This window comes from Rattus rattus, chromosome 4, assembly GCF_011064425.1.
Source record: "Rattus rattus isolate New Zealand chromosome 4, Rrattus_CSIRO_v1, whole genome shotgun sequence".
NCBI lineage: Eukaryota > Metazoa > Chordata > Mammalia > Rodentia > Muridae > Rattus > Rattus rattus.
Window position 1 is genome coordinate 166,084,119 of NC_046157.1, and position 144,179 is coordinate 166,228,297.

At 37.8% G+C, this 144,179-nt stretch overlaps 1 protein-coding gene across 1 annotated transcript; it reads left to right on the forward strand.

Annotated features, from left to right (window-relative positions):
- The first annotated feature begins 21,888 nt into the window (after positions 1 to 21,888).
- Positions 21,889 to 111,710, forward strand: St8sia4 (ST8 alpha-N-acetyl-neuraminide alpha-2,8-sialyltransferase 4). The gene is made up of 5 exons (XM_032901698.1): positions 21,889 to 22,307; positions 28,492 to 28,623; positions 35,808 to 36,065; positions 68,665 to 68,958; positions 107,409 to 111,710. Exons 1-5 carry the CDS (start codon positions 21,910 to 21,912, stop codon positions 107,689 to 107,691), a joined length of 1,365 nt encoding a protein of 454 aa, XP_032757589.1. The 5' UTR covers positions 21,889 to 21,909; the 3' UTR covers positions 107,692 to 111,710.
- Positions 111,711 to 144,179: the final 32,469 nt, after the last annotated feature.

Genomic DNA, 144,179 nt, shown 5'->3' on the forward strand with positions numbered 1-144,179 from the left:
GTCTCAGTTTAGTCAGAGAAGATGCACCCTCAAGAGACTGGTGGCCCGGAAGTTTAGAGGTGTGGTGGAGTGGGTGGAGTAGGGACATCCTTGTGGTGACACGGGGTGGGGGGGTTAGGGAGGAGGTATGGGATGTGAAACTGTCAGGGTAGGGGGTTGGACTGGAAGGGAATAAAATCTGAAGTGTATAAATAAATAAAAAAGAAAAGTGGTTTAAATCACTACAAAGCATGTCTTAACTAACAGATATAATCTTATAAGGGATAAAAAACGCACACTTTGATGTAAATATCATGCAAAAGAAAATAACACTATACAGTAACTAAATAAATTAAATAGTTGTACTTTCCTAAACAAAAGCACATTCTACTGCCCAAAGCTGCATACATTTAATTTGCTTATTTATTTATTCATTTATTTAATCATGACCCTTTTATTCATTTATAAATTTTAAAATTTAAAAATTTCTAAAACTGTGTGTGTAATGTGGATGCTTGAACCTACGCTATGTAATTAAAGTATACGGTTAATCATAGAGGCTGGAAGATGGAATCAGAATCCCTGGGGCTGGAGTTAGAGGAGACTGAACTGCAGAAGGAGAGTACTGGGAAGGGAACCAAAAACCTCCATGACGTCAGCAGATGCTGCTACCCAGCCCATCTCCTCTCCCCCACCCAGTCTTAGAGTAAGGACTCATGAATCAGTGTCTTTTACAATATATATGCATATATATTTGTACATATATATTGTTTTTCATTCCTATGGTGTATGATGCATATATATATATATGTGTGTGTGTGTATAATATATATATATGTGTGTGTGTATAATATATATATGGAAAAGTAATCATTTCTCAGATGTGTAATTCAAAAATTCATTCCCATTCTATACATAGCTTCATACTATATTTATTCTTTATGCTATGCAGAAGACTTTTAGCTTAAAGGGAATCTCCCTAGCCTATTTTTGCTTTCACTGCTAGTGTTTTTAGTACTGTTTTTTTAAAAAAATTAATTTCCTTTTGTATTAACTTGATGTTTTGATAGTTTAAAAATCATATACATGAGGCTCTAATCTGTTTTGCGTTGATTTCTGATCATGGTAAAATCTAAGCATATCATTTTCTTCCAGCTATTAAAATTTCTTCAGCTTGTATTGAACACATTCTCTTTTATCCCAAGTCTGGTCTTAGTAGCTGTAACAATATCAGGTGAAGATAGAAATGAGGATTTATTTGTGGATTCGAATTTGTTTCATTCCTTTATGTAACTGTTAAAATTTTAAGTTTTATTTTCTCTCATGTTCATGAGTATTTTGCCTTCCTATAGTATGTGCATCACATGTTTGCCTGGTGACTACTGCAGTCAGAAGAAGTCATCAGATCGTCTGACATTAAAATCATAAGTCACCATGTGGGTGCTGGAAACTGAATCCAGGTCATATCTGTGGTCACAAATGTCCAAAACATTATGCAAAAGTCCATCATTATAGTTCATTAAACTATAAAAACATCCTAGAATGACTACTGAATCCTCTGTATTTTCATGTCAAGTCCAGGTTCTCTGTCTGAGCAGCAAGCGTTCTTAACTGATTATTCATCTCTCTAACCCTTCATGTGTTTAATTGACAGCACTCTACTGTTATGATTGTATTAAGAGAAAACACACAAAAGGCAAAGCATATGGAAAAACATTAGGATCATCAGAGAAATAAAAGTTAAAATGAGATGAGATATCGCCTCACACCTTTATAGTGGCTTTATAATCGAAAATGAGAAGAAATAATAAATGTTGGTGAGGACAAGAGCAAAAATGAATTCTTGTGTGCAATTGGTGGAAATATAAATTAGTACCACACACACAGAAAAAAATGAAGATTTCTTATATTTGCAGATGATCCAAAACCTTCCTCCAGATGAGTATCTGATGTAGGCCAAGACATAAGTAATGATTCCCAGAGTATAGAATTATTCACAATTCTCAAGGTGCAACACAATTTGTCCATTTATTAATAATTGAAGTGAATGAAGAAAATTTGATATGTGAAATAAGTGTAAATGCGTGTGTGCGTGTGCATGTGTATATGTGTGTGTGCATGCATGTGCATGCACATGTGTGTTTGCCTGTCTGAACACAATGAAACACTTTTCAGATTCAGAAGATGTCATGCAATTATTTGTACGGACACGGGAAACACTGTAATAAATAAAATAAAGTACACAAAGAAAGCAGTATAATTTCAAGTCTGTGTGAAATTTCAAATGTAAACCTGAGTTGAATGGTAGCTGCGGTTAAGAGGTAAACTCTTTTAGCTGCTGAAGAATGTGGCCTTGGGGTAAGACAGAAAGCCTTGTACTGGTAGGTGACTGTATTTAACCCTCGGAATTTGCTAACATACTTGTTCTTAGATGCTTTTTCACATACACAAACAATAATTACACAAGATGGTAAACTTGTTAACGTGATAAATTACAAACTGAAAAAATAATGGAGAAAGCTGGAAGAAAAAGAAAAACGAAAAAGAAAAATATACTTTTTGAGGAATGCTCTCCTCCCAGCAGGATCCATAAAATCTGTGGGTGTCTGTGCTCCTCTGGCTCTAAGGCATCCTCCTGAAAGCACCTTCGTGCTTAATTCAGAGACCGGGACAGTTTAGTCCAGATAGGAGGCTACCTGGGTGGACATGAAGGAACCCAAGAGGCAGAACTTGTGTTTCATGCCAAACACTGCACATCCTCCAAGGTAAATGGGTCATATCTGTTTTTGCAAATGTCTAAAACACTCTGTGAAAGTCTATCATTACAGTTTATTAAACTATAAAAATATACTAAGATGACTACCGAATCCTTTGTAATTTTGTGCCATAAATCTTTAGAAAAGACCTTTAAAGTAATTCTCATTTCACATTTCACACTTTGCTTTTTCTAGGGAAAAAAAGTGATGCAGAGACCAACCAAATATTACACAGGTAGATGATCCCTGAAAGCTATAAACGGGACCTATTTACATTTATCATAAACTCTAATGCGTGCTTTCGGGCTTGCCGTCTGACTCCGTCAGAGCAATATGGAAGCATTCAGGTAATGCCACTGCACGCTGTTATGTGCACCCATGTGATCGTTTGTGAACATTTATATGAACTTCTCATTATAACTGCCATATTGCGCATTCAATACATCTCCATGCGCAATCTCTCACTGAAAGTATTCCCTTTTCCAATCATAATGTTTTACACTAACTTACTGTGGGGGAGCTATTAAATATTTCTACTACCGTGAGATTCTGCACATCGCCGTCAGGATATTGTGCTATAAGCCATGGGATGCCCTTCTACGCTGATGCTCTTTGAGCAGTGGAGCTAAGCTTCATTCCCCATCGCGTAGACATTAGCAGAGCAGATATGCTTGCCGCAAAGACAACTATTACTACTGTTCAATCCAGACAGCAAATATCACTGGCCTGGCATTCAAAGGGATCTTAGAGCTAAATTCTATAAAATGTCCAAAATGAACACTAACATGTTTCAAACGGCAAGATAAGCAAAATTCACTTAAAATTGCTAGGAGAGAACAGATGAAATAATCTTTAATAGTGAACTTCTGGAGGGATCCCCATCCCACACTCAGGTTGGACTAGAGAGCTATAGTAATAAAACAGCATGGTATCACCATAAATCAGACATATTATGCATCGGATGGAGTGAAAGACATCAATAGAATTTAATATACCTAAGGTTACTTTTTTTTTTTTTTTTTTGACAAAGAAGTAAAGCGTACACACTGGAGAAACAAGGACCCTCAACAAACAGGGCTTGTCAAACTACATACTTCTTGTAGAAGATTTCAAACGTATCATGCCTCATAAAACTGACACCTAACTGTAGCCAATGGATAAAGAAACTGTGAAATATTTATACAATGAAATACTATTCAGATGTTGAAAAATGGAATCGTGGAATTTGTAGGTAAATGAATGGCATTAGAAAAAAAGGTCATCCCAAGAGAGATTACCCAGAACCAAAAATATGCAAGATGTGCATTCTTTTATATGTGAACCTTAGCTTCCAAGTCGTCAGTATATATGTTTATTATATACATAGATACAGTGATGAAATACAAAGTTGGGGTCTAGGCGATGAGGATCTCCCAAGGGATGGGAAATAAGACAGTTATGGGGAGACATAGGGGATAGTGGAGCAGAAGGATTGTGTGGGGAGGCACATGGAAGGGGAGAGTAAGTAGGGAATATTTGGAGAGAAATCTGACAGCAAAATGCATCTGAAGGATTATATGCAAACCTATTGTTATAGAAGACTCTTAAAATGTAAACACATATCAAAGAAATTTAAATAGAGCCACAAATTATGTAAAAGGCACACACCAACAAGAGATCTTTCATCACTAAATGAAACGTCCACTGCCGGGAATGGCTTACATAGAGTTGAGTCACTGGACAAAGAAATGCATGAAAGCCCTTGAACATCTCAGGCTATAATCCCCTGTCCACAAACTAATGGTAAGGCCATATTACTGACGACAACACTCACGCAAACCACCGAGTGTGGAGAAACTGAACTGATTCCTACCTGAAGCCCCCACCTCAAAGGACTGGTGTTCATGAGCCTGGACGCAACTCTGCAGGCGCTGCAGGTGACAGGAAAAGATGGCCACCAGCTCAGTTTCAGATCCTGTGGTCTACAGCCTTCCTGGGCGATCTGCTGATGAACTAATGTCACAAAGGATAGGAGGCACCAACCACTCTCTGATGGGATTTAAGGCTCACCCCATGCCTGATACTGCTTGAGTGGCCAAGAACCTATGACTAGATAGTGACCTAGGAAAAACCAAATACTGTTATTGTGCTAAAAGAACATAGATATAAAATAATTCCTAGTGACATTCTTCTGTACCCATCGACTGCCTCGCTCAGCCATCGTCAGAGAAGCTTCCTCTTGCAGGAGGTGGGAGCTAACACTGAGACCCACAGTTGGAAAAAGGAGAGAGAGTGCGAGACCTTGGGACACTCAGTCATAAATGATATGTCTCCATGAAATATGCCCTTCAGAGTCCAGGGAATTATGTAGAAGTGCATACATAAATACTGGAAGATTCAGAGAGGATGGATGGCATTAAGGAAACAGTGTGTTCCTGAAAACACAGGACTGACATAAGCACACAGGGCACATTTAACCTCACTCTGGCAGTGCAGATAGGGCCTGCCCGGGTTCGAGTCTCTTGTCAGAGCACTGAGAAGGGGAAATAGTCACCAACTTCCATGACTTGCCCACATAGCTATCTCTAGTTAACATCTGTCTGCAAAGAAAATAATTGGTTTTGCAATGGAATGCCACTGAGAATGGTAACCTTCTCTATAAGGGTAGGCCCTATGACCAGCAGTAGATGACCAACTCTAAATGAACTCAATGGGATTTTTGTAGATATATTTTTGGCCTTATATTGTTATGTTTGGGCATTTTTAATCTAACTGATCTCTTGCTTACATATAATTTTTTACAACTGCACATCCCCATGAAGTGTGTGTGTGAGTGCACGCATGCACGCACACTCAGACATATGTGTACACAGGTATATGCGTACATGTTTGGTATTTTACTTAATGTTTATTCTTGTTTGTTTTCAGAGCATTTGCCTGTTTATTTTCTAGGGGGAGAGAGAGAAAAAAATTAAGAGTATGTAGTTCTATAGGTGGTAAGGCAGGGAGTAGTTAAAGTAGGGAAAACTGTGATCAGAATATATTGTATGATCATAACTTGTTCAATAAAATTTCCTAGTGGGTTTTACTTTTCTTCTACTTCATTTTATTTTTCTATAAGCCTCCAAGTATCAATTTAACACACCTATTTTCCTGGATCCTTCAATGACATTCAATATGCTGAAGTTAGGTGTTGGAAGCATAATGGGAATTCCTTTTGCCATAGAAATGTGATTTCTTAAAATAATGCACCTCTCAGAGAAATGCAAATAACAGAATCCTGAAAATAACCATCATATGTATTACCGTCATTGACAGTGGAGACTAAATGTAAGGAATAGCTCAGTCCACACACTTCCAACAGTTATATGGTGAACACGAAATAAAAGACCCTAAAATTGGTATAAGCATGATCTCAAGGCATAAGCAATATTGTGTTAGTCACAGTAGCTTTACGTGATAGACAAGAGACAGGTGAACCAATACATTTCTATCAAGAAAACCCTTTGCTTGCTCATAGGCATTGTCAGGATTAAAAGTCCAAACTATTCCTTCTTCAACTGTGAACACAAAAAAAAATTGGGATCTTGCCCTGAGATCACCACTCCCTTAATTTCTTTATCTCATTGAACACAGGATTTGGCTCCATCTCATTTCCCAGTGTCCCTTTCTTATCATTTGAACCATACATTTTATTTTTATTTTTTTCTTTTTAAGTTCGCTATGCTTGATCGGAGTTCTGCTTATGAGACTAAACCAGAGAACAAAGGTTTCTGCTGGGCTTTTTTGAGTCTTCTTTTATCAATGCGATTAATACAAATGTCTTTACCCTTCCCTCAGGTAAATTCTTTAGACAAGGGCAAAAAGCAGCCACATTCTTTGCCAAAATACCACAAAACAAAGATTCTAGGCCATATACTGAAATTCTTCTCCACTGAAACCACTTGGGTCAGATCTGCACAGCTCAAATCACACTCAGGAACAAAGTCTTCCATATTCCCACTAGGTTAGCCAATTCATCCCCACTTTAAGCATTCTACCATTTTCCAAATCAAAGTTCCCCAATCCACATTCTTCCAAAGAAAAACATGGTCAGGCCTATCATAGCAATACTCCAGTCCCCGGTACCAACCTCTGTGTTAGTTAGGGTTTTGCTGCTGTGAACAGACACCATGACCAAGGCAACTCTTATAAGGATAGCATTTAATTGGGGCTGGCTTACAGGTTCAGAGGTTCAGTCCATTATCATCAAGGTAGGAACATGGCAGCATCCAGGCAGGCATAGTACAGGAGGATCTTATAGTTCTACATCTTCATCTGAAAGCCTCTAGTAGAAGACTGGCACCAATGTGGTTAGGAGTGAGACATATACTCCAACAAGGCCATGCCTACTCCAACAAGGCCACACCTCCTAATAATACCACTTCTTGGGCCAAGCATATTCAATCCACCACAATTGTCATGAGTAACAGTTAACGTAAACAGATTATATACATGGAATGAGAAGCATAGTTTGCATACAGGCGAATGTTGTAGTTAGCAGATGGAAAAACATTGAATTTATAGGTGGGCAATTATTAACACTCTCACTTGTTCTGAGTTGGAATGGTACACTGGTACAAGTGAAAGAACTCCAAATTCATATTTTCAATATCTTTAAGAACTAATGGAAATCAGATTATGTATTATTACTGAGTAGCATCAGAGAAAGGCATCAAAAAGTGTTGTATGTGATGACTCATTGATGGAGCTAAAGTACAAAATCCAAAAACCATCAGTGGCATATTATAATGATCATGGACTAAAATTCCAGGGGGAAAGTGAGATTTCAGTACAGGAATTGGTTTCTAGAGAACTTTACATTTTCGTATTTTCTGCAAAAGGTTATGGCAGCTTTGCGATCTAGAAAGAAAACATCTAGGACCTTGGTCTTAGAGTTGGTGAATCTTGTGTTGATGAACTAAAAACTTTATCTCTTACTCTGTTTACTACCATGGGTACAACCATTCTGGAAATCAGTCTGGAGGTTCCTCAGAAAATTGGACATTGAACTGCCTGAGGATCCAGCTATACCTCTCTTGGGCATATACCCACAAGATGCCCCAACATATATAAAAAAGACACGTGCTCCACTATGTTCATCGCAGCCTTATTTATAATAGCCAGAAGCTGGAAAGAACCCAGATGCCCTTCAACAGAGGAATGGATACAGAAAATGTGGTACATCTACACAATGGAATATTACTCAGCTATCAAAAACAATGACTTTATGAAATTCGTAGGCAAATGGTCGGAACTGGAAAATATCATCCTGAGTGAGGTAACCCAATCACAGAAAAACACTCATGGTATGCACTCATTGATAAGTGGCTATTAGTCCAAACACTTGAATTACCCTAGATGCCTAGAACAAATGAAACTCAAGACGGATGATCAAAATGTGAATGCTTCACTCCTTCTTTAAAAGGGGAACAAGAATACCCTTGGCAGAGAATAGAGAGGCAAAGATTAAAACAGACACAGAAGGAACACCCATTCAGAGCCTGCCCCACATGTGGCCCATGCATATACAGCCATCCAATTAGACAAGATGGATGAAGCAAAGAAGTGCAGGCCGACAGGAGCCGGATGTAGATCTCTCCCGAGAGACACAGCCAGAATACAGCAAACACAGAGGCGTATGCCAGCAGCAAACCACTGATTTGAGAATAGGACCCCCGTTGAAGGAATCAGAGAAAGAACTGGAAGAGCTTGAAGGGGCTCGAGACCCCATATGTACAACAATGCCAAGCAACCAGAGCTTCCAGGGACTAAGCCACTACCTAAAGGCTATACATGGACTGACCCTGGACTCTGACCTCATAGGTAGCAATGAATATCCTAGTAAGAGCACCAGTGGTAGGGGAAGCCCTGGGTCCTGCTAAGACTGAACCCCCAGTGAACGTGATTGTTGGGGGGAGGGTGGTAATGGGGGGGAGGATGGGGAGGGAACCCCCATAAAGAAGGGGAGGGGGAGGGGGATGTTTGCCTGGAAACCGGGAAAGGGAATAACACTCGAAATGTATATAAGAAATACTCAAGTTAATAATAAAAAAAAATTCTAAAAATTAAAGTTGAAGAACATAAAAAAAAACAAAACAAAACAAAAAAAAAAAAACAAAATCAAACAATGCTCATCATTCCTAGTAAAGACAAGCTTGCCAAATTTATAAAAAGATGATGTAGTGTTCTCTGCCTCAAAGGCATCATAAATAGTTCTTAATATTTAAAGACAGCTCCCTTCCTAGATTTGTGATTTGCATGCAAATGAAGATGAAAGGCTATGCCCCCAAAGGCAGCTCTTTAATTATAGTTAAGGCCCATTCAATAAGAGGGAATTCCTGCCTGCTACCGGAAATCCAGCCAACTACTCAGGGCTAGAGAAGTCATGGATCTTGGAAGAGAACCTGTAACTATCACTTTACTAAACCAGTATAATGACTAATTTATATTTCAAATATTTCTCCTTTTGTCCACAGATATGTTCAGTTCTTCCCCCAGCATCAGTAGAAGTCCTCTTTGCAACAGACATAATTGCAGAAAAATCACATCTTATCTAAAGACAGAATCATGAAACCCAACCCTCACTGATAGTTTTACAACCCAACTTCTTCATTTAAAGCTTAAGGATCCTTTCAGAAGAGGGGAAAAAATGACGGTAAAACTCAGAGGAACAAGAATTTTCTTTCACATTGTGTCTCCTAGTATGCCAGAGAAGCTACACTCATGGAGTCTCACCTTTCTACCCATGACCTGAACAATGACAACACCAATAAACATGCTAAGGGGGAAGGGAAAAAGCTCAGGAGTCTTCGACCAGAGACAAAGGATTATAGACAACTAAGGAATGCTGAGAGCAGGAGAAATGGTCTTTCCCAGGGAAGAACACATCAACTGGTTATCCATTACAAAATGGTTAATCCACAAAACATATAATGGCAAATAGCATTAATTGGACTAAGCATATACATACATATATGCATACATACATGACTATAGTATATATGTATAGATATACTTAATATGTATATAAAACAAAGAAAAGCTGGCTATGAATTTGAAAGAGAACATAAGTGGAATTAGAGGGAGGAAAGTAAAGGGGAAAGATCATGTTATTATATTATAATCTCAAAACAAAAATAATTATAATAAAATCCCTGGTAAGTATATATAATTCTGGGCCATGCCATTTCTCTTTCAGTATCATCACAGGTGACATGTTTTCACCAATATCATTCATGCATTCATAACTATCTTGGAACATGCATAAACATTTTAAGTAATTTTAGCCTATATGTGTTATTCTAAAAACAGGCAAAGAATAAATAACAAATATTTATTTCTGATCCTTCTGAGGCTTGATGATTTCAAGATCAAGGTGCTGGCAAAAGTCACATCTAGTGAGGACACACTGTTCCATGTAGTCCTCTCCTATAACCTCACAAGCACACACAGTGGAAGAAGTTGGTCAGCTCCATGTGACTGTTTTCCTTAGGACACTGATACCATTGCTTCCAGAGGCTGCCATCTCTAATTTTATCATAATCCCAGATTAAGCTTTCACCATGTGAGGGGCAGAATGTTGTTGAAGAAGTGCATGCTCATTCAAACCACAGAAAGATTTCCAGTAAAGTCCTGACACTCCAGCATTCATCGTGCTATGTCATTAGTTTGGGGTGAAATAGACTGTTCTTGTGCTTGTCACATGGATGATGCGTTAAACTTGGTAGGATCTCATTGTTACCACTGTCTTACAGGAAAATACCGAGATAAGATTAGATGAATGAGGCATTTATCAGAAAATTCAGCTAAAAAGAAAGGTAGTGTGGTATGATGGTTCACAACATTAATCACACAATTCCCCATTATTTCCATTGTCATGCTTACTTGTCAAAATCACATGGTATATATATTCCAAGTCATGAAAAATAGTAAGTGAAAACACAGACACTGGCAGGCTACAATTTCTAGCCATAATAAAAGTGTCAAACTTACTGTCCCAAATTAATAACAGTAAAATTTATAATAAAATATCAAGCAATTGTGTGCAAGCATTACAAACAGAAAAATATTACCACAGTAGCTATCAGATATCCTTCTTCAGGGACTATGAAAGATTGACAACCCTGGAGGCTACGGGCAGAATTCAATGCCCAGTCCATGCTGAGGCCTTCCTTCTCACAAGCTGTTTTCAGCAAATGACTAGACATTCACAGTAAGACAGAGAAGGCCAACTGTCACTCAGAGTTCACATTAGATACTGAAGAAATCTTATCAGAACAGCTTTGCCTGCATCCCATATTTCTAAATTTTCTATATTTCCCTTTTTTCCTTTAGGGTTCTTTTATCTCTGTTTTTATCTTTCTACCTTTTTTCATGGATCTTTTTCTCCAATACACATTTTTAAAGTCTGATCTTGCTTTGTTTTCTCACTCTTACACCATGTGAACTAGTATAAGTGGTACTAAACTTTTTCCAAATTAAAAGATATCAAGACATTTGCAGCTAACATTTATCTTATAATATGCAAATAGAATGTATCAGAACAGAATGTCAGATCCTGTTTCAAAGACCCAACTATTAAATGCTATGCAATATAAAAGAATACATTTAAAATAACAATTATGATGATACATTTGAATAACAGATACTAGAGATGGAATTTTAAGAAGACTATTTTCAATCAACTGACTACTTCCAAAGTGTGCCCTCATATATTAAAGGCCGTGAGAATATTGGAAGAGTTGTTTCTCTGAACACATGTGGTAAAAAGTAGGTTTCTTTGGAAGGTACAAATATCAGGATATGATATATACCCCTCAGTTGTCTGTAAATGATATATTATAATGCAATTTAATAACTCTATTAGCTATTAGTATAACCCAGCCAGACCTCCAATAATAAAGGCAGAGTCCTATGGACTTTTAAAATCAGCTTTAGTCCAATTACTGGGCATATTACGCTTATTATATTTTTCTATATAGAAGACCGTGCTCCCAAATACTTGCTGTTTGAGACTCTCTCAGGTTATTTCTGCTCCATCAGTCTGTCCTCAGGGGCATTTCATTCAGTCCATCATGTCTAATGGAGACCTCCTGTTCTTGTTGACTCCTTTCTCCTTCTCTTTCCTCCTCTCTTCTTTCCTTCTTCTTGTGGTCCCTACCTGTGACCTCCAGTCCTGTAATAAAAGCCCCACTTACTGGTATCCTCCCCAGTGACTGTCTATCACCACTTTTACTTAGCCAATAGCTTTAAATTGCATCCCAGAGTAAAGTTCACACAACGAAGATGTCTGTTGCAAAAAAAATTCAAGACGGGAAGACCCAAGGTTGTTCTCTGAATCCATGTTTCCGTCTGTGTCATACTTCAGGTGCTGCCAGTTGTTACTGATTGTAGCTTGAATACTTATCCTGTCTGATGGGCACCTTGATTTTAAAACTTTTCACGTGCTTGACATAAACACTCATAGTACAGCACAAAAGGTTCAGATTACCATTCCTATAGTCAGCTTCCTTGACATTCACAGCAATAAGACCTAGGCATTCAATGGTCCTCTCGTTCCTGTAGGTTGCCTACCATTGCTCCTTCCTCTCATTTGATCCAATACCTCTTCCTACGTTTAATCCTGTTTTGGTGGTGTCTTCTTCTCAAAGAAAATAGAAAACACATGAGCTGCAAGAAAAAGGAAATTCTTTAAGGTAAGCTTTACTCAATGGGATGATCAAAAAGAATATTTGACTTTAACAAATCAAGACTCAGTAATATGCTGTCAAAAATATTTCCCATTAAACATACAAGCAAAGACAAGTTGGAAGTAAAAGCAGAACATTTTTATGAAATCTTGGCATTGTGAACCCCTATCATAAATCAGACATCACAGAGGGGAATGTTTGGGGGGGGAGCTGTAAGGATGCTCAGTGGGATGAACACTTACTGTTCTTCCAGAGGATGAGAACTCAAGATTTAGCATCTAAATGACGACTGGAAAAGAAAGAAAATCTGTAGCTTCTGTCCTGATCCAGATTTGAATCTCTCTCTCTCTCTCTCTCTCTCTCTCTCTCTCTCTCTCTCTCTCTCTCTCTCTCTCTCATATTTTATATATTTATGTTTCAAATGTTTTCCCCTTCCCAGTTTCCCCTCCACAAACTCCTATCCCCTCCCATCCCCTCTCCCCTACCTGCCCAACCACTCCTACCTCAGTGCCTTAGCATTTCCTACACTGAGACATTGAGCCTTCACAGGACCAAGGGACTCCCCTCCTATTGATTCCAGACAATGCCACCCTCTTCTACATATGCAGCTGGAGTCATGGATCCCTTCATGTGTACTCTTTGGTTGATGATTTAGTCCCTGGGAGCTCTCGGGGGGGGTGGTGGGTTGACATTGTTGTCCTTCCTATGGGGTTGCAGTCCTCTTCATTTCCTTCATTCCTTGTCCTGGCTTCTAAACTCTCATCTGTCTTCTGAACACACATACTTGGTGGGAAAACACTCATACACTTAAAATGAATAGCTTTTGAAACGGGGCTATTATGAGATGAAAGAAAAAAAATCACAGTAATAATGAGATACCTGATACAAACACACACGTGCACATGCACACACACCACATGCCGGCAATTTTATTCTAATGTCTTTCAAATTGGACTTTAAAATATGGTTAGGAAAAAATAAAGCTTAAGAGAATACAGGAAGAGGAACCAAGTTATGAGCAATAATTGTCTTTCTTGGCATTAGCCTATGGGTTGATCGTTTGGTTCATTGATTGATGGGTTGCTTTAGTACAGTTCTTACTATACATCCCAGGCAGTATTCCAATTATGATCTTCCTGCTTCAGTCTGTCAGGCCTGACTTTATAGGTGTGCAGACCAACGCCAGTTCTATCTCAAACACTGCAGAACAAGACGAACAGAACAAACGGATCCCTGCAATCTCTCTACATAACCTACATGTCAGAGAGAACATAGTCGTGTTTCATATGACTAAAGGATGCACAACTTTTTCAAGTGCATGATTAAACCCTAATCACGGCACATTGCACACTGACATCATCCAAGTGTCATAATATATTTAACATATTAATATATTGTAGGAAAAACTGTATGTCTGTGACTGGATTACTAGGAAAATTAGAACCAAATCAGAATGTTAGTGAGATATTGTGATAGATGTTTATAATTTAAAGAAAATTAAGGTTGGGTTACACAGCAATATCTTATCTCAAAAATAAACCAAGTAAAGCAAAGCAAAAACAGATAACTTCAAAATGTGTACCATATAAAATGCAATGCCTAATAAGAGATTTAAGGATTGGATGCCTGTATTCTACAACTAGCCAATAAAATAATTAGGATGTCAACAACAATTACAAACTTTGTAACAAGAATGTAACTCTATATGTGAAATTAAAAATTTCTTGCAAAATAAAATTTATGCAAAAGTCAACAAACTGTACTATTAAATGATTAATTTGAGACATCTCTATAACTGGTGAATTAAAAAAAAAAGAATATCCTTGTCAAATTCTTTTCTTAAAACCAGAGAGGTATTTTGCAACTTATTTTATGATTCTACTTAAATACAACATCTAAACGTAGCAACTATTTTAGAAAATATAAAACTGAAAATTCTCTTAAAAAATCGTACAGGCTAAAAAAATCACCTAACAAATTATTAGTAAATCTACTATTCCATAAGTTTCTGGGATTCAGACATGTTTTAGTCGCTCTTTGTCATACTGTTAAGACAGTGTAGTTCCAGTTGCAGGAGCTCTGTAGCCTTCTGCAGGCTTCTGCAGGTTTCTGGCACTCAGGTAATGCACACATATACATGCAAAGAAAAGATTCATGCACATAAATACACTTCTGCCTGAGTTACTCTTTTGTTGCTGAGATTAAAATACCATGATGAAGTCAACTTACAGAAGAAAGTGTTAAATTCGGCTTATGGTTATAGATTCATGATCACTGAATGAAGAAGAAATTGAGAATGACATCATGATCCACAACCACAAGGCAGAAAGAGAGCACAGGAAATGTGTGAGTCTCTTGTAACCCCAAAGCCTGCCTAGAGGGCCATGACTCTTCCAACAAAGACACACCTAAACTACCTAAATCTCAAAACACATTGGGAGATTAATAAATGCAAATGTTGACTAAGTATAAGTTATGTAAGACAGTAAAAATAATTAGTTACTGTTCTGAGAAGACAATAAGAGTAGATTGGTTTCTTCTGCCTTTTGAACATCTGAGAGCCTGCAGCTAATTTCTCTCCAAATCATTTTCCTTAATATGCGAAATATTTGGGGTTCTTAATTTTATGTTCAGGGCCTTCTGATGAATATTTTTTCAAATAAAATATTATTAATTTAATTAGAATATCTTACAAAGTAAAAGTCTCCAGGACTGTGCCTACTTTGTCTTCGTTCTCTGGAAGTCTTAGGAAGGAAACCCTCTGTGCTTAGAAAGCGGTGTCTGTAATATTTGTTTCCTCAAAGAAACACTTTAAAAGTAAGAGCAAAAACATCTTGACATGTGAATGAGTCATGATAGCTGCCTATAAACTCTACACACAGATTATTCTATGGAATAAATATGCTAACAAGAATGGCTTAAAAGTAAGCCCAAAACTCTAGAGCAAGGAAACACAAAAATTGTGTTCATTGCCAATGCAGCTCTCTTTGTGGAAGGGGACATAGACTATAGCCCTCAGCACAGTGACCTGACTTGAGTCTGTGCCCACACGCTGAGATGAATCAGAAAAGCCACCCGCTGTAAGTGTTAAATAATAGGAGCTTCTCCGTAGATATGTAGAATACTCATAAATGATAATAAAATGGTATAATTGAATTAGTGCTTGAAATGATAAGACTCTGGATCATAAAAATTTGCCCCGTTTGTATTGGTTGTATTGGTTGTCTGGTTTTCTGGCCAGGAGAAGTTAAAAATAATAAATAAATAAATAAATAAATAAATAAACAAACAAACAAACAGTCAGCTTCTCTTCTATTCCATCATGGTCTTCGGTTCCTACCATACTTGGTTTTTTATTGTCTAGAGAGCTTATGAAAGAGTTGTGTCTTCTTAAATCCCAATGGGCATTACAGACTGTGCCATTTGACTCCTTCCCCTAGCACGAGTACCACTCAGACCATGTGGCTTTTATTTCATTACGGCTTTTCAGTTTTGAATATATATTTCTGTGTAATGTGGAAAAATTATTGTATCATGCTTTCCAGGATTAATCTGGATTCCCTTTCTTTCTCCCTCTTTCTGTTTTCTTCCTCCCCACTCCTTTCTTTTCTGCTAAGGATTTGCTCTCTCTTCTCCTAGTAAAAACAATTCTACTGACCCATTCACTAACGTGTGGGAAATCAAGAAACCCTTGAAGGAGATACTGTTTTACCACTTTGCTGACATTGTGCTTGATCCTATGCCAAACTTCTGCAAATAGAACACAAACTGAGGGTTGCACAAGAAGTTTCTACTTTGACTTTTGCCGATGTTTCAGGTAGAGTTTCCCTCTGGGAAGAGGAGACACGTATTGTAGAACCTTAGAAAAAGAGCAGGTGACACATTATCCATAATAAATTAGTATATGTCGTTGCCCTCATGGTCAGGGGAGGTGGTTTGTCAGTTAAGTGAAAACCAACTAATAAAGTTCACATTCAATCTTAGAAAAATAATCAGAATAGAATATTTTAATGCCGTGTAAAAATCAAAAGTTTGAACTAATCTTGAACCGGTGTGTCGGTGACAACCATGCTGCATAAACAAAAGTAAAAATAATAAAATCACTTAAGTTTTACAGTAAGGCAAGAGAAGGAAGCCATACTATACAATATACAATCCAGTTACTAAGTGAATATCTTTGCCCCTTGGTTGTGAAATTGAAGATCAAGCAGCTACTCCTATCAACAGACATTTGAAGAGCTCTTTCCTTCTCCAGCACGCCCCCTAATTCTGGTTTTGTTAGCTGTATTAGGCAGGTTATAGCCAGGCATATAAACAAGAACCTTCTTCCTTTTCCATGACAGTACTGCCATCAGCTGTTCCCCTTCTCCATCTCTCTGAGAGCCTCTCAATTTCCTACCCATTTACTCTTGGGTGTTTTTTTTTTCTTTTTAATGCACTCTGGAGAAAGCAGAAAAGGGGCTACATGAAGCCTTTATTTTTTGTTTTCGGCCTTTTATGAATTTTTTTTACACAAAAGTCTTCAATGCAAGAAAAAGATTATCTCATAGATATAATGTGACACAAACGGAAGTTACAGTAGAACGTAGATTATAAATTCAAAGCACTGCTTCATTCTATAAGTTCATTATAAGTTCAAAGCAATAGTTTTACACGGCCTTGTTTTATCATGGTGTACACCTGTGTCTTTATCCTTGGACCTGGTCTAGAATGAATGTTTTTCTTGATCATTAATGTGTTCCAACCCCGTTTTCATTTCCTAGTACAATTAGTCTATGACCTATGACGGTTTACAGAACTCTATTTGCAGCTTTTATTCTATAGGGAGCTTGAGAATACTTGTATCACTTTAGGAGTTCTCTAAAACCATTATTAGGAATTATGAAATCATCAATTTGTCTAAACAGCATTCCTACATGAAAGTATATCTTCATATTGATTGTGTAGGAAATTTGCCCAATAGGGTGGATAAATACCTAGGAAATCATTAAGCTACTATAGGCAGGAAAGGCATATCAGCAGTGAGAAGCAATTCTGGGACAACGTCTCTGTGGTCTTTGCTTCTCAGAGCTCACCCATCCAAGCTGTGCAAAACAGTGAGCCATGTCCTGAAAATCCACTGACTTGGCATAGCCTTTCCTAGATAGTTTCTGTCAGGGAAGATGGGGTTTATTTCATTTTATAGTTTGTAGTCCAAACTATAAGAAGGCTAGGGCATGGACTCAAGGCAGGAATCTGGAGGGAGAAATGATACCGAGGCCGTGGAGCGGGTGCTACTTATTGATTTGCTCCTCCTCAACCTGTTTTCTTACTCTTAATGATTAACTGTCGTTTGTGCTGCCTGTACTTACCGGCCTCTCTGGTGACCTGCAATCTCGCTATGCTATACTGCTGTACGTTCTCACCTGTAGCATCTTACTTTCTCTATCTCCTTCTAAAATGGAGGTATTACTGCACTGAAGTTTAGAAATCACAAGCCAAAGTCTCTGTCTTCTGGATTTGTCCCTTAAACACAGTAGTTTGTCTTTTAATATTAAGGGTTTTATAGCACTATTAAGGAACACATTCACTCCCTTTAGAAGTTGGCTGGTAGAGCATTCGCACTGCTTGATCACAGGGATACATGTTTCCTGTGACTAGAACCTGTTACACTGATTACTATTGAACATGTTTGTGTATGCCCATAGCGGTAGCTCTTCTTAAAATCAATGTTAGGTCCCAAAGACACAGTAGAAGTACTACCTGTCATAATTGAATTTTCCTTCTCTCAGATTTTACAGACTTACCTCAGAATTTCATTTCTTGTAAGATCCCTTCTCATACAAGCTACTGTGTTTCTTTCAGCTGATTATACTGTGTAGCTTGCTGATACTTTTGACCTTGATTCCATCTTCAAGGAGACTTCATGCTTCATTTGCAAACCATGGAACAAACATGAAGGTTCCATGGCATGGAGCATACCTGCTCTGAAATTTCTATCAATTCCAGGACAACTTCTACAGGATTCTACATATAATGCTGCAATAAGCATTCATTTCTGATATCCCACTGTAGATGCAGTCTCCTGTCACGAAGATTAAAAGTGGATTAATCCGTTATATGTTCTTCATATTCTAAAGTATGTTTTGAAGAAACAAATGATTCTACATTTAGGTCATGACATTAACAATCCTTATTTTTTTTATCTTGTATAGTGACTCCATTTTTGCAGTGCTTGTTTAATGACAGGATTGTAATTGCAGCTAATATAAGTCATCATAATTGCCTGAGTGATAGATGTGAGAACTTGTGCTTAACCACAATGCATATGATATCTATCACTATTGACCAATTTTCAAGTGGGATATAGGGAATTATGATTGTGGTAATAGAGAGGAAGATCAATTATTTATTTTATGTTGGGGAGTTACAGGTCAGATGTGAAATAGACTCATTATTTTTCTCTTATTCCCAACGGCTCACTCCAATAAATGTTTATTGATCCACTCTCTCCAGTAGCAGTCCCTGCTAATGGATTAGGCATGTATGCTTGGAATTTGAACTTTCTTTTGTAAGTACTATATTTATTCATTTGTCTAGTACTCGCTTTCCGAACACTGAGATGGGCACAATCATAGCATAGTAACAGTCAAGGCGTACAGTCTGAAGCCTTTAATAGAATTGCTTACTTTATATATTTAAATGCAAACTGAGCCATCCTCAGTAGATAAAAGCAGAAAATAAAAATGAAAATAAAGTTATAAAAAATGAGACAAGACAGTTGCTACTCAACCCCACAGAATTGTCCCTCTAAGAATAGAGGGTTCTAGGTTGTTTTTGTTTTTGTTTGTTGTTTTGTGTGTGTGTGTGTGTGTGTGTGTGTGTGTGTGTGTGTGTGTGTGTGTGTATGTGTGTTCACACGCACATGTGTATTCTGTTGTGGAGATCTGAGGACTGTTTGCAGATGTCCATTCTATGTTTCTACCAAGATCTAAGGATTCAACTCCTTTGTTATGACTGGTAGTGAGTAAATTTACCAGCAAAGTTTTCTCACTGGCCTGAGTCTGGCTTATAAATTTCTTAGCATATTTTTGAGAAAGAAAAAAAGTGCTACATAAATGCATTGTGTGTGTGTATGTGTGTGTGTGTGTGTGTGAAAATCTTATACACACATATTCTGTGTGTTTTTAACATTTCAAAAGCTGTGTGATAAGAAATAGAAATAGAACAACAAAACCCGTGGGCTGAAACAAGAATCTACAGACAGTTAACATGTGAGCCTTAAGCAATTAGAGTGCTTCTTACAGACTAAGGTGATTCAGAGCAGCACGAGTGAAAAAGACATATCTCACAAGACATTTGAATCGAGAATTACACATTGAAGATTATTTAATCGACGGTCTGTAATCGGTAGTCCATTGTAAAAGGTTCATGCCTGCTTACAAACCATTATACCGTATGCAAAAGATTACCATGGCCAATTACCCAAGCCAGCTGACGCCGAAGAATTCAGAATAATGATGACAGACTTCCTGATTTGGGTGAGATTGCACTATTTATGACTGTGCATTCTAGCTAAAGTCAAGGTCTTCTGTGATTGGGCACTTATTATATGTGATTCTATATCCGGAAACAAGCAAAGGGCAATATATAAAAACAAAAGTTTTTTCTTTTAAGTTGGGACTTATGTGAGGGAAAAAAATGAACTAATATAGGAAAAAATGAAAATGATATTTTCTGCTTGTGAATAAGACTTTCCTTGCAACGAACAGCATTTTTACACACCCCGGCCAATACCTCTTCCCTTTAACTCATATGAGAGACTGTTTTATTCTTCTCCCTGCTGCTAGTTGAGAAGTCTGTGTAACAAAAATGCATTAAGGTAAGCCGGATTTGCCTAGACATCAATAAACTGGAAAGGCTCTCAGCAGGCCACTTGTAGTGTCAATAAAGACGCATAATTATTTGCTCCTTGGGGCATTTTAGACTTGGCCCTTTGCTTGGCTGTCCTGCAAAGATTGGTCTCTCAAAACTTAAGATACTTAACTTCTGAAACCTCAAGTTGAGACTGACATGCATAAGTAAGGGGCACGGGTCTTACACTAAGTCCTGTTGGTTTCCTGTTAGAGACCTCAGCAAAGGTTTAGGCAAAGGTTCTCAAACCTCGAGTTTTAAGCAAGAGTGATGTCTTTTTTTACGTAATGCTGTTCCTTGAGGCATTCAGAATTCCTCCTAAATCCAAGGATACCCAAGTCCTGGGGTTGGGCCTTATCATTTCCTGATGTGGAAAGTGCAAACTTAAATGGCAAGTGCGAAGAACTACTAAAGGCACTGCTCAGGGTGAAGGAGCAGGAAGTCAGACTTCAGAGCCTCTGAGATCCTGGGGCAAAGGCACACAGATAGGAAGGAATCTGGCTTCCAGGCTCTGTCTCCTGCTGAGGAAGAGTGTAGATGCTACGTGTGATAAGCCTGAGCAGTCTTGGATGTGCCGGAAACTAGGGATGGAGAGGTGCTCAGCTAGAATACTCAGAAAGCGCGCCAGCTGCACAATACAATAGGAGTAAGGAAAATGGTAGGCGGGAGGAGGGGTGAAAATCAGAGCCCAATACACTTCAGCCAGATTTTCAGGAGGAGCCTGCCTTTCCTGCCTTTTTACCCGGCGTTCCTTCTTCCCTAGGACTGCGAATGTGTTTGTGGGTGTGCCGGGAGGAGGAAGCTGCCTTTTCTCAGAATTCTCATTCTCAGCGGTGAAGTTTAAATGGCACTGGACTTGCCTTCACTTCGTGAGGAGTTTCCAAATGACAAAGCGTGGGTCACTTAAGTATCCGTAATGTTCGTCAGGACACCTCTGACTTCACTTGCTTACCGCAAGCTTCAAGCTGGGATCCTCAATCCCCATCCACTCAGAGGGCGAGATCAGCTCATTGGCTCCTGTGAATAATTGTATTTTCCAGACAGAGTTGTGCACTGAATAAGGAACGTCCCCCTTCCACTTCCCTGTTGGATTTCGCTTTACCTCGGACGGGTTTATTCGCTCGTGCGTTTATGTGTGTTTAGCAAACACGCTTTGAATAATAGGCTCCTTTCTCGAGCCCTCTCTAGCCGTAGCCATTGCATTCCTCCGGTGGGATGAGTCTCTTTCTTAGCTCTTTACATCCGTGTAGTCAGCTGGTGTCGAAGCTGGCGGATCTGGAGCCTTGAGGTTTGGGCGTCCTAGGAGACGGTGTGATCCTGTGTGTGTCTGTGGTTTGGGGGTTTGTGCCCGAGAACGCGTCCGCGTGCGACTGTGAGCTTCCTCCCCAGGCAATAGTGCAGACGGAGCTCGCGACGTTACTCTCCTAGCAGCCGCCAGCAACGCAAGGCAACAGCAGCCTCCGCCCCCTCAGCACGGTGATTGGCTGGCCTTGCTTATCATTTCCCTGCTACGGCGAGGAAAGGGCCAGTGACGCCCCCGAGCCCAGCTGCAGAAGCAACCGCCACCACCGATGCACAAGGTGTCACATTTGAAAAGAAACCCGAGCCCCAGGGAGGCGGCACAGAGCGACCCCAGCCCGGCTAGCGCACACTGCGCGGCAGGGCGCTGGGCAGCGCTGGAGAACCGGGAGAGCTCCACCGCTGAACGTCCTAGCGACCTGATTCTGGGATCTCGGCTCCACGCTCCCTTCGCAAATTTCAGATTTCTCCCCCTTGATTATTTCCCCAAAACGGAGCCTTTATACCAGGAGAAGGTGCCTGAGCTGGGACAACCTGGACTTTCCCGGGCACCCAAGATGCGCTCCATTAGAAAACGGTGGACCATCTGCACTATAAGTCTACTCCTGATCTTTTATAAGACAAAAGAAATAGCCAGGACTGAGGAGCACCAAGAGACGCAACTCATCGGGTAAATGCATGTTCAGGATATGACACAAAATCAAGCCGTAGCGAAGTGTGCTTAGAGCCGGGAGAGTGACGTTTGGGGTGCTGTGTGTGTCGGTTTGGGCGTGCTTGTGCAGAGTGTCATGAATTAAATGACAGAGGCTCTTTGGAGGTGTGTGTGTGCGCGTTTCCCTGGCTGTTTCCAGGAGGAGTTTAACTTGTCCTGTGCCATGATGGTGGTTATGGTGGTGGTGGTGGTGGTGGTGGTGCTGCTGCTGCTTCTGTTGGTGGTGGTGGTGACAGATGTATTGGCACAGGGTGCTGCTCACCAAAGAAGTCACTGCAGAAGTGTCAACAAAGAACGTGTGCCCTTGTCATTTTAATGCTTGAGCAGAATTCAGAGATGTCTTTACTCTCCAAGCTTTCTCCTTCCTGCCTTCTGTATCCTGCCAGTCTATGAAGACACTATAAAAAGTGGCTTTTTCCCAAAGTTTATGTTCACTGACTGAAATGGGTCTTCCTTATTCATTTTTGTTTGTTTGTTTTTTGTTGGGGGAGGGGACGCCTGTAAGATCTATTTTCTTTCTTTCTTTCTCTTTCTTTCTTTCTTTCTTTAAGTTAGACATTTCAGTGTCAATAAGGAAAATTCCTTATTCATTCCTCCACGGATAAAACTCCTGGGTTTCATGGTTACAGTTTTAGAAGGGAACTGGGAGCTGCTCCCTTACAGACTATAATCTGCTCTTTCTTGAGTTTGTCAAGATGTGTTCACAATCTCCACCCTATTAAGTTCTGTAAATATCTCACTTCCTTCCTCTCTCCCCTGGCCTCTCTGCCTTTGAAGTCTATCCAGAGCAGAGCGCCTTGTAACTTCGTGTCTCTGACAAGGCTTGGAAGCGCTTTTTCTGAGGATGTGGACCTGCGTGTCAACTCTGTTAAAAGTCCTGTTTCGGAAATCCTTCCAAGTCCGGAGGTTTCCGCAGTCGGAAACTGCACTGGCTGAGATTTCCTTCTGTTTTTAAATTGTCTCTGACATTTCTAAAACGACGAAGGATGCTTTGGCCATTTTTGTGTGCGCCGTTTTTTGTGTGGGGGCGGGGCATAGAGCTTTGAAAACACACTCTATGAAACTTTACGCAGCTCTTTTCTTAATATCCCTGCTCCTCTCTGAGTAATCCGTCACAATTAAGTGAGTAAGGCGCAGGTGTATCCTCCCGGAAGGACTTGCTATTCAGTAAAAAGCTAGCCTAACAGTAGGAGGCTCAAAGGGGACTGTAGGAGAAAGGAAAGCTAAAAAGGAGTGGGTTGCATGGTCCTTGTGCTTCAACAAACCTATTCAAGGTCTGTATCAGAGATAGATAGATAAATAAATAAACAAATAAATAAATAAATAAATAAATAATCATGTGAGTCGTTTACATAGAAGTGGATGGTTTGAAAATCCACATCAATGGTCAAAAAGAAAAATTGGGAGGGGAGCGGGCATCCCCAGTAGACCTGCTTTTGCCAGGCAGACAAAGGGGTCTTGAAGGTGGTGAACCCGCGAGTGTGAGAATTCCTAGGAGAGGCAGAGGCTCTTTGTTCCCTTCCGAACTGATGGGTTCCGGGGAGCCGGCGCCTAGACAAAGCCGCCAAGCGTCCATAGGACCCCAGTGGTTTGGGACCCTAGCGAGCAGGAGTGGGCGTGGCAATGAACACTCCGTCCAAACGCTGCTAAAGAATCAATTCCTTGCTTGGATAAACTGCCTCCAGAAAAGACGCATGTACCCCGGGTTCCCCAAAGGAAAATAACAGATCCAGGACACTCCACGTTTCACAGTGACATTTCTTCTGTGGCCTTTTTCTGGAAACCTATGGAGGGTGGGAACAGCCCTGGCAGCAGCGGAACTGCTGCCTGCAGCCATACAGTGGCTGCTTAGCTCTACTGAGCTAAGCTTTCCGCACCTTTTGCAAGCTAAGCTGCAGTTCTTTCTTCCCAGTTTCTATGAGAAGGCTTGAGGTCAGCACTTGAGTTCTCAAAACAGGAAGAGAGGTGTGGCGCCCGGTGTCTCTGTCTATCCTTTCTTCTAAGAGAACTTGCAGTCAGAGCAGGATAAAGAGAAGACGTGTGTGTGTGTGTGTGTGTGTGTGTGTGTGTGTGTGTGTGTGTGTGTGTGTGATTTCTGAAAGAAGTCAGCCTGCCTTCATTTGTGACAGTCAAACAAACAAACAAACAAACAAACAAACAAAAACAAACAAATTCACGTTCAAAGCTCCTTCTCTTTAATTAAAGCCCACAACTGCAGCTTTTTTCGAACAAGGCTGGGACCAGGTTGTAGAGACAGTCCTCGCACACGTGCTGGAGAAATCCTGACTGCTCTGGGCCTCCAGACGCAGGCACAGGGTGGAGCAAGTGTTGCCTGGAGCAGTGCAGGGTAGCGGGTATCTCTCTGGACGTTCATTCCCTTTTTGCCCGAATGAAACCTTGGGGAGAAGCTTGTGACCTGAGCATATGATTTTCTTTCAACTCCTCAACAGTGCCTCTGGTGGAGCATTTGACTCACCAGCTAACTCACCATCTCCTCTCAGCATAGGCTTAAGGAGAAGTCAGTTTTGAAATGACTTAGAGAGTAAAGGGGCCCTGGAGGCCAGATCAAAGCTTCATTTAAAAGTGAGATCATAGAGACAGTCTACAGCCTTTGGGGGGCACTGCGTGCCTTACAGGTTGGCAGTAGTTCCAACCAAGTCCTTTAATTTTAGATGCCTCTGGGTTCGGAGTCAACATCCCCACCACAATGAATATTTCTCACTAGGTAGGAGGCTTCTTCACCCAACCGTGTCTTTAGCAGAATCCCCATGCACAACCAATGGAGCATCGCTCCCGCTTCAGCGCCAAGCACTCAGTGTATGCAGAAAGGAAAGCAGTGGCTGAGAAAGGTGTCTGACCATCCACCTTCTATTTCCAGAGGAGCACCAGCAGTGCGTTCAACAAGAGTGAGGGGTTACTCCCAACGGTTCGAGAGATAATCACTGACCAACTGAGGCTGCCACTTCCTCCTGGATAAACTTTCCTGATAGAAGGATTTTGTTAGCGGATTTACCTCGGACCACTGGTAGTACTAAGTGGGTCATTCTAGAGTTCCTGTTTTCCCACGTGCTTTCCCACGTTTGTCCTACTTTTTCACTTGTGGTGTGCTCACCAAAATGTGCTGGGAACGGGTTTTAAGATTCCCACATGCACTACGTATATAGTGAGGAAAGCATTTGGAAGTGTGACAAAGTTAAATGATATATAAACGCCTCTTTTAATCTTTTAGATTAGCCCGAAGTTGCTGAGCAGACCTAAAATGAGACTTCAGTATACTTATCCGTGCCTTTTTGCCCCCTCAAGGCTGCTTACGTCCTATTACTAAACAATCAACAGTTTTGGATTGTGTGATGTGTGAAGATGACAGCGAAGCTAAAATCCAGTGCTTAGATTAAGGCTGCACAGGACACCTCTTGAACTGTTTCAAAGTAGAAGGCGGCTTTGGAAAGCAGTATCCCACGGTTTGCTCTTTACTTCCCAGATGAACTTTATAATCACACTATACTATATCGTTTGATCCTTTGGGAATAAAATATAGAATTAACCCCTGCTTGAGTTCAGACTTAGTTGTATTCAGGTCTTTTGTTGGTGTGGTTTTTACAAGTTTAAATTAATGAAGGAGCTTAGTCTAGTCGCATTCATTCTGAAGCTAAGTAATCAGTGTTCTAAGATACTAGGACACTGAGACCTAATATCCAAAAATGTATTTAATCACCTTTGTCATGTATATCAGACCTGACAAAATACATTGTTGCAAAGGCTAGAAACTCATATCAAAGAAAAAACAGTAAGGAACGATTTGGTAGATATTAACGGACACAGGTATGGATATTCCTGAGAGTGGCATCGTATGCATGGTCGTCTTTGTTGAATTTTCACAACACCACACTATCAGGAATACTGTAAATTCACTTTCTTTAGCGCCGAGTGATATCTTTGATGCCTTTCGTTTCTTCCCTTTAAAAGTTGCATGTCGAAGGGTTTGTAGATATTTCTGTGCAAAAACAAAATAATGTTTTCAGTGCAGCTGTTTAGAGGTCATTGTATAAACTAGCATGAGAAGCAAGCAGTGGGTGGCAATATTCTTCATGTCTTGAATTCATGAGAAGGGAATCTTTCTCCAGACAGAGTAAAACCAAGATCGTGTGCAAAAAAATATCCTTTGGGAGCTGTTTATGTTTGCGGGAACAAAAATAAAGTAGGCTTTATAGGGTCAGATGATTCCTTTGAGTGTAAAAGAGAAGTCTGACTACTGGTACCCACTTCCATTCAAGGTTCTTTCCAAAGATAAAAGCCTGGCCTATGGCCAGCCGCCAATTTAATAGAAGCTGCCCTGTGAGGAAGTAGTGTTCTCAGAATATGTGTTTGTACGGTTAAGGTCCTCTAAGACTAAGCCTATCATCATAAAAAAACATTGTACAGGTAGAAATTATACCCATAATTAAGTGCCACAATACGATATAAATTTTAAAAATTCAATAGCATGAATAGTTTTACTTCTATAAAAATATACTAGGTCTCATAATTATTATTCTAACCTTAGCCACCTATGGTAGAAAAAAATGATATTGGCAGTCATCGATGGAGTGATGATTGGAAAGATCTTTGCCTCTTCCCATAAAAATGATGATAATTTATACCTGCTTAAAGGTGTACACTAAAGTCTGCAGGTTAACTTCCGGGCACATTCACATTCTTACTCATATGCAATTATTGTCATCAGGAGTGTCATGTGAAGATTGATAACTGTGTCACTGCATAGTGAATTGTACTGTTTCCTAACATCCTAAATGCCCTCTGTAAAATGACTATTATTAGCCTTGCACAGACACGCAAATGTGTAATTTTCATCAGTAGAACTGTGCAAAATATTAATTTTTACAGAGTTTCAAATTTCACTGGGAGTGGTTTCATATGATTTCATAAGTCGCACAGGGAGGTGCTACAAATTAAAATTACATATTAAAAAATAATGCAAAAAAGTACCCAGCAATATGCTTCCAGTTTTAGAATCAACAGCTGTTAAAAGGCAAAGTTTCTATTAGTAGAGAGAATATTCTAGGTAATACACACACATTCATATGTGGTGATGCTTGAACAACCATGTTACTATTTAGCAATGCTATTCAAATGGAATAATTAAAACCAGTACAAATATTGAAAAGACTAAACTTTTTCTTCCTCTGTCATTGTTGATTGCTTTCTACTAATTATTTGAATCATTTTTTAACTGTAAATCACAAAGGCAGACATCTAGTCGATAGTGACCTGCTTAGCGCTACAGGTCCTCATTATATAAATGACAACTATAGATGTTTCTCTCCATCATAACGTGGACCAATCTCCTAACATTACAGGTTCACATGCTGTACTGGCCAAAGGTATATTAAAAATGACTGACTGTAAGAGTCAGTTGCTTTTACTACAATACAAAGGCAACAGACATATGAACTGAAAGAATTTTCTTCTCTGTTTCCTGGGAATCTCATCTTTAGCAACATTAGAAGCTAGTTCCTTTTTAATTGGCACTTCAACAATGCTTTCCAAGTTACTTTGTTATACAGGAAAAGCCCATAACCATCATGGTCACTGCATATTAAATAATGCTTTTGCTGTTTGTGAAGCCCACAGTGACCTAGGGAAGTAGTGCCCAAGAACACAATGAAAATGGACCATGAAATCAAGCACATAAGCAGATCTGATATACACAACATTTTGTTAGTAGTCCTCAGCAAAGTATATTTCCAGTTCTTTTTCCATGTCTTATTTGAAACAAAATTAATCATGGCAGCAAAAGTTACAGGCTTGTAGAAGAAGTAACTGGTCAAACATCCTGCCTCTGGTTGTCTAAGTAGCAGTGTGGGTAATTGGTATTATAACTTTGATAAGAGTTATATTTTCTTAAATATCAGGAGGTCTGTCTTATATGAAAGCTAGATTACTTTTCAAGAAGGGGGAGGGAGGTTGGAGGTTTGCTTTGATGTCAGTCACATGACTCCTAAAGAGACTTGCTTCTTTTTTCTACTAACTTATGAAAATAATATCCCACATTTAATCCATAATGTAAATATAATTGTGTTCATGATGCCACTTAAGCAAAACGCTTCTGATTTTCACACAGCTGGCCTATCTGTCTTTTCAGAGATGGTGAATTATGCTTGAGCAGATCACTTGTCAACAACTCTGATAAAATCACTCGGAAGGCTGGCTCTACCATCTTCCAACATTCCGTACAAGGCTGGAAAATCAATTCTTCTTTAGTCCTGGAGATAAGGTGAGTTTCTTCAATAAGCTGAAAACCGTCACATCATGTCCTTAACGAAGTTGGGTTTGGCAAACTTATACTGAACACTCGATTTATGGCTTACATGTAAATATTTAATGGAAAAGTGAATCAGCTATATTTAATGTCCCTCGTGGAAAAATGTAGAACCATAAAAAAAAACCAAAGTCATTGAATAGTCACTTTTTCAAGGATGATGGAATTTTTAATATACTAGCCCATTGTCAATAGAGCAAAGTACTGAGTTAAGTACTAACCTTTGACACGATTTTATGGTATGGCATAAAATGAACATTCATCTCAGGAATCATTTTCTTCCTTTCCCTTATTGAGACTTCAATGTGGTCTGACACTCAGCTACATAGAACAGAGGTTCCTCGACTCCTATTGTGTTTTACATGTAGATTGATTTGATTTATTAAATGGTTATGGTGGTAAGCTCATGTGAAGAAGTGAAGAGAAAGCCAGAAAATAAACTTGCCATAGTTCTGTCTTGTTTTTAGGCAGACAGACATTTTAAGCTAAAATGAATTATTGAAATAAACCGAATGAGTTCTGCTGTTTCAGTTCTAAAATTAATGAGAAAATGGGCTATCCATTCCCTAACATGGAGGGAGAAAGAATCTTATTTTTCTTATACTTTCACTCCATCACTGATTTGGTTAGTATGCTTAAATTAGAGCATTTCTGTAATTCAGAACTTGAGAAGTTTGGGGGAGCATGTCCCTTATGTATAAAATCATTGCTTTTTTTAGTGTTTACAAAATACTAAATATTCATAGATGTGATATTTACATAGAAATTTTGTAATGGTATCTGACTGATTAAAAAGTGAGTGTCTCATTTACTTCTCTGATATATTTGGCCTCACACGATTCCTATATCCTCTCTCTCTCTCTCTCTCTCTCTCTCTCTCTCTCTCTCTCTCTCTCTCTGGCTCCCACATCCAGCTTTTCATTTAAATCTAAAATACCTTAGACATGAACAAATTATTAGGAATGAGGTGATAGACAGACATAACATTAAGTCTCAGGAGTTGATGAAAGAGAAAAAAAAACGTGCTTGATTGAAAAGAAAAGTTATTTACAGTCATGATTTAAAAGAAACTGTGGTCAGGCAAGAAGGGAGTCACTTAAGGTGAGGCTGCTTCGATGATGTAAAGCGTATATAAAACAAAATTATAATAGTTTGATTAGCACGTCTAGCCAACCTTAAAACGCTTCGTGTATGCGAAAATGTAAAAAGCGTATTACTTGAATAGAACACCTTCATAATTAATATCAGTCCATGCATTCCTAATATCTTTCCAAATACAAATGATGTGTGTATTCGTGGGACATTAAATTTACAGTTTACTTTACAATAAGGAATCCCGTGTAAATATAAACTCACTCCAGTGCTTCCTCTGATGCAACTTGTACAAAGCTAATGAAGGCCGCGATTGTCGTTCTGAAGGTGAGCTTTTTCAGCTAAGAGCTGTTCATATGAACGGAATGTTAGTCCTGGCTATGTTTGCACGGTTCCTCTTAACTGGCAAAGAGGTAAACAACGCTACAGTGAACAAATATTGAATAATGTATACAAAGTTGTCATTTGCAAGGAAAGAATAATTTGTAAGTTCATTATTGTGCGATGTGCAAACAGTTCATAAAAATTACAATTGCCTCTGGCAGCAGGGACTATTGAGGATGAATCAGTTTGACACCTGTAATAAAAGATTGAGGATATGAAAATATCTTGTTGTTCAGCTCAGGTTTTACAAGTCTGTGGTTAGTGAGCCTGAGTGCGAGTGGGTGGCTGGATCATGTTCAAGCTTTACAAAATTCTACTTTGAACGTTTTGATTGGGGCCCTGGCATGTAATTGATTTTTTGTTTGTTTGTTTGTTTGTTTGTTTGTTTTAAACAGTTGAATCCCGCTTGAAGACCTTGTTTATTTTTAAATTACCATTATATTTATAATGTCCTGGTGGTATTCCTATTAAATGATTTGTTAATTTACATTAGCATATGTGATAGCCGTGTGGATAGGTTACTTCGTTCTATTTTTAGCTGTGAGGTTTGTTGTGCGCTTCAGCCCGTCTGCTGATTGGTCCGCAGCTTTCATGAACACATCAGCTGGTGAGTTGGGAAGCCATGGCACGGTGAAGAGCGTTGTCTCAGGCGGTTTGAGTCTGTTGTATTTTGAAGTAGTCACCACATTGAAAAAGTTAAAGCTCTTCCCAAGCGTATCCACGATCAAAGTCATTACCTTGTTCTCAAGGCTTCGTTGTGCTGCTGGGAAGATCTTGTTAATATTATTTTCTTAAGAGATGACACGTTTAAGTTTCATCACTTGTGACTAAATCTGTGAACGCTGTCAGCTTCCGTCTACCATCTGGCTCAACCTAGCTCCCGTATTTTGGTTCTTTAGTTTCTCAGCTTTCATGTATTAACAAAACCCTAAGAAAATACGATGCCAAATAAGGATGTCGAAACATACGAAGGCAGGTTTTTTTTCTCTTCCACACAGTCTAGCCAATAATTAGTAAACTATTTTAATTCTTAGTGTAATATTTCTTAAACGTGTAAGACTGGATAATTAAATAAGAGTGCCCATTTATATATGTTTCATCTTTAAAAAAGAGCATATCGTTCCATTTATAGATTTCTTTCATGGAAAATAGCAAAGCAACCTTGCACCGTCTTCTACCTACTGTAAAGGACGGTAATGTTATTCGTAGCTGAAGAGGCTTATTCAGCAGGACCAAACATTCCCACCCAGTGCTTTATTAAGCCTGTCTTTTGATAGAGCAAGTTGTTGAAGATTATATTTTAGTACTAAACATAGCTTGCTTCTTTATGAAGCGCATGATGTGGTTTTGCCTTAAAGATAAAAGTACAAATTTTTGTCATCCAATCCTACCAAATTCATAGCCAAGTGTGAAATAGTAAAGTTAAAAAAAATATTCTCATACATTTTGATATAATTTTAGTTTTCATGTGATGTGAATGTTTAGGATTTCTCTTTTTCAGACTAAAATATCTTTCCCATAACCGTTTTTCTAAGTCCTGAATTACTATGTAATAATAAAAAATCTCATTTAGGAAAAAAAAAGTTATGTAGGTATTTTCTTTCCTTTCATAGGCACAGTAAAGCATTTGGGAATTTCTAAGTTCTTTCCCTTTCCTTTCAGTGAGCTGTGTCATCGTCAATCAGTATGATTTTTTTATTTATACCATGAAATTTAGACACACTGATTCTCTCCTCTCTCTCCTCTACTTACTCTAATAAGCTGAGACGACTTACATTATGATACATATGTTTGTACATAGAACCTAATTTGACTTTCAACTTTTAATGTGTTTCTGCTGTATAATGTGCCACTCGGTGCTTCTGGTGAGACAGACAAGTGCACCTTCAGTGAAATTTCGGTTGCTACAACACAGATCATTGGTACAAAATATCCAGGAAGGGTGGCCTGTGATGGGGGTTAGCTTTATTTAACATTTCACAAATGAAAGCAGTAAGTAGTAAATTAAGCCTCTAAGCCCCTGCAGCTGCTGTTGCGACCAATGCTTGGTATTGAAAGGGAAGTTCTGGCTGAAGATTCAGTTGAGCAAAGTCTGTATAGAATCTTTCCTGTCAGTTTAACAGTTCACAACCCTTTTGGTTTGAGTGAACTTTGTCTGTTTAAAAAAAAACGGTTTCGTGACTAATATTTTCAGTCTCATTGAAAACGAAACGCTTTCAAACTTCTTCATTTGCCCTTAATTTTAAAGCAGCAGCTGTAAATTAGTGTTGGCTTAACTAAGAAGGCGAGAAGGTCTAACCTGCAGTGACAAAATGACAGTTGAAGATCTAAGAAATCTCGTGTCTTTTATTCATTTATTTATTTTTAGTATCAGACACAAACGCTGACTTTAAATATCTGTTAGTGGCTTGGCCACATATTGAGAAAGCTTGGAAAGTTACAGCTTAAATACTAAATACACTTTTGGTGAACTTTGACTCTGTGAGCTCGGAAGTTTAAGCTGGGATTTGCTTTATTTCCCAAGCAATTTTGCTGACTCTGCTGTGAAACAATGTTAAATTCTTACTGTGTTTTAAAGTAAACCATTCACGTCTTTCTGATGAAACCTAAAAGTTTTTCAATTTACTCTAAGAAGAAGAGTGTTTTCCTGTGGCATTTAGATAATTACATTTATGTAACATTTTTCTCCCTCCATACTTTTATCGATTAAGTGATGACTGTTCAGGAGATTCATAGAATTTCTTATGTTCCATTGCATACATAAGATAATAAAATTATTATAGCCTTCTAAAGTGAGAAGAATCTAACCATTCCTTGCTGGTTTCAAAAGTGCTTGTGCTTCTAAAGTCACAGTATTGTTCATTCATAATAATTATCATCACCTTCCCCATCAACAACCTTACTTTCAATAAATTTTCATGCGTAAATTTCAGCCCTAAACTGAGAATAAAATGTTTTTTTTAAGCATAAGGATCAAAACATTCAAAAATCATTTAAAATACTCCAAAGTCTCTTTCTTTTCAGTTCCCAATTTAAAACCGCCCATTCTACATTAAAAAATGTTTTAAAAATTATTTAAATGCTTTTTTACTTTTAGTTTTAATTAGTCTATAATATTTGGATTTTCATTGCTTTAAAAGGTACTTTATTTTTTTAATGGTGCTTTGTAAAAATAAATTGCTACTAACCCCATAACCTGGAATTAGAAGGATTTATAGCATTGGCATATGGACTTAATAGCTGTTTATCTCCTTGACTACTATTTTCTCCAGAAGTTAGTGAGCCTACTCATTTTACCAGTCTGTTTAACGTTCTAAGTAGCGCTCAGACTTTCCCCCTAAGGGTGTGTAAAGTACTGGACTGCTTACTTGTACATCACATTTTGAAATGATTTTGCTTCTAAGTTTCTGTTACCTAGAAAAAGACATCTCTGTAGGAAAGTCCCTCTTGTCAGCTCACAGGCAAGCAAGTGTAACATTCTGATGGTGTGAAAGGGAGTTTCCCTTTTGGATTTCTAAGCTACAGAACCTCCTTTAATACCTGCGGCTCTGACCTACTCCTCTCAAACATGCTACTGCTTTTGAGTCCAATCTCTAAATGCATCTATGTCAGCCTATTTCAGTTTTGTTCAAAGGGGAACGGTAACGTCACCCTCTTTGATGATCTAACCACATCCTTGCTGTTTTTTTATCTTCAAGACAACCTTGTCATATTCGCGCAAACAGAAAGCTGTGTTAAGATATAGGTGTCAAGCTCGTCTCACTTCCCCTCCCCCACCCAGGTAATTAAACGGTAGTTAGTTAATGAGTATGGAAGACTATGGTACCATCTTGATAGTAGATGTTACTATTGGTGGAGAATAACTACATCCTTGCGATGTTTTGTTCTTAGTAATGGAACTTATTCAGTGTCATAGAGCATATACCATATTAGCACAAAAGGAAAGGATGTCTCTTTTATCCTACATACTACTATCAGGCACTGACTTTCTCCCCGTGAGGCTGGAAGCTTGACTTAAGAGCACCCTGGTAAATAACATTTGCTTTCCAACCTCTGCCATGTTTATTTGTCTTTTTTTTTTCTTCCACATGGCTTCTTCTTGCTGTATATTCCTAGCTGTGGAATTGAAAAATCTTAGACTCTTCTGGCAACCTCCAAAGATTTTGTCAATATCATTCTCTCAAAAGCTACTAGATCCTGGTGTATTTCCCTGATGTTCATTATAAACATGAAAGAATGAATCCTTCCAAAGATTTCTCACGAACACGGGCTTCTTTATAGTGTTTTAAAACTGTACTAAATCAACCCTCCATTCCATAATTCAATCACAGGTGCCCCTTTGGATCATTTAAATCTCTCAATATACCTGGGAAGGTAATTTATCACTTTTCTTTGGACAGCTATAATTCAGACTCACCTTTTTTACCAAGCAGGGTGCATGGAGAGACGATAGCTACAAATTGCATAACCTCACAATGTGAATCACAAGCCTGTCAGGACACAGATTGCTTTTCTCACTGCCTACCACCCAGTGACTTCATGTCCGATTCTCCTATTTTAGCACCTTAGAAAAGCAACAGTTAAACACCTTTAAACCACTTTTCCATGACCAGTCAGTTTATTGTGTACAATATTAAGCTTCCGACGTTTAAAAGACAAACAACATTATCAGGTGCATTTTCTCTAAGGCCACATTTCCCCTGATCTCCAGCCAGCTATGACAATTTTCTCGTAGTCTGTCATCTATTTAGAATATGCACACAATTATATTAGCTTAGTATCTTATATCCGATGATTAATCTGCACAATAGATACAGGAAGGGTTAAATTTTAAAAAAGATGGGTATAAAATGCAATGATCAGTTCGAATTTCGTCTCCCTCATACCGTCCTACACAGGAGCATTTGCCTCCAATTTAAAGAAATCAACCCAACAACACAAACAACTAGACTTGTTTAAAAATGTGGAAACATTCTAAATTCGGGGCCCACAGGCAAACACAAACAAACAACCCAAACAGCAACAACAGTGACAGTGAATGTCTAAAGACAAAGAAGACGGTGAGAAAGGACTCTAAGAATCATTAACTATCTCTCATATATACAACGGATGCTGTCTGACCAGGTCTTCTCGGACCGAATCCACATCTTGGACTTGTAAGCATGAACGATAACTTACAGACATTTTTAATGTACCATTTGGATAAACATATTTTGGGAGGATTTGCAATAAAAAAATTAATATTTCTGTCAATGGTCTAATTCAAAGTAATTCAGGTTAATACTCATCTCGTTGTACACTATTAATAAAGACAATGGCTATAGAAAACCGAGAATGCTAGGCAAGGATTGGTACCAATGCTGTTCCTATGAGCAGTATTTTACCTAGTGAAATATTGTTAGGTTTACTTTCAAAAATGGAGTGACTTCCTCACTTTAGCTGTAGATGTATATACTATGTATATTCATGAAACAATTCTAAATTCCTCACACAGGATTTAACACGAATATATTTTCCATAGCGTTTACTTGGTTGATGTGCCAGCTGACAATTTAAGAGCAGTAGTCGCCAGTTTGTAAAGCACACATTGTGGTGCAAATAAGGAGGCAGGTTCTTAGATACGAGGCCCCTAATCTAAAGCTTTGCTTGCATTTCAAATACAGGAAGAACATCCTCCGTTTCCTAGACGCGGAACGTGACGTGTCGGTGGTCAAGAGCAGTTTCAAGCCTGGTGATGTCATACACTATGTGCTGGACAGACGCCGGACACTAAATATTTCCCACGATCTGCATAGCCTCCTGCCTGAAGTTTCACCAATGAAAAACCGCAGGTTTAAGACCTGTGCTGTTGTTGGAAATTCCGGCATTCTACTAGATAGTGGATGTGGAAAAGAGATCGACAGCCACAACTTTGTCATAAGGTGAGCGTCCTGCTGCCCTTTCAGACTACGTGTTCTTCAACATCATTTTACCTAGAATACTGTAAGAAGTGCTCAGATTTCATATCAGCATTAAGACTGATTGGGAATGCTACTGTTTATATGGGATCTCCTTTATGGTGGGGTATCCAAGAAACTCATAATTTGGGATTAGAAATTCCATTACTGTATCATTGAAAGAAGTCGAATACCTTGTCACACTTCATAAAAGATTTTAAAGATATGGGCAAGAATAAGTTAATTACATTAGTACTTACAGAGACAGTCAATAATTCCTCATACTTCTTTTAATCTTTAATGTTTGGTTTCAGATCTCTGATTAGGGACTGAGATGCATGTTTTACATATCAAAGCAGACCTGGCCTCCAGGTCCTACCAATATCCTTCAGTCCCTACCTGGCTTACCAGGCCCTCAAACCTGAACTTTCCAACCAAGGGGCTCTGTTCCCCTTCCATAGAGGCTCTTCCTTATGTAATCCAACATTTTGCTCTCTTTCTCTCTCCCCTTCTCCTCTTTCCTCTCTCCTCTCTTCTCCTCCTCGCCCCTTCCACTCCCCCTCTTCTCTCTCCCTCCCTCTCTGTCTCTCTTGTTCTCTCCCTCCCTCTCTCTGCCTGTCTCTGTCTCTGCCTCTCTCTGTCTGTCTCTGTCTCTGTCTCTGTCTCTCTCTGTCTCTGCCTCTCTCTCTCTCTCTCTCTCTCTCTCTCTCTCTCTCTCTCTCTCCTTCTCTCTTTCTCTTCTCTTTCCCCTAACTCTGACATCTTTCCTGAAGGCAACTTTCCTGGCCTTGGTCTACAGGGCCAGTGAACTGACCCTGCCCATTGTTGCATCTTCCCAATAACCTTGCCTTTACCATAATCTAACTCTATAATCTAATTGGGCATTAGTTGGCTCATTTTGCCTGCGGCTGAGAAATAACCTACCATTTAGTTTTACGCAACTTAATTTGTTGACTGATGATAACTATGTAGTGCGGTCACGGACATAAATAAACTTTACTATTCATTATTAATCACTTCGCAGCTGCAAGGGAGCTAAGTCTGTGAGTTAGTATCTACTCCCCTGGATCAAATTGGCTTTATTACTCCTTATTTGTTCTATTGTAATTATATGTTAACAAGTTTAGTTTTCTCACATAACTGACCATGCTCATTTGGTAGTTGACATATCATGTGTTTGGTTAACCTTTTATTAACTTACAGAAGTAAGTAACATATCATATCTAAGGACATGAAGCAATTTTTAATGTCCATTTCTAGTACCTGTAGAGTTTTTCTTATGTCTTATATCTTTCGGGAAAATGGTGAATGAATGAAACAGTAGAGTTAATATGTGAAGAATGGATATACAGCTTGAAGACAGTGACCACAGAGAGCTTTAAACACAATTTCTTGGTGAAATACCATTGTGAAGAATACATAAGGATTTCAAACTTTCTCATACTTGTAAGGTCACAGGGCAGCGAAAATAAGTCAGTACAGGGGTCAGCAGGTGATATCAAGAGGTAGATTTCAATGGTGATTAATCCTGAAGACAGTTGCTCCAAACAGGCCTCTCTTATTGAGGGAATCTGAGCATATGGATTGCATAGTAACTAAGCTGGCAGATTTAGCCTATTTTGGATGCTGATAAGAAGACTGTTTTCTATGTGATAAATGCCTGTCATCAGTATTGATTACTTTTATATCAATTCATGGAGGTCGCTTTCTTTCCTGGCTTTGCTACTCATTCTTACTGATGTTTTTATTATTATTATTATTATTATTATTATTATTATTGTAAATAAAACCAACATATTGTTATTAAAGCTTCAAATTCTTTTTCATGGCAGACCTCAGTGGGAAAGATTACAGTTACCATAAAGTGGCCATGGCTTTCACTGTCTGCTGTTTCACTGTCAACACGTCAGCAATTTCTATAAACAATAGATATATTCAAATTGAAAGATTTGGTATAGACTCCACAGTCAGCTCATGAAAGGGCCAGACGAGACCCCAGACACAATGTGGACTACCACTGGTGGACATCAACCAGTACTTTCTTCTTTCCTTTGCCAGGCACATCCCTCTGCTGTCACACCCAAGACCAATTAGGACCTGGTCCTTAACTGGTCTCTCTAGTTGCATGCTCACTCCCTTATTCTGACAATAGGCTCCACCTTAATTCCAGCATCTGAAACACTACTACTGTTCAAATCTGTCTCTGTATGTTTGTCTCTGCCTCTAAAAGAAATTTAAATATGTATATGTACATCCATCCGTCCATCCATACATCTTTGTTTTCGCTAATTTCCATTTTATTCTATTCATTCATTTTTTTGAAGTCTCTTTTGCTGCTGCTGTTTTAATTGTTGTTGTTGTATTTCAAGACAGGGTTTCTCTCTCTCTCTCTCTCTCTCTCTCTCTCTATGTGTGTGTGTGTGTGTGTGTGTGTGTTCATATATATGTATATTGAATTCAATTACAGACACACGCACAACCTAAAATTACAGGAAGCTATATGACTTGGTCTGATAATTCTCTTTATAAAAGCCATTGACGAACAAAACCCCATGTCAAGCAAATCTATGCCTTCATTCACAACTAGATATTATGCAAATTTGGCTTTGTCATGGAATATCTTGGTTTCCCCATCTATGTTAATTGCTGAATATAGTAGCCTGGGCTGGCATTTGTGTTCTCCTAGGGTCTGTAGGACATCGGCCAGGATCTTCTGGCTTTTACAATCTTCTGGTGTAATTCTGATAGGTCTGCCTTCATACGTTACTTGACCCTTTTTTCTTACTGCTTTTAATATTCTTTCTTTGTTTTGTGCATTTGGTGTTTTGACTATTATGTGATGGAAGGAATTTCTTTTCTGGTCCAATCTATTTGGAGTTCTGTAGGCTTCTTGTATGTTTGTGGGCATCTCTTTGGGTTAGGGAAGTTTTCTATAATTTTGTTGAAGATATTTACTGGCCCTTAAAGTTGGGAGTCTTCACTTTCTTCTATACCTATTATCCTTAGGTTTGATCTTCTCATTGTGTCCTGGATTTCCTGGATGTTTTGGGTTAGGAGGTTTAAGAATATAAGGGAGAAACTCTATATACATAGATGTCTTTCTAGGGCAAAAGATCACAGAACTGGTATCTCTTGTCTTTATTGCAACTTGCTCTTTTTCACAAAAAATATGAAGAATTCTGTTGACTGACTCTTCCTTCTCATGAAAACATTTTCAAACTCACAGTATTATAGTTTCTCACAGTATTATAGTATAAATTTGTAAAATGTAAGTTATGAAACAATTTTATAAAGTTGAATTTACATAAATTTAGTGTTCTTTGGCCTAGAGCTAGTCTACAGAAAAAAGGCTAATATATATGTGAATATTTGAAGTCTTTTCATAGCTGATTTATTTTTCTAAGTTGCTCTCATCTCTGTTATAATATTCCCTTAAGGTCACAGAATTTTTAAAGATGATAATAAAACTGGGGCAATTCTATTGGGAGGTACAAGTCACCTATATATTAAGTTAACATTGAACAAGGGTTTTAAACAGCCTTTCAACATACAAATAATTGACTGCTCCTTGGGTATTTAAGTTGGTCAAGACCCTTAACTCTAGTCCTTTAGAAACATTTCTATTCCTTGTCAAGTTAGGCTTACTTAGTATTTAGCAGGAATTTAATAATGATAAAGCTTTATTTGTATTATTTAGAAAATAAGACATATTTTAAAAGGAAATAAAAGAAGCGTCTTATTGACTTCCTCTCTTGTTGTGCACATTTTTATTAATTTAAAGAATAGAAGTCAGTGCACTCCAATTCAGGGTATACTATGAAAACATTAAGATTTTTCTGATTTCCCAAAGGGAAAAAAAATTACACGACTATTCTAGAAACAGTTTTAAAAGTCCTCATTTTGGAAATATCTGCATTGGATGAAGAGGGCAGTTAATTTAATAGCAGTTCAGTTCATTCCTTTTGGTCTTTATTGTGCTAGGAATTTACAGGGAAGCCATTTGTTATACTCTAAGGAATATTTGAAGGGACATATTTGGAACCTGATCTCAATACTTGGAGAAGGAAAATAGTAATTTATTAAATGAAACAATAAAGAAGACATTAGCAATTATTTACCATGAAATACCAGCTGGTTTTGCCCACAATCATATCAGTTAAAATCTATTATTCTGAATAAGAAGAAAAGAAAAGAAAGACTAATAGATGAGAAGAAAAAATCGTTATCACTTGTGAATAAAGACAGTAGCCAGTGGGTATGTCATGCTGTGTCCTGCACAATAAGAATGAGAATTCATTCAAACTAGTGCCCTGCTCTTGTGTCGGCCCCTGTGGCTGAAGAAGCTGGCTCTTCTAGTAGCCACACTAGTTCTGCTTTGATATTATTTGAAATACCTAGGAAAATGAAAATAAAGAATTATGTCAGAAGATAAATGACCAAATGTAATCATATTTTCCCATAGAACGTGAAAGTAAATTGAATTCACCCCAAAGACACTGATGTGTGCTTGATAAGTGAGAGATGTGGGCATGAGAATTTAAAATACACAGGCCAGAGATAGAGATAATGACAATCTTAATGAAAAAGAAGGAACTTCTCTACACTTTTAAATTTGGTTACATTTTGCATTTCCATCTTTCACTTAGTATATTTCTTTCTTTTTCTTTTTAACAGACACATTATAGTTACTCTTAGATATCCTGATTCTGGTCATAATCCTTGGAATAGTAAATGCTCATTTGTTTCTTGAACAAGAACAATCATTTGATAATATCTTAATCACCTCTCTGAATTCTTGCTGCTAAGTTGTTGTCCTCTCTGTATATTATGATTCAGGGGCACTCCACAATCCCTCTGGACCTTTGTTGTTGTGTCATTAGACAACAGTGACATTCTTTTCCTTAAATGTCCAGAAAATTATTTGTTTAAAGTTTATTGAAAATTTCATTCTTCAATAAAAGAATTCCCTGTCTATATTGAAATGGGTAGGATTTTTAGACTGTTTCAGACAAATGGCCCACATGTTGATGCCTTGTATACCTGCTGAGCTGTCCAAAGTTAGTTGAGTGGTTTCTTTGAATAGGCCAGTCTGTGGTTCCAGTTTCTTTACTTGTTTCCAAGTATCCCTAGTGGGTAATAAGTTTGTTGAGAGAGAGGTGAATTATGTCTACTTTGCTTGCATAGGACACTAGTTAATTTAGTGAATTCTTAAGATTGAATTTGCCTAAGTATCAGGTTTAGCTTGACCCTGGCTTTAAAAATAATAACACGTTTTAAAGATAAATCTTTCCATTTGTATTAAGAAATCAATTGACATCTTCCTTAGCTATGCATTATAGTGTATAGCATAGAGTAATATTCTGCTTCAAGTAGTTTTCTGCCGGAGTGGTAAAAAGGGGAAAGTAAATGGTATAAGTGTCTTTATTGTGAGCTGACACTGACTATAAATCTGAATATCTCTACAAATTTTCTGATAAGCAATAGAATGCATCAGAGCACATAATTTTATTTTTCTGAAAACAGAACTCACAGTACCGATTTCTACAATTAATTAATCCATTGCTTTAATGGTAATTTCAGATAAATTTTGGACAAAAGGAACCCATGATCAAACCATTACATGATGTTTGAGGTACAAAAATTAAAACATGAGAGTAGAAAAATAAATTAAAAATTAATGACAGACTTTGATGTTCTTTTGAGTGCCATTTTTCATTAGTTGTTTGAGAGTTTTCCTGTGTGTTTTGGTCATATCTAGCACTCCCAATCTCTTCCCAGACCCACTCAACTTTGCGCGTCTCTTTTTATTCTTTAGGACTAATATAAGACAAATATTGACGTGTGTCCTTATACTAAAGCATGTCTGATGTCAGTGACTACACTCTTAGAGAAAACTGCCTTTGCCTCCCCTAGCACTTAGCAAATGTCCACAACCTTACTGCTATGGGACTGTGAGTGTAGCTTTTTTCTGAGATGAATTACTTCTGTCTTGAGCTCACACAAGTCTTTTGCATGCTCCTGCATGCATAATAAATCCATGTATATGGCTTCCTTCCTGAACACAGAAGATAAAGTGTCACCATACTCACCCACCTCCTCTGGATTTTACAGTAAACTCCTTCATCCACAATGGTCCATGATAGATGGTAGGGTGGTATGTTACCTGTGCTCCCTAATGGATCAAGCCTTCTGAAGTCTCTTACTCTCATGTCCTTGGCCAGTTGTGGGTTACCGTATTTAATCACACACTACTACACATAGAAGTGTCTGAGATGAGGGCTGAGAAATGTATGTATCTAGGAATCTGTGGGTACAACAATAATTCATTAAGATTCTGTTTAATACTATGTCCATTTAGTAGGAAAATATCTGTAAGTTCTCCCCTAAAGTTTGTGAAAAGTCTAGCCGGAGGTTCTTGACCCAATAACCTTTCATTCTTATGGAGCAACTGAATGTTCAACCTATCCCTATACTAGAAGTTTCATAATCATGTATGTTTACAGTGAAAGGAAGGAGAAAATAAGTAATAAATATATATAAACCCATAAATCTAACAAAACTGTTCAGTGCACTCTGATTAATGTTCCTTCATGAGCAAAACTCATGATACTTGGTCCATGATGCCTTAGTAAACACATCTTACATTTCAGCAAAGAAATCTTGATTAGGGCAAAAAGAAGTCAGTCTCTGCTACAATTTGGAAATATCTCAGCCTGACAGCTCCTCTGAGAGAGATGTCCAATGAAGGAATAAAGGCCCTGTGGCAACATCTATTCTGTCATTTTTAGCAGAAGGAAGAACTAATTATTTGAATCAGACACTGATATACCAGTTGTGTGCTGAATCTACATCCCCCGTCCTTGTTGATAAAAGCAACTGAAAGAGTGAGATGAAATATTGTTTCAGCTTTACTTCTCGGAAACTGACTCCTGAAAGATTCATAGAGATTCTGCTCACTTTATTAAAACTACTGTAAGCTAGGCTTGGTGTCTATGATGTTCTGTATTGTAGGTACTTACTGTGACCTATACAAAAGAATTCAGTTCTTAGTATGATTTCATCTCTAATGTTTTCTTTTCCTCTTGAGGATAAGTACTTCTGTTGTTCAAGAAGCATTTGTGGCTCTAATACTGTCAAGTACAGTGAGGCTTAATTTGATCCTTTATAGCTTTTTTATTATCTAATAAAAGAAACATCACAAACATTGGGCTTGGTAAGGTTACCTAGAGTGCTAACATCAATAGTAGAACTTTGTGCAAACAGAAATAAGGGATATCTAACACCGAGATTTTAAAATATTGAAATATTTTTCTTTTAATATTTAAAGTATTAATAAATTTTATGTGACTAGAAATTATGTTTAAAATTTTGCTTTAAAACATTCTTGACATTTCTTAAAATTACATTGACTAGAACCCATCAATTTTATATTATTCTTGTAGCCATTCAGAAGAATCTGTTAGACAGGAAAACACTAGTTTATTTTAGCAAAAACACTAATATAGCAGGTATAACACAATGCTTCTTAGTCACAAAATAATACTTGGTATGTGGTTCAGTCAAAAGCAGATCTCATTACAGAACTGAGAGTCCACGTTCCATTTTCCAGGAGACTGAGACTGGGTAAGGTCAGGGGTAATCACCAAAACATAATCTCTGAAGACACATGGCAAATCGAAGTGTGTTCTCGTGTCTCTTTTCTATTGTTTTAAAGAACAAAGAAAGGCTTATAAAATGTTCTAGAGAAATAAGGTGTGATTCTATTACTCAATATGGCTATACAACCTCAGAATTTTACCTCGTCTATGAGATACTACAGGATCAGTTTAGAAGAGGAGCTGGATCATCAGCCTTCCGATACCCTAAGCATATGGTTTAGGTATCAAATGATAACGCTCTATATTAACAGAGTGCCATCAAACGACCTAGGTCAAACCAACCAGAACACAGCAGACATACATTCAGCTACAGAATTACTCATACTACTGAAAGTCATTTGCTTTTTCAAAGTGCTGTACACTAACAGAATCCAGATAGCGTGGTTCCTGCTATGCTTAAAGTATAGCAGTGGAACATATTTTTAGCCACTATATATGAACTCAGATGTAGATTTCAGTGTTTTATAGCCAAATCTAATTCAGCTAAATGTAAGTTCGGCACCACACAAATGTTTATGACAACAGAAGCCTCTCATTAGGTTAAAATATATAGTTGTTTCAAAGCTTGTATTATCCAATTTTTAAGATATTATAGGTAGATACAATGACTCCTATGGTGTGATCCAAGTTTAATCTTGATGATACTGATTAAAGTACCCGGTCTTTTCATTTTTATTTTGTGTCTTCATGAGACAAGCTTTTGTTTAGCTAGGCTGGCCTTAGACATGTTCTGGAGCTGAGGAAATCCTTGACCTGTTGGTCCTGCACCTTCCTGGACTTAAGTGTTTGGGTTATAGATGTGTGTTTCATACTCAAATCAGTTTTCAGCCTTCCTGGACTTGAGTTTCCATGTCAGAGCCTGAGATTAGTGTGGTATTATTTATCTCTATGAAGAATGCTATAACTTGACTAGTCACAGGAAACAGAATTATAAAATTATCTTCCCTTCCCAAAACAAAAATGCTGTTTAACCCTCCCTCCCAATCTTTATGTATGTAAATAAATGTTTTACAATTTTGTCAATCTAGAGTTTACAGCAAAACTAATTGTTTATATTTTACTCTATGTAAAATAGGGTTAGAAATTAACCTTTGCCACATATTTATAGTTCACTTTCAATTCCTTCTTTTCACTTTCCAACCATGTGTTTCCTACATTCCGAAAGATTAAGTGAGTGATGGAAGTTATTTTGGGGTTTTCATAAAAATTTCCTAATAAATAAGAGATCTGAATTTAAGTAATACATTTAAACATTTCTGTTCAAACAATATGTTCAAATAATAATTTGAGTAGTGAATTGAACTTAATAAATAAAGCCATAAAGTGATTTAAAATTTTCTAAATTTAAAAACAACTGATGTGAACACATAAACAATTGCTAACTGCATGCTGACACACACTTTCTGTAGGTTCTGAGTGATGAGTATAGATTTCCACTTTTTGCTAATTTATTCCTTACTACCTTTCTTTATCCAATCTACCCTTTTCTTATCTTGACCCTAAGTCATTTTCTTTTTATTTACTCACTTTTCTTTAGTAGCCCCTGCCCCCACCTCGTGCCATGACACTCTTTCTGACGATACCTACCCAATGGCACAGTCAGGCAGAGTTCACTTTACAAACAAAACAAAACAAACAAACAAACACAAAAACAGCTTGAAGATGTAACAAAACGTTTGACCTTAAATTGTAGTTCAGAGCTCCAGGAACAACTGGACGCTTGCTACCCATGTGCAGTCTCAGAACCAGAGCCAGACTGCTGAGTCAGCATGTGTGTATTTCTGTTTTCGTGTGGTTCTTGAGACTGACTCACAGCATACTGTTCCCAAGCTGGAACATCTCATCAGATCTAGTTTCTCTGACCTGGGTATTGAGGATTTGGTAGTAAGACGGGTACACTGAATCATACCAGAGGATCGAATAGATCACTAGGATAAAAGTAAACCTGATCAAATTTAGCTTGGACTAAATCTGTTCACATACAATTTATACAATACCGAGCTTCAAAATTAGTCAGAGAGGTTCTCGGTATTGTACATTATCCTCCATAATATTCACCAAAAGAGTGATGAGTTCTAAAGTCAAGTATAAAGATGAATGTGAAAGTAATATATAGATATATATCATTTTTACAAAGTTATTATAGTTCTTTTAGGTCTATGTGTGTTTTGTCTGCATTTGTATCTATGCACCATCTGCCTTTAGTGTCCTTGAAGGCCAGAAGAGGGCTTCAGATACCACAGACTTGGGTTTCAGTGTGCTGTGAACGGCCACAGGAGAGCTGAGAATCAAGCATGTGCCTCCTGAACGAGCATCCAGTTGCGTTCTTATCCCCTGAGCTCTCTCTCCACCCCATGTATAAAATTAAACTGCAAGAACCGTGCCCAACAACGAGGGCAAAGGGAAGCTCAGTGACTACATGTGTATTCTTATTGTCCAATATAAACCGCAGACACTTTAGCCAAGTTTATCAAACGTGTATAAAGTTGATCCTGGAAAGCAAATCTGAGTGAGACTGAAGAAGAAATGAAGAATGTTATCTGAGGGGAGACATGAATGATGCTTCAGTGGAGATGAATCAATAGAATAAGAACATGTAAGTGTAGATTTAAATGGTTAAGGGATATGTGTCCAGGGTAGTCTGAAGAAGCATGGTAATGATGATCTTTCTTTCTAAGAAGGGGGATGATCCACAAGTTTTGATTCTCCGCTGGTGGATAATGTATGACAATTTCAAATCACACTATTGCCCTTCCTTCACTGCATGCTACTGTTTATAGAGAAAAAATAGATGCTTTGTAGGAGAAACAGAACAAAATGTCCTTGTAATTGCAAAGAATGTCTTTAATTCTTTCACGCATGTGCACACTTCTCTTAATGGCAAATAGGAAACAGCGAAGTGTGCAACCCAGAGGTGGCCCCAGAAAATGACAAGGATATGTAAAATTCTAGCAACAACTTGCATTTTAGAGATGATGGTGTCTCACATAATTTTTACACACACACACACACACACACACACACACACACACACATGTTATTTTTGGCTAATATAATTTTCATAATCTTTTTGCTCAATGGAACTGTACAGCTTCGAAATAATTATCTAATAGGTTTTATCTACTGAGTCTAATTATAAAATTTGTGCTTTATGTGTGAATCAGAATTTAATTTTATTATGACCAACCATTTTTCATTTTAACATTGGTCAAAAAGAAGTTTACTGTGCATTGCTGAGTGGTATGAAATGGTTAATTTTTGTAATTATGTCAGTCCTAAGGAAAATGATTTTCAACAAGAAATAGTAATGAAAATGGAATACGAACATTATTTAAAACATGCTTAATAATTTCTAAAAACGAAGATTACATACATATATATTAGTAGTGATTTTAAAAATTAATATATGTAGTAAAAGATTCACTATTATTCATATCTCAGGAAAACACATTCAGATATGTAAATAGATAGAATTTTCCCAAAATCAAGTTAATAATGTCTTCTAAGAACCATAAAATTATTCATATTTGACTATTTTAGTTATATAGATTCCATTTTGTTTGAGCAGAAAAGAATTGTTACAGTGTATGAAAAGGAATTAAGAAATCACTGGACATGACTGTTGTTCCACATGTAGAGAAAAAATTATGAAGTAGACGAACCAAGAATAATAAAATAACCAATGTTTTCCAGGGCCAAGAGATATCATGTGAACTTGGGGTTACTTTTCTTTTGGTTCATGATGAAGATTACATGAAAAAAAGTTGCAAATTTAGAAGTAGATGCTGAAGAAAAATTATGTGATATTAATTACTTGCATGACCTTTTGAAATATCCCAAGAAAAATCTGTATAGTTCCTTGGAATTTAGGTTTAATTTTTTTTATTATATTTGTAATTACTGTTAACACAAAGGAATAGAATCAGAATGCTAGAAATAAGCATCTATAAATGGAAAGACAGCACTATTAAAGTGGTTTATAAAAGAGCCCTTCAATAAGGGTGACTAGAGGAAGCAAGCTTGAATTTTAGGTCAGAGTTGAAAAGAACAAAGAAAACTGAGCTTGACAGCATGATTCACCATGGCACAAAATTTCTTCTTGGACACAAAGTACTACCAAATGCCCAGTTTACTAGTTCTTCCATAGCTTTAAAAATATGGTTTTGGTTTTTATTTAAAGCTAACAGATTCACCTATTATACATGGATACTATATTTAAAAGTTTTGATCCAAAGTCAAACAAAAATTTTCAGTACATGTTAGCTTTGGATTTTTAAATAATTTTCTGCCAAAGCATGAAAAGTTGTGCCGAAGTAGATTTATTGACAGAAACGAATCTCTACTTTCAAAGAGATCAGAATCTAGGGCAAGGGCAGAATCTCATGAAGTAGTCATATGTAAGTTGTTGTGTAAAACAGTACTCACAGGACACAGCAAGGATAAAGTAGAGGAAGAGGACAGGTGTATTTAAGGGGGCTATGTCTGAGTTGAATTGTGAAGAACAGCTGATAAAGAAAAAAGGGACGACAAGAAGAATGATGCAGTCTTTGTCAATATCCATGGACAGGGAGAGTGGTTTTAGTGTGTGTCCATGCAAGAGTATGTTGATTAACGAGATCTCTTAAGACCAATAAAAGGTGGCAGGACTAGAAATACAGAGCAAAAAGCCCTAAGAAGATTAACCTTTATTTTGCACATGCTCTGGGAAGACATTCATCAATACAATTATAGGAGAAAATGTGGGGGTCATGAAGATGTTTGAGCCAATAACTCAATTCACTCAAAGGAAATACAATTGATTCAGGCTGAGAATGAATTATCATACGGTAATCATTGGTATTGGGATAGCAAATTGATTTGATTTTTCTCAAATTTAAGAATATTTGCATATATGCAAGGGGTTGTTTTCAGGATTGGATCCTTGCATAAGCATAGACACTTACATCTTCCATACCACCTTTTAGATATCGCCTGAAGGTATTTCTAGGAAAATTAGCAGAGCGTAGCACTTGACTGTGATGCATCATTTACAACATCATGAGGATATCAAATGGCTTGCAGAGTTCAGAAAATTTTGGCTTTGTATTTGAGGGTTGTTCAAAAGCCTCAGGTACCAAGATGAGGGAAGGACAGAGGGACAGATGTGGGGAGAGAAAATAAGAAAAATATAATTGGCAGGAGGAGTATGAAACTCTAAGGAAAGGTTAGACGATTTTATGACAAATATTAAATATAGGTTGTTCATGGGGAATTTGAATGTGTACTACATGAGCCTTAAGCTACATTACACACAGGCCAATCTTGTACACTTCTTCACAGAACCAAAAGTTTAGGGCTTCCTTGTATATAGTATATTGACCAAAGAACAACATAGCCATCTTTCTAATCAAATCCCAACAGTATTTTTGACTAAAACACAGACTAAAAATGCTTGGAACTTTAAGTGGTAAAGATAAGTCAGGATTGCTCTACATTGAGAAACATTAACTGTGTGCTTACTATGAAAGTAAGGACATTTCTAATATATATATATGTATATATATATTATATATATATATATGTATAAAATTGGTAACACCATGATGGACAGAAGGAAGAATACTACTTTTATGTCTGATACTTTCAATGGTAGCAGTAATTCCACAGAGTGTGGACTGAAACTATAAAACTTTATTTTTAATCAATGAAACCCGAAGTTAAAACCACCAAGGTGATATGTATATGGTTGAATAGATTTTTTTCTGTTGTGGTATATGTTCTAACCATAAGACTTGTCTTTCTGTTAAGTTCTTACTGTGAACAAAAGATACATTTAAATATGTTAAAAAACAAGTGACCGGGAAACCCATGGACTTTAAGTGTTTTAAATCTTAATCAAAATTAGACAGCAATTTAAGTCAAGTACTTGTGTATTACCTCTCTGATTTAACATGGATTCAGATTAAGCCACAGACATTTTCAAATAATTATAAGGAAAATAAATTGTGTCTGCTTATTCTGTCTGTGTTTAGGAGCCTAATGAAGGCTTGCAGTACAAATATATCATAAAGTGATTATTCAGCATGGGTATTCAATAAGCAGATCGTATCCTTTGCATTACTTCTGATTATTGCACAGTACATTTGTGTCGTGATCATCCTACGTGCCCACAGGAGATGCCAGTATTTATAATTAGCTGTCCTATTGTGCTATGCTGGACAACCACTAGCAGGAAATAACAGTTGAGAGCATAGTCATTTGAGAACAAAGAACTCTGGATTCTACCTTTGGCACAGCAGTTAAACGTAGTGTAACCGTGAACAAACGAGACAATGCACGTTGGGATTCATTTTCTTGACTCAACTAATGAGGAAGTTGAACTCAATGGCCTTCTGAACTCATTTCTGACTCTTAAACCCTGTGACTATAGTTTCTATGATTCACGGATATCTTTGGAAACAAGGCCTGTGGGCTTACATTGTTTAGAAATTTTGCCTTCTTGTTACCACCGTTTATAGCCAATTTTTCCCCCGTCAGCGAAGTTGTGGAAACAACACATATTGCTACAGTCCCTAATCCAGTTTTTGTTTCTGTTGGCTCAGAAATGTCGCCTTCCTTCTGATGAATGCCTGACAGCTGCCTAAGATGTAAAATCAGGATATGATCACATCTGTTTAGATCGGGAAAAACAATCCCAGCATTCAATGATTCGTAGAGATGTGATGTCAATGTGATGAGATCAGGTTCTAGGGAGTTCATAAATTATATGAGAGGTGTAAAGAAAAACCAGTAACTACAAGGATTACCGGAAGAAAGAGAAGTAGTTGAACAGCCTCGTCACACGGGGTAACTTTAGGGAAAAGACCCTGGCTGGCACTTTTCTTGGGGGTATCACCTGGTTCCTGTATCTGCTACTTTACTGACAACCATTAAAATTCCTGGAAGTATAAAACGTAGTTGTGAAATACCACTTGACTCATCTATTACTAGAAATGTAAAAATATGAAATAACAGTCAGCAAGATGTCAGATAATTCAAAGTAATTACCTTGAAGAGGACTTATGAGAATCATGCTTTTGAGAAAAATTCGGATTATTAGAATGTTTTCCACATTTTATGGTCTCATGTGAGTGTGCATGTGTGCATGTGTGTCTCTGTGTGTGTGTGTGTGTGTGTGTGTGTGTGTCTGTTTGTGTGTCTGTTTGTGTGTGTGTCTGTGTGTGTGTCTCTGTGTGTGTCTCTGTGTCTCTGTGTCTGTGTGTGTCTGTGTGTGTCTGTGTGTCTCTGTGTCTGTGTGTGTCTGTGTGTGTCTCTCTGTGTGTGTATGTGTGTGTGTGTGTGTGTGTGTGTGTGTGTGTGTGTGTGTGTGTGTGTGTGTGTGTGTGTGTGTGTCTGTGTGTTTGTGTGTGTGTGTCTGTGTGTGTGTCTGTGTGTGTCTGTGTGTGTGTCTGTGTGTGTCTGTGTGTGTCTGTGTGTGTGCACACATGTACCTGTAAAGTAAATAGATTAGCCTGTGTGCACTGAATATGAATCCAGATCTTTAAGAATGTAAAAATACTAGCTGTAATTGAAAAAGTTCATTTTAAACTATGAACACTATACATAAAGCTATAAAGGGTAAGAAGGACTGCATTTACATAGGAGTTTCCACACAAAGAGATTGAGCACTGCTTTTCTGCTATGACTTATTTTCTATTTAAATATGTCTACATGACAGTGATAGAGGTATATACACATATGTGTCTGCGCCCAGACATCAGAGGCATTGGGTCCTCCTGAGACTGGAATTACAAGTGCTTGTGAGCCACTTAGGATGGATGCTGGGAACTGAACTTGGGTTCCTGCCAAGAATAGCAAAGTTCTTAACTGCTGAGCCATCTATCCAGCCCAAAGAACTGCTTTTTAATTAAGTATTGGATTTTTGAGATTTCATGAACCATAGTTTTATGTATTCATTCCTGGACTATAGCCCTCTTGTGGATACTGTATTGATTGTTTGTGTTTGTTTCTGTAAGGTAGAATATATTATTTAAGTACAGAAAACCATTTCCAATTTTAAGTTGGGAGATAAGTTTGGGGTTCAAAGTGTTTGATCCAGGGCATAGTTTAAGCCCCACTTTCCAAGTTTTGCAAATCAATGGGACATCTTTTTGCATTAATAAAACATGATCACTAATTGTTCATCAAATATGTGATTTTAAGAGCTCATTAATTCATACATGTACCATCTGGTACAAGGTAGCAACTGATTCCGTTATGTTTAGTGATTTACATAAATGATCAAACAAACAACAAGTCATGAGTCAAAACTATGGATAGCTCATAAAAGACTGCAGTTAAATTTTGCACAAAGATTCACAAATGGAAGCATAGTATGATAGCGATTCAAGTTTAAAATATAAGCAATTATTCCATTACTTTGTCACATTTACACAGCTAGTGTTTTATTCACTCAATGAGCTGTTACAAAATATCCCTGACTACCCAGCTTTAGGAGGCTTTGCGAGTACTGCAGGTATAAAAACGAAGATGCATGTTATTTGGAGTTTCAATCTTATAGGAGGAGTCATATATGTAAAGAGGAATAACATAGCAGTAATACCCTGACAGCTTTAATTGAAATAGAATAGGACCTAATTCCAAACAAGACAGAGCAATCCCTTATAGAAAGGAGATTTCTGTATGTGATTGTGATTCTGGTAGGGAATGCAAAAGGAACAGCACTTCAAACCCCCACATTTCCTCATCTACTTGCTTTCATTTTATAATTAATATTAATTTTACAAATCAACAGTGTCCCTTGCTAGCTGTGCTTTATACATGCCATGTTAACGGAATATTGTGCAGGAGCATAACTTTTTTTAAAAATCATTTTTAGTTTTGATTACTAATCATTAACATCATGAAACTGATATAATTTTAAGTTTGTGAATACATCCTTTGATCTTTTTTATTTTCTTAGATTCCTCAGATTCAATTTTTTTATATGTAGTTAGGAATACTGTCCGTATTTGGAATGCTTAATTTGGTGCCCATTATTTTGAAGCTGTTTCTTGCTTCTTTAATTATCTGCTAAGATATCCAAGTCTTGGGCAATTGTTTTTAATGTAATAGATTTTTACCATATCTCAATATTGTATGTTGATATGTGAAGTTTGGCATAGCAGAGTTCTTTATTGAGTAAATGAGGATTTGGTGTTTTGCCTTTAAAAAGCACACTTTTGTTTAAAATGTGAATTGTAACCTTTATTGTCCTTAGCAATGAACCAAGGTTATTGGGCAGAAAGCTAACTCAAATCTTGAGAGATAGTCAAGGAGACAATCTTTGCCTAGTTGGGAATTGTTATATTTGGATAGTGTTTGTATGGGTGTCATATGCTGGTTGATTGGTTTTCAAGGTGGGGATATACAGAGGTAGGGCTCTGTTAAGTTTGATAGGTCTCTGCGGTATTACTTCTGCTCCTGTGACATATACTGACCAAAAGCAACTTGAGAAAAACTGAGATCACTTGAGCTTGCAAGCTATAGTCTATCACTGATGGAAGTCAAGGAAGGAAATCCACGCAGAGCCCATGAAACCCAGAACCTGGAGGCAGGAAGTGGAGCAGAGCGCCTGAAGGAACACGGTTAAGTGGCTTGGTCTTCATTGTTTGATCAGCCCACTTTCTTGTAAACCTCAGGACCACCTGCTCATCTATGGCACAACCCATAGTGGCCTGGGCACTGCCACATCAATCACTAAACCAAAAAAATGACCTATAGATCTGCCTACAGTCTAATCTGACAGTCATTTTTTCAACTGAGATTCTGTCTCCCACAGAACTCTAGCTTTCGTCAGGTTGACAAAAACACTAACCAGGACAGATGATTTCTGCCCTAGTTTTCCTCTGTCTCTCCTGCCTACCGTACCTTTATATACTTCTTCTCCAGTTTCATGCCGTCTCTGGAAATGATGGAGTATCTAGAGGATGTAGTTTTAATTAAAGGAGATTTCATCTATGCAGTTGTGGATGTCATAAAATTTTATGGGTTAAAATTTTTGGTAATATGGCTCTTTTGAGGTTCCCCATGTTCCTTTAACCTTCCATCCATGTTCCCATAGGAAATCCCACTAAGCTCCTTGGTTTACCGTGGAAGACAGTGGAATTATTCATTCAAGCCTATCACTGGTGGCTTTTCTGGAATAAGTAGAAATTTGTCCATAGATCTTCTGAAAACATTGCTCGTATGCGATGTCTATAGAGAGTCCAATAGCTGATGACGTCACAGGGATGTGAATAAGTGTGGAAGAGATCCCAGGATGAGTCAAAGCAACCAAAGGACCAGGTTTGATGTTTTACTAAAGGTCCAGTTTCCCTGGGATTAACTAGATTCTTCAAAAAGGAGCAAAAAGCACATATTTTAACTGTCACAATTTAATAAAATGGAAATCCTGAATATTAGAATCACTCTAAAAACTGTAACTTATTTTCTACTTATCATTGCACCTAGACAGTGCTTGGTAATCCTTAGATGTCAACTCTTCTTAAGAATCTATTTTGATTCAGAGGGTTTTTTTCCACCACAGTTTCACTTGTTTTGTTTTGAGGGGAAGCCTTGAACAGTTCTTCACACTGTTGAGTTTCCTTGACTGGCTTTAAATGATCCTGCACATACCTATAGAATCAACTTCTTAGCTACAATAGGTACATTGGTGTGACAGGCCATAGTTTTTGTTTTAACTTAAGCAATTCCAGATGTAAGGTTCTTTTTAAACTATCATGGTCTACATGAATCTCACGTCTGAGACCATTAGAAACTACTTTTAAGACTAAAGTGGACTCATCCCTTCACTGTGCACAGCACAGACATGCACTGTGAAAATAACATGAAGCCTGAAGCCCAGGCTGGAAACATAGCTTTGTGCTGGACAGCACTTGTTTCTCTTCTAGAGGACTTGAGTTCAAATCACAGCACACATATCAGGTAGCTGACAGCCATTTGTAGCTGCAGTCCCCATAATTCTGAGCTTTGTGGCCTCTGTGGTCCCCTGCACTTATCTGTATATACACACATGCAGACATATACATCTACATGGGATTTAAAGAAATAAAATAATCATAAAATCTTGAAGAGGTTGTGCATAGAGTGCGAAGAATTGCTGCAGGTTTACACACTGAAATTCTAGGCCCCAACCATGTGGTAGCATTTTGGTCATTCTCAACACGGGGTCAAGGATATGTCTTTTTCTTAGATAGTGAGTCTAGGGAAAGTTAGCCATTTTATAAGAGCTACATTAACATCTGGGTGAAATAGGCATTTCAACATCTGGATGGGAACAAAAATAGTGCTTCTAAAAATCCAAGAGAAGTGTTTGTGGGTTGCTCAATGAATACATCCACGTACAAAATACATAGGACAATGGTCATCATTCTGTTTTGTTTACCTAATTCATTAAATATATTTTTTCTACACAACTTGTTATACTGGTCCTTTTCACATATAAATAAATGTATAGTACCTGAGAGTAGGCCAAGAAATGAGCACAATCAGGTTTTCCTGAATCATCATCAATTCTAAAACAGGTATTAATGCTTACTTTTTAAAATGTTTGGGACATTTTATTTTCACGTTAACAGATAATGTACGCACGGATACGCACAGAGGGATATAAATTGTACCGCACATGGAGCAAGCTAACGGCATTAGAATATCAGACATGAAAGTGCATATGCAGAGAAAACCCTGGGAAATATGAGGTCTGTGATGAAATCCATCATTAGAGTCTTGGCTGCAGCCGCTGACAATTTGAGTTAGGAGAACCGCATGATCAAATGTGCATTTCACTAGCAGGACGCTGCTGCCAAGTCAGAAGTCGTAATACAGAGAGTTCTTTCGAGCCAGGACTTTGAATATAATTTTAAAATGGTGAATTATAAATAATGTAGTGTACATTGCTATCTACTCCCGCCGTCTCTCCCACTACTGCAATTACTGTATTAGGATACACGTACAGTAATTAAAATGAATACACCAAATTTTCATAAGGTCTGGGAAGGGAATACTGTCGTTTTTCTATTCTAGTCTACTGTATTCTTCCGTCTCCAGACTTGCTCATTCATGACCCCAGATTAATTCATGAACTACCAATGGATCTAGCTTAGTTAACGAAATTAATTAGAAATGAATTGCAATAATAGTTCAAAGAAATGTGAGGGTGCCTCATCCTAGAAATATCAGTAGGACTAAAGGAGGCAGAATGAATTTAGGGAATTTATTTTTCCTGCAAGGTATTTTCAGATGTTTGTAAGGGATGAAAGAGGAGAAAGAAAACAATTTATGGGGAGGGATCAAGGCCTTTCAGTCCTGTTTACAACGGTTTAAAGTGTCTAAGCAACACGCTGCTGGAATAAATACGATGTAATGAATGCGAAGTTCTTGTGACATTAGAAATAGAAATGCCCTTACCTCCACACTCATGATCTCATATTTTCTTGGAGGTATAGATAGTATGAGAATATATGAATATTCTGAGAATTATGCTGTCTTCCTGGGACCCATTGTTAAATAAATCACAGAGAGCATTTTCTATTTGTACATTCAACACACACACACACATACACACACGCACGCACGCACGCGCACACACACACACATCGAGACATGCATACACATACATACAGAGGAAAAGGTATGTTTTAAAAAATAACAGATTACACAACATTTTTCGGTTTCAATGTTTTCTTAAATGCGCCACTTAAATGTCAAAGCAGTGCGATTTTGACAGGTTTTACACTATATTCGCCCAAAGCCAAAGATTTTGGAGATACATTTCCTACAAGCCTTACTGACCTCATGGAACACAGTATAGTAACACACAACTGCAAAGGATATATTATAAGATTTTTTGGTATGGGTAATTAGAGTAGCAACAGAAATAGCCCACACATGTTCTTTTTCTCTATTTAGCACAGAGAATATTTTTAATGTCATAAATTTCATGCTGAATCAGACCTCACTCCTATGAAGGAATAGTAACTTCTCAGCTGCTGTGGTCAATGGAAGACTTCAGGCCTCCGATACTGACGGACAGAGTATACAGTAACACTTCCCGAGAATCCACTGCCCATTCCCAGACCCCAGTATGAAATCCATCACTCATGACCCTAAAAGTTCCAAACTAGTATAATTTTGTTTTTTATCATGTAAAAAGTATCAAGGTTGTACACCTATACATGAATGCCACACATTATTTTTAAAGTAAATATATGCAGGCATAAAATGAATATATAGAGTATGATATGATGCCGATATGTAATAGAAGCCTGAATGAAATGCCTATTAGGCCTTTGTACCATTTTAAACATTTCAGTGCCGGGGAGTAAGGTGACCTTAAGTGGACTAGTTTACATATCTGCAGGAGCCCCAGAGTTTGAGAATCTGCCTAAATTTCATATGCAACATTCTACTCTAAACTAGTCGTGACCTTTTCCCCAAGTATAATTTATTTATTTCTTATTATTATTGTTTAAACAACTCTGGGATTTCATCTGACACTGGTCAGAATAGCTAATATAAAAATCTCAAGCGACAGCAGATGCTGGCAAGGATGTGGAGCAAGAGGAACACTCCTCCATTGCTGGTGGGAGTGCAAACTTGTACGATCACTTTGGAAATCCATTTGGTGGTTTCTCAGAAAACTGGGAACAGGTCTACGTCAGGACCCAGCTATACCATTCCTAGGCATATACTCAAAAGATGTCCCACCATTTCATAAAGACACTTGCTCAACTTTAATGGCAAAGCCAGTGAACTGTTAGAATTTTCTTTTATACCCTTTTAAAAAAAGAAATAAGATGAACATTTTAGTTAAAAAAAGGACGAGTTTTAGCAGACATATTTGGTTTTAAGAACATATGTAATTTATGAAAACACGATATTTATAATTGAAGTAAAGTGAGGCCTCAGTATATGTCCATGTTCATGTTTGTGAAAAGACAGCAACAAAAGAAAATCAGTCATGATTGTTTTTATGGATCTATGATAAATGGTGAAATAAAAGGGTCATCCTTAGCATATGTGACATTCACATTGCATAGTGATACATAGTGTACGATGGGGAGTACAACATTTCCGATGTAAAAACTGAGCATGTATTTCTCTCTATGTGTTTATCTATTTATTTCAAAATCGTAAACATGTTTGAGTATGCAGTACTTACATAGCTCTGTGACTCTCCCCTGCAGGGTAAGTGATCAAAGGCCGGTCAAATACTCTGTGTGTCTCGGGCGACTCCTCTGTGAAGTGTGTGTAGTGATGATAGTGTTTATTACTTTGTTGGGTTGGTGAGAAGATTTAATGTTTATAGTTCTGTGCACTCACATTTGTGTTCTGAGTGTATCTGATTCTTTTGTTAGCATCCATGGATTCCAAATGTTTCCATCTACTTAATCAAATAGGTTTATTGAGTGTGTGTATGTATGTGCATGCTCGTGTGTGTGTGTGTGTGTGTGTGTGTGTGTAAGTTTATATGAAAATCAGAGCACACTCTCAGATGCCGTTCTAGAAACGCCATCACTATTTATTTAAATGGGGTTTCCCATTGGCATCAGGTACACTGATTTAGTTAGATTGGTTGGCGTGTAAGCTCCAGGGATTCTACATTTTTGCCTCAATATATGTGTGCTATTATTTGGTATTTTTTTGTTACTTGGGGGTTTGAAACTCAGATTCTCATACTTCCAAGGCAAGCACCTGCACTACCTGTCCATTTTACCAGATTGGTCCCCTTATTACTAGTATGTGTTATAATTTGAATTCGTAGGCATGAAAGACACAAAGATAAGATTAGATATAATCTGAGGGATACATAGTCTAAAGGTAGAAACTTACATAAACCACAGTGTGATAACAGCGAGAGAGAAAGAGATAGAGAAAGGTATACATATGTTCATGCATATAAAACACACACACACACACACACACACACAGAACAGGAATAGAGTGAAGGGGGAGAAAAGGACAGAGGAAGAGAGGGAGGGGTGAGAGATTGGAGGAGAGGGGCGGAGAGAGGAAAGGAGAGAGAGAGAGAGAGAGAGGAGAGAGAGAGAGAGAGAGAGAGAGACTCTGTTACCATTGTCTCAAATAAAAGCAAGCAACGACATCTGCCCTGGATTGTTCTTGTTAATTTACTTAGTCTAGGATTTGAGACTTACTTCAGAAGGTCCCCTCTTTCCAGTAAATTCTCAAGCCTAACAAGTAGTTTGGCATTTATAAAGAACTCCGAGATAAACTCTGGGACACACGTAATGCAAATCTCACTTATTTGAAGGCTTGTGAATGAGAATGCTCACAAGTAGCGGATGTAGACAGATGAGAAGAGTCGATTACAAAATAATAAAGTTATAATGAGCAAAAGTCTAGGCGAGACGGACCTCGGATGATTCAGCGGGGAGTGAAGGAGGAGGTACCAAGGAGAGTTAACAGAGCTCTATCTGGGGCAGGGAGGGTAAGAAGAGAGAAGACTCTAAGAAGCCTATTGGATGCTCCCGTAGATGGGGGCAACAGAGGCGACAGTTACAGGCTAGGGAAACAGGCTGATAAGAGGAAAGAACACTCAACAGACAGTGCTTTTCTGTGTACCAGCTCAGCTGAAGGGTTTCCGGGGCTACACAAGAGGAGTTCAGAAGCTGATTGAACCTCAAGTTAGAGAGTTCCTTAGAGGTGGAGGTTTTCTCACCCTGCTAGTTGAAGGGGTAGGCTGGACCACGGCTCACTTAAAAAGCAAGGGTGCACACTGGCAACAAGGACGCCTGACACAATCTGTAGAAAATGGCCCCGACTATTAATGTAAGCTAAGTAGTGAGTTACTGAACGTTTGCTCTCTGGAACTGCTTGAAGGCTGGCTGACCAGTCTTGTTATCTTGGGATAAAATCCACTTGCATGCATGGTGTCAACTGGGAAACGAAAACGAGGTGGTTAGTTTAATTCTTTACATGACTCTGTGACCAAAGTGATATAAAGAGATGTTCCCATTTGTAGCCTTAAACAATAAGAGGAAGCTTTGACGACACCGAGATTTCCAAAGTCTAGGAGTGCTCTGACAAGAACACTTGAGGATACCATTGAGCACTGAACTGATCTGTGGCGGTTACGGCATTTTTACCATCCTTCTGAGAGAGCACTCTCCTTCTGAGTTATTCAGAGATGGTTTCTAGCTGTTTCCCACAAACAGGAAAAGTGAGAGTAGAAGGAGAAAATAAAACAAAATCAAAAACTGAAACAAAACAGCAAAACAATTCTCAGAGAACACAGACCGCAGAGGAAGAGAGCTTTACTAAGGAACCCTTTCTTTCTAGTCCATGCTTTCTAGGAATACCATTCTAACACTTTGGTATTCGATTATTACAGATTTTCTTGCAGTCATTGTGCTCATGACTACTGATGAGTGAGAGAAGAATATTTCCTCAGTTCAGACCATGCCACTCTCAGGCAATGAGTCCAAGGGAGTGAACCAGACAATTAGCACCTACACCAGGAGATCTGACGTCTGTTAACATTTCCTTACATTGCTGAGACCCACGGAGAGATTGGAAATTATCCTTCATCTCCAATACTGCTTACTACACAATCTTTCGTTGCTAAATGACCTGTTGTTAGATTTCATTTGAGGAGCATAATCTTTGCCAATCACTCCCCATGTTGTGTCTCTCCTCCCCCTTTGTATTTACTTCTGTGTTTCAATCTCCCCCAATCCTTTGGTTTTTTATTTTTTCGATCTTTATTCAAAAAACAAATGAAAACAAATGGCGATTGAATTAGCCATACCACTCAAAATTAAACAGGCCCTCAAAGAGAAATCTGATGAAAATGAAGCTTGATTTTGATTAAAACTGTGGATGTGCAATGAAACATTTTATAATGACTACCTGATCTCCCAGATCTTGTCTGTTAAAAATGCTAATGTAAGCAGTCCCATTTTGACCTTATCTGAAATCTTGGAATAGATTGTCTTACTTAAGTGCTTTACTTGAAGTCCTAGAAGAAGTCTACATTTAATATTATACACATATCACTACATACATCTTACAGAATATTTTGGCATTTTTATTATTGGTTATCTAATAAATAGATGCATTACAATGTTAATTGTCCTTTCATCATTACATTGCATGCAGTTTAAAAATAATATCCATGTTTTTAATATGATAAACTTCTGCAAGAGAGGAATAGAATCTCAACTATTTATTATAAATGTTTTTAAGTTAAACTCTATAAATAAGATTTCCTCTCACCAAAGAAAGCCAACCTGTGTTGTGAAATCTCCTGATTTCGGGGAAAAGTATAACAGAGGGTAGGGAAAAATAAACCTCTGTTTTGGTCAACACTGAGTGAAGTCAGCAATGTGATGAAAATCACAGCCATTCTCACCATCAGGTGCAAAGGAACTTGTCATGGAGTTTTCTCTCTTGCTTTGGTGTTTCCCCTTGCCCAGAGCAGAATAGTAAGAAAATAAGTTTAAATACGTGCCTGTCCTATAGGCAAGCCATGGCATTTGGACAGATTTTCATTCATTCATTTTCATATCAGTAGAAATATATAACGACAGTGTCTTTATTAAGTTATTTTTCTAGAATCAAAACACGCTATGCACAAAGCCAATAGAAAGGTGTCTGGAACATGATAAGGCCACCATAAATAGATCTTTATCAGTTATTTTATTTAATTACATTTCAAATGTTGTCCCCTTTCCTGTTTTCCCCTCCACAAACATCCCATCCCATCTGCCCTCCCGTCTCTATGGGGGGGTCCTCCCCCACCCATCTACCTAGTCCTGCCTCACTGCCTTAGCATACCCCTAGCTGGGGCATCAACCTTGACAGGGCTTCCCCTCCCACTGATGCCCAACAAGGCCATCTCTGCTACATATGCAGCTGGAGCTGTGGATCCCTCCATGTGTAACCTTTGGTTGTTGGTTTATTCCCTGGGAGCTCTGGGGTAGGGTGTGGTCGGTTGATATTGTTGTTCTTCCTATGGGGTTGCAAACCCTTTCAGCTCCTTCAGTCCTTCACCTAACTCCTCCATTGTGGTCCCTATGCTCAGTCCTGCGAGCATCTGCATGTGTATTGGTCATATAATCGCACTAAAATGCTGTCTGCATTCACGAGTTAGCATGTCTCAATGTGACAGCTCTACTTTCCTAATTATATAAATTTCAAATGTATAGTTATATTTTTAAGTATAATTCAACATGAGAATGAACTTTTAAACATCTATTATTGCATAATGAACCACTCTAATTCTAATACATGTATACATCACATAATAGATGAGGAACGTATCGTTTCACAGATTGTTTTTTCCTACACTGTACTTCTATAAAGAGAGGAAATTTTTAAAAAAGAACCATTAAAATCTTGGAGTCTTAAAATAAAACACCTGCATTTGCCCCGGGTTGGAATTGGACTGTAGTGACACTGAGGAAGGAAGATAAGAATGAAGTGGCTTCCTGATAATCCTTCAAGTTAATGGCAGACCTGGAGATATCAGATGACATTTAGCGTTTTGTTTTATTTCAGTCCAGTGCGTCCATTGGTTCCTCTGCACATTCCCATGTGGCTGTCCCCTCCGGTCTGTCAAATGAAACTACTCTCCACCATCCTTGTGATTTCCTGTACTTCTGAATCCCCATTTTTGTTTGACTGAAGTATTGAAAGGACAGTCTAATATGTTTCTGAGTGTACAGAACTTTGATGGTAGAAGGAGTTTGTATTTTCACTCCGGGACTTCTCGGGACATTGGAGAGCATTCTTCTCAACGCTCTCTTCAGGAATGTAAAGAATACCTGACTTTCTGAAAATGGTCCTGTCCGTCTTCATCATCATCATTCTTTTCATGAAGTGTCACGTTTGTCTTCATTTCTACCCAGTTGAGGGTTACTCAATTGTAGTATTAATAGTTACCTTCACAGTGGTAGATAGCTCTGTGTGCTTGTATGTTTGTGTATCCCCAACCATACTTAAAAATACACATATTCAAAGTGAGTTTTCAGGTTTTATTTTTAACTACACCTTGTTCAGGTAAAACAGTACCTGCCTGTAAGCGGATATGTGATTTAAACATAAAAAGTCTTCTTAGGTGGTCATTTGAAATTTTACTAAAGCATGAAAAGAATTGTTTTTCAAAATTTTTGAGCCATTGATTTAACTGGCTTTAAGTTCAGATACTCCTATCATCAATGCAGGAAGTACAGACAGACTGACAGAGAATATATTCCAGTTACATAACCAATATGGAGAGGATAAATGTAATGTCTAAAATAAGACAGGTAGAAGAATTTCTCTGACACTCTGCTTGACGCTTCAAGCTATGTAGAAGGTTTCAGACAGGCTCATGTGCTTCCTTTCAGGGAAAGAGTAGAGAAGTTCCACTGATTCCACAAATGGTAACACTAGTTTGGGCTGAGATATTAGTGTTAACTCAAAGAAAGTTAGGTTGCTTTAGCAACAAAAGATAAAAGAAATATGTCTAGCAGCTTCTCTGAATGTTAACCGTAGGTGTGGAAAAATACCATCTATTAACCACTCAATACTATTTCTTTAAATCGAGTGGATTTTGTAAAGTATTTCACTAACACCCACCAATTACACAGAGCACCCTACTTTACCTAAATGTCTTCAGTGATTAATTCTGTACATAATATAAACTTGAAAATATAACCACTGGATGAGTAAATAAATGACTAAATGAATGGCCCATATTTTGCTGAGAGTATTGTTAATATTTAACCAGTATCTCTCCATAGATATTGATAATTTCAGCTATATTTAGGATCTGTCATATCCTAGGATCATCAAGACAACTAGGGAGGCATTTCGAACAAAGTGATGACTTTGAATACTGAGCTCTCGATGAATGGATAAATGACAGATATCCTAGTTAGTCAGATTGTAGAAATAGAATATAAGGGAAATGCTGAGACTGACCAATCCGCAATGTGCTTTAATGTTAAGAAAATCCGTGATCCTTCAGAATTCAAACAGGCAGCAAGCATAGCTTTCTTCGTGGATTATGTGATAGATTATACCTCCTTGAAAAATGGAAACATTTTCAGTCAACATGAGGTATCTAGAAAAACAATCATATAAGTGTGAGATCACAGAAGAAAAGACAAATTCTTAAAGCTGGAGTCATCCTCCTTCAAATGCCATAAGAATAATTTAGAATTGGCCCCAAGAGAACTTAGGAATTAAAAGTTAGTTTACCATGGCATAATTTTTTGGTATATATCTGCTATAATTTTTTACTTGTCAAGAATAAGTGGGAAGTACAAAAACCGATTTGATTAAAGACAAAGGAGCTCACAGCTATTAGCTTCTCATATGTGCACAGTAGTTTGACTGAAAAGAACAGCGACGAAAGAGAGAGTTTGGTTTTGAAATTGACCAACGTTAAGGACGTTTAGGAACAATCTGAGTAACCTCACACAGCTGCTCATAAACTTTTGAGTCACCTGCTCAATTCTGAAAGCTCCAGTTTCAGGGAAGATATTGAGAAAGAAAGAAACTTTTTACTGAGAAAACAGTTATAATCTTTATCAGCAAACGAGCTGCTCACCAACTTGAAATGCTGCCAAGAAACACTGCTGGTTCGTTATGCTCGCTTATTTAACTTTTCTATGAGTGTGTCACATGCCGCTAATTCTATAGCTAGATATCTGGTTTATCCACGTAGTCCTTTGTCTGTTCCATGTAAACTTGTTTCTATTCTTCATTTCCAGGGGAATAAAAGCATGCTACTCACTCTCAGAAGAGTGACAAATTGGCCTTTCCCAAGCCAACACAAGCTACATTTTTACGATATATCTTTCTGTCTCATTTTCAGAACATTTACTGTCATTCTTCTTGAAGTCTGATGGGACAATACTCATGTTGTCAAAATACTATGTGTGAATGTATCATTTATTCTGCCATCTTTAGTTATTTTTTGTTGTATTATTTTTGACATTATGATAAAATGTCATCATTCTTTCTTTCCTTTCCACCATCCAAACCCTCCATACACCTCTCCTTGCCTTTCATACCATTACTACTTCAGTCTATTAATTTTCATTACAAGTCAATATGTAAGTATGCATATATTCCTAGTTATAACATGCTAAGTCTGTATCATGCTACTCTTATGTCTGCTTTCAGAGCTGACCATTGGAAGTGGAATAAGATTGGTGTGCTCTTTTCTAGAGATGATGATAACCCCCACTGTCTGCATTCCTATAGTTCTTTGTGTGGAAGAGGCTGCTTCCATCCACTTTAGCATTTCTATTGCTATTTTCCTTGTTCAGCTCATGTTTATGCAGTCATGCAGGTGAGAACTCACGAGTGTGTCTGTTGACATTGCTAGGAGACACAATGTCCTTTAAGTCAGCATTATCTTTTTCCTCTGCGATCAATCCTCTTCTCAAACAAACAAACAAACAAAAACAACATAGGATTCTTCTTTTTTTCAAAGTAGAAAGTGTTTTCAGTTAGTGCCAGCTCTAATTGTTGAATTTCTTTTTAACACTTCTATTTTTTTAAGTTTCTAATCAATCTTAGCTTTTATTTATCTCTTAGTCCTTTGGGAATTTTGAACAAGAGATTTTGATCCTCCTGACTCTCTCTCCACTCTTCTCAGATATGCCTTCCCTTCAGTGGCCAGCCTTGTGCCCTTTCCCCATCTATCAATTCCATTTTGCGCAACTCAGATATTCTTGGGTATGTGGTCTTCCACTGAATGGTGGTAGACTTACCAAGTGCAATATGCTTAAAGGAGCTGTTACTTGTTCTCTAAGAAGCTATCCATTGACAATAGCTTCTGGGTAGGAATTTATTCTGTCTCTCTCCCTTCTGGGATTTTGTCTGGGTGAGCTTTCACAGGATTCGTTCATGCTCTTCTTACTGCTGAGTTCAGAGTGCAGCTGCCCCACTGTGTCAGAAGGACAATATTTGCTTTTTTCATCCATCATCTCTAGGTCTTATCGCCTTTTCTTTTCTTCTTCTGCCTTGATCCTGAGTACTAGAAGAAGGAGATGTGATACAAATGTTGCATTTAGGACTGAGCACACCACAGTCCCTTATTCTGGGCATCTTGTCCAGTTGTGGATCTCTGGGGTAATGACAATCTACTTCAAAGAGTTGCTTCTCCAATGAGAGTTGAGAGATGCATTAATCTATGTACTCATAGATTAATATGTTATAATGGTTAGATTATTAAAGTTAGTCCATTTATCACACACATGCCCAGACAATCATGTATATAAACCATTTTTAACTTATGTTAAAATAGTGGATGTTGGGGATATCAGATGGGATGAGAGAATTATAACCTACAAGGGAATATAAACATAGAATAAATCATTAGTTTTTTTCCTAATTGATGATTTAACAGTTTAGATCTTTTACTCTCTTCAGCACAATTGGTTCTGATTATTTTTATATTATTAATATTTGTGAAAAAAGATTCTCCTAACAATGAGAAAGCATGTGCTTTGATTTTGTGGATTTCTTTATATTTTTTAGCAGTGACACAAGTACATTGTCATTTCTCATGACAAGATCATGTCGGTTTTATTCTTAATGTATATTCTTTGATGTTACATGAGGTAGCAACTATAATAACAATATTTCAGATAACCCTTTCCCTATAGAATCCAAATACATATTATAACCAGGTTGATTAAGGTTAGCTTGTTTTTTTCATATTGGTGTGATGCTAACATTAGAACTTCAGACACTTCTGTGGACATTTGATATCTCAGCTTTCGAGTGATCTGGGCAGAAGGATCTGGAGTGGTTAGCCTCTGCGATAGAGATGCTAAAAGCTCAAGTGTATATATCAGTGTTTACGGACAGTGTGCGGGCTGAGCTTCTGTGGAGTAAGTGAATCCAATGGAATAGCAATCCGATGCTCAGTACCCCATGGACGCCATGCTAGGGTGTTCATTTCATAGTGGTTCACATTAGGATGTATCGGAAAATATATTTTCTGTTCCTTTGTACGCCATCCTGAAGATGTCTGCTCACCTGAGTTCCAATAGATTTTCAGTACTATACTATTCCTACTGTCCTTGTTATCAGGGAAATGGTTTCTATTTGGTCTCAACTAGTTGACACAGAGTTGGAAAACCTAAAATTTCTATTATCTGATATAGTGTGCAAAATACATTAAAACATAAACTTAAATCTCTACTATGCAAATAAAAACTTAATGTTTTCCTTTGCCCTTTTTTTTATCGGGCATGTTATTTATTTACATTTCAAATGTTATCTCCTTTCCTGGTTTCCCCTCCAGAAACCCCCTATCTCATCCTCCCTCCCCCTGCTTCTATGAGGGTGTTCCCCCACCCACCCACCCACCCACTCCTGCCTCCCTGCCCTGGCATTCCCCTACACTGGAGCATTGAGCCTTCCCAAGTCCAAGGACCTCTCCTCCCATTGATGTCCAACAAGAGCATCCTTTGCTACATGTACAGCTGGAGCCATGGGTCCCTCCATGTGTACTCTTTGGGGTGGTTTAGTCCCTGGAAGCTCTTGGGGGGGTCTGGTTGGTTGATATTGTCATTCCTTTGCCCTCTTAACAGATAATGCTGGATAATAAAGATTTTACTTAATAATATGATGATGTGGAAAGATTTATTATTATAGTTGTTAGATATCTATGAAATAAATATATATTAAGAAATGTATGGCAGGATATGCAAGATGATATTTTTACAATAGTACACATACTTTCTTCTTTAATTAAAATGAAAGTTTGGAAATTTCATTAATGCCACAAAATACAGGGAAAGAAATATGAAGAATTTCCCAAAAATAATGAGCTCCAATACCCAATACTCATTCTTTTGAGAGATTGATAAGGAGGGGGAAACTGTATTTTATGTTTGTGTAGGTTTGTTTTCATGAATGCATAGAGTGAATGAATTTGAAAAACCTTTATCTTTTATAGATAGCTAAGTGTTGTTTGAAGAACATCTAAGTTTTCATTTGCAAACTAATTAAAACATACATTCAAGCAAGCTAAAATAGGCATATTTAAAGATATCTCCATGATTAATATGAGTTAATACAGTATCACAAGTCAGCAACGCTATATTCTGTATTCAAGAATCTTTCTAAAGTTATTTGTCAATACACAGATGAGATCATATTGCATGAATAACATTAGGTGTAGGATGTTTTTATAGCATCATTTATGATCCTATAGTAAAAATCAGAAACACAGATTCTATGCCTTTTCTCCATATGCACACAGGGATGCAGATGGACCTGGGATGCAGGAATCTACAGGATAGCATCCATAGAATAGCAAGGATATTTTTCCTACACACCTTAAAGTCTCTGAAAGGCAGGCTAAAGGTGTCAATTCCATTTTCTCATTTTGTTCAATGTATAGGCTTATCAAAGGCAACTGTAAATCTATGTGTGGACAGTACTGCAAAAATATCCTCCTTTATCTCGGAGTAATAAAACATCAAACTTATTCAGGAATGTCAAGGAATATTGAAAAGACTCAAACCTGGCAAACAGACAAGACAGATCTGACCAGCAAGTACATTGTGTTTTCTTTACTATACAGTAGACGGTTAAGATTTCCTGATGCATAACTAGAAAGCCTTTGCAGATTCACCGTTATAAATTCACTTATTATGAACTGCTAATGTATGGATTTGTGAAGATACACAAAAATAACAGTTTGGATGATTGGAGCCCTACTGGGAGTTAACGTCTTTATTGAAAGTAAATATTTCTAATGTTTCATCTACTTACTGTACATGTCAATTTATGAGGCAGATTAATTGGGGAGATTTGGTTTTGTCTTTCTGATGCCTATTGATAAAAACCTGGTGGCTCCCCATTCTCCTCATATGTGTCGTTTTATGGGTGGATTTTCACATTTATTTTCCATGTTTCCATTAATCTTTCCTTAGGTGTAATCTAGCTCCTGTGGTGGAGTTCGCTGCGGATGTGGGGACTAAGTCAGATTTCATTACCATGAATCCATCAGTTGTGCAAAGAGCATTCGGAGGCTTTCGGAATGAGAGTGACAGAGAAAAATTTGTGCACAGACTCTCCATGCTGAATGACAGCGTCCTTTGGATTCCTGCCTTCATGGTCAAAGGAGGAGAGAAGCACGTGGAATGGGTTAATGCATTAATCCTTAAGAATAAACTGAAAGTGAGGACTGCCTATCCATCACTGAGACTCATTCATGCGGTCAGAGGGTAAGTGGCTGGAAAGGACCAGTCTGTCCTTGACACAATAGAACGCGTAATTAAAGAGCGTCTCTCAGGAAAGGGACACCAGTAAATCCTCCGAAATAAACATGTTTTCATCACAAGGCTTTCTATATTTTCAAATACATGTTTTATGTTACTCAGTCTTTCTGCTCAACCACTTTGGAAAAGCAAGTTGGTGAATTTGACATTTAGACCTGCTCATGAACAGACTACTGATTTTGTTTTTTTTCCTGCAACAAAAGGTAATAAGAATGCACAGTAAAATTGATGACTTTAGAGTGACAGGCTGCAACAGAAATTCTAAGCGTCTAGGCAGAAATGTGACGGACACGCAAGCACTAGCCTTGTTTAACAAGCAATTAGGGTCCATCTGTAGCTAAGAGTCCAACGAGTAGGTGAGGTAAAACTCAGGGCACCGTTCCCCTTTTAATAAGAAAAATTTCATAATTAAAATTATATAAGGAATAATCAATGCTTAAGTATGAAAAATGGCAATGGAGCCAAGGGTAATTATGAACACAGTGTTTTAAATAGGTAGATCAAAGATAGATATTTCTGTAGGCTTATGAATGTGCTTTAATCATCACAGACTGTAAACACAAAAACTATGCGGGGGCCTTGATGGTGAACGCATGGGCATTTGACATTCCAGTGACCTTGTAGCAGAGCACATTGGTAGGGATATGTAATTTCCTCCTCCTGTTCACAAGGCTGCAAAGGGAGGCTTGCTATTAGACTAGACTTAGAATAAATCTAGGTTAGAATAACAAATTGTAATGATTAGTAAAAGGAGAGATGGGATAAAGCTGGAGAAAAGACAGACTGGAGTGACTAGTAATTGGAGAATTAGAGGGAGGGGAAGGGAATCAGAGAAGGAGATGGAGGAGGAGGCTGAGAGGCAGGGAGAGAAGAGAAGAGCGAGGGGGAAGGAGGGAGAGGTAAAGACGGAGCACAGGAGAGAGGAAATGAACACTCACAGAGCCCAGTGTGAGCACTGACGCCCAGGCTGCAAGGCAAGTTGGAGATGGCTTGGGAGGGAGACGGTTTTGTTCTGTACCAAGTGCAGTGACATTTCTGAGTTTGAGATGACACATTCTTCAATTTAACAAATAATTTAATTTACTCATAGAAAAACAAAGACGTAGGGTGGACATGGTAGATATGGAAAACAACAACAACCCTAAGTTTAGGATAACAAATAAATAAGTTGATAGAATTTCTAAAGGAAGAAAGAAACCAATCCAAGTCCAGAGTTAAAAATAGCCTTCTTTGTAGAATAGAAACCACGTTCAAGTGGTTTTTGTTTTCTTTTGTTTTGTTCAGTTTTGTTTCTTTATTCTAACATTCCCCTGCACAGGTTTACCAGTTCTTGTTTAAAACTCAAGAGTTTCATACACTGTCTCTTCTGTTCACAATGTCATGATTGGGTCACGTTATCCAACAGTCACGACTGTATTCACTGAGAAGTGTATATACACATATGATAAAAGCATACATACATACATATAATATATATATATATATGCACTTAGATTGTAACTAAGGTAACATTTACTTCTAAATGTGTAAATTTTCTTTGATTTAAACAGTTGACCCAAAAGAATGGCATATGGTCAATCATGGGTAGAATAAAAATATACCGTGTTATAAACCCATATCATCATAGAGATCTCCTTTTAAGTTTAGATACATATTCTCCAGTGATAAATGAGTAGGGCTAAAAAGCATATACTCAACTCCCTTATTAGAGAAAGAATAAAGCAAATTTAATAAAACCACTAAACTAAAATAAAATCACTAAAGTCTGACTAATGTTTTTAACCCAGTACCGAAAAAGCAGATTATGAAAGAGGAGTCACAGTTGACGTTACTAGCCAGTTACAGACACATGTACTTAAAAATACCAATGAAAGGGCTGGAGAGATGGCTCAGTGGTTAAGAGCACTGACTGCTCTTCCGGAGGTCCTGAGTTCGATTCCCAGCAACCACATGGTGGCTCACAACCATCTGTAAAGGGATCTGATGCCCTCTTCTGGTCTGAAGACAGCTACAGTGTACTTGTATACATAAAATAAATAAATCTTAAAAAAAAATACCAATGAAAGCATTCATGGAGTCTTTTAGGTATTGTTTTGTTTTCTTTGTGTGCCGGAAACCATCTGCTACCTCCAATGCTGGCCTCTCGGTTATAACTATGTCACGTGTCCTTCTTATTTACTTGAGTCACATAAAGCCTTGGAAAATTAATTTCATAAGTAGTTAAGCTCTGCAATCCAAAGGACTTCAAGGTAAAACTTGTAAATGCAATATACGACATGTTAAATTGCGATTACCATGTCTTATGCGGCTGATTAGTGGGCTTCTTGATGTACTAGAAGGTGTGTCACTGTGCTCTTAATCATATAACGACATGTCTCCCTGTGAGGTGAAGAGATGGACTCCTGAAAGTTGGCAAGCATATAAACTCGTGCTGGGGTATCCAATCCCCTATTAAATAGGGTGGAAATTTTTACTTGTGGTTTGTCAAAAGCAAATTCATTTATGGAATTATAAAACTATTATTATTGGTAGTTAATCATTTTGACATATTTTTATGAAGCTAGAACCCAGGAAAAGAAGAGTAAACCATAAACACTGACAAGGCAGAAATAAAAATCACTAATAAAAGACCATGCCACATCTAAAATTAACAAGATCAAACTCCAAAACACTTTCTCAGTCTTACCTATTTCTGAGCATGAAGTCCTACTGGCTTGGTAATCTGAAAAACCCATGGTTAAAAGCTTTAAAAAAATAGTTTCAGATCCTCTGTTGCTTATTGGGGTTGAACTATTAGTGGAAGGTTAAGGGACCAGAGCACACATTTTTAGAACATGACTAGGACTCTGACGTGTGAAGGCTTTTCTGAGTGCTGTCATTTAGCATAAAAATGTGTACACAGAGGTAGACATCAAGATTCCAGAAGCTATGGATAACTTGGAAATCATCTCATAGTCAGATTTCAGTGTTTAATCTTTACCCTATGACAGTTATGAAGCCGCTAACTTTACACACTCGCTTAATTTCTGCATTGTCGGAAAGTATTGGCTACGAAAACACAAGAATTGGCTGAGAATCCGTTGCAATGCATGACGATTTTGAGTATCATAGGAAGTGACATCAGAGGAAAATATAGCAGGTTCATGCAAAAGAAGTGAAAGGATAATCTAAGGGAGGCCCAAATCTGAATTAAAGTCTAATGGCTGTTAGAATACTGGGCAGGAATAGGGAAAATCGACCATGTGATTTCTCCCATTTCACTGAATGCAGAATTTTTATTTTAAAGGCTCAACCATCATTTGTTAATTCACGGCGGCGTTTTATAAATGGAAGTTTATGTGTATGTGTGGGGGGAGAACCAGATAAAATTTAACTAGTGTCTCTAAGAGTCATTGTGATTTTTTTTTCAAATAAGGTTTTTTAGAGAGAATATTTTATATTTTAGATTTTTTTTTTTTTTTTTTTTAGGTATTTTGTTCTTAAGGACTGTGTAACACAGCTCTGCTGTTTGGGGAGAAAACTGTTGATGACTTTAAGTCTCAGATTTATTACCATTAAACGATGAGTATCCATATGAATGATAATGAGATTCCTTTGTTTTCTAGTTTTTACCAATTGTAAACTGTAAACATGTGTACAGAGGATACGTAGAAATGTCATGTGATGCTTACTTTTGTGCTATTTTTTTTAAATATTCTCAGGGATTTCTTGTCTTTGGCCTCTTAGGAAAGGCTAATTGAAATTTTTGTTGTTGTTCATTATGGGACCATATGCAGCTTTCTTAAGTATTCACTTAAGGTCTGTTTTGGGTCTTCTCAGTGCCTCTGCCTCACAAGGATGGTCCATACACTTCACAACCACTACCAAGTCAAAGGACTCGGTTAAATGTCTTCTCTCATGGTTAATGAGTTGTACTTATTCACACATACATATATACAAACTTGTGCATGCTTACACATATAGAAGTCAATATATATGTATATAAACATATATATATATATTTATTTATGATAGACAAATGAAATGCTAGGCAGATAGATATGTTGTTCCTGAATTTAGTTCTCCTGTGGGTATCTATAAAATTAAGATTTTAAAGATCATATCTCTATGCATAAACATAAATTTGTTGAGAAAAATCAATTCACGAAGCCTATCTATTTATTTCTAAATATTAAAAATATTAGATAAATATTAAAAATATTAGATAAATATTAAAAATCAGTAAACATGGTTTTAAAATTAAATATACATTCTTTCCATAAGTAATAATAGATAGGTAAATAGATAGATAAATCTTGCATATGAATAAATCTTTAATAATACAACATAGGGTAGGTAATATGCTAATATATTTCATGTATTAATTCTATTTTACATAATATAATAATAGTACATGGAATGCTGAAATAGACTGTTCAATTTGAGGAAAGATTTGTTATACAACAAGGCAGTACAGTATGCAAAATGAGATTCTACCTAAACAGAGGTACGAAACTTAGGGTCAATGATCAGTAAATTCCCTTAGTCATGATACATGGCCAGCTCAAATGTGAACTGGAATTTCTCCCAGTTCTCAGAAATTCATTTTGTCTGTGTCAGATACAAAACAAAAATCCCTCCCACACTTCATAATTATGGAGTTTTTATTGTATTCGTTTACTTGAACCTATTTCTGGTAATTTCATTTTGTGTTTAAAACATATTCTTTTACATTGGTTACTTCGAGTGACTAAATTTTTCATTATTTTTCTCACGCAGCATAGAATACAGTGCTCGAACTCACATGCAGTTGCGTCAATAGCATTGGCGCCTCTTGCCTCTTGCTTTACGTGTTTCTTCATATAAAATTATGTCGAAGAGAACAGTCTTGTTTTTAACGTTTTCAGGAATTCTACTTGACAGTTGATGTATTCCTTTGTCACCTACTCTTAAAAGTGCCCATGTTGTTAATTTATACATGTTGCAGGAACATAGTTCTTAGCTAAAGTAGGCAAGAAAAATTAAATTAGACGAAAGAAAACATGGACCATTTATGACCCTACATCCTTACAGGGGTTATTCCTGTGCTGTAGATTAAAGGAGAAAAAAGTGATCAGTACTTCTTGTTCTGGAGCCCATGAGAGGAGGTACAGATCTTAACAACAAGAAGAACATGTCCACACACCCCTCACATAAACAAACTTTGTTCCAGTTTTACTACTGACAAACTATTTCAAATTTCTGTTATTGAGTTTGTCTTTCAGATGTGGCAATCTGCCCGCATAAATGTGTGCAAAGATAGATGAAATACTGTGTGAAAATAAGGCACTTTTCTCTGGAAAATGTGGCATCAATTCAGAAGTTTGAATCAGGCCAGATCCCAGCAGAGTGCCCAATCAAGCATAGGCAGAAATATCTCCTAGGTACACATGAGGAATTCATTGTAGTCATTCAAAACAGATTGTTTTGGAGTGTTCAATAAATTCAAAGTCACATACAGGAAAAAAAACTTGGAAAATGAAAATATTCACTCCACGTAATTTCTTAAAATGGCTTCCTACTTTTAACTTTAGCTTGTCTTAAACATTCCCATATGGCTTCTGTTTTGACCTATGTAGAGCACAGCTGTAATATTTCTTCATAAACCATGTGTCATAGCTTAATATTTTTTTGATTAGTAAGGCAATGATAGTAGGTGGCTTAAGTTAAAGGCAGTTTTCATGGATGAATATCTCCATTTCTCTGTGAATATTCAGTATGCATGCATGGGTAACAGCCTTTCCCAGTGATTTAATCTAGTTACACCCTAGGCACAATCTTATTCCTTTGCAGCTACCATTATTTACACTGTACTAGGAAATATGAGAGTGCGGATGCCTTATATCTGAAAAGACGTTCTTAGTGGGTGGAGTCAATGTGAACAAAATGTTAGTGGCATGTACTTAAAACTCTTACTCGTTTCCCACTGGGACTGTAAGAATTAATCTTATTTTATTTGGAAAAAGAAAACTGTACATATAAAATTTATTTAGAGACAGAGAAACTGTCAATGTAAATCTTTGTCATGAGTATATCCTGGGCTACTTCCTGGATATTCACTGTCCCTGTCCTTTATGCCCAGTTTTGGGTTTCTTTCTTTATCTCAGTTTATTAATTCCAGTTGAACACATTGTGTCTCTGTTTCCTTTCCCAAAGACTGGCCTGAGTCCTGTTTCTCTAAATTCTTCTCAGGAGCTGTACTTGTCTTTTCTTTTTCTTTTTTTTCATTTAAGCCATTAAAATGGGTTTCTACTTTTTTTAAGAGCAGGTATCAGTTGATTCATATTTCTAAATATGTATAGAAACCTTAAGTTGTCTGTATGTTTCATTGGATGTGGGACACCCAGGTAAAGACAAGGATGTTGTCTTGAAAAATGCCAAACATACAAAAGCAGCACTTTGAAATTTGGCTGGGAGTTGTCTCTAGAGCAATTAAGGCTACACCGAAACTAATAAAAGCGAGGGGATGATTTACTTTTTAATCTGCATAGAATTAGCCTTCATTTTCTCCTTGGAAAATTACAGTGAAGAAGAGAAAACCTTTCCCTCAAAGGATTAAATTGAAATAACGAGAACCAAATATCATATTCTGTCAATAATTCGATTAATAAATCTGATATGTACCAGTTTGTTCCAAGTATATACTCAGGTGTAAAATTGATGCTTATTAAATTTTACCTCTCTAAGGTAATATTGTGGTAAAATTTAAGAGCAAATCACGATTAAAAAGTTAGTGGATGTATTGAGGATTGGGCTTCACAAAATCTCCTAGGAATAATGGAAACTTTACCCATGAAGACTCACAAATATGATGCTTAAGCATGCCCTGGGCAATGATGACAGCATTAAGTGCTAACATGGAAAGCCAAAGGTCATAAGTCCTCCATCTCAGACAGATAACTAGAAGTGTCTAAGGAAGATGGAGAGAGAGAGAGAAACAGTGTTCTTCAGTAACTAACACAACCAAATACCAAAAGGTTGTCCCTGAAAACAATACATACAAGAATACAAATCAAACTTCAGCTTGTACTTAAACATTGAAGAAGACCCATGTGCATGTGTGTGCAGGTACACACATACACACACACACACACACACACACACACACACACACACACACACACAGAGGCTTTGATGTAATCTTTTCTCAAATTCCAAGGCTGCAATGTAATGATCTGGGCAAAGGTTCTACCATATATTTTGAAAGAGATACAGGAAACAAATGAATTTGGTTCATAAATATTATTCATTACATGATTTTGTTTTTAATGCTGTCTTTGTACTGTTTTTCACTTGTTTTTCTTTTCCTATGGAAAAGATTTTTTCATAAATATATTTTAATCATACTTTCTCGCCCAGGACTTCAAGATCCTTACTACATGCCCCTTGTTTCTCTGTCTTCAGAAAGCAAACAACGCCATCTTTCTACTTGTAAAAGTCACTCTTCTTATAATGGTCAAGTTTACACACAACCCCAGAAACTCCCTTGTTTCTCCGAATTCTCGGGAAGAAGGAGGAACAATAATTTGCAGATCGAACACTGAATTAATTTGCACGAAGCCAGTCTAATTTGTACAGAAAAAAAATGGGTGTTTAGCTTCTTTGCATCATTCATGTCCACAGTAAATTGTCAGTTATGGGCCTCGATTAAACACCAAGATGTACCCAGTGACTTACGCAGTGCCTTATGAAAAAAGACTGTGGTCAAACATCCAATGAGTCTAAGTAGCAGTTTAGCAGGGGTTCAGTGAGAGAGTACTAGGAAGGCTTTTAGTTTCTATTATGGAACTACTACCTGACCTTCATGTATATAAGCTGTGAGAAAGCATGTGCTTTATACAGAGAAATGTAAATTACTTATTAAACAGTCCTAGTAGATGGTAATTAAGTTGTTGGGGTAAAAGAAAAATAAGCACAAAGGCCTTATTGATGTATTTGTGTGCTCTGGGTGTCCGGTGTTGAAAGTACATGGAGGTCCCAGCCCTTCAGATTCTCATTCCTTTTATCAATTCCAACAATGTCCACCTTCACACAACTGTTTCAAAGGCATTGTGGTGGGACTCGGTTCCAGGAGCACATAGGTGACAGGTTACTCTCCTGTTCTAAGAAGATGGGCAAACACTTGGTGCATTTTGCTTTCATAGGTCTCCACCCAGCAGTCGCACTGACTAATTATATTCCCTTGCTAAGAATTTTACTTTTGATGAGAGTTTCAGTCAAATGCCAGCGGCCTGAACTGTCAGTTACAAAGCCTACACCCTGCCTTACTTCTGTCCTCCCAGTCAACACAGAATGGCCATGTGGGTGAGTCAAATGGAAGAATGTCTGGGATGACCATCCCTCTCTTGCTGGTCAGTTCTTAGAAAGTGTCACAGTTTTTGTTTCAGACAGTGTAGGTTTTCACTGTCAATATGAGATTGTTTCCATAGTGACAGCGGACTGTGTCTCTTGAAGTACACTCTTGTGGAGAAATACAGTGCAAATCAGCAGTGCAATCCACTCACTCCTCTGCAGAGCATAAAGGTGGGAAGTGGCATGTGACAAAACAATTAAGGATTTGTTGGAACATGTCACATACAAAGTTTCTTTAGTTATGTGGACAATGGCTCCTTCGTCCTTATCACAATTTTTCTATTGTTTCAGAGATTGTTTTTTAATCCCGTTTGTCTCTTCCCTTTGCTTCCTTTAAACCTTCCCAAGTACCCTTCTCTGCACGCTCTAAAATTTACTGCATCTTTCATTAACATAATAATGTATTTGTATAGATATGTATGCATGTATGAATTCATGTATGTATATATGTATGTATAGACATAAGAAAACATATTGAGCCCATATAAGGTTACCAATATTTACAGGGTCAACCATTTTCACCAGACAATAATTAGTGTGTTCTATACATGCGAGGGCCACCTAGTCTGTTTCCAACTCTGCTCAATTACCCATAGTTCTTTGTGTGGAGTTCAGGCCTCCCGGGATTTTTTTTTCCCCCATTCAGTTTGCGTTGATCATTGGTATCTTCTTGTTTAGCTCACATCTAGGCAGTAAATTTCAGTGACACTTGGCAGAACTATGTAAACGTTTTCTTTAGTGGAGACTCAAGTTGTCTTATTAGAGATTCAAAATATAATTGTGCAAACTGCAAATTTGAATTGCTGCACTTATTATGGGGTAACTGGTTACACTCCAGCATTTGCAGCTAGAGAACCAATGCTACCCTATTAATATTTTCAAAGTTTGGTTTAATAGAAAATAATATATTTTTCTTTTCTCAAATTCATTTTACTAGAAGCAAGGTGGTTTATTGCATGTAATTTCTAATTTACCTCTTTATTGTGTGGGTGATCGTACTATTCTCAATAGAATTCCATAAGGTCAATGAAATCTCATTGTCCCGTGCAAAATATTTGTATACAGCACACTTATTTTTGCATACAGAATGTTTCTTAAACAAGCTTGAAACCATTATACAGAATTCATAAATGTTTGAGGAAAGTCTCTTAATCTTTAAAATCTTTTTGTTAAGAGTACACATTTTCTTATAAATTTAGGGAGTTTCCTGGTGTGTCTCATTGCCACCCAGCCCATCACATAAGATAAGTTCCCATTACCAAAGATCAGCACTGCTAACATTTTTTAATTACTGAGATGACTGATAATTTTTATTCTTCTTTTTTCTGAAAAACGTGCCTGTAACAAAAATGTTAAGGCACTTATTTTATGGGAAATATTTGATGTAGATTATGCTTCTAGAATTTTTTTTCATGTACATATGATGAAAAAGATATTTTTTTCTTTTAGAAGATTTACTGCAGTGGAAAAAAATTCTTGATTCTCAAACATTCATATATTATGAAAGGGCGCACCACTGCTATATAACACAGCTATTTCTTCACTAGGAAGTGTGGTCAGGAGCTTCTTTGGTCAGGAGCTGCGACTGGTCTGAAGCTTCAAGGAGGAGAACCCATTTATGTGCTTTCACAAGTGACAGAATTCTCAGATTGACAGAGCAGCTGCTTATGCGAGGAAGGAGTGGGGAGGGCAATTTGGGACTGCTAGCCTAAGGAACTTGGCAAGGACTTGAGTTACATCTTTTGGGATATGTGAGCTCTCCCTGGTCATGGAGTCACAGAGGACTTTCCAAGCAGGATTAAAAGTCAGATAGGAATACAGACCAACAATTGCAGTAATTCGATTTCTGATGCTGGGTCACAACAGCGAACTGAATGCTAGCCCTTCTGAAATTAGTACAAAGTGCACGGAATACTAAAATTCCAACATCAAAGGTATTTAATTCTACATGCTGACATTTATGCTTCAAAGAATAATAAGACCCCCGACCTCCCCCCCCAAAAAAAACCAACCCACAACCACTGAAATGAGGAACATCTTTTGAAATACATCTAGCTGGAAAAGTATGACCAAGATAGATTTATGAATCCCTCTTGTCTCTCGACTGTGATGTATGGTGGGTTTGGTATTTCCCCTTTCTGGTTTTCTCATTTAACTTCGTGTACACAGGAAATGCGTCCTTGGACAACTCACTGTGACAGAGTCTGATAATAAGAAGGCATGCTGTCGTTGCCAGGGGAGGGGTACTTACACAATAGAGCATGCAAACGCCATTGTAAAGAGGAAAATTAGACAACCTATTTTCCATTATTGTATTCTCTGGGATCTGTACAATGAAATCATTTATGACGATTAGAGTTTTACATCCTGAAGAAATACAGGGATCGCAATGTTCTGAGAGTTTCCAATCGAGCTGAATAGAAAAAAAAAAAAAAAGCATTTATTTAGACAAAAATTTGTAGTTGTTGCCACCCAGAGCTGGGCGTGTATGACGCTGGCATTCAGAACCTTCCCCAGCAATTTGCATTAGGATGCTATCTACATCCACCAGACGTGATGGTCATGACTGAGCAACACAAGTTGCCTGGGGAATTTTGCTACCACCTGAATGATCTCAGCCTTTCGTGACAGGACTTCCTGGGCTGACCGTTGATGGTATTAGGGAACATTAACGTAGTTGTTATGGACACCCATTAGAAACTAGGTCTGTAATCTTCCAAATTCCCCTATCATTTACCTTAGGAAACCTCAAGAATTGATCACATGTGTGAGTGCGGGTGGGGATGTGGTCATACTATGTACCTCAGACTTACATTATCAGGACTCTGTGGTAACTACTGTTCCCTAAACATAACTATAAAGCATCTTGAAGTGTTAAATCAGATGAGAAAAAATGTATAAATCCTTGAACTATCTGAGAACATTCAAACACAGTATTTTATTTTAGTCATTACATGAGTCATTATTACCATTGCTAAGAGTGAATATAAACTGTGAATGATAGGAAAGTTCAGGGTAAGAAATGGAGAGCTTTTAAAATATAGAAATGTTGAAAATATTAACATATAATTGTTTTGTAAATACCTTAGGCATACCCAATGAATATATAGAGAACTTTTTAATAAGTTATGAGATACTCTAACTAGATCTTTTATTATATACCAGGTATTTTGAAGCCTGAATTACCAGCAATAAATCCTCATTTAGTGGGATGCGCAGAGTTACTGATTTAAGGATCAGGTCTATATTTACCAATCCCTTTACAGAACAATAGAACTTCTCATTGATCTTTGTCCATTCTATTATTTCTCTTTAAGTTTTCCATATAATACTATTGAATCAAATATCTTTGTATCATGTCAAAATAATATTTAAAAGTGAATAGATCTCTAGTTTTGGAGTTTTACCAGATCTTGATCTGTTTCTGGCTTGTGTTTGTTTCTCGGACAAAGATAAAATGTTTTCATTTTAGGACTGGGGTGGGTTCGAGAGAGGGTTTCTCTGTGTAGCCCTGGCTATCCTCCAGCTTAATCTGCATACTATACTATCAGAGATCTAACTGCATCTGTCCCCCAACTGCTGGGATTAAATGTGTAGGCCACCACCTCCTGGCCTAAGAAGTAACTAAAAGAGTTGTCTTTCTCACTAAGGATTTATAACCCAAACTACAAGTTTTCAAATAATTCAAAAATAGAATTTAAATGGTTATTTTTTCAAACTGGAAAAGAAATAGCACCATTTTGATCACTGCGTTCCGAAGCATTTCATTAAATCCAAGTTCATTTATCTGCGTAGACATTCAGCTGACGTCTGCAGAGCAAAATCAAGCTCTCTTTTGCAGAACTGATGGATAGGGTACTGTGCTATTCACAGCGCTCAACCCACCCTCGTTTGAAGTAATTTTCTGTAAATGAAATTAAAAACAAAGTAAGAAGTTTACAGTGTGTATTTGGTCAGATAGCAAGTAAATTTTATATAATAACTAAACAGCCATTCTTACACTTTGTAAGTCAGTCACAATTTATCAAAATAAGTAAAATTTCCTGTTTATGGAATATACCTTAATATGATTTAAATGATTTTCTTAGTGATTGATTTTGTATCTAGGAAGTTTAATAGTTATGATACAGTGTAAGAAAAAAAATCACAGATTTTTGTTGGATTTGTCGAACTGGCTTAGTGGCAATCATGTTTTCTCTTGGAAATAAATGGAATTATGTCAGAAACAAATACTGATGTTTTAATGGTTGAGGAAATTTCTAGAGAATATATCCTAAACACCTTCCATCTGAGTTTCTACGTTGGCGACGCTGAGCTGAGTTTCAGCCACAGGTGTAGTGCTGTGCCTTTTAGCTCAGTGCTCGATTTGGATGTTTTTGTTCTCGTCAGTAATCCAGATGTATAAAGAAATGGCGTTTGAACTTGAAGGATCAAAGTAATGTCTAGGTATTATTCATGATCAAGAAAGAATTTAAAGTGTTGGTATTCAACTTCGGCTCAACACTTGTATTTAGTTGGTAGCAATTTGCAGCATGTGGTGCTGATGTCGATGACCTCCCTGGCTGATTCCCCTGAAGCCCTCTCTTCACATTCGTGGTTCTTCCTTTTCTACTTACAGAGCAAGAGTAACCTGTCAATCATTTGGAATTTAATTTCAGTCTGCTAGCATATTTAACAACACAGATATCTCTAAGTGAATTAATTGACATTAGAGAATCCCATTGTTTCTAATAGAAACGTCGTTTTTCTAATTACTCTAATGAAATCAGAAAATCTTCATGACAGAAATGAGGCAAAGTTAAAATACACAGTCTTACATGTTGGTGGATACACCTTCCTGGTCCGTCATTACACCAGATGAGTCACTTTTCCAGGTCTCTGAATTTCCAAGTTCTGTAAACATGCATTCATTTATTCTGTGGGTTTCTTTTTTTTGGGGGGGGGTACTTTTTTATTTAATGGCATCACATAGTCCTGGGATGGTTAGTTAACTATTAAGTAAGAGATGCAGGATCTTTGTCTACTGTACACCTATTCTGAGAGAAATGTAGAAATCATGATGTTAATGGGTTAGAGAAAGTTAGACAGCATCCACATCATCAATGGAACTTTCTTTGAGACAATGTGGGACATTGACTGTTTGCCAGTGAGCTCTATGGAGAAAAAGAAAAATCTGGGCTTTTAATATTAGCTCATATTCATACTTCCGACACTCCTAGTGTGTCTGATTTCACATTAAACACAAAATACAAAATAGTCTACAAATTTCCAGAAAATTTGACAGCGGCCTTGTGAATGACTGAAGGCAAGTACCAGGACCAGAATAGATGTCAGTGTCAAAGAGGGACTTGACTGGGGTTAGTGAAGCCTAAATGAAGACACTAATGTATCATTATTGAATAAACTATTTCTAGTGCTCGGCACTCTATCAGAAATATCTATTTCACTTATTAGAATTGTTCTTTTTTTTTTATTACATCCGTTATCATAGCTTAGATGGGCTAGCAGAAAAGCCATGGCCAAATGAAAAGTCAGTCACTTTTATTTAATCTCTGTCTTTGGCTTACTATGTTAATCAAATATAAAATGGATAATGGTAAATTTATGTACTAATCCTTAATAAGGAGTGTTTAAGTGCTATAGACTAAAGAAGTACTTAAAGGTTTCCTTCTGCTAGTGAGTTTGTCCCAGGTACATTCTCTTGAATAGCCTTTAAATTTTATAGTGTTTCTAGGAAAGGGGTATTTCTTCTAGTCCTATTATCTATATTTTTACTCTAAGCTATAAAATCAAGGATTCATAATCATCCTTAAACACAGATTTCAGACATTTTAATTATTATATTACAAATACTTGAAATGATTTTTTGATATGCTTTTTTATTTTATTGTTGGATATCTCCAACCTTTATAAGATGTAAATTTACCTACAAAATTAAAAAATTTTAAGTTCTTAAGGATTTAGCCTGAAATCAAATACAGTTGTAAATACGGTTCAAGATTGAGAAAATACAATTACTGTTTTCTTTATTAGACCTAAGCCTGTTAGAAGGGAAATAAGCTGTGATATATTTCTGTACAAAGAAGTATCTATTTTAATTAATGATAATCCATATAAATGTGGCAAATATCTAGTGCGTAGCATAGAATAGCTTTCACTAGTGCCATATTTATATCTTGGACATAGACATTACAGTTTGGATACATATTAGTAAATATTCATCTAAAACTACTTTCACTTCAAGAGCTCTAACAATAATTTTATGAGATTAATTTTCAGAAGGTGGTGACATTTGTGGCCAGTGCAGATGTTGAACAGTTTTAGGAGAAAACAGTTTGACTGTTGTATTTAAATATGGCTCCCATTTGCTTATGGATCCTTTGGGATATACTGTAAATAACATTTTTCTTCATTGTACAATGAAATCATTCACTACGCGAATGAGTCAGAATCATATTGTTCCTCAAATATTTAAAATTAAACAGAGTTCTCCCTTCCTCTACTTCCTTTACTCTTCATTCCTATTCTATCATCCATGTAATGTAAGATTTGGAGAATTTTATCATTGATATGTTGTATCGCTGATTTCTCCTCTCAATTCTCTAACTCTGACAATGACCTCTGCCCCTTTAAATTTGTTGTTATCTATCCTAAATCAAAAAAAATGTGATTGATTGATTGATTTTTGTCCAAATTATAATTTTCCATGGGTATACTAACAATAATGTTGGCTGTTTCACCTAACATGTACCAAACTCATCCTCACGTTTGTGTAATACTGGACCACCACAATCCTTACATCTAAAGTGTTTCATACTTAAGAGTGGGCGTCTACGTGCTGGCGTTCTAGATTTGTCTAGGAAGCAGAATTTAGAACGATTTAAGAGAGCAAGAATAAGGTATAAACTAGCCTAATATTTTGTTCAATGAATGTGATATATAAAAGGAAGCAGTGAGGTTAATGCCCATGACTTATTGTTCTTCCTCCTCTGCATTCCTCTTTCTGTACCTCATGTTTCTTTGCAAAGTAGTTTCATCTAAGTGTCTAGAGGAATTAATACTCTGAATCTTGATTTCTCTCAGGCCATTGTGTGTGTGTGTGGGTGGTCACTAATGAGATATTAAAAGGCTTTGCTCCTATGAGCAAAGTCAACAGTTGCTACTGAGAAAAATGGAGATATTTTCACCTGTAATTTTTAAAGGGAACCTCCAAAGTTTTCCCTTTAATAACTGCATGTAACAGTAGCAATTTACTCTGACAGATTTTATTCTTTTCAGAGTAGCTGTGTACACTGTCAAATATAAGGAAAAATACAATTTAGAAATGATGACACCTTCTTAAATGTTGTCCTAATTATGTATATTTCAAACTAATAGCTTAAATTATTTTTATTTATAATTATTACTCATTCCCATTAAAGATGCAAAAAGAAGAAATTTTGATTGGGCTATTTTAGTATGTAAATATCAGATTTGACATTTATCATAAAAATGTGAAATTTACTTAATTCCAGACTACATGTACTAAGGAGAAATATTTGCTTAACTGGAAATGTATTAACTTTCCCCCAATTTTATTTTGGAAATACTTCGTTGTTTTAGTTTATTTTTAGAAGTATATCTATCGCTGTCTTTATTTCATCAGTATGTTTGTATATCAGTATATCAATATATTTGATAAGTAATCCCAGAACATCACATCTCACATTTTCAGAATTAAATATTTATTCTGGAATAATGGAATGCACCTAGAACAATGTGGCCATATTAAGACTAATACAGCACTCCAGCTCCACAGATGTTTGGGGTCGCAGACTGGGAATCAAGTTCCTTTCGAATTTTCAGTTCTTGTTTTTCTAAGCTCTGTAGCTTAAATCCTGCTCCTTCTTTTTCATTAGCTTTCAGATTTCCAGTATGTAGTTATTAAGAGTCTCCACCACAAGGGCTTGCTGAGATCAGCATTTGCTTCAGACGACGTCAAGTTACTTGAAACAATTTCTGACTGCTAAAGAAGGCCCAGCTCCAATTAAAATGTCATTAAAATAGATTCAGTAAGTCCAATGGGTTATTTCTAACACAGTGCCTTGAAATAAATAAAAGCGATTTTGGTTGGAAAGCAGATGGAAAGCCCAGGCATGAGATAGATCTGTAGTTCTTCCTTGATTTCAGAAAAAAAAAAATTATGGATATCTGTGTTTGTTTTCACTTTCTGCTCTGTAACGCTCTCAACTGGGACTAGGTACAGTTAATTTTTCTCTTTCCACACTGGTGATTGCAAATTATTTATATACATATATATTGCATGAGGGAATATATATATATTGTATGATTCCTGAAGGGATACACCCAGCTTAAGTTTGGTAGAGTCAATAACCATGGAACGTGTGGGAAGCCATGACTATACCTCCACGGGTTATGTTTGAAATTTAATTGTCAATCACATTCTACCATCTTGATTCCACCTTGAAATTTAGCATTCACCCTTAAAATGAGTGCTAGGCACAACTTTCTGTGAGAAATCTGCCATGGCTTAATATGCATTAGTGAAACAAAATTTTTGCTACCTGCAAAAGCGCTGTACCACAGCAGGCTGATGGCTCAACATTTACCTTACAGCATTGGATGTTTTCGTTTTTTCAAGTGAACACATTTATTTGAACATTTACAAAAGTATTAATAGCTTTTGGTATAGTTCTGTGGGCAAGTGACTAGGAACAAATGAACAGTACCCAAGGAAAAACTGTTCATGACCTTAACAAAATGCTATCTCCTAATACATACTGAATTATATTGGCATGTTATAATTAATAACTGAACACTTTGTATGTCTTGGCAGAGAAAAGGGGATATACAAAACCTGTAATAATTTTGTAGCATGATACTAAACTTTGCTAACTGTCATAATTGTCAGTAGGAAAGTGCTAAAAAGGCACTAAAGGACAAAATTAACTCGTTATACTAGGCTTTCTTTTCTACCTCAATATAGTATTTAAAATGATGAGAGATGCCAGCTTTTACTAGTTAAAATTATTAAACCAGAAAAAAGAGAATCAGTAAAATCCCATGTACCATTCATCAGAAACCAGAAATCAGCAACAAAACTAAGAATTGAGTTGACTTTAGCAAGCTGGTCTTCTACGTGCAAGGATCGGCCTAGAGACCAAGGAAATAAGGAAACATTGTTTTTAACTCTGCCTTCAAATTTTTATAGTTGACAATTTTTATAGTCGGTGCTATGTACATAACTAATAAAATATAAAAGTTAACAAAAACAGAGAGTATTCAGTATACGCATATGGTAAGGGTGCAAGAGTTTTGCCATCATTGCCCTGAATTCACAGTACCAATCTGAAACCTGCTTAGGAATGAGGTGCCTGGCTAAATACAACAAAACGATCTGAAGGGAAGAATTTTTTCATTAGGGCACATCAATAGTTTTTCATTAAAAGGTGGCGTTTAAGACCCTGGAGAGCAGGTTGTAATTCCTAATACAGGATGATAAAGGAAATGAACGTGGGCATGTAGGTGAGGAGGAAGAAAAGCATTGAATCATTTAGAGATATTAGCAACAACAATGACAACGTCCTACAAGTTTGTCTGCTGTAAAATTTCCATTTTCTGATCAGGAAACATCGCTCTTATTAAGAATGGAGAATTAACTCACATTTTTGCCGTAGAGATACCATGATTAAAGCTGTAATTTTATGTTAAAAATTCCGATTTCATTTGGTACCTGGATATATTTACTTATATTTATTTATTTGTTTAACATTCTACAAATCATCAATGATGTAGATCTGAACAGTTAAAACACAAATAGAAGGAAAGACCAGGGTAGGGTTAGGTAATGGTATATCGAGTAATTACAATTTCAGAACGTATTTTAGGGTCAAACATAGAAAACTGAAAAAGATTATAGATTTGTGAAAATAAGAACTATTTCCTTCATGTCATGGATGGAAACAGGAAATCTTTGTAATTTTTATTTCAGTGTCTGTTGTCTAAAGCATGTTTGAAAATGAAACATCTGTGATACAGAAATATCTTCAATAGGAAGCAACTGTGATACAGAAATATCTTCAATCTTTTTTTTTTGTAGGTTTTGGGAAGACTTCCCTTGGGCATATGCCCTAGATAACGCTCTTTATATTTTAGAGATAATTGCAAAGACTGTGATGTCTCACCAGCCCCTCCAAATAAGACTGGGCCATAGAGAACCAAGAACATAGAGGAAACCTAAATTGTAGAGGAATTTCTTGGTCACAACTCCTGCATTAAGTATGAATAAGCACAAAATATTCAACTATTTGTTTGCATTATTTAAACTGTACTTCAATATTTAAATATTGAAAGGTTATCTGTAGATTTCACAGACAAACGTCCTGGCGTTCATCAAAATAATTCAGAGTGTATATTTTTAATGCTGGATCCTGGTAAGAGTCAAGTATTTTTGACATAAATACATAGATCCTTCATCTGCTCTTTTTATTATGAATATTTATTTAAATCAAACAATGTTTTCTATCATCAGTAATCAATTAAGAAAAAAGTCTGACTTCTTTACAAGTTATGTAATAACATGTCCACATTTTTGGTGGTTTAACCATATTAAATTTGGCAATTTTATACCAATGTTTCCAGTACATTCTAATCACACTTTTACCTACATTATTTTATCTTCTTCTCACCCTTATCAGCTCTCCACTCCCTAATTTTCCATCACCTGTTTATCTGTTCCAAACTTCTCAAAAAACTTAAGGCGAACAACTTAAACCAAGTCTCATAGAGCAAATACTTTAAATATTTGGACCCTCCTGAGTCATTATCAAACACGACTTTCAGGGGCCAAGTTAGCTAGACTGGACTGCAGCTGTGGTAGGATATGAAACCGAGGGAAAAAACTGGAGGAGAATGGGGTGAGGATGGATGATGGCTTCAGATCAAGATGATTAGAAATCGCCAAGAGCCAACTGTACACATAAATAAGACATCGACTCAAACATGGAACAGACATTTGTCATGAACATGTTATAACCAATAGGTTTTAGCAATCTTCCATTAAGAGGAGAAGAACTTAGGGCTAAGGCCAAGAATGAGGGCTCAAGACAAGAAAGTGGGTCCCCTTAAAAAGTGCTTTGTTCTTTAATCTGCAATCCCAATGTTTCCCTTGTTACATTCTTGGAGGTATGACTGCCACACATAAGCACTCAATAAAAATCCTTCCTCTGTTCATGGCCAACAGCTTACAGAAAGGAGATCACGCTGGGTACGAACTCTATTTGCCCTGTTTTTTGTTTATTTGCCAGAATAGTACGTGGCAAATGCAGATCCTCAAAACGAAGTGGTTGATACATAAGTAAAAACGAAAAGAATTGCACAACTAATTACGTAGATAAGTAGGATATTGTTACTAAAAGTTCTCTGGCGAATCAGTAATCTTTTAAACACCAAATGTGTATTATTGTTGTGTTTGTGCCCATACCATACATGTAGAGGTCAAAAGAGAACTTCATAAAGTTGACTCTTTTTTTCCACTTTGGGGTAGTGTTTGGTCATTCAGGTCAGGTTGACAGGCTCGTGAGGTGGTGCCTCTCTCTGCTCAGTGTCTTGTCAGGGCTAATTCAGCAATGAGTTTTAATGGTAACATATAATGAAAATTGTCAGTGAATATTAAGTATATGTAAACATCTATAGAGGTTTATTTAAAAAACTATAAATTTAAGTGTTAAGATGAAATCTATCCTCATGCCTTACTTTGATAAGCACTTTTACAAACATTGCATATAGTGATGTCCTTGGTAAACAGACTCAAGAATAGTTATATTAGAAAACATGCAATGTTCAGCTAATTTAGGTATGGAATTGTCTGCGGAAATGATCCTCTTGCCTTTTAACTATTATATGCTTTTCCATGTATGTTTCTGTCATATCTGTATTCTTATGAATATCCTTGTACACCCAAAGACACCTACAGTACAGATATCGAAGGACATGTGTCTGAATGTCACTATACTGAGCATCATATCTTTGGCTTCTCTTGCCCAGGGTCTCACCATGAGGTATGAGTTGATTTAAAATTCTCTTTCTTCCTGCCTCAGGCTCTTAAAAGCTAAGATTACAGATGTGTGCAAACATACCCAGCTTCATGCTAACTCCATTTCAAGTAGTATTAAAAATACTGTCCAGATGGTAAATTTAATCATCATAACAGTTAATAAAATAAATACCATTCTAATTACAAAGATTTTGGAATGAAGAATCAGCGTAGATATCTTGTAAATGCTGGCATGACAAATGTATCTGGTCTTTCAACACCCTTAGCCTGATAGTGCTCATCATGGGCAAAACAGTGGGCCAGGCTAAATTCTAACACCTTTGACAGTGTCCTCCAAGGATTGTGGTATTATAATTTTAGGAATGGTAGAACTGCGATTCAAAGCTGGACCATATAAACATTTCACTTCACTGTTGTATGTCTGTGACAGATACCTGGAAAAATATCATGACTCTGCTCTCAGTAACATGAAACCAACAAGAAATAATGAGACTCTGTAGGTTCATAGTATCGAGCTGTGCGTTAGAAATGCCAGGTCTCCTTAAAGAACAAAAAAGTATTTAGGTAGAAATGTGGCCATTCTAAAGGATATACTAGTATGCCGAGGACTTTAAGTGTTAGGAAATCAATACCTACTTTCTTATTCACTTAGGAATTTTAATTTTTCCAATATAGATGCTTCACTATTATCCATCTTTGTTTTTCTGCCTTTTCATTATTTTGCTAAAATAGAATTCAACCAAGAGATTTCTGACTAAGAGTAATTTTGATGCATTTAGCTGGGCAGAGCCAAGGAAAAAATTGATAAGAAGATACATGTGTTTATAATAGGGAAATGATTGAGTTTATGTTTATAATTTATGTGGGAGAGGCAGGGCAAATACTAGGTTATCAAGGTTAAAGAAAATTATTTTAAATGAGGAGGAAGAAGGCTGAAAAACAGTTCCTGGTTCACAAAGATCTTTCTGGGCTCCTCAGGGTCCTGAGACTTTTGAGTGATTGGCCAGATGTCAGAGCATAGTGGTGGAGTGAGACTAAGTACACAGGACACAGATTCTTGTGTGAAGGATGTTAGTCAGATGGCGTAGACAAAGACACAGTGCAGAAGTATCCTGTACCTATAAATAGCACTCTGGTGTTCAAAGCTTTATTCTGTTTTGTGTAGATTCTACCTGCATCAGCTTTCATAGTTAGGAATCTCAGCCAGGACCTTGCTCTGGTCCTATTAAAGTTAAGCTAATTGAAAGTCTCCATAATTTCCTGATGAGGAATTCTCACCAAGAACTCTACCTCTGCTCTGAAACTCTTGACAATAGACAGCAAAGTCAGACTTCTCTAGATCTGAAACTACAGTTGTAGGCAATGAATCTGCCATGCACTTTTGCAATCTGTTGGTTCACCTCACTAATTCTGTGACCGATGTACCTCAAGTCTCAAGAGACCGAGTTCATAATTATCCAAGTGAAATGCCTCTAGACCTCTAGAATCCTGCAAGTGATGGAATTTAGGAATTAATCTAGGGCTTTTGCCGGAGGGAATAATTTTGCAAACTTTTGCTGGGAAATCTAAACTCAACCCATTTTTTTTACAACTATCGCTAAGATATTTTGTTCTGTGAAGAACAACAGTTAGAGAAATCCTCAAAAAAAAAAATACTGTCATTTAGTGTTTTATTAAAGAAAAGTAGGGCCTTGCATCCTGCAAAAAATCACACTGACAGTGAGGAATAGCAAAGACCTTTCTTGCAGGTCTGAAAGACCTAAAACACTGCATGTCTGGCAAAAAGAGGAACCCCAAAGAGCTGAGAGAAGTGGCCCTTGTGTTAATACATACCAACTTATGATCCGTTGACCAATTATAGTTTGTAAGGTGGTTGGTGTATGTGGCCTCAGTCAGTATTGTTCAAGAGACACAAGACTAACATGGGGAATTATTTTCTACTGGTGGAAGTAGGCCCATGTTTTCCAGTTGTAGCCACAGTAATATTCTAGGACTGTTAAGTGTCTTAATTTTGCATACACACACACACACACACACACACACACACACACATTCATGACTGCATTCAGAAATTTTAGTCTGAAACTTGTGCGACTAAGTAGCATTTATCTACTGTATCTGTCATGTTCATAGTGTAATAATGTACATGGCATCAATCAAAATTGGTGACATAAAAAGTCAATAAAGCACTGGACACGGTGATCCTGAAAGACACCGGGCTGTTCTTGTAGAGTTGTAGATATTTGGTCCTGGAATGTCACTGCTATTTAGAGCAGAACCAGAGTGATGAGGATATGACCTGAGCTTCTGACAGTCATGTGTACAAGCACATTTCGTTTCTGAGGCCAAGGGAGCTGGAAGAGACGGATACTGGATGCTGAGCTGACCCACTGTGAGAAAGTACTTCAGGCATCTCCCAGCTGCCATTTAGAATGTGAGATCCAGGATGTGACCTGTCAACTCGAGCCTCTGCAGCATATTGTGGCAATGCAGCTGTCACAGAGATACATATGTCTCCCGGGAGAAACACTCAAACTGTTGCCACCATGAGATGAATACAACTGCGCAGAGCAGGACAATTTGACTGTGACATTATTTCCTACAGCATGGTGTTTATTAGACATGCAGAATAGTGGAGCTGACCCCAGGACATTTTCTGCTTGTTGACTGCCAAGTACTTTACGGGAGAAGATTCCTCTTAGTCCTCATTTGAGAGGAAGAAGGATGTTGTTCATATTTAAGCTCTGAAGTCACCATTTCTTTCATTAACATAGGCAAAATAGATATAGAATGTATGCATTTCTGTGGAACATTTGAAAGGGAGATGTTTTTACTCTTTGGATTTAATATTTTAAATGTGTATAGAAATTTTGTCTGCATGTATGTCTGTACCATGCACGTACATTTCCCATGGATGCCAAAAGAGGGTGTTGGATGCCTTGGGCTAAAGTGACAGATAATTGTGAGCTACCATGTAGGTGCTAAGAATCAAACTTGGGTCCTCAGAAGAGTAGACAGTGTTTTTAACTTCTGAATTGTATCTCCATCTATGTAGATGTAAGAGGAAGACTTTGTATTTCTTCCCCAGTGTTGAATGTATCTACTCAGTTTTTTGTTTGTATTTATTTATTCATCTCTCTCTTTTCCATCCTCCCCTTCCTCTCCCTTCCCCATTCTGTGGGTGTGTGTGTGTGTGTGTGTGTGTGTGTGTGTGTATGTGTGTGTGTGTGTGTGTGTGTGTGTGTGTGTGTGTGTGTGTGTGTGTGTGTGTTGGTCATCTACTGCTGGACCAGGTCCTCGCCTTAGCACTATAAAAGTATCCTTAATTTGCCAGACGTAATTGTTGTCTCAAAGGCTCACTGTCAAATAAGCTCACCTCAGCTATTCTGACTCAAACTCCTCTTCAAGCTGACTGATTCAACCTGGTTGCTCTCAGTTTCTCACTGAATTTCTCCACTTGACCTCAAACTAACTCTTGCAATTTTCTTGATCTTCTGGCTCTCTCTTATTCTCTGCCTCCAACTGCCCCTGCTGACCTCTACTGACGTGCATTAACTCAGAAATGAACCCAACTCCTCTGCACTGCACTCGCTGCCCTGCCTCTCAACTGACTAAGCTTCTCTCCTCGTACTGCTCTTAAAGAGCTTCTCTTGCCTGTGATGTCCTCGTGAGAGTTGGGTGTAGACTATCTCTGACTCGTTCTGTCAGATCTTTCTCTAATTCCTCACTTTGTCTGACCCCCAGTAAGATATCATTGCTTGGGATTAAAAGTGTGTACTAAAGGGTTCAACTCAGAAGTATTAAAGGACTGTACTAATGTCACGTCTGCTTAGCAACCAGATCACAAAGACCTAGGTCTTCAGATGTGATCAAAGTAACCGTGTTGCTCGATTAAAATGCTTCTACCTAGTGAACTCCATTGGAAAATTTTGTTCTTCCTTTAAGAGCAGTTGAAAATTTGAAATACCTTCTTCATTAGGGATGGGGACTTACGTCCACTTCCCTTCTCAGTGCTGGGATCCTATTTGTCTTAGACCTGTGCAGGCTCTGCTCATGTTACCACAGTCTCAGTGTGCATCAGTCCTGTTGCATCTAGAAGACACTGTTCAAAATATGCATTTTGTTTTTAATAATTTTATTAATTAGGATGACATGTCTTGTTACATGTTAAATTATAAAGGTTTATTTTATTATCTATCCCAGAAACTATTGAAGTCAACCACTGATTAATCGATTTAAGAGACCATTCAACTTTGCCATCAACTATGTTCAGAGATAAGTCCTTACATTTTGTATGTATACAAACATAGAAATCCTGTATCTCAAAATAGGTTAAAACTGCCATCCAACTATGAAACAGCCTGGAAACTTTCCTTATTGCACCATGACTGACCTTGCTTGGGCATGCACATATTCCCCAGAAGACATAGCCATCAACCCTGGCAGATCACGAATCATATTTTATGTTAAACAGATCTAAGCAATTTATAATTTTTCTTTATATGCCAGCTTTGCTTTGATGAATCAACTAGAGATCGAAACAAATACAGAGCTCTTGTTTTCCAACACGGGGATCCATAATGCACACCAGAGTCAAAGGCCAGGAAGACTGGCTAGGATTGCCTTCCATGGACAAGGCTGACAGAGTGTCATGTAGAATTGCAATGTAGTGCCCCTACTCTTTACTTTCTATAAGTAGAATACAAATTTTGGATTTTTCTATACCCACCAAAATGCCAACTTTATTTTCTCTAGCCAGAGTGCCCTTCAGAGATACTGCAACTCTGAAAGCTCAGGCAATTTTGAGGATAGCGTATAAGAGAAATAAGAGTATGACATGAGAAAACCCGTGTGTCCTTTTGTCTTTGGACTAAGGGTTGAGCTCAGGGTCTTGAATGCGTTAGACATATTGTCTACTTCAACACTATGTCTGTGAATACAGCCACTTTAAGAAATACATTTTTGTGTGTTTCTTCCCATTTATTTCAGACAATGAAATTGTTTCTCTTGTGGTCTTTTATCTCTTAAATTCTGTACTTATATATAGCCTAAACAGTTTTCAAACTGAGCTCTCGTGTTTGATCTAATCCACAGTAGTTATGTAGGAAGTGGAAAATGCCTTTAAAATCATCAAAATGATTTTAAAATGATTAAAATGATTTCAGGATTTCATCCATGCCTTTGGTTACTCTTTATCCCATCTTCTCCTTGAATCTTCCCTATGCCTTTTCTTATCTTTCCTGCCAGTACCCTTTCTGCTTTTTTTAAGTCATATTATTTTTATGTATACTGTGACCCACTGAGTTTAACCAGAGCCATACCTGTGTTATCCATTCATAACACAAAAGCTCTGGACTATTCTTGATGCCCCCACACATTGTAAAGCTTTTCATTAGTATTGAGTTTAACTTATCATTTCTTTCAGAGAACAAATATTACAATAACCACCGAGACATTTCAGAGGTATTTGTTAGGTAACAGTATTAAAGTTTCAATGACTGGTTTAACAATATTTTAAACTTCTGTTTTGTTTTAATATTTAAAGGGTACTGCAATACGACTTTTTGACCCCTTCTGCAAGCCAGATTCATCTATTTTTTTTATATATTACGCATATTCTGTGATTATGGGATTTTATGCAAAGAATTTATGATGAAATTATAAAACAATAGTGTATGAATCCACCAACAGAAAGATGCTCACAAATATTGTACACATTCTTTGTAAAGCAACACCCCCATATTGCCTCTCTCCAGATATTTTCCCATGTAAACTGATCATCTAACAAAGGAGTAGAGATGTTTTATCATGGAAATATTCCTCTTGAGTAATCACAACAAAAAGCCATTTCCATCCCATTGTCTTTGTGAATAGAGCTTTGTTTCACTCCTTTCAAGTTCTATTGTTATGAAATCTGAGCTAATTTTCTCTATCAGGTTATATTCTTTTCCAAAGAGTCTATTCAATGCAAGTTTGTGGCTCTCGCTGCTGAGTTTTACTCTATGTGTATAGCTAAAAGAAATCAAATTGTAGGAAGATTGCAGTTGTCCTCGTACTTTAAATTCCCATGAACTTCATGATTGGTATCTTAAGTTGAACTGCAGAGTTCACAGTGAAGATGGATGGATATCTCATGATTGTTTTTCCGGCTTGTTAAAGTTTTCCCAAATCCCAGAGAAGCAAGTGTTGGATTTATTTTTCATTTGCTCATTAGATTGGTTTCATTTTGCCAGATAATCTCCAAGCTCTACTTATATAGGCAAGAATCTCTTAAATATTCTAAACAAAAAGCAGGAGCTAAACTCAACTTACACTCATGTGTTCTGTATGCATATGCGTGCTTAATAGTGTGGTTAGACCTTCATAATGCAATGGGTGCAACACAGCATGGTAAACTGAAATTTGCTCATCTGTAGTTTATAATTCAGTCAACTATTGTTTCTATTCTGTGATTCAGTTCCTTCCACATTGCTGAAGTAAGATGTTTACCCCTGATACAGTCAGGACTCTGGAACAGTAATAAGGCCCTCACTCTAAGGGTTCATGTAGGTTGATTTTCATTGCAACACAGTTGCCAAAATCCAATGAGAAGCAGACTTATTATAATAGGAGTGGGTAGACAGGAGGACCACAAGTTCTAGGCTGGTCAGGGATGCATAGTGAGATACCACTAAAAGTGCAAAAATAAAAAAAAAGTTCCATTTAATTAAGGAAATAAATATTCTTTCACTGCTCACCTCCTAAACATCTACCTTTCCTGCATCTCCTCTCTCTTGTAAGAAAGTATTCCTTTGTACTGCAAGCTGGCCTTGAACTTAAGATCCTCTCAATGTCACCTCCCCAGGACTAAGATGCCGGGTGTGTGCTTTTTGAGGTATTTGTTTTTTAACTCTCACTTTGAAAAATAGGACTCATAGAACTAGGAGTATGATTTATGGACAGATACATGGATGAGCGATTGATAGCAATTATAAAAATATTACTGCTCTGTAAGCTTAGGGTTATATTTCCCTCCCAAGTCGTTCTCGAGTATTGCAGACTATTTTGTGAAATTTTGAGAAAGTACTGTGTTCGATACAGAAATTTAGGTATGAGCACTCAAGGCTACATTTTCACTACAACATCTTTTTCTGGATTTATTTTACTCACTCATTTAAGTTAGAAATCAGATAATTTTCATTTATTGATAATCCATTAACCATCATCATAGTCAATTTAGGGTTGTTTTTATTATCCTAAAGGAAGTTCGTGCGTCATCAGTCATTCCCAAAATTTCCCTGTGCCTTCAACTGCAGTTCCTGGCCAAGTGTAATTAACTTTTTGTTTAAAGAAACTATAGCACCCTGCACATTTCATAGAAATGGAATCATATACAGTGGATTTTGTTGTAACTTTGATCTTTCACTTACCATGTTTATAAGAATTGGTGTGTGCCATGGTATGAGTCATCATTTAATTTTTTTAATTTTAAATGGCAGATAGCAGTCTCTTGTGGTATATTCTTTATGTCATCTATTCATAAGAATATAAATTGCTTCCATTTTTGGATTAAAATTTGTATCTGGGCCACACAGCTTTTCAGTTCTTGGGGTCATGTAAAGAGAAGATTAAAAATAATGGTAAATAGAACTTCATTCAGAATGTTTTATAATAGATGAAGACTAAATCTGAACATAGTCAAGCCGACTTCTGAATATAGCAAGGGACAAATGGGGATTCATATCAAAGGGGCAAATTGAACAATGAAAAATTACTGAGGGAAACATAATGTTGGTTTGTTGGGGTACATGGTGAAATTGGACTGTGCAGTTGGACAGGGAATCTGAAGTTAGGGCTTACCTAAGAAGAGGGGTGACAACAGCCTACCATGGGCTCAACCATATACTTCAGTCAACTGGGATGACAAACCTACTGATGAGAGTACGTGGAGTGAACAGTTTGTTATACAAGTGCCTGATTTTATTGTTTTCACTTTGTAGCTTCCCATGACAAAAAGCAGCGTATGCTAAGATGCACTTATCTTTTCTACTGTAATTCTTATTGTTTCCTTTCTTCATGGGAACAGTGTTTTCCTTTTCAAATGCATGGCAATGTTTGACTACTCACGAGCTATTGTAAAGATGTGGCTTGTGTATTCAGTGACTCCATGTATAAAGGTAAAGTGAGAGGGAGACTTACATTGAGCCCACGAGACTGGCATCCGGGCAATAAGAGGTGGAAGTAACATAAAAAGTCATTTAATTAACAGACAATATAACAAACTCTTATATGCTGCCTTAGAGCCTTGCAAATTTCAGTAGTCAAACACAACTACATGATTCTCTCCAGTCACGTTGTGGTACGCAGTTAAGTCGCCAGCTCAGGGACTTACGCATCTTTGCAAAGTACATGGGACTTTCATTCCACAAAAGTGCTTTTCTCCACTTGCATCCTCGTGAGTGGTCCTTTATTGAGGTAATAAATTAATTCAAAGGACAGCGGAGTGGCCTAAGTGAGCATTTTTGTCATCTTCTAATTCTTTCTGCCTACAGTGAGCCCCCCATCAGACAGGAACCTCTAAAGTTGAGCAAAGTTTGCAGAACCTGTGGATGTTGCTGGTAAGAATGTGAAAGGTATAAGGATCCCTTTTGTTGGTCCCACTTCCTCTTGAAATAGATTTCAGCCCAGCTCCAGGGTCTTTGAGCTTAAGGTAACCAGACCTACTAAAGGGAACTGTGCTCTGTCCTTTGTAAACAACCCTTAGGCATCAAAATGAAACCATCAGCCTTTAAAAGTCACTTACACACTGTTTCCAGAGTAAGGTTGACTCTTGTGGGGAAAGCCTCCTTCTGATGGCTGTGAGTATGACCTCAAAGTGGCTTCTTGGACCAAATGTTTATGAGAAAGAAACATTCCCATGGATAAGTACTTTGTCCTTTCCCCCAAAACTAACCCATGTCTCATCGTAAGGGGTTGGGTTTTACTTCCTTTTAGTCTTGAGAGGACTTCTCCTCAGCTTCTTCCAGCCTTTCCTTAATTCAGCTGCAGGGGTCCTGGCTTCAGTTCATTGGTTGGTTATAAGCATCTGCATCTGCCTCAGTCAGCTGCTTGTTGGTCCTCTCGGAGGACTGCCATGCTGTTCCTCTCTGTAAGCACACCATAGCATCAGTAATAGAGTCAGACCTTGGAGCCTCCCCTTGAGATGAATCCCAAGCTGGACTGGTCACTGGACCTCCTTTTCCTCAGGCTCTTCTCCATTTTTGCCACTGCAGTCTTTTAGACAAGAACAATCCTGCATCAGATCTTTTTACTGTATGATTTCAACCCCATTCCTCCACTTGATGCCCTGTCTTTCCGCTGGAGGAGGACTCTAAAAGTTCTGTCTCCCTTCTGTTGGGTATTTCATCTAAGGTCCCTCCCTTTGAGTCTTAAGAGTCTCTCACCTCCTAGGTCTTCAGTATATTCTAGAGGGTCCCCCCTCCAGGTTACATGTTTCTATTCATTAGTGGCCCTCAGAGCTTCTCTCTGCACCCCAATACCTGATCATGTTCCTCATGTTCTCTCCTGCTCTCTCGCCCATCCAGATCACTTTCTCCTCTGCCCTCTGCCTCCTGTGACTGCATTCTTCTTCCTCCCAAGTGGGACTGAAGCATCCTCACTTGGGCCCTTCAGCCTGTTAACCTTTTTGAGTTTTTGAGTTCTGTGGAATTATCATGGGTATTCTGTAATTTTTTGGCTAATATCCTCTTATTAGTGAGTACATACCATGCATGTCCTTTTGGGTCTGAGTTTCCTCACTCAGGATAATATTTCCATTTGCCTGCAAAACTCAGGATTACCGGTCATTGTCTAAATGAACCACATTTTCTGTATCCATCCTTCTGTGGTGGGATCTCTGGGTTGTTTACAGCTTCTGGTTAACACACGTAACGTTGCTAAGACATAGTGGAGCATGTTCCCTGTGGTTTGATGGGGCATCTTTTGGGTATATGCCCAAGAGTGGTATAGCTGGGGTCTTCAGGTAGATGTATTTCCAATGTTCTGAGAAACCTCCAGATTGATTCCCAGGGTAGCTGTACCAGTTTAAAATCCCACCGGGAATGAAGGAGTGTTCCTCTTTCTTCACGTGCTCACCAACACGTGCCTTCCCTTGAGCTTCTGATCTTAGCCATGCTTTCTGGTATGAGGTGGGATGTCAGCGTCATTTTGATTCTCATTTCCCTGGTAACTAAGGACTGTGAACATTTCTTTATGTGCTTCTCTGCCATTCGAGATTCTTAAGAACTTTGAACATTTCTTTAAGTTCTTCTCAGCCATTCAAGATTCTTCTGTTGTGTATTCTCTGTTTAGCTTGATTTTCCATTTTTATTGGGTTGTCCAGATTTTTGGAGGTTAGCTCCTTGAGTTGTTGATATATTTTATATTAGCCCTCCCTCTGATCTGGGGTTAGTGAAGTTTTTTCTGTAGATTGCCGTTTTGTCTTTTTGACAGTGTCCTTTGCCTTACAGAAGCTTTGCAGTTTCATGAGATCCCATTTGTCAATTCTTGATCTTAGAGGATAAACCATTGGAGTTCTGTTTAGGAAATTTCCTCCCCTGTGCTCTTTGCTATTTTCTCTTCTATTAGATTCAGTGTATCTGGTTTTATGCTGAGGTCCCTGATCCACTTAGACTTGAGCTTTATGCAAGGTGAAAATACAAATCTATGTTCATTTTTCTACATACCGACTGCCAGTTAGACCATCACAATTTATAAAAAATGCTTTCATTTTTTCCATTGTACATTTTTAACTTCTTTGTCAAAGGTCAAGTGTTCATAAGCATGTAGTTTTATTTCTAGGTCTTCAAGTCTATTCCATTGATCAACCTTTCTATCTCTGTACCAATACCATGCATTTTTTTAAATCAGTATTACTCTGTAGTACTACTTGAGGTCAGGGATTGTGATTTCCCCAGCTGTTATTTTATTGTTAAGAATGTTTTCTCTATCCTGGGTTTTTTACTCTTCAATATGAAATTGAGAATTGGCCTTTTCATATCTTTGAGAAATTGTGTTGAAATTTTGATGGGGATCGAATTGAATCTGAAGATTGTTTGCTTATGTTAGTACTTCCCCATTGTACAGTTTCAGTTACGCACTGTTTTCTCCCCGATGTAAATTGAGTTAAAGAGCTCACAGAGCTTGTGGTATGATATGACATCTTTATAAATATCACTGTTGATTCCGTTTGCTAGTTTCAAATTTGAAGTATTTTTAAAATGCCCAACACATTTTGTTAAGTACAATTAGAAACTGTCTATAGATAATGGCTTTAAAAATACCCCCTTCATCAGCATCTTTCTACCCAAGTGATGATCTGAGCCATCCATTTTCTTCCTTATATCATCATTTTAATCCCTCTCAGAATATATATATATATATATATATATATATATATATATATATATATGGAGAAAGAGAGAGAGAGAGAGAGAGAGAGAGAGAGATGATATAGATTAAGCCAGATAGTCCTTCTAGATATCTTGTGTAAATTTCTCTCACTTTTCAACAAAATTTTACTGTATTTACTGTATCAGGTTAATAATTAAGTTCCATACATATGTAACTTTATATTATAAACCCCTCCTCAGTCTCCTCTAATCACACTTTATCAAGTTCACAGATGCTATTGTTTAGATATACATTTTTTAGTGCTAAGCACTTGTCATTTGATAACCAAAAATTCTCATTCCTGTGGGAGACTAATTCTCCTCTCCAAAGCAGTCGCTAACTGTCTACTAGTATTCATCAATGGATGAAGCCCTGAGAGATTCCTCCCATCCACACTGGCATACAAACTGGTGTGAACGTTGGGTCTTGTTTAGATTAACCATATACTGAGATTTCACGCTTGTAACTCCTCTGTCATTTATAGAAGACAGAAGCTTACAGCAAACTTGTTCGCCTGACTCTTGCAATCTTTCCACCCTCTAGCTGTGATTTTTACCTGTGTCTTAGATATGGATACTCTACTGTAGATGTAACCATTGCGGCTGGGTAGCCCTGTTCAGTTGTTCTTTGCATTTTCCAGCTGCGGTTTTCTCTAATAGTCCGTATGCTGTAAAAGAAGTTTCATATATGAGAGGTGAAAGCTACACTAACTGTGGGCATAAAAAGAAGTATTTAGAATGCAGTTAGGGTTATTCTAGTTGAACAACGTGACATACTTACTTCTCCTTTATAAACATAGAACTCCATCCACTTCCTTCTTTACAAGTAAGACAAAGTTTACTTTTAGAAATTTTTATGCAATGTCTATTTAATATTGAAATATAATTTCCAGGCTTAATGGTACTGTGAATATGGAGAAGTATTTTATATCTCTCTTATATTACAAAGATATACTGAAACTGGATTGGATGTTTCTTCAGAGCTGGTTGTACCATGTCTTCCAAATTAAATATATATTTATATTATCTTGACACCAATAATCTGAAAAACGTTTCTGCCATAGACACTGACCTTATGTTAGAAAGCAGTAGCTTCTTCTTCCCTATTAAGCAGATATTCTTAATCTTTAACAGAATAACAATAGACAGCTTGTGAGCTGAGCAAATTAGGCAGAATATTTTTCTTTTGGAGTCATCAACGTAACCACAAGTGACAGTCATTCACACACTAGAATTCACCATGAGATATTATGAACATCATGTAGTAGTTTGAATCTGGATTAAATTCCAGTAGATAAAGTAATTCTGTAATAAAATATGAGGCACATGATTAAAAGCAACACTTATTGTGGGTAACTACACAGAGCAGTTCTATCTTGACTGCTTTCCAAGGACATAGACATAACAGAATATGTGATCAACTTGTGCATGGGCAAATTTCCTAGTAATAGCAGAAACAACACATGAGAAAGTTTGCTTATAACATTAGTAATACCACAAAAATGTCAGGCTAAATAGATAACAGTCACCTAGGTCTTAACGTTCCATCTAGGCCTTAACATTTTACCCAGGCCTAAATATTTCATCTACTCCTCAACATTGTCCCTAGACCTTAACAGGTCAATATGTAATTTTAAGAGATGATTTCTAAGCAGAAAGTTGGATTTGTACATAGGATGGAAGGATAGCATCCTTTGTGACTTTTTGAGAGCCAACAAATATCGTCCGTTCACTATGTGGCAAGATCTGTGCTGTATTCCTTCACATGTACCCTGTCTTTGACATCAACATAACTAACATAAGCTATGCTAAATATTATCAATTCGGTTTCAAACAGGTGAAGCAGCAAACTGAATTGACAGAATCTGGCTATAAATTGAGCCCTTTGCAGCACTCCAGATTTTAGTTTGCTCGAAGAACATGGAAATTTTATAAGAGTAATAAGAACATTTGATTAGTAAGAACTGACATTTCACACTTGGAGCATTGAGATCTATGGGACCTACAACTTTCTTCCTGTTGATAAATAGTTTCTAAGTTATACATAAGTTTCTAAGTAAACTTTTGGAATAGCGCTATTAAAGGATAGTGTCTTTACATTGTAATATTCAACCGAAAGTGAAGGAAGGAGGGAAGGAGTAAGGGAGGGAGGGGGGAAGTTGTTTTCAGATGCCACCATGCATGTTTGTATATAGGTTCAGGAGTGATTTCACTTTTGTTTGTTTGTTTTTGAGATAGGGTTTCTCTGTGTAGCCTTGGCCATCCTGGAATTGCCTTGTAGACCTCTCTGCCTCTGTCTCTGCCTTCTGAGCACTGGGATTAAAGGTGAATACCACCACCTTCCTGCAGTGATTTTAAAAACTATACTATGAGTGTGGCTTGTAAAATTGGCAGATATTGTCTAGCTGTTTATGCAAACAGAATTGAAGAATATCCCTTCTTGTTCTTTTAGATCACAATTTTGCTTCTGGTGAAGTACCAAGTGAGTGATTTTGATTGGCAAATATAGTTTCAAGCACTCCATCAGATTTCTACAGTACTTCCAAAACATATTTATCTAAAGATTTTGATTTTTTGAATTACACAGACTGTTGTTACTATTTATTTAGGTAGTTTTATTACCAGGATTGTTAGAAGTTTTGTAGGAGTTCAGAAGGCTTGATAAAGGTTGATGTTTATGTAGAAGAGCATAATAATAAAATTATACTAATGCTCAATTTAAAATATATGTCTTTTCAGCTACAATTCTTTAGCTAAAAGAAATAAGATTTTATGTTCAGGTAAGGAACAAATATTACACAAAGGAAATACCCCATGGTCCACTATTCTACAGAAATGACAAATACATATGCAAGTGTAAATGATCATAATAAGTTTTCTTGTTTGTTGTTTATTTTTTTTTCGGGGATGCTTAGATGAGAAACTTTGAGTTCCTTCTTGTTGTTGTTGTTGTTGTTGTTGTTGTTGTTGTTGTTTTTCCTAACAAACTGAAAGAGTTTTACAATTTCGTACGTAAGTCTTTTTAGCATATAGAGACGGAGCAGAGCAACATATTGGTTGCTTCTAGAAAGCTCAATCCTCTGGGAATGAGCTTTATATATAAACACCTCTGACGTAGGAGATCATTAGAAAGTTACCGTCCTTTACATCCGAGACAGGAACAATGCCATAAAGGATTGGAGGGGCGTCCGTTCAGTCCTGAGGAAGGGCTTCATCCAGAGAGAGAGCAAACAGTAAAAGTAAGAGACGTAGCCATCATGGACTGGGGGACTACAGTGGTCCACAGGTGAATCTTAAGAAATTCACCAAAATACAATGTAGCCTTTAAATTCATGATGGCGTGGGAAGCTCCGTACGGTGTGACTTATTCAAAAGGATCACCTGTATGGCAACAAGCACGGGGGAGCTAGGCACTGAGTAGGGACGTAAATTAGGGATGTGAAACATCGCCGGTGGCCATTCTCACCCAAGGTGAGGGCTACTAGGGGTAATGGACTGATTTCTTTGGGTTTCTAGATTGATAGAGCTAGAGAAAGACTGCAGGCTTGAAGGGGCAGGGACCCTCCAGCCATCTGTGATGGGAAAAGAAAGAAAATTGGTTTTGGAAGATGCCCGAAGTCATTTTGATAACTGGTGGGTGGAAATCTTCTGACAAATTTTATACTCTTAACAAGTATGTCTGCAGGACCATACAAATGTTCCTCCTGGTTTAAAGCTGAAAGATATTCTGCTTCCTTGCATCATACCTTTAGTTTTGAGCCTACTCGATCACTCTCCTCCAAGCCTCTGTTTCCATGTCCTCTTTTCCTAGCCACTCAACCTTTGAGACACTCTGCTAGAGCCTTACTGATACACATTAAGATGCTCTCATCATCAGACTGAGCACAGGGGCCCCAATGGAGGCGTTAGAGGAAGGACTGAAGGAGCTGAAGGGTTTGAAACCCAATAGGAAGAACAACAATATCAACCAACCAGACCCCCAGAGCTCCCAGGGACTAAACCAGCAACCAAAGAGTACACATGGAGGGACCCATGACTCCAGCCACATATGTAGCAGAGGATGGCATTTTCCAACATCAGTAGGAAGAAAAGCCCTTGGTCCTGTGAAGGCTTGTTTCCCCAATGTAGAGGAATGCCAGGATGTTGAAGTGGGAGTGGGTGGGGTAGGAGGGGGAGCATCTTCATAGAAGCACTGGGACGGGGGATGGGAGAGGGGGGTAACTGAGAAAGGAGATAACATTTGGAATGTAAATATGTAAACTATCCAATAAAAAAAACTAAAAAAATAAAAAATAAATTAAAAAAAAGCAAACTAACAACAATCAAGTGAGTCTGATTTGTGCTATCAGCTGCCAAGCGTGTCTCATTTTATCACCTCATAGTTAATACTATTTCTACATTGAAGGATAATAATAGTAATTTCCTTCCTATGGCCTACCGTCTGTCTACGCTTGTGTTCTGGATCCCATGTGTGGATTTTTACCCCATGACAACTGTGTCACTACAGTCTTGTTGGTCATGACTTCCAAAGACAGTCCTTATTGTGATTCACAAGGCTCACAGCTAAGTAGGATGAACATTAGTGTTATCTTCTTGTAGTGTGCAGACGGCCTTTCAGTGTAGCACTATGGATGCTGACCTGTGGGGCTAAGCTTCAAGGTAGTACCAGGTTGGTTTCCCCATGCTCTATCGCTCCTCTTCGGAAACAGCATTTTATTGTAAACTTGTGGAGGGTAATCAAGAGCAAAAGCAACGGCCTGTAGGGTTTAGGAGTTGAAGGGACCACAGTAGCCCAGTAACAACAAAGTGTAACTGGCTCCTTGCCCCGGGCATTTTATTTCTTAGCCTGTTCTGTCTTGTTGGAGTTGATGACACCACATTATAAAATGATGGATGTTATCTCTTTTTTATGTGTTTTATGTTTTATTTTAGTGATCTTCTGCAATATCGGATTTTCATACCACTTAGCCTTTAGCATTAGTTTATCCATCTCATATTTCCTCAACTGGCTTTACCTCCAATTCCACATACATTTCAACCCTTTCTTTTTGATTAATTCTTTCTGGACACCATTGATTAAGTGAATGGGAAAAAATCACCACTTACACATCTGACAGAGGCTTACCATCTAGATATGCATGTAAGCAGAAAATAAAACATTTTAATTAAATAAAAATTTAAAAAGTAGAAATAGAAAACCATATGTAAAATACAAGGTAACACGTTAAAAGAAACAATGTATGCTACCTAAAATTACCTCTTCATGTTTGGAAGGCAGGGTATATTTCTAAATGTTGGAGATGATTGTGAAAGCAATAAAAATAATTTTAAAATTACAAGTATTAAGTATACTGTTTTTGAACAACACACATTTAAAGTCATAGGAAATTCACACTCTTCCTCTTTTAGTTGTTTTCATGTGATGTCATGTGCCCAAAGGTGTTGGGAACTCTTTTTCCTCCTAAGGTGATTATTATCTGTGGGTTTCTATACTGTTCAGGCCAGCAAAATTTGGCAAGTAAGATGGATCTGTGCATTTTGAAGGTTTTTTTTTTTATTGTTACAAGTTAATATTATGAAATACGTTTCACCACGTGACTGCGGCATACATACTTAAATAGAAATCCATCTTATGAGCTTGAATAGACACCCATGGTCTGAGTAGATGCTCCTGGTTAAAAAAGAAAGGATTGCAAATCAAAGAGAAAGACAGGAATGTGGGGAAAGGATCTGATTGGAGGATTAATAGGTGACATAGGAGGGATGAAGGAAAGAAGGTGGAGTAAGAGAAAACAGAAAGTAGTGTACATGTGTGAAATTGCCAGGAAACATGGTACCAATAAAGATCTTTAAAATGGCAAAGTATGTGAAGAGTGAACTCGTTAATCCATTACTCACAAAATTAGATTTTATTTGTTTTGTTATTGCTTTTGTCTTTGTTGAGGTAATGCTTTAAATTTTCCCCATTAAAGTATGGTTTTATGATTGGAGTTGAAAAGGTCAGCTGACATAATTTGATTTAAGCTTTCCTTGAGCTCTTCTTGTGTGTTTGAGGATGTTTCTGGGTATGAAGCTGGAGGTCAATGTTGGATGCTGCTACTATAGGGAAGGTGACCAGAAAGAATCAAGAATTCCCCTTCCTCTGCATACCTGGCCAAGGCTGTTAAGTGACTTCTGATAATCAAATCTGGGTCTTCGATGTGAATTTTCAATGACATTTACTTGAAGTTTCATGACACCGCTATACGAAGACTCCACTCTGAATATCAGACACATGTTTATTCCTAATTAATTTGGAATTGCCTATTCTAGAATAGAATTAAACTATGCTTTTAAGTTCTCTGACTGTTTTCATGGGACCATGAATACATAAGGAAATAAACATTAAAGGAAATGTGGAAGTATAAAATTTTCCATCTACATAAATGTAATTTCCAGTCTTCACTGAAGAGTTTATTCATTATTATGCATTGTGTTTGCTATGTGATATGATTTCTATAGAATGTATTGTTGTATAGTAGTATGACCTTTCTCCATTTTAATTTTGTTTTCGTTTCTTCTAGTTACTGGCTGACCAACAAAGTTCCTATCAAAAGACCCAGCACAGGTCTCCTCATGTACACCCTTGCCACCAGATTCTGTGACGAAATTCACCTGTATGGATTCTGGCCATTTCCTAAGGATCTGAACGGAAAAGCTGTCAAATACCATTACTATGATGACTTGAAATATAGATACTTTTCCAACGCAAGTCCTCACAGAATGCCACTGGAATTCAAAACATTGAATGTGCTGCACAATAGAGGAGCTCTAAAACTGACCACAGGGAAGTGCATGAAGCAATAAGGCGCTGCGGGAAGGGTAAAAACTGAACACAAACTTTTTCTAAAGATGCTTCTGGAGATTTAGAAACAGGATCCAAAACGAGGCTGGGTTTCAGCACCCACCACTTGACTGAGTCGCTAAAATGGAAGTCTGTGCAAGTCCACCACCAGCTGAAGAAAAACCTGCAAAGTGCTCTAACCACAAAATATCCTGACTTCAAGGGTCCTAGCAAGTGCCACTTCCATGAAGAATACAGTTTGAATGTATTATCCGTCGTGTTTACAAGATCCAACAGTGCACTCATCGTCAGTTAGCAGAGCAAACGTGTTCGTCACTGTGGGGCAGCCACTGTAATGCCAAGCACACTGGAAGAGGAACCCAAGAGCACCACTCGGCCCTTGGGAAGTAAAAACGTCCTTGATTGCGGAAATGAAGAAGAAGAGAGTTCAAGCAGTGAAATCCAGGACATGAAGCAGCGTGAGGGAATGCTTTCAGTCAGGACGCCGAGAATGGCCGTGTTTACGTTTTGTTTATATTCTTGTTTGTCTTCTGATGTTTAGTTTGGGTTTGGGTTTGGGGTGCTTAGAAATTCATTTGAGAAACAGAAATGGGAAACACATATGAATGAGAAAAATAAACATCAAACGGTCCTTTCTAAAGTTCTTATGTTTTTTAAAACAACAATCACACCAAATTTTTGCTTGTTTGTTTGTTTTCCTTTGCACAACTTTAAATCTCTGGATTATAGATCAATGGTGTATGTAGCAGGTACCAGCCAAACTATACCACCCGGTAGTAGTAAACTATTAATGAAGGAGTGAGATTTGAAACACAGTAAAATTAGCAGAAAAACTTCACTCTTGGTACCAAAGACTATATCATGTTCCTACACAATAAGCCACTGTCCTTAAAGAATATATTGTTAGCATGAATGAATCTATATGCTGCTAATATGAAACTTAGCTCTACATAGTTAAACATTTTCAAAATCAAACACTGATTTTAATTTATTTCTTTGAAATTTCATGATAACTTTGTGGAGACACATATTTGTGAAGAGCAAATGTTGGCTTGATGCAACTGAAATGAGACTTCCCATTCAGTAAAATCATCTCGGCTATCCGGGTGCAGAGATCAATATGGCCCTCGTAGTGTTATTTTAAAATTTCTCTCTACAAATAACATGATCAACGGAGCCTTGTTTTCATAACAGACAAGTGATTCAAAGCAGTTTAACAATACCACATCAGCATTGTGCGTTTCAGATGAATTCAATGGACGTGGATCTTTCGGTAGTTGAGTACAGTTCTGTTATTACAGCATTTTTAAAGGAACATGAACTTACTCATAGAGTGACTTGCTAACTTACTTATGTGACTGGACTGACTGGTGGCTGGGCTTTCTGTTTCTTTTGAAAGCAGAACTACATTCTCACTTCTGCTTTTGTCTGCAGCAGCTTAACATGACTTCCTGTTTCTCAGAGAAGTCAGAGGAAAGCAGAAACAGCATGAAAAATGTGTACGTTTTGTTTTTCAAAGTCAGGCAATCTAAAATGAAGAAAGAGCACAGCATAGTTATACATATATGTTATATATGTACTCACATTATGGACAAGGATAGTCACGTAGTACAGTTACCAAATTTTTAATAGCAGTTGCAATATTTTTTTAGAAAAATTGACTGAACCTCAGGATAAAAATAACATTTTTTTCTGAGAATCCATGTATCCATCAGAAAGGAAAAGAGAATGCCTATGGGAGTTTCCTAACTGGCAATGAATTATTATCACTCTACCTTTACCATCAAATTCCTTTTCTATTTGAAAAATTGAAAGTGTTAAATACATGTTATATAAATGTTTAATTGAGAGTCTAATATACTGGATATGTGAACATTGGATAATATATGAAACTTATTTTGAACTCTATGCAGATCAGTGTTCCCACCAACAGCTAACATGAATTCCACAGAAATCCAGAAGCCACAAGTAAATTAATTATAAGTATATACTACCTTGGCACTCATTTACAGTATGTATTTGAAAGCAGCAGCATACCGTTTTGACTGAAATTTTAAGGGGGAAAAATGTGTTTAAAACCACACTTTGCCGGCAGCCAGCACAGCTCAGCCGTCCACTGTTTCATGCATTGGTGTCTAACTCTTACACGCATTGGGTAGTGCCTTTTAACATCACTGTATTGATTCTTCACCCTCTGCTTTGCGTTTTTAAATACTTGCCCAGTTAGGGAAATGCTCAGTATCCTAAGGGCTTCAGATTTGAGAGACAACTACTTTTGTTCATCTCAGGGAACTTTGAGTACATAAGAATGAATTCCATTAAAGACATTTAGTGCTCCAAGAAGAAACCTTGTGTGAGGCCAGTTCTTTCTCTCTCACACACACAGACGCTTTCATTTGCCATCAGAGCTCAATCCCTGTCATGGCCTTACCACAGAAAGAAGGCAAGGAGAGAATTCAGGAGTGACAGTAGGGGAAAGAGTTACGACTTAACACGCATGATGGCATAACATGAAGGGATCACAACAAAATCAAATTACAAGTACATACTTGAACTATCTGTGTTTTCCTTAATACGGTATGCTCGCAGCTTTACTTGTTTTATTTCTTTTTTTTTTTATGATTTAATCATGCACCTGGGGGGTGCCCAGGCAGCTGACTGTGAAATATCCCAGTCACTGAGGTAACGTGATTGCCACTGTGCTTTTGACAGGAGCAGACCATGGGAATATTCTCATGGGAATATTGTTACTCAGCATAAACGACACTCAACAACAGGTCGTTGAAAGAAAATATGAATCAATACTAGGTTTTCAGGGCAAATCTAGTGATTGCGCTCACAGGAACAATGGAAGCACTGTGGAAGTTTTTCTCGCTGGGAGAAGGCGCTGGGCATTCGAATGTCCTCATGTAATGTATACCACATGAACTGCACATCGATCATTAATGAAAATCTCCACATATATCCTTACAGAAATGCTTTATTTAAGAAATACTAAGAGTAGTGTACAGCCAAGTGAGTTACCCAGTTACTACTCAAGGAAGGGCAAGCAAAGTAATTTATTTATAGTTGTGCCAATTAGTCATGATACATATTACGTGATATTTGGTTCACAGAGTTGTCTTCATGTGATTATTATAAGGACTATCTATAGTTGTGGAAGGGGGCTGGAAAACGTTGTGTATAGTTAGCTGGTATCTCTACAAGTTTGAGAGTTTCCCCATTAAATGTTATCAGTATACAGAGGTTTTAATAAAAAAAAAAAAAAACAAGTAAGGGTAATTATTTGTATTTGAAAAACAAACTCCAAATACAACCCATCTAGAAATAGATATTATATATGTGCTATAAATATATCTATATAGTACAAATAGACATGTGTGATGCATATATACCATGTTATATATGTATATCTGTGTGTACACTCTGATTCTGTAATATGTGCACAACTAGATGTGTGTAATATTGATATCTTCAGGGTCTGCACTGTGAAATTCCCTGGAGATCGTGACCACTTTAAAAACAGAAGTTCTTTTGAAACTTCACTTACTACTCTGCTTTAAGAAAGACCCACTTCCTAGCTGAATTATATGTTCTTTCCTAGAGAAATAGTCAGCAACTAGTCTGTTCAAGCCTTTCAAAACAAAAGTAAAGGGGAAAAAATTACCTTCAAGCTGGCGATGTATTTAAATTGCAGTTTTCTGACTGTGGGTCTAGGCTGTGTGTTTCTCCTTCATGTAGCGCCTTTTACGGAATACTGTTTTGTTTGTGTTGGTGAAAGCACAAGAGTTTTAGATGTACATAGCCAGGAGAAGAAAAGCAAAACAGAGTTTACAGATCGCTTTGCTGCATAGGATAATTGCTGCGTCTTTCCTCTACCGTCCGTGGAAAGGAAGGATGAAGCTCACTCTGTAGGTTCTTTCTGGTCAACAATGTCTTCTGTTGTTTGTGCATAGCAATGAGCTATTCCTGCTTTATCATTTGTACAATTGTAAAATAAATTAAATTCCTTGTTTTTCAATTTTTCTCCTATCTTCTCTACCGACGCCTCCGACGTCACGGCACCTGTCAATATTGGGTGACTGCATTTACGAAGCATCTATTACGGCTTGAATCTTTTCCAACTTCGGCCTCGCCGATTGACAATCGGTCTAAACATTTATTTTGAACGCATTTGTTGATGTATGAGTAATTTCAACCCCAGCATGAATATCAAGAAGCACTCCACAGTTCGGGGGTGGAATATTCTCTCTGTGCTTTGGAGTTTAGGGCGTACACCACAAAGGTTACTGCAATTTATTTCTAATTCATCCTTCCACTAAGTACTGAAGCTGAGTCACTTGTCCTCCGTGGCTGGAGCGCAGCTGACATTTTACACACAGCATTTCCTAGCGCTGCCTGTTAACACGAGACTGCATCTGCAAATTGCTGCCATTTTCTGTTTGCCTTCTGGAAGATGACTTAGGAGGACTATTTACTAAATCATTTCCCAGACCTTTCAATAACTTACAGATCTGTGTTTTCAGTCATAACCTCTGGAAAACACTTTAAAAGCAATTTTATGAGGTACCTTTCGACATTCTACGATTTTGAGTCAAATGCTACTAGACACCATCATGGGACTATTAGGGATGGTTGATGAGCTTATATGCCATTTTAATTTATTCTTTAAGCTTTTGTACCTACATTTACTTTTCAGCATCTAGAAATAATGTTCCTCCTATCTCTTTCTGTTGGAATAGTCGGTTCACAGGCTGTACCCCAGCCCTGATGGTGAGCAGCAGCTCACAAAACCTTGTGTAAGCATTGGTGAGGTTGAACCCAGTCTATGAAACTTCATGCTAAAAAGAACTATGTTTACTGTCAAATACACACATATTAATGTGTGCTTTAATTTAAAATATATTTCGTGTCTAAATTGTGACTGGAACCTGTCATCACATTTTTTAGAATACAGTTAAATTACTTTGCAAGGGACTAAAATGGCATGTCCTCAAACAGTTCTAATGTTCACTCAGGAAAAAATTAAGCATTATAATATGTTACAGACTTGGAGGAATGGTGAAATTAAGCAGAAAATAAGCTAATATACCAGGGGACTATATTTATAGTAAAAGCAGACTGAATGAATGCTTATAGTACCTCAATATTCATTAAGCTAACTTGTGTTTCACCTATCTTGTATTAGCAGTGCTTAAATTGTCTACACTTTAGACCAAATAAATTTCTGAATATTACATATTATAATAGTATTAGTTTATTATATATTATAGCACATTATGGTTGATAGGGAAGTAGAGGGTTAATATGAAGCTCTCATATCAGTAAAAGCTTTGTTTCTCCCTGTTCCATGACTCAAATATTTAGAAATTTTAACAGTTATGGCCTTACTGTCAAGTTCTGACAATTTGACCAAAAGTCTATAATCCATGATGTTCGTAGTCCATGGGACCTCAGTGGACAGCATCTCAGAAGAGGTAACCTGTGTGTGGCACTGAGCCTCTTCATGTGTGCTGGGTTCTTATTGGCTAGCTTGTAATACTTAGAGCACATCACCCCAATAGAGGAAGCAACTGTTGAGCTAACACCATCCTTGAATAAATATTTTTGGAGAGTCTACAGTAGTAGGTTAACCCCTGACTTTTTTGAAAGGCGACTCATGCTGTCTTTCTGTGTAAACTTGCCTTCCCTCTCTGATTCCAGTTCAACCTTCCCTTCCCTATTTTCTTTGTTTATATCAGGGAATTCTATCTTCCATCCCTTGAAAAACACTTGCTTCTATGACTCTTTACTAATTTCCCGATATCTCTGGGGATTCCATATGAGAGAGCATATCTGAAGACTCAAAGCTGACATCAACAAGTGAGAAATATATATATGCATCCTTTTGGTTCTGGGCTACCTCCCTCAGAATCATTCTTTCCACTTTGATCCCTTTAACTCTGAATTTCATAATTTTATTTTCACTAATACTTTAAAAATATTTAATTATGCAAATATATCAATTTGATTTTTCATTCATCAGTTGATGGATATCTAGGCTATTTTCACTTCTTAGAAATTTCCAATAGTAATCGGTTAAATGTTCAATACCTGAAATTCCAAAAGCAAAATTCAATGAAAGTGTTGAATACCAGTATATGTACAGTTGGTTGTTTATTTTGCTTCCAGATTACAGATTTTTCTATAGCTTACTGATTTTTGATACAATCACCAATGCTGAATTTCCAAAGAAGATACGGAAGTATAACAATCAATGAATTTTCCCCAAATTCTCTTCTATGAATGACAGTATTATAGTTCTCAAAAAAATACAGAAAATTTATTAACACAATGAAGGAGCTGATATCTGGCAATATAGGAAGCTTTTTCTTTAATTTCAGAAGTCAGATAATTTTAAATGTTGTATTAACTTTTATATTACTTTTTGTAGCATCACACTCTGAAAAGTAATTTTAAGAAGAAAAATACAACCAGAGAGTAAATAAGTTCCACTCTTATAATTTGAGAAATAGACAAAAAATATGTGTGCACCTGTTTTCCTTTGTGTACAGTTATATGTATGTATAGGGGTCTGGTAGTTGCTGTACAAACCACTCAGACACTGATCTCAGACAAAGGGTATGGCTTATTCACTGCACACTCCAAGACTGGTTGATCAGGAAGGCAGTGCAGACTTGGGAGCTGAACTGCGTCACCCAGCTAGAATCCTATAGAGCTGTTAAGCCTGAAATCCACAAACATCTATGACAAGCTTCTCCACCAGTCAGGACTTAGGGAGAGAGGATTTCCTTAGAAACATGTCATTGTACATTTATCCTGTTTTCATTGGTTGGGTTATTCAACAGTGGCTGGGGACTTGCCTTGCCTAACAGTCATGGCTTAACCTACCAACCAAGATGTATATGTCCCGTTTTGTCAAGTAGGATGTCAATTCCCAAGGAGGTCTTGGGAATTTAAACTTTATTCCACCCACACTCAAAATGGAAGTGTTACTCCCAATGGCTTTTTAGATTGGCACGGGTGTCTTCGCTATGTTGGGGTCTACCTCAGGAGCAGCTTTCAAAGGCAAGAAACCATAAAAATTTATACATAGGTATGAGAAGTGCTGCTGGGTGAGAAGTTTGGGTTCAAGCTTAGTGTGGCTAACTACAGAAAGCACTTCTAACTGACTTTATTGTAATTGGTTTCCGAGAACACCAAAGCACGGAACATAACAGAATATGCTATCAACTAGGGCATGAGAAAGTTTCCTCGTAACGGAATAAAAGAAACTTTCCTTGTAGCTTTAGTAACAGCTCAAAATTCCTGCCTAGACAGGCCCCAGTTTCTCAGGCTTTAACACCTTAACAGCGTGTAAATGTACTAGTGTGTGCACATGTATGTAGGGTCCAAAGGACAACTCCTGGTGTGATTTCTCATGTACTATGTCCTTCCTTTGAGATAGAGTCTCATGTAAATGTTGCTTTTATTTCCTCAGGTGAAGTGATAAGAGCCAAATGCAAGCTGTGGGAATATATGGATTGGGATAAGTCTAGAGTTTCCTTCTCTGTTCTAACTATTCACAAGCTAGACCGGGAAGCTGGAAACAAACAAACACCCCCACTTGCCCCCCAAAAATCAACCCTAATCTTGCATTCTCCTTTGTTACTGTAATATGGGTACCATCCCGGCTAGTAAATCTTTGACCTCCAATCTGTCTTGCCTGCAAAATAGATTAGTTCAATGGTGACACATAATTTGTGGGAGAATCCAACTAATGTCTAATTTGACTTAAGGCACACTCCATGAGAAGGAACCCCAGCCTGACACTGCTTGTGTAACCAAGAACCAGAGACTAAATAGCCCAGAAACCTAGGGTGAAATTAAACTTTACTGGTCTAAAAAAATCAAAGTCTAACAATAATATTACTCCTAATGATATACTTCTGCATCAGTGTCTTATGCAGTCATCATCAGAGGGGCCTCTGTCCGCAGCAGATGAGGACAGCTGTACAGACCCACAACGAGACATTTTCTGAGAGATAGACTAAGTAGGAGGTCTTTGCTAATTCCCTCCACCCAGAACTTAGGGAATCCCATGGAAGAGGAGACAGAACGAGTGTATTATCCAGAGGTGATGGAGAACACAGCCCTCTGAATCAGCTAAGCACGGTGCATATAACTCACCAAGACTGAAGCACGGACTCTAAGCCCAAACAGGACTGACCGCACCAGGTTCTTGGCGTATGTTTCATAGCTATCGGCTTAGTACTTTTACTTCTGACTGTGAGAACAAGTTGCTCTCTGACTCTCCTTGAGCTCCTCTCCTCCACTTTGGTGGCGATGACCAACGACTGACGCGGTAGCTTTTTCATTGTATTATATTTTAGACTGCCCTATTTAGTTATCTCTCAGAAGCCTGTTCTTTCTTAATGAGAACAAGAAAAGGTATGCATCTGGAGAAGAGTGTTTGGGGGAAGATCTGGGGGGAGTAGAAGTGGAGGAAATGACAAAACAGGATTTATCGTAGGAGAGGGGAAAAAAGCTGTTTTCAATAAAAGAAAAAAACTGACTTCGACTTAAGGCTGTGTATGAGGAATCCCAGCATTAAGCAACGGTGCTCAAAGACTCCTCATGTTTCCTCACGTGCACCAAGCATACAGTGTTGCAGGAAGGTTAGGCGCTCATTTGCATTCTCTACAACTTACTGCTGTGCAGCTCTTTCACTCTCCTCCTTCTGTCCAGCGCTGCCTTCTCTGCCCCAGGCTCCCAACACCACACAGATGGGGTGGATCTAAGCACATCTGCCGCTGTTGCCAAGATGTAAACACACTCAGCTGGGAGCAGATGTTTTCTAAGAAAGGTCACTACCATCAGAGCTTCTCAGCTCTGGCTTCTATGTTAGTTAAGGCTTCATGCTTGGCCATAGTTCCTTCTGTCCAAATAGATCGCTTGCTTCTCTCATCCAAAGCAGTAACAGAATTGATATAAGTTCATTCACCAGAGTTTGTCAGGCACAGGTATGTGGAAATATGAATAAAGAGTGCCCCGGTAGATTGAGGTCTTTTGTTCCTGTATTGTTTGAATAAACCTTTCTGCTAACTTTAAGAACTCATTTAGATACATTTTCGAAACTATAAATCCTAGAAAGAGAGAACAGAAAGAAAAATATCTACATTAGCAGTATAATTCAAGTTGGCGTTTTTCAGTGATAGTCTTAACAATTGTCTGCATCCATAACTCTAATTTTTGTTTTTCCTAGAATATAAAAGAGCTAGGTATTTTTCTTGGCATAAATTCATTCTACAGATTATGTTTACATATATTTCTTCACAGCTTATCAACTTGTTTTCAACGTATATGTATGCAAATCTTGATTTGATATAAAAATTTAAAAACACTTCATCTATAAAATGGTTCTATTTATTCAGCATGCATATGATAATAAATCAGAAAGATAGTTTGTTAAGCATGAGGTATATCTTCTGACTAGTGACTGCTTTCCTCCTAAGTCAATTTGACAAGCATTCATTAACTGTTGATTACAACAATAAAAATGTAAGTAATAGTTTTATGTGTGTAGCTGTGTTTTAGTTGTTATAATAACAAGGAACATAGACTGCTGATCGTCTTTAGTTGACTTGACAGGACATGAAACAAAGAACCTTCAGAAGTGAGCTAAGATTAATAGAACAGGACCTGTCCTCTGAAGTTTGAGGTGCCCATTCAAGATCCTAAGACAGAAAGAAAACAAAAGCACAGAAGACAAGGGATAGTTATTCCCTTTATTGTTCTTGCATTATTATAAATGGTAGAGTTATAAAAAGAAATAGCTATTAGCCTAGAGAATTAGAATTCTTTCAAATCCTTCTTTATAAAAATTATAGATTACATCCTCACATTATTTTCCTTGATTCATTTTTTTGAATTTTACCTTTAAGTAAAATAAAAGTTAGAGAAAGGGAGGGAACTGGGTGGGAGAGGGACAGGGAGGGAAAAGGAGGCCAGAACAGGAATTGGGGGTGAGGAGCCAGGAGAGAATCCCAGGGGGGCCAGGAGAATGAATAGAAATATGCAGTTTCTTGGAGGTGAGGGTGAGGGGAACCTCTAAAAAAGTCCCAGAGACCTAGGATGTGAGAAGCTCCCAGGAATCAATGGCGGTGACCTTAGCTGAAATGCCCAACAGTGGGGAGGGGAAACCTGAAGAGAACCTCTAGTTGATAGAGAAGGCCCCCAGTAGAGGGATGGGCTCACCACTCTACCTTCAAAATTTTTTATCTATAATTGTTCCTGTCTAAAAGTAATGCAGGGACAACAATGGAGCAGAGACTGAATCAAACGCCGTCTAGAGACTGGCTCAATCTGGTATCCATCCCATGGGAGAGCCCCAAACCCTGACACTATTACTGATAGTATGTTGTGCTTGCAGACAGGAGCCTAGCCTGACTATCCTCTGAGAGGCTCGACCAGCAGCTGACTGACACAGAGGCAGATACTTACAGCTAATCATTGGACTGAGGTCAGAGACGCCTGTGGAAGAGTTAGGGGAAGGACTGAAGGAGCTGAAGGGGATGGCAACCCCTTAGAATGGCCAACAGCTTCAACTAATTCAGACACCTGTGAGCTCCCCAAGGCTAAGCTACCAACCAAAGACCATTTCGAGCGTGCAAAGGCTGATCTGAGTTCCCTGGTACATATGTAACAGAGGACTGCCTTGTCCGGCCTCAGTGGGAGAGACTCATACAGTCCAATCCTGTGGAGACTTGAGGCCCCAGGAAAGGAGGATGCCAGGGGTGGAGGGAAGGGGGGGCTTCCTCTCAGAGGCAAAGGGGAGTGGAACTTGGGTGAAGAACTCTGAGAGGGGGGTACTGAGAGCAATATTTAGACTGTAAATAAATAAAATAAATAATAAAAATAGTTAAAAATAATGAAAAAATCAAAGTCCAACCTAAAATAAGGAGTTACCATCAAAATGAATTAACATTTGTGAAATTATCCTTTATAGAGGTTTCAATTTGACTATTTTAGTACATATTTTAGGTTAGCAACTTGAAGCAGTGCACCATAAAAGAAAATATCTGGGTTCTAAGTAACAAAAACGTAATGAATCTTTCTGGTCACTTTAGTCTGATCTTTAAAGTATTGTCTAAGACCCATGACCTGAAAACCAAGAGCTGAAAATCCACCATTCTCAAATCATACTTTTTAGGTTTCAGTTAATACATATAAGATAAAGGGTTTTGATAGGAGATGGCTTAATTGGCAAATATTCCTTGCAATGTGAAGGGAGGAACCAGGCAAAGTAGGACAGGATGGGAGATAAAGTTCATACAAGGACGTGTTATTAATCGACTGATTCTGTACAGTCTTACTGAATAATTGAGGGGCTTTGTGAGAAGATCCTGATTCGAGAAATAAAACAATAGATAAATTGTTCATCAGACCCTGCCCTCCCCTGGCTATTTTTTAAAATAAATCTCTAAATATCCCACTTGTTGGTGCGCAAATGTCTACCTTAAGATATACCATCCTTTTGTAATGTTTGTTAGGACAATTCTCAGATGTTTCAGGGGGGAAAAGCGGTATTTGAGAACATGGATGATAAATGCAAGGTCTTTCTTTTAAATTAGGATTGTTCTGTCTACCAAATTCAATCCAGTGACCAGTTTTATAATTTGGTACAAGCCTGCCAAATTACAGAGGGCTAAAGATGGTCCGTTAAAACTCAAGATCCTGTACAATAGGAACTTCAAGACTCTGAAGAAAGAAATTGAAGAAGATCTCAGAAGATGGAAAGAGATCTCCATGCTCATGGATTGGCAGGATTAATATAGTAAAAATGGCCATTCTACCGGCATCTACAGATTTTACCAATCCAATTCTTCAAAAGTTAAAATTTGCAAAATTTCTGGAAAGCTAAAACTATCCTCAACAATAAAAGGACTTCAGGGGAATCACTATCCCAGATCTCCAGTATTACAGAGCAATAGTGATAAAAACTGCATGGTATTGGTACAGAGACAGACAGATAGACCAATGGAACCGAATTGAAGACCCAGAAATGAACCCACACACCTATCTACCAATGGAAAAAAAGATAGGCATTTTCAGCAAAGATATATCAGTACAAAGCTTAAGTCCAAGTGGATCAAGGATCCAGATACACTCAAACTAATTAGGGAAGCATTTGTAATAAGATTCGGACAAATGGGATCTCATAAAAACTGCAAAGCTTCATGTAAGGCAAAGGACACAAAGTGGTTAAAGGACAAAGGCAACCAACAGATTGGGAAAAAGATCTTTACCAATCCTACACAACAGATGCTTATATCCTAAAAGAATGTTTAGACAGCAGGGAGCAACAAATAACCCTATTAAAAAATGGGGTTCAAGAGCTAAACAGAGAATTCACAGCTGAGGACTTAATGGCTGAGAAACACCTAAAGAAATGTTCAACATCGTTAGTCATAAGGAAATTTGAGAACCAGTGGATAAGATCAAAAACTCAGGTGACAGCAAATGCTGGCGAGGATGTGGAGAAGGGGAACACTCACCTCCAGGTACAACCATTCTTTCTGGAGGTTTAAAATTGGACATTGAATTGTTCTTGTCTGCCCCAACATATAAAAAAGACAAATTCATTCATCCAGTGGAAAGAACCCAGATGCCCTTCAACAGAGGAATGGATACAGAAAACCAATGGAATTTTCAGCCATAATTTGTTAGGCAAATGGTTGGAACTGGAAACTATCATCCTGAGTGAGCTAACCCAATCACAGAAAGACATACATGGTATGTACTCATTGATAAGTGGCTATTAGCCCAAATGCTTGAATTACCCTAGATGCCTAGAACAAATGAAACTCAAGACTGATGATCAAAATGTGAATGCAGGGCAAATACAGAGGCGTATGCCAGCAGGAAACCACTGAACTGAGAACAGGACCCCTGTTGAAGGAATCAGAGTCTGTTGCCAACCAACCAAGTTTCCAGGGACTAAGCCACTACCCAAAGACTATACCTGACCCTGGAAATAATGTTTAATGCAAAATATCTAGTAAGAGCACCAGTGGAAGGGAAGCCCCTGGGTCCTGTTAGACTGTTGGGGGAGAGGGCAGCAATGGGGGAGGGTTGGGAGGGGAACACCCATAAGGAAGGGGAGGGGAGGAATGTTTTTTTTGCCCGGAAACCAGGAAAGGAATAACACTCGAAATTTCTCAAGTTTAATAAAAAAAAAAATTCAAAAAAAAAAAAAAAAAGAGCAGAACTAGAAAGATGGCTCAGCAGTTAAAATGTCTAACCCCACAGGCTGTTCTTCCAGAGGTTTTGAATTCAATTCCCACCATCCCACCATAGATGGTGCTTTACAACCATCTATATGATTTCATGCACTAGTCTGGCATTCATGTGTACATACAGATAGAGCACTTATATACATAAAATAAATCATTGGGGAGGGAAGAGTTATTTTAACCTGATTACATTTAATACTGACAATAAAATGCTGCCCTTCTGCTGGAGTAGATCAAAATTAAAAAAAAAAAAAAAAAAAACCTCAAGATCCCATTCCCTGTAAATTACCTCGTCTGTTGCTGTGCAAATCCTTATTTCCTCACTCACATTAGACCTCACAGTTTTTCAAGAGTCTGAGCATTTACCTGGATTTTATTTGCCAGACACTGACAGGCACTGTTGTGGATTAATATTTATTCCAGAAATGAATCACTAGGAGATACTCAATGAATCCTCTGCACTTCAGACTTTCTCTCCCTTCTATGTATTGTGCACATAAACCACCTTCTTGTTAACATCAGCGTCAGTTACTTCTGCCGGAATGAGAATTCTTCTTCCTTGACTATTGACACAGTGTCCTGAGAAACCCAGTTTAATGAAGCTGCGGTGTTAGCTTTAACTTTAGTGAGCTATTTATTGTGTACCCGGGAAGAAATAAGGGTATCGAATTTAATAGAGTTTGGATCACGAAGAATAGAAATAAATTTCCCAAAATAAATGATTTAAAGTAACGAGAAGGGGAGTTAATGGTGCTCGAATGCCCTGTTTGTGAGGACTGAAGCTAGACACGGAGGCTGTTAGTCAATGCTTATTTAAACTGAAAAGCACATTCTTGTAAATATGCATAATGTTTTGACCATGACCTGACATTCTGCTGAGTCGGTAAGATTTCATGCTATTCTATTAATTAGGCTACCACACTTTTTGCTGAGGAAGTACACAGCGGAAGAAATGTATCCCAGAGTAACACTCATGTACCCCTTGCCTCTTCTTAGTTTTTAAGAAACTGTCCATCTGTCTCAGGAAAAAAAAATGACATATAGAACACTTTTCTAATGATCTATAAATCTGTAAGTACCTTCAACCTACATGGTAAGCCTAGAAATTGGTACCTGGTATCTGTCCAGAAATTTGTCCATTCGCTCCAGATTTTCCAGTTTTGTTGAATATAGGCATTTATAGTAGGATCTGATGATTTTTTTTTAATTTCCTCAGATTCTGTTGTTGTGTCTCTCTTTTCATTTCTGGGTTTGTTAATTTGGATACACCCTCTGTGACCTCTGGTTAGTCTGGCTAAGGGTTTATCTATCTTGTTGATTTTCTCAAAGAACCATCTCCTGGTTTTGTTGAATTTTTGTACAGTTATTTTTGTTTCTACTGGTTGATTTCAGTCCTGAGTTTGATTATTTCTGCCATCTACTCCTCTTGGGTGCACTTGCTTCTTTTTATTCTAGAGCATTCTAGTGTGTTGTCAAGCTGCTAGCATGTGCTCTTTCCATTTTCTTTTTGGAGGCACTCAGAGCTATGAGTTTTCCTCTTAACACTACTTCCATTGTGTCCCATAAGTTCGGGTATGGTGTGCCTTCATTAAATTCTAAAAAGGCTTTAATTTCTTTATTTCTTCCTTGACCAAGTTATCATTGAGTAGAGCATTGTCCAACTTCCATATGTATGGGGAGTTTCTGAAATTTTTGTTGTTATTGAAGACCAACCTTAGTCCTTGGTGATCTGATAGGATTCATTGGATTATGTGTATCATCTTGTATCTGCTGAGGTCTGTTTTGTGTCAGATTATATGGTCAGTTTTGGAGAAGGTACCATGAGGTATTGAGAAGGCTTATTCTTTTGCTTTAGGATGAAATGTTCGATAAGTATCTGTTTAATCCATTTGGTTCATAACTTCTGTTAGCTTCTCTGTGTCTCTCTTTAGTTTCTGTTTCTATGATCTGTCCATTGGTGAGAGTGGGGTGGTGAAGTCTCCCACTATTGTGTGAGGTGCAATGTGTGCTTGGAGCTTTAGTAAGGTTTCTTTTATGTATGTAGGTGCCCTTGCATTTGGAGCATAGATATTCAGAATTGAGAGTTCATCTTGGTGAATATTTCCTTTGATGAGTATGAAGTGTCCTTCTTTATCTTTTTTAATAACTTTTGGTTGAAAGTCTATTTTATCCCATATTAGAATGCCTACTCCGGCTTGTTTCCTGGGACCATTTGCTTGGAAAAGTTTTCCCAGCCTTTTACTTTGATGAAGTGTGTCTTTGTCACTGAGGTGTTTCCCTGTATGCAGCAAATACTGAGTTCTGTTTATTTGTCCAGTTTGTTAGTCTGTGTCTTTTTATTGGGGAATTGAGTCCATTGATGTCGAGAGATATTAGGGACCCATGATCGCTGTTTCCTATTATTTTGTTCTTAGAGTTGGAATTATGTTAGTATGGATATCTTTTTTGGGTTTGTTGCTTTCTTGATTGTTGTAGGATGTAGTTTCCTTCCTTGTGTTGGAGTTTTCTATTTATTATCCTTTGTAGGGCTGAATTTGTGGAAAGATAGTGTGTAAATTTGGTTTTGTTATGGAATATCTTGGTTTCCCCATCTACACTAATGGAGAGTTTTGCTGGATATAGTAGTTTGGGCTGGCATTTGTGTTCCATTAGGGTCTATATAACATCTGCCCAAGATCATCTGGCTTCCGTAGTCTCTGTTGAGAAGTTTGGTATAATTCTGATAGGTCTGCCTTTATATGTTACTTGACCTATTCCCCTTACTGTATTTAATATGCTTTGTTTTGTGCATTTGGTGTTTTGACTACTATGAGACAGTAGGAATTTCTTTTCTGGTCCAATCTATTTGGAATTCTGTAGGCTTCTTGTATGTTTATGGGCATCTTAGGTGAAGGAAGTTTTCTTCTATAATTTTGTTGAAGATATTTACTGGCCCTGTAATTTGGGAATCTTCATTTGCGTCTATACCTACTATCCTTAGGTTTTATCTTCTCATTGTTTTCTGGATTTCCTGGATATTTTAGGAGCTTTTTCTATTTTGCATTTTCTTTGGCTGTTGTTTCAATGTTTTCTATGGTATCTTCTGCTCCTGAGATTCCCTCTTCTATCTCTTGTATTCTGTTGGTGATGCTTGCATCTATGACTCCTGATCTCTTTCCTAGGTTTACTATCTCCGGGGTTGTCTTCCTTCATGGTTTCCTTATAGTTTCTATTTCAATTTTTAAACCCTGGATGGTTTTATTCAGTTCATTCACCTGTTTGGTTATGTTTTCCTATAATTCTTTAAGGAATGTTTGTGTTTCCTCTTTAAAGGCTTCTACCTGTTTACCTGTGTTCTCCTGTATTTCTGTAAGGGAGCTATTTACATACTTCTTAAAGTTCTCTATCATCATCATGAGATGTGATTTTAAATCTGATTCTAGCTTTTCTGGTGTGTTGTGGTATCCAGGACTTGCTGTGGTGGGAGAACTGGGTACTGATGATGTCAGGTGTCCTTGGTTTCTGTTTCTTAGGCTCTTGCACTTGCCTTTTGCCCTCTGCTTATCTCTGGTGTTAGCTAGGCTTGCTGTCTGATAGTGGACTGACTCTTCTCTAAGCCTGTGTGTCAGCTCTCCTGGGAAACCTGCTCTTTCCCAGCAGGATTTGGGTATAGTGAGCTGTGGCTCTGGGTCATCTCTGGGTACAGATGCAAACTGAAAGGGTCCTGTCCCAAACTGCTCCTCGGTTCCTGTTTCCTTATGGCTTCAGCTGGGTCCCTCTGAGCAGAAGTAATCATTGTCTCACCTTTGTTCTCAGGTATGTCAGCACTCCTGAGAGACCAGCTCTCTCCTGGCAGGATCTGGGTACAGAGATCTGTGGTACAGAGAGCTCACGGTGCAGACCATGAGTGGTATTTCTTTCTAGTCATTCTAGTTCCTTTTGTAGATCACTGGAATCATCGTCTAATAAAACTAACCCTGCTATTAAAGTGCATGTTTCAAGAAAATCTAGATTTTGGTTGCTGATGAAGATAAATGAGAAATAAAATTCATAAGTGTTATTTGGCAGGGAAGATGATATGTTTCATTGCTCTTCATAAGTATAGCAAAAAATATCTCTAGCTATAAACTAGAATTGAATTGTTAAAAGGTCGCATCCACGGGCTCCTCTGATGGCCTATTAAATGTCCCCATGTGGCCAAGTTCTGCACTGATACTCCAAGGTTTAGTCTGATGAGTCTGCCTTAACCCTGCTGTCTACAACCCTCCTCAACTCACTAGATCTAGCACGGGCACTTTGCCTAGTTTGTTCACCCTTTCCTCTCCTGAAAGCAACTTCTAGGCTTCCCCAAGAACTCATCCTGCCTGATCAAATCAATAATAAATCCCTCCCACATTCAACCTCCCCATCCACACAAATACTATCTATCCTTTTAGGTCAAGTCAGGTCAGTCTGTCTAAAACCCTTTCCATTCACCTGCTCATAAAAGAAATTAAGGATTTTAAAGAAAATACACGCACACGCGCACACACACACACACACACACACACACACACACACACACACACACATCTCAATGAAATTAAGGAGAACAAATTTAAGGAGAGTAAAGGTCTGCGTGATGGCCAAGAAACAAAAGTGTGAAGTGTATGTGTGTGGTGTGTGTGTGTGTGTGTGTGTGTGTGTGTGTATACAGGGTCATACAACATATAGATAGATAGATAGATTGATAGATAGATATAGATATAGATAGATATAGATATAGATATAGATATAGATATATAGATATACATGTATGGATACTCAAAGGGCTGGGAATCCTACTCCAATGATTTTTGCCCAGTCATGTTCATTGATGCTATATTCACAATAGATAGGAGATTGCGTAACCTAAATGTTCCACCACCAATGAATGTGTAACATACACATATGATTTAGAGAACTATTCAAATATAAAGAAAAATGCTATCATGAATTTTTAGGTAAATGGATAAAACTAGGATAGATAATATTCATCACATTAACAGAGACCAGAATCTCCAGTGTACCCTGCTCTCTCTCTCACTGGAGGTTCCTGCCTCTCAATCTTCAGATGTGAGTATGAATTCTTGTGTAATAACAGAAAGCAGGAAGGGTAAGAGAGACCCTTGCAGGGAAAGAGACAGAGTGGGGAAAACGGGGTGCAAATGATTTGATTGGGCAATGAGGAAAGTTGGGGTCTTTAATTAGAGAAATGGAGGAAGATCAAGATCAGTTCAGAAGAAAAGGAGCTAAAATAACAGTAAAGATGTTGGAAAACATCTCAAAGAATCCCACCATTAATGATCTACCTTAAAATTATCCTCTAATACACTAGACCCTTCATATAAATATACATAGAGAGTTTAAATGAAATCTTCTCATCCAGCCAAACAGCACCCTCTCCAGGAGACAAACCAAACAAGATTCAAAACAGAAGTCATCTTTAAAGTTATGTTGTCAAACAGAGCTTCCAGGGACTAAAAGCCACTACCCAAAGACTATACATGGTTGTCAATGAATATCCTGTAAGAGCACCAGTGGAAGAGCCCTGGTCCTAAAGACTGAACCCCCAGTGAACTGATTGTTCAATGGGGGAGGGTGGGAGGGGAACACCCATAAGGAAGGGGGGGGAAGGGGATGTTTGCCCGAGCAGGAAAGGAAATAACACTCGAAGTGTATATAAGAAATATTCAAGTTAATAAAAAAAAAAAAAAAGTTATGTTGTCAAAACTGTCAAGACTACTAAAGCATACAACTGTTTCTATTGCCTTTACTTACCATCTCATACAATGTGGAACGTAAGGTTCTACTGCTAAAGGAACCGTGAACTTCAGGCACAGGAACGAGAGGTCACTGATAAACAGCAAACATGAGTCATGAATTCTTCATCCCTGAGCAGTATCTTTCATCCTATCAGAAGGCACCATGCACAGTTCCAAAAAGGGGAATTGACCAACACCCCTACCGAGGCATGAAGCCTATGAATCATCACAACAAACAGCATGGCACATTATCCCTACGAGTATGGACTGCACGCATTCCTTAGTGGTAACAAATTGCACTCTCATTGAACAGAAGACCCACACAACAAGAAGGTAACTGTTCTTGGTACTGGAACCCTAGCCAGCTATTCAGAAATAGTGATGTTGTAGATCATGTAGGGGAACCCATGACTGTCACTTTATGAACCCGTGTCACCCCTCATTGCATTCTAAGTATTTGTTCCTATACCCAGAGATTAGTGTGGTCCTCATCCCTCATCAGGGCAACTTCTCATTTCAACAGATGGAGATCATTACAAAAATCACAACCAATCAAAATGCCGAGCTGTGAAGCCTAGTCCCAGTGGGTACATCTACAAAACAGATCTTGCACCTAAGGCTTGAAGATAATTCTTCAAGATGGGGTAAAAGTATTGGAAGAGTGACCCAGAGAGAATTGGGGTGTTTGCTGTGAGATAATGTCTCCTGTTAACATTAGAAGGTACATCCCATAAAGGCCCACCAATATGACTGCCTAACTTGAGTTGAACAAAAATAACAATATGAAACATACTACAGTAGATTGGGGAAAGCCCCAAAGCCTCAATCCTCCACAAAGAGCCATGGACAGCTAAGGAAATCCAAGAGTGGAAGAAATAGTCTTCCTTGGGGAAGACATACCAATTTGTTATCTAGCAAATAGACAGCTATGAAAATATACATACAAGTAAACAGAACAGGCTGTGTGTGTGTGCGTGTGCGTGCGTGCGTGTGTGTGTGTGTGTGTGTGTGTGTGTGTGTGTGTGTGTGTGTGTGTGTGTGTGGTGTAACCATAAAATTGAAAAACAGAATGGTCAGCAATATGCAGTCAAATGCTCAATCACTCAACTGTATTCGCAACACTATGGATATGAGAAGGAACAGGGGAGTTATATGATGGGATTTGGAGATAGAAAATGGAAGCAGAAATGATGTAACTACCTTATAATTACAAAAAGAAAGAATGAATACCATCGTCCCCTCATCGGTAATTAGCTGGAATCAGATGGTCCAGGGAGACAAATACAGAGGAAATAGTTATAAGGATGTCAAACGTCACTGCTAAGTAAATATGTGATAGGTTCAGAAAGTTAATTAAAATGTATTGCTAGCTAATATGTGACAAAAAGTAGGAAGGGAGATATTAGTACATCCACATAGTCCTCATTCTTCTACTTCTGTACTGAGAAGGTAAGGAAAGGCACGGATCAGGCTAATCAGCTATGAATCCAAAGAGCAGGCTAGAACAGTCTTTTTTTTTTTTTTTTTTTTTATCTTTATTAACTTGAGTATTTCTTATTTACATTTCGATTGTTATTCCCTTTCCCGGTTCCAGGTCAACATCCCCCTAACTCCTCCCCTCCCCTTCTCTATGGGTGTTAACCTCCCCATCCTCCCCCCATTACCACCCTCCCCCCAACAATCACATTCACTGGGTGTTCAGTCTTGTCAGGACCAAGAACTTCCCCTTCCACTGGTGCTCTTACTAGGCTATTCATTGCTACCTATGAGGTTGGAGCCCAGGGTCAGTCCATGTATAGTCTTTGGGTAGTGGCTTAGTCCCTGGAAGCTCTGGTTGGTTGGCATTGTTGTTCATATGGGGTCTCAAACCCCTTCAAGCTCTTTCAGTCCTTTCTCTGATTCCTTCAACAGGGGTCCCATTCTCAGTTCAGTGGTTTAATGATGGCATTCGCCTATGTATTTGCTGTATTCTGGCTGTGTCTCTCAGGAGAGATCTACTATCTAGTTTGGTGGCTGTATATGTATGGGCCACATGTGGGCAGGCTCTGAATGGGTGTTCCTTCTGCCTCTGTTCTAAACTTTGCCTCCCTATTTTCTCCCAAGGGTATTCTTGTTCCCCTTTTAAAGAAGGAGTGAAGCATTCGCATTTTGGTCATCCTTCTTGAGTTTCATGTGCTCTGTATATCTAGGGTAATTTGAGCATTTGGGCTAATATCCACTTATCAATGAGTGCATACCATGTGTGTTTTTCTGTTATTGGGTTACCTCACTCAGGATGATATTTTCCAGTTCCATCCGTTTACCTATGAATTTCATAAAGTCATTGTTTTTGATAGCTGAGTAGTAGTCCATTGTGTAGACATGTACCACATTTTCTGTATCCATTCCTCTGTTGAAGGACATCTGGGTTCTTTCCAGCTTCTGATTATTATAAATAAGGCTGCTATGAACATAGTGGAGCATGTGTCTTTGTTATATGTTGGGGCATCTTTTGGGTATTTGCCCAAGAGAGGTATAGCTGGGTCCTCGGGTAGTTCAATGTCCAATTTTCTGAGGAACCTCCAGAGAAGTGCAGGCCGACAGGAACTGGATGTAGAACAGTCCTTTAAAATGACAAAACTTTCTAACTTGGAGATCACTTCATCAAATCCCTGAAGGGAAAAACATCAGTATCAATGCATAAGGAAATCTTTTCCCAAATATTTCTGACTTTTTCTGGAGTGCATTCATGTCAGTTGATTGCAGCAGCACATTTTAAGGACTGCTAATGCCTTCTTTGTTAACATGTGGGGACTTGAATAATCCATAACCAGAACGGGTATAAGCAAGAGATAGAGGGAAAGCCACAGATCTGACATGGATTTGTCTTTTTCACTCATTTGCTAAAAAATCTAGGTTTTTACAAAACCTTTCCTGTTGTGTTAATTGCCTCTCTCCTTATGATAAAAATGGCCCAATAAATGCTACCTATAGAAAGAAGTATTGATTTGGGATTACAGTTCTACCAGACGGTTCATAATGTCAAAGATGAGATTGCCTCAGGCAGCCAGAGAAGGCGGCTCAGCGGCAGGCTAGAAGCTGAGAGAGGAAACTAGAAGCACATCAAAGCTAGAAACTCCCCAAACCTCTCCAACGAGTACTTAACTCCAACAAGGCTACTTCCTAAAGGTTCCATATCCTCCACAGAGCAGCAACTGGGGACCAAGTGTTCAAATGCCTGGACCAATGTGGGAATTCTTTATTCAAACTGCCTAACCTGTTCACTGTGGAAAGTTATACTGCTGTCAGAGACTCTAGTATTTGACACAGTTAGAATTCAGTAATGGATAGAATATAATGTTGAGAAAAGTTTTATGATGCACCGATCGGACAAGGTATAAAAATATAAAACTCTAGCTGCCCAAATCCCACAAAATGTAGCAATAGTGTCATGCAATTCAATCACTCTAGAATTTAGAGCCCTTTGTTTTCCTTGATAAATTACAGCATGTTTGCTTTTCAATTACATGTGGCTTATGCTGTGCGAGGTTTATCAAGAATAAAAGTGTAACCACGACTCATCATTTACTATTGTATATTTCTCTTATCATTTTGCTTGTGGGCACTATTGCCACACATACTTATATTTTAAAATTTTTAATTTGGTATTCTAACCCGTGAACAAACATTTTCAAAACACGTTCCTGTTGAAATGCTCAGATTGAGAAGGAAAAAAAAATGCTTCTCTGGTGACACTCTCTTCCCGGTTTTCCAGATGTGACACCAGTCTCTCTGCACGGGTCAAAATGTGCTCCCTATGCACACCTGCATCTCTCAAGTAAAAAACGTTCTGTTAATTATAGGTTGGTTCTCTAAGGTAAGCATTTTTCCTCACTGCAAGCATTTAAATCTATTTGCTCCAAAGGAAACAGGCTATCTTAAGGAGAAAATGCATGCAGGTGACAAGGACCCTGACTGTATTAAATGATAGCTATTATAGATCTAAATGTGGTTTCACGATACTCTGTGCCCATCACTTTTTTCAGAAACTTCTTTTGGTCTCTATGTGTTTCATGGTGCTTAAACTTTATAAACTATAAGGTAATAACTACTTTTTGTTGCCCATGAGTATATAACTAAGAACCTTGCAACAAAGGCACAAATAAGTTTAATATATGTGACATGCAACACAGTAGCCTTTAGAAATGATGACTCAGAGAAATAGAGAAAAACCAATTTCATGCTTAGTTTTGGTGACTAGTACTCCATCACAGGGAAGCCTTGACCAGTAAGTATGAAGAGCCCAAGAGAAACTTAATATAGACCATTTTTCCAGATTATTTTATTTGTCATAAATTTTTAAAGAGAAGATGTGTCTTCCTCTGGGAGTAGAAAAGGTACCCTCTGAATGAGGATCTCATGGCCTGCTTCTCGAGAGAACTGAACATATGGCCTCCTTATAATTTTATGATCTGCTTCAAGGATCATAAAGCAAGGGCGGGGGAGACCTTCCTGCTTCTGATATTTTCTCAATGCTCCATGATAACCATGCTGCGAATTTTATCACATCTGGCCCTGGTTCACTATTTTAAGACCTTGAATGTGCCACAATTTTTCTATTGCTTTTGGTTAATTTCTTTAAGTTAGAACTCACTTCCAGATACCCACTCACAGCACATTATCTGGTCAACAAAGAATGTTAATTGTACCTCAATTCCAGAATCAGCATTTTTCTTCTCCTATCCTGTTGTCCAAACTCAATTTTTATCAGTGATTTGTCTGTTGGCTTTACAACTCCAGGGATAGTTTAGAGATATAAGCTGCATTTTATAAATTCAATTTTTGTGACTAAAATGGCGCTATAAAACCACATACAATAAAGTGGACAGACTTAATACTTTTAGGTAAGTGAATTGTTAATGATTCTTTTCACTCATCAACTCCAAAACACACATATTTTAATAATTATACATCTCTGAAATGAAAGCACTACTTATTTAACATTGGTAATGACACAGTAATTGGAAGTTTTTATGTCTCTTAATTTTATTTAAAAATGATAGGGGTTCTTAAGTGACAGTGACTATTTGAAATTTGAATTACATGTTACCGATTTCAGTATTTCATAACAAGTTGAAAATGTGTAATTATTAGTCATGAAGTAGTATTGGTCAAACTGTGTCTATCCCATCTATATTTCCAAGTCAGATGAGCTGACTGTTTCATTCAGTCTATCTTTAATAGCACCAACTTTCACAACTAAAATTTAATCAATGTTATACAAATAACCTGATTATCCTCAGATATAACTAGGAAATCTTTCATCTTGAGACAGGAAATCAAATCAACAGTAATAAGTCCTATTGTAAAATTTGTAGAGCAGTTATCACTAAACATTATGTTCTCTCATATTTCTTTCAAAGCTAGAAACACTACTCTGTAGTAAAATCATCGAAACCATCTCTACAATTTGTTTACTCACAGAGAGGCAGGAGTGGGTGGGAGGTTAAGGAATCACCCTCATAGAAGCAGGCAGGAGGGGGTTCTCAGAGGGGAAACCGGAAAGGGGGATAACATAAACAAAATAACCAATAAAAAATAAAGTGTCAATTATTAAATACCATAAATAATTGTTCTGCACAATGGGACAAGAATACTTTAGTTTTTATAATGCGTGTGGAATCATACCAACCTGGAAAGACTCAGAACATATCATTTGCATTTGAAATCACTAGTGTTGACTTCTTTTCAAGCAAAATTCTGCTTGGTGTAGCAATGGGACATGTGAGATAGTCCTAAAATTCACATTCCTAGAACTTAGTGAGCAGGAAAGACTAAGCTACTTGGTCTGAATTCTTACTGTCAAAGGTCTGTTTTATCCCTTGGTCTGCAGAATTTCCTGAAGAGTAATAAATATGCCAGGTGATCAACTACAGACATGACTCTGAGATAAAGTCCTGCTGACATGGCACAGGGCTTCACACTCTGATTTCAACCGTGTTTCTTATCAGCCTACTGCACACATAAGCCTGTGAGAGATTTTTTTTTTCAGAATGAAAAACAGATCTAGGTGTTTTCGAATAATTTACACCTCAACTACAGCGCTTCTACTCCATCGTCTTCTTATCTGCTGCGTGAATGTTGGCAATATAGAAAGTTTGGTGATAAAATCCAGCTGGAGCCTTCTTCACTGCTCAAGACGTAAGCTGACGTTCCAGGACGTACCCTTACTTTGAATTCATGGGGTAAGGGAAAGCTCTCCAATGAGCTACCCTGACATTATATGAAATCTATAGACTTATGGATTGAGCTATTTCTCAAGTCACTTAAACAGAGCATCAGTCCTAAGCAAAGTCAGGCATCTCCATGGCACTCTGACCTATTCATATTCTTGCTGTCTTTCATTATACTGAAACACCATGGCTTCTAAGAAGTTCTGACTCATCAGTGAGGGCCATAGGGCCCTTGGACTTCTACTCTCTTCTTTAGCATCACCCATAAGCATCCCTTGGCTCACATCAGTATCTCATTGCCTTACGAGCTGCAGTATACTGAAGTTAAACTACCACTCTCATTTTATCCCACTCTCCCTTTAACACTCACTACTGTAATAGTTATATGAATAGTACTTTACTCATGTCTACTTCCACTAGAGGACGAAGACCTCTGGTCTATTCATTAAACAACCCACTGGATCTGAGTATCTATCACACGTCATAAGCACTAAAACATAAAGTTTCTGAGAGAAAAAGAAATAAATGAAGATTCATGATTATCATAATATCCCAGCCCAAATTTTGATTATGGACAAATTCGTTGAATTGATAATTAGGTGTTGTAAGTCTAACATGGAAAAACCCTGTATTTATGACTAGGATTTGTTAATTATATTCATTGGAATTTACTGCAACATTGAATGTTCACTTAAGAAGTTTGTAAAATTTTCAGTTAAAACTCAAGCTTCCCATTTCATAAATTTCTCACATGATCAAAGTCATACTAATTTTAAGTATAATTGAGTTATTCATCCATATATTAATGCTTTTATGCAGAATTATGAAATGTTTCCTCTGTAATCAATATCCTCAACACTCTCATGGTGCCAAAAAGATGGTTTGGCTTCTTATGTATAACAGCTCTTTAAAGAAACAGCAATCTGTCACAAGCTTTCTGGTCTTTGCAAAGTTTTAGATTATCATTATGCAAATAAGACAAAATAACATTTATTCTTCTCTATTTTCTCTTTTTTCCTGATTCTATACATATGAGGCATACGAGTGATCCATTTTTAGGTCTTCTCCTGAGGGGAAGAACAGAGGTAATTTCAACTCGCTCAGGATGATATGATTCCGCAGATGTACAGGTACTGTTGAGTATATTTTTGAGATAGGAGAGAAAAAGGATAGAGAAGAAAGGGGGCAACATTATGGGATTAGGCATGTAGAGTTCTCTGGGGCAAGAGTAATCTTCATCAGAATCAAAATTCTTCTCATGTTTTCCACACAACACACAACCACTTAACAAAGAGCAACCAACAGTAAACAACTCACAACCAACAGCCCTTCATGCTTCTCAGGGCCCTAGCATTTATGCACCCTCTGAGAAGTGCCAAGAATTCCAAACATCACACAATCTCAGAAACTATCTGCAAGTGGCAAAATCATGTCCAAAGGCAAATCGTAGTCAGCTGCTCGGACAATCTGAACCATCTGTATATCCCATGCCTGGGATTAAAACAAACTAACAAACAAAATCCCATAATATTTCTCTGAGTTCAAAGAAAGGAAAATTTTCACTACAAATACCATCTCATAACATTACCGTATTTCAGTGACAGTGACATCTTTGATAAACAAAATGTATTACTACTAAATTCACCTATGGAAAATGCTTAAGGAAATTCTGCAAAGGAAACAAAATGACAATACACGGAAGCACTCTAGAATGGGGCATTTACTACTGAGCACAAGGGAAACCCAGGATACTCTGTTATTCATTCAACTATGTTCTGAATTTCAAACTATGTTTGTGGCACACGATAGTTAGGAAGTTATGTGTTTATCCAATATGATGGTAAAATATCAAAAATTAAAACCAGTAATAGCTACAATAATTTATTAAAAATACGTAATATATGATACAATAATATGCAGAAGGATGAAAATCTAAAAGACTTGAGCTTTTTATACACAACTAAGTTAGGTTGTCTTAATTTGCGTCTCAATGTTTTGAAACCTTTCAAATGAAATTCATGTTTGCTATAAAGTAAATGATGACAGTAGACACCTCTGAAGAGCAATGTGTCAAAACAGCACTACAGGAAATAAAGTATTTATGAAGACAAATAAAGGAAGGAAGAATAAAAGATAGTTAAATCAATCAGAAAGCAATTGGCTAATACGTCCTTATCAATAATTCCATTAAATGAAAACTGATTATATTTTCATACCTAAAAATACACAGTGGCTGGATGGAAATGCAAAACAAATCATGAAAATCCATCTTTAGAATGTATTGTTTGGTGTCCAGTTTAGCCACAAGGATATCTATAGGCTGAAAGAAAGGAGCAGAAGACATTTTTTTTCCCTTTGAAATCTGCGACTTAGAGCAAGAGTGTTATGTTTATATCAAGTACAATAAATATCTTTTCACAAGAGACAAATGTGATTATTACTTTGTGACAAATCCAGGGATGGATGCCTCTCCTGGTAGCAGACATCAGGGAATTGGGCAAAGGACAGGGCTTACATAGGATTTCTTTAGGGGCGGAGCTTTTCAGAGCAGAGATTGAGGATTGGTGGGATTTCAAGTACTCAGCTTGGGAAACTCAGGGATTGGTGACTTCATCCCTCGCTGACACAAGGGCTTGTAATTGTCCACTGCTTTCCAGGGTCTTCTCCATTTTAAAAAGAGGACTTAAGGCCCCAGTGGCAGTGTGACATTAGACACCTCTGCCTCTATTCCTGTTCTACTTTCCACGGTTTGCAGAAAATAGCACCCCTCCTACTGCCACCAGCCAAGTTCTGGTGATGCACAGCCAAGGGGATGCCCATGCCAGGAAGGAGGATCCGTCCACACAGACATGCTAGTGGCTGAAGCTAGCATCTGGCAACAGCAATGACCGCAAAGCCGGCCGCTCCTCCTCCCCTTAGGCCAGACAGTGATGACATCCAGCCAACAAGCAAGGTCTACCCTACATGCACGTAGATTGATGACATTCTTAGGAATCCTAGCATGGATGGTGGAGGGACTTTGAAGTATCACCTCATCCTAAGAAGCTATTAGCTGGGAGAAGTCAGGTTTCATCAGGGATGACTTAAGGCTACCTAGGCTACATTTGATGACTCTAGACCCATACACAAATGGGAAACACTAAATGACCTGAGTCTGTGTAAAGCAAACAACCCAAAATTTCCCAGCAGCCACCGGCTACCTGTAGTTCTATAGGTACAACCTCGTGAAACCATCTTCCTTTCACTGCTCAGCACATCCACTTATATTGCCATTAGCTGCCCTGGTCTATGCAGCCTGTTCTAGGAGGGACTATGTAACAGAAAACTTTCTGACCTGCTAGTTCTTAGGATTTTTTTCTGCCTGAGTTTTTTTCTGAGCCATAAATGCTGTGAAGAGGTGAAGGGGAGAAACAGAGGGTATGAAGTAATGGAATATGTGTATGTAAGTATATATACATACTATTTTAAAAAAAAGACAGCATATAAAGTTGGAAAGAAAAAGCGATATGGCATCGGGGAGTGGTTGGAGAGGAGGGTATGGGATAGGTTTGATCAAAATAAATTATTTCTTAGTATGAATATTCCATACAATACTTTGGAAGTTCATCTTCTTGTAGTAATATGTGTAGCTTCCACAGAATCCCATGGCTGCTAACATTTTTTGTAGACCACTGAAAAACTAATGTAAGAAGTAGTAGTAATAAGAAGGCATTATTACAAGAAGCAAGTCCATCAAGAGCTTATCTATAGGGCACATATGTTTCTGTCTTAGCCACTTTTCTGTTGATGTGGTAAAACACTATGACCAAGGCAAGTTACAGAGCAAAGAGTTTCTTGGGATTTATCATTCCACAGGATCCGAGTCTATAATGGTGGAGACTATAAGACAACATGTGACCAGCATAGTGGATGGGACAACAAGATGAGAGCTCACATCTTAAATTCCATGTACAATGCAGAAAGAGTGAACAGAATGTGGCATATTTATAAATTTCCCAAGTCTGCTTCCAGTGACATTCTTCCCCCAAGGCCCCAGCACCCAAACCTCCTCTAACAGCTGGGTCTGTCTGAGTCTGTGGGGAACATTTTCCTTTCAAACCTCTATAATTTCCTTCACTGCTTTATAAAATCTTTAACAAGCTACGCAGCACACAATTTCATTAAGACTTTGATTTGAGTATCCGTAAAAAGTGCTTACCTAAAGTAATGACATCAGGCTTGCTTTACCAGTTGCATTGGAAGTCAGTTATAGCAAAAATTGAATAGTAGACATGATATAAAATCATTGCAGAATTTTATTATTTTCTACAATGTGGAGAGGGAAGAATTCAAGGGGACCTTAGATGCCTGCTTTTAAGTGTATCAGTTGGCGGTCACGCTTCTTTATTAAATACTGTTCTTACGGATTAGTATCAGAATCTTTGCAGTTTTAGAGAAAGCTACTGAAATGCCTTTATCTGTTTTTAATTAAGATGAACATATCTTTTCGTCACTTTGAGTCTATTTAGGCATAAAATTATAATCATTTTGACATTAAATTCTCATTACTGCATTTTCCCTGTGTATTTTTTACATATATTTATAATATACTAGCTGATTATAGTCTTCCCCTATATTTTCCCTTTTGTCTGCCTTTACCTCTTGGTACCCAATTTCTCCACTCTGATAGCAGTTCTCTTCTCTCTTATGGAGTTTGATATCTACATAGAGGAGGAAGCAAATGAAAAAAGGAACAAGCAATTATCATTTTCCCACTGGGTTCTGTAAGAAAAAAAAACAAACAAACTGAGAGCTAGGTTTTGAAATCACATATATCATTTTCAGGTTCTGACACATCTGCTCAGGTGTTTCAATCCTGCTAGGACAACAAAGAAAGGTCTCGCGAAGGTGTACCTCCCGAGGATTCGTGTTTCTCTTGGTTCTGCTACACTGCTGGCTGTGTTTCGGCAGTGAGAATGCTAAAGTCAGTTGCATACAGGTGCCCAATCTGCAGCTTTCAATGAGTACTTGAAAATGAATATATGAGTTTGCCACGGACCGCTGCATCAGTGCCTCGGATGGACCTGTGAGCAGGTCAGGCCACTCACCTAACTGCCCTGAGAACTCTCTCCTTTGTTTCCTATACAACGCCGCAGAACTGCTTTGTCCTCTTGTCTTCTGGAAAAGCTGACATGCACACCTCCAGACAATGCAGCCTTAAAGGAGGCCTGCTGGCTTCCGTGTCTCTTTCAAGTGTAGCTTGTGAACCAAGTCAGTCCACGAAACCGTGGTGGTTCTCTCTAGGATGGGACCGCAAGGTCAACTCTGCACGGGAGACACGAGGAAAAGATAAGAACATTTGACTTCAAAAACCTGGCGATTTTCATTAAAAGATAAATGTACTTCAATCTATTTTGAGCCTGGGTTTTTATAACATAATAAGGGAGAGTATATAAAAGACTTCTTTTCATACACGGCATTTTTCTTACAGCTAGTTCCCGACTGCAGATGCATTCAGCAAGTCTAGAGGAAGTTGGGAAGTGTGCCGCATGTGGTAGCGTGCAGCTAGCAAGTGCTGTTCAATTGGGTTAGAGAATTCGAGATGTGATTCTATTAGTGAGAGCTCCTTTGATCATTTCTGAGAACGCAGCAAAGGTCAGCATTCTGTCTCTCTAGTTCCTTCATGTGAAGCCCCAGCATGATGAAACTTACGGTGTTTGACCACAGAATTGTCATCACCCATTTTAACCATATAGCTCAGAGCATCATATATCCTCAATGGAGGATTTCAGTGAGGAAAATGTAGCTTCGACAGGTGATGCGTCTGAAAGCACATCGCTGAATCATGCCTTAGGGACGGAATGATTCTCTAGAGAAAAACTCATGTCACATAATTAGGTATGAAAGGTTCAGTCCCGCTAGAAGGGTGTGACTACCCCGGAAGGGCTAATGTGGTTCCTGCGATGCCAGAAGCTAACATTTGCTACTGACAGTTAGAACTATTTAACATAAAGGTGATGTAAATTATGATTAAAATTAATATGTGATGAGACATTTAATTCCTCATGAGGAATATTTTCTGTAGTGATGATATCAATACCGCGAAATACTAATAGCCCCAAAGAGAGGAAATAATATTTTTCAGGTGAAGTGAAATTATGTACTTTGGTATTTCTATCTCACATAACCTAATTTTCTTCCAGTTCCATGGTTTTGAATATTGTTTCTTTACATTTCTTACTATGCCCTCACTAAATTGAACTACAAAGGTTTTTTTTTCAGGTACCTATTTATTCAGTCATTTCCTACTGTCAAATAATAAGTTAATCATACAGTTATTGGTTCTAATCCTGTGTCTTATCACTGATTGGACATTCCCAGGGAAACCTATTGCCAGAAACCTAAACCTATCCCTGTTGCCCAATTCAAAATGAAGAGTAAATTGTTCTCCCTTGGCCGCAGTAGGGTCAGGCTGCCGCCAGACGTCACTTCCCAGGCCGGCACACATTACATGGAATTGAAAATAAAATCAAAGTCATCGCATCTTTTTTTTTTTTTTAACATGCAGAAGTCTATCTTTGGGATCAGAAGGCCGTTTAGGTTAGAGACATTTATCCAGCTTTTATTGAATTTTGTTTTGAACCTGGTGAGCATTCAACCTAGGTAAGGGCTCTCTCTCTCTCTCTCTCTCTCTCTCTCTCTCTCTCTCTCTCTCTCTCTCTCTCTCTCTCAAACTTACACACTACACATCCTCTGTGGCCAGTTTCTCCCATTGTTATAGTTAAGTCTACATCCTTGTTATACTAAAGGATAATATTTTAGCCAAAATGCATCTTCACTTCAAAATTTGCATGGACAAATGAGATAACTGTTCACACTAGTCTTCACTTCAAGGTATTCCAAGGTCCATAACACTGACTGTAGTGGGGATGGCCTAAATCCAGTCTTGAAGAGAGGGGATGTGATATAGGAACTTCAATGTCATAATCTTTTTGCCTGTGATAATTAAGCTTTTTCTCTATATGACTGTCATGATGCCACATGAGGGAAATTGCTGATTTGATGAGAGCCACTGGAAAACAAATTCCAGTTGTTTTCTGCCTCTATCCTGACACGCACCTCTACCCAGCGGCAGTATCTTCTGAGCTTCCTCACTTTCAAGAACAGCAGCAAAATAAAGCATGAACAACTAAATAAATCAAGGCTATGTATAAATGGCAACAACACAGTCATGGCCCTGAGAGGCAAGTCACTAAACAGCTACCTGGGAATGACAGACTGATGTGCACAGAGGCTCCGAATCGTCTGCCCTGACTGCTTCAACAGCTTTGTCTGCTCTGATCGTTTCTCCTATGTGATGCACAGAAAACCTGTGAAGCATGGTGGGTTCACTAGAGAAACTGGACTCCCCAGGAAGGTGTTCAGTCCCACAATCTGAGGTGTACCAAGCACTCTAGCCAGACAACTGAACTCCAACTTTGTTATATTGACTGAACTGTTCACTCTTTCCAAACTCTGTGTGTACAAGGAGATGGGAAAAGGCTTTCAGAACACCCTGTAGACAACATTACATTTTCCCATTCCTTTTCAAGCCTTAGAGAAGTAGCTATTGGAAAACATTTGAACCACTCTTTTATATACACAATTATTGACATGTGTCCATTTGTTTCTGAGTCTAGTGAGGAAATTGGTATGATGTGTACTGTTAAGCATGCCATCAACCACTTAAAACTTTATATGATAAACTTTACATGATTATCTAAAACTGACTACACCTCTGAGTATCTTTTTCCCTTTGGAAGGATTTGTTTATCTTAACCTGCATTATACTATGAAGACATCTATGTGCCTGTGTGCATGCAACACGTACCTACAATGGAGCAGAGGAGAATTAGGATGCCAGTGGGAAGCTAAAGAAAAGCTATTCCAGGGATACTGAAGGCACAGTGTTGGATGGTGAGGAGGACTTTGGAAGAATCAAAGAGGAGAGTGTACATAAGCTGGAAGAATTGGAAACCTGTTTCAAGCCTAGAAACAATGGTGTTTTGCATCAGTTTGCCCAGGGTTTGTAAAGTGCTTATATATTAATTTAATATACATTGTTGGTTATCATGAGAATCAATGTTTCTCCTAAAGATATTTCTTACATAGCCAATATATAAAACTGAAAAGGTTCTCTTTTGATGATAACCATTATGACATTTGAAAAATATATGATACCAATGCATAATATTAGTTGTAAATACTTTTTTCTGAATTATATTGTGCTCTTCACCTCAACAGACATTCATACATATATACATACACACAGACATATATTATATGTTATAAAGCCAATGAGATGTCCAATGACTTCCCATACTGAGTACTTCTGTAACTCATGTGTATCATAAAACTTGTTATATGATGTGTACATATAAGCTTTGCCCTTTTATGGAAATGTTGCATGTTAGTAAATAGGACCACAATTGCATAGAGAATGCCTTGAGTATGTGATTAAATGAATACACATGCACATATGTGTTGCAATATATATATATATATATATGATGTATACATGTAGTGTGTATAATCAGGAATATTGCAAGGGTTCAAGATATGGTGTAGAAGTCATAGCACAGACTTGAGATGAAAGTGTTTGCGTCTCTTCACCCTTACCATTTCTTCTTCAAGGGAAAACAAAATTAAAAAGAATAAGTTGTGAATTAAACCAAGCCATGGAATAAGCCAATTGTCTTTAGCATATATTTTATATGGTACAAAAAGTAGATGTTTCATATTAATTGGCTTAATTTCCTCATTTTGAATGAATTATTGGACTATGTTATTCCACGTTGAAACTTGTAGGAATCATTCTAGTCTGGAAGATTTTGAGATAGTTTAGAGCGATCTCAGAATAAAAGTACATCTATTTGAATTTGAGGAATGATTTACAATGCCAAGATCACTGCTTCCTGTGTGTTTGTAGCTAACTTCATACGTGCCATGGTTTGTCGTCGTTCTGCCTCTCCTCACAATGTCCCTCTGCATGTCATAGGAACACAGGAATGAGGTCACTTTTGGTGCATAAATCACTAGATATGAGGGAAAATTCAGACAAAAAGAATGCATTCAGTGCTTGAGTCTTGAGCCCAATGGTCACACTTCCTTTGTTACCAACCATTGATAGCACTGAGATCAATCAATAATATGTAGTATGGTAGTTTAAAAACCTGAGCATTTTGGTACTGCAGTCTTTATATGTGCAGGTCTTCCACATATATACACCTTAGGTTTTTCTTTCCTTTTTTATAAAGACAAAGAACTTATTTTACTTTTTGAGATGGGGCCATTGTGCAACCTTGGCTGGCCTGGAACCCTCTGCAGTCCATACTGGCTTGGACTCCACAGAGACCTGCCTTTGCCTCCTGAGTTTGGGATTTAGGCAGGCAGCACCATGCCCAGCGCTCATCAACTTCATCACTGAGGAACTCAGCGACACGTTTAATTCCCATCGTAGTGTTCCTTTAGCTACATCTTCTCTTTGGGAACAGCTTCTACGCTCACCTCTTGAGTACTACCATGTATTTCTTGTAAACTTCATCTATTCGATCCCTGTACTTTATTCTCCCCAAATTCCCCCTGCCATGACCAAGTTTTAAGAAATAATGTAGTAGAACGTGATATTCGCATCTCTTTTCAGATGTCCTACAGGTCATAGTAAAAATTTTAAATATCAATTCTAAAATGTTCTTGCATTGAAAAAAAAATGTATCTCATGATTGTGATCCAAGTTGCTTTTTGACAGCAGAATCCAGCACTAGGAGCAACACTTTGGTTGCCTCCACCTTGTGTTGGGTTCATTTTCTTGACTCTTCCCTGCCCTCGGAATGGCAAGCTGATGGTATACATCCATATGCTACAAGAAGAGAAGTGAATGACTCAATCAGGTCTGCCTGGGGTCAAGATCAAGGTTGAGCTGATGATGGTTTTATATAACTTCCCAACCTTTTACCTGAGTGTACTTTGAACTCTTTAATATGTAAGGGATAGGACATGTAGGAGAAATGAGAAGAAATTTTATTTCACATAAATTAGAACACACCTAAACATAGTCAGTAACCTAATAATCAAAGATCTAACATTGGAGAATCCTAGAATGTTCTGGACAGCTTTGTATATGATGGGGTCATATGTGGTAATAAATTGAGTGTGACCGTTAGGGTCTGCCCTTTAGTCTAACTTCAGGCAACCTTGAGTTCATGGTGTGGGCCTCAGAATTGCTCCAGAAATCACAGACATGATGAGAATGCAGAAGAAAATGGGCCCTCACATGCTAGGCTGTCACTTCTTGGTATAAAATGACTTGCCAAATCACTTCGGGAGTCTTTTAATTCCATCCTGATCAAATTTCACAGGTCTGTGATTCAAATTATTCCATGTTGTCGGCTGCAAGACTTCATCAGGAATGAATTTGTTCTGCCTGGGCTCCTTAGTTAGCATTAGAGCAAGACCTCAGTGATTAGCCAAATCAAAACCTTTCAGCTCAGCGGCCACCAGATTCACACAAACTCCCTGCAGCTGACTTTTCTAACAAAACACTGTACTCTCTTTAACCAGAGGCTAAAACACGTGGCTTTGTTTCTTCCTTCAACAAATAGTTGAACTGTGAGCAGAACTAAGATTGTGGAGGAGGATAGCCAACCCGTCTGTCCGTGAAGAGTGTGGAATCTCTCCAGACTCACTCATCCTCAGAGGTTCTGGGTTCTCATAGCCTAGATCTGACTGACTTCAGGTGGAACTCTTCTTCAAAGGAGAGAAGTAGAATCCAGATGATGCATAGTCAGACAGTATGTTCAAGACGAGCTCAGCATGTTAAGTCTTCTAAGAAACAGACAACTTTCCCAACAAGTAGCCAAAGGCCACTTTAAGCAGCATGTCTTGCAAGATGCCTTATACTCACTTCAGAGGCCTCTAGAAGCTTCAACTTCCTTAGATATGTAAGGCACTGGGATTATTGTCTTAAACCCTGAGGAAGATTCCCAGTAGCTATCTTGCTATTTACACACACACACACACACACACACACACACACACACACACACACACACACATTTTTTTTCTTTTAAATTCATTGACTAGCATCTTTCCTAGCTTAAGCATGCATACAAGTTGAAAGCTCTGACTTCTTGTTTCATGGATGGTTAGTTGTTTATTGTTGTCATTTGCTGGTCCACTAAGCTTTTTGATGAGTTTAGACAGTAAGCAAACGCCTCCTGTTTTC

Bases quoted from the DNA above. Each gene is read 5' to 3' on its own strand.
- St8sia4 (XM_032901698.1), top strand. From the start codon at position 21,910: ATGCACAAGGTGTCACATTTGAAAAGAAACCCGAGCCCCAGGGAGGCG. The intron at 28,624-35,807 runs GTGAGTTTCTTC...TTTCAAATACAG, and splicing joins TCTTTAGTCCTGGAGATAAG to GAAGAACATCCTCCGTTTCC. The intron at 68,959-107,408 runs GTAAGTGGCTGG...CGTTTCTTCTAG, and splicing joins CTCATTCATGCGGTCAGAGG to TTACTGGCTGACCAACAAAG.